The sequence below is a fragment of the Platalea leucorodia genome (genome assembly GCF_965183815.1).
Source record: "Platalea leucorodia genome assembly, chromosome: Z".
NCBI lineage: Eukaryota > Metazoa > Chordata > Aves > Pelecaniformes > Threskiornithidae > Platalea > Platalea leucorodia.
In genome coordinates this window covers 44,591,205-44,734,433 of record NC_138858.1, presented here as the reverse complement: position 1 = coordinate 44,734,433, position 143,229 = coordinate 44,591,205, and the positions used below count along the sequence as shown (strand labels likewise).

Sequence of the window (143,229 nt, the reverse complement as noted above, 5' to 3'; positions counted from 1 at the left end):
AAAGTCTAGAGTTCCCAAGGTTGCTCTCAGGTTAGGACCCTCCACACAGCTCTGTGTACCAGTAGTGAGCTCTCAGTCCTTCCCATTGCCAGAGAAAATCCTTACAGAGGACTCGAGTACCTTGACTCTCGTGCAGTCATTACTTGAAAATTATTGTAATTAACATCATTAAAGTCTTTGAAAACAACATGCCACTCTCGTACACTCATATTGCAAGTATTTATGAGCAAAACTTGATGATTTCTGTACAATTAACAGAAAAATGCAGGATTTAAATAAAATCACTTAAGGTGAATAATGTCAGACAGTTTAAAGTTTATATTTCTCATAGCACATGCTGTTAGTAGTGCACTCAGCACAGTAATAACAGAGAAATTTCAGCCCTGTAATATCATGTATCATGTGGGTTAAGCCCGGTAGGCAGCTAAGTACCACACAGCTGCTCACTCACTTCCCCCCCCTCGCCCCCTGTGGGATGGGGGAAGAGCAAAGGAAGAGTAAAAGAAAAAAACTCATGTGTCCAGCTAAAAATTATTCAATATGTGAAGCAGAAGTGGAAGAAGAAAGAAAGAAAATGAAACAAAACAAGTGATGCAAAAGCAATCACTCACCACCTCCCACACGTAGACTGATGCCCGGCCAGTTCCCGAGCAAAACATGGCTAACCTCCCTAAACCCCCTCCTTTCTGTTTTGTTGCTAAGCATGACGTTATGTGATGTGGAATATCTCTTTGGTTAGTTCAGCTCATCTGCCTGGTTGTGTCCCCTCCCAACCACTTGCCCACCCCCAGCCTCCTCACTGGGGTGGCAGCGGGAGAAACAGAGGAGGCCTGGATGCTGTGCAAACACTGTTCAGCAATAGCTAAAACATCAGTGTGTTATCAGCATTGTTTTGGCCACAAATCTAAAACACAGCACCACACAAGCTGCTATGAGAAAATTAACTCCATCCCAGCCAGACTCAGTACTGGTTTTTTGTCAATAATCTCCAGCATGTATTTCCTCGACTGCGTTTCCATAGCTGGAGCCACGGTCCATATTTGAAAGGCAAACTCCATCACCCATTCCATGACTAAGGGGAACGGATAGCAGTATAAACCTGCTGTGGTCCCTCCAGAAGTCATGGCACAAGTCCTACTTCAGTAGCCACAAGACTGAGCCCTTGCGCAGTAAAATCCATGCCATGCTTGCTTAAGGCTACTAATAGTACCATGGAGGGTGAGGGGTAGGAGGGCACCGAGTGAACCTTCAGCTGGTCCTGCCCAGTGCAAAAAAATGAAACTGAAATGTACTTTCTGCTGATAATGTTTCCTCCAGATTCAGAAAGCACCATGTCATTCCTTGGAGGAGGTAGACTTTGACTTAAGGCAGGCTTTGCTGAACAGTCTTTAAATAAGCTCTAGGCTGTAAATACATCTACTTTCTGTTTAATACATCTACTTTCTGTTTAACCTAGTGTCTTTTTTGAGATGACCCTGAGCTTCCAACGTCAGCACACTTTATCAGTGTCGTCTCCGCAGCTGTTTTCCAAGCAAGACAAAAACCAGAGAAGAACACAGTCGCTGACTGGAGGCCCTGCACAGCCGCGGGTGGAAGCGCGTGCTGAAACGTGGTAACGCTTTCCCGTGGGGACCAATGGATAAGCATGATAGCAAGGAACAGTCATGGTGGCATGAACTTCTGAGGTGTTGTGGAAGGGCATTCAAGGATGGAAATTTTTATGTCAAGGTACTAACCTGTATCCTCACTGTACTTCTCACTGGTCAGACTGGTGATCCACAGGGGATATTCATTTAGCTTATACCCTGATGTGTGTGGCAGTTTCAGTTCATTTACTCTTTTGAGAGTGGATATAGCAATGCTAGTAGCGAGTTTGTCTAATTTTGTTTTCTTTTATTATATTTTTATAGAAAATTGTGTTAATTTTAGTGGTAGGGGGATAATTTCGGGAGGTTTTGGAATTAAATCTGAAATTACAGATCATAGGATGGCACTAATAATAAGACCTGACCAGTCGCTGAAGCAATGTAAGACAGGAGAATTCAAGCTCTAGAAATGAGTGCTGGGGTAACAAATAATAATAGTAATGATAATTACAGTTCAATAACTTTTGACGGCATACATCTTAAGTGATATTTTGATTTATGTGTCTGCATGAGTTTACAGGACATAAATCTGTAAGAGGGTGGCATAATTTTCTATTCAAATTATTGTATTTGTGTACATATTTTGTGTTGAAAGAGGCAGAGCTCAACAAAGGAAAAAAAATATGGCGCAGCTTAAATACTGCTTTGAGATTCACTCAAATAACTCCTGGGCTTCAATTATTTTATCTGACTGCCACGTAGGTGCTTGTAGACTGTTTTGGGTTTGGTTTCTCTTCCTAATTAATGAACAAACATGTTAAAGGCAGAAGGGAGAGGATAATTTCAATGTTTCTATTGATTTAAAAAGCTAACAGCAGATGACAGGGGGGAAAAAGGGGAGTCTGATTTCTTGAATACATCTAAACAAACACAAATCACTTAAGATCAGGCCATCAAATGCCATGTAAGGTGCCGTACTTTATACTTATGACCATCATTGGTTGTTAGTATGATACAAGGCATGTTTTCTAAAAGCAAGTATTAGGGTAATAACGGTGTTCAATTTTTCAAAGCAAATTGCTAACATTAACCGTGCCAAATGGACAAGTGGTTTCAGGTGTTGGAAATTACAATGGGATTTGGGGCTTCAAAATGGCAGAGGGATTTAGCCACATCACTTCCATTAACTTCAAAGATAGCCAAATGGCTAGGTGCCTTGGTTAACTTTGTAGAACTTTTTGTCTTTTTAAATCAAAGCCTAATACTAACTAGTATTTGATCTCAGCTTAGTTTTTCTTGCAGATGTTTCAAATCAGCAAGGAAAGACATTAGTGCCTAGCCTTCAGTTCAATTATTTTGTTTCTCCCCAGTTGCCTTTTCCTATTTATGCTAATAAGCAAAAACTAATAATAGCTTTTTAAGCATTATTATGTTCCTAAGAACCAAAGCAAGGCCTGTTTGAGTTTACTTAGCAAGACCCTTTTTATTTGGGAACACATGTACATGCTGCTTAATTGCGCAACACAGCTACTGAAAGAAAGATCCAGCAACTAAGTAAGTAAGGGGATGAAATGGTCTATAAATTCTGCTTAGTCCAAATTAGCAATGTGGGCAACAATAGTGTGTTGTGTTTTTGTCTTCAATTGCATCTATTAACAGCTACACATGCAAAATAAATTCCCCTTTGTGGAGAATGAATTATGTAAATGTAATTTATACCATTAATTTGGACTTGTAAATTTAATCCACTCAAACATAAAAACGTTTTCGTGCACTGAATATTCCTGAGGTGGTTTAATACGCTTAAAATAAATATTGAGCAGCTGACAGAAAAACATGCCCTCCATATCACAAAAGCTGTTTTAAAACAATAATTTAAGTGCCTAATTAATATTTACTACCCAGGGATTAAACTCCTAAGTAAATTTTCTGTCTCAAATATTAATTGTGCCATCTATACAGGTGGCAGGTATTGATGGGAATAGATCACAAATGGGCAAGGCAAAGGCACATTATAAATGCTGCTATATTCAAAAATACTTGCCATGAAATAAGAGCAGTTGATACAAAAGAAAGTTCAAGTTTTAGGTCTTCAGCATATGAAGTGCATTTTCCACCAGCTCCCAAGTTTCCTGAAAGTAAAGGTAGTATAATTTCCCAAAAAACTTTTGTTTGAAAGGATTTGTGTTAGTAATACACCATCAAGTGCTTGTTCACCAAAAGACAAATGCAGTGGGGCTCAGCCCCAAACACAACAGTGAGGTTTCTGCATTGTAGCTGTTGGGCTACCCCGTACTTATGTCTTTCTTTGACCATTAGCCACATCAGCTTTGGAGCTGATCCATACCTCAGAACTTGTTAGTACCAGGTGAAACTAGTTTGTCTTCTCTTTTGTTCTAAAATTCAAAAAAGGAATTTGACTGGGTGAAATAAGGTAAATCTCCCAAATGAAAATGGTACCAGTTTGTTTCCTTTGCTTTTTAGAGCAGAGATAAGAAAGAAAAACATCTCTATAAGTGCGAGTTCTCTATGATTTCTCTCTCCAATGCATCTTCAGGTATCTATCTCAGGGACTATAACATGCTCTTTTACAATGAGTCATCTTGCCTTGCTTCAGTGAAATTCTCCTTATCTTCAGTAATGGATTAGTTTGCATTTAGACTACAAACAAAAAACTTGTGTTATTTTTCTGAGCACTATCTTTATTTAAAAATTCTGTTTTGCGACTTCATCTTCATGCAACGCTAGTAACTGAATAATATTAAACCTTGCTGTGTGTCCAGCCAACTGGAAGCAAGTCTAAGGAAATCAAACCTCCCACCAGACACATGAGATCCAGGCTTGATGGAATTAAACAAAGCTGCTGGTGGGAGGACTTTTATAATCTGATGAGAGTTTTTTTAAGGTTGAAGGTGGTGGGTCTGCTCATAAAGGAAATTGATTTATATGAAATCAAGGTTCTGTCATGACCACTGAAAAAAAGAAAAATATAAAGAGCCAGGGTATTGTAGAGGTAGAAGTTCTGTCAGGTGTCTGAGCACTGGGCATTACAGTATACTGATGGCAGGTCTTGAAGAGGGTGAAGCGATGCTTTGGAAACACCTTCTGACCTGAGGGAGCGGTGCCCAGGTACACTGGTGTAGCACCATTGGTTTCTATGTACTTACTTACATGTTTGGCGTTTCAAGCCAGGCTGTGTGAAAGGAGTGTGGCCTACACTGCCAAAAGACAAGAGGGGTCCCACACTTTCAGGGTATTGATTATTAGTCTGCCAGTCAATCACTATTAAGTGGAGAAATCTGATGAAGGCAATTAGTGATTTTTATATAAATATCTAAGTAGTTACTTATATACAATATATTCACCCAAATGTGAATTAATATAAATGTTATATTACACATTAAAATAAAGGCAGATGCATGTGATAAGTTCATCTGAAGGGGAAATCATTCATAGGCTCTTAATTTCTCTTCTTTATAAAGAAAGACAAAAATTGCCTACAGATGATCATAGTACATTGGAGGCACATGTGTATAATTTGCATGCACTGATGCCAGGAGGCACAAAGTTGCTGTTTCTCTATTATGAAGTTTAGACATATTTCACTTTTTTTGTAGGCTTTGAAGTTAAATAAGTAAACTGTAATGACAAACTGCCTTATTGCTGTTTAGCTTCTAATACATACAAATCCAATCCTGGAACTTCTGTAATCTGTGAAAAAGAAGGACAAGAAAAAGACTAGTTTTAACTCAAGGTTATTCCTCATGGTTCACTGAAATTATTTAAGGCTTAATTATTTAAATTACTCTTCTGCTAACATTAAAGCAGAACTTTATGACTTCCCAAATGATGTTGAGAGTTTGGACAAGAGTTATAAAAAGCTTTTGGAAGAGTCCTTAAGTGCTCCAGCAGCTAATTAATTCAGAAATAATTTTGGAATAAGGATCTGCACCATGATCCTGAAGTTTTTTCTGAATCACTGTTGTCCATCTTTTAAGTGGGATTTATACAACCTTGTTGTATAGCTCACTTAATATTTAGGAAAGCTTTGAAAATTCTAGCAAAGAGCATTTTCAAAGAACTCAAAGACTTTATAAGTTTAATATCTCTAAACATTTTTTTTTCCGACTACTGTTATGTTATGATAGTTGTACACTTCCTCTGTACAATCTGTAGCAGGACTGTAGCATGGGAAAAACAAGGGAAATTAATTCTAGCAAAGTAGTTTTGTTTAGAGTATGCAGGACATCTTATTGCACTGATGCAAAAAGAAATGGGAAAAATACAGTGGCAACCAAGTGTATTGAAGCACAACACCACAAATGTTGCCAGCTAGCTCTTGCAAGAGTTTCTAGAATATACATTTCCCCATGTCTTTCCCTGCTGTGACCTCTAAGCCAATTTTTTACAAACAAGAGTATATGGTGTAGCTCACCAATGTCTGACAGCTCACCCCCTTTCCTCTCCAAAGAGCCTATGAAGCCTTTTGGCTGATAGTCAAGAAGACTCTGAGATCTCCTTGTGGCTCTTTCAATTAAACATGGGGATAACTGAGAGTGACCTTAAAGATGCCTATGACCTATCCTTTTAAGATAATTAATAGATATGAAGAGATGCCATCCATGTGATTCTGCTATGAAAATGATCCAGGGTGACTTAACAGCCACCACAGAAGGCGTCACATGGAGGCAAAGCTGGAGCATTAGCCGTCCTCTATGACTGGCATCTGAACCTGCTGGGCCATTTCTTTTTGTGTGAGACACAGGAGGACAGAGATCACACAAGTCCGGGCAAGTGGGGATCATCAGTAGCAGGAGTCCCTGATGGCAGGAGAACAGGATGCAAGGGTTGATACCAAAGAGCAAGAGCTCGCCTCCTAGCTGCAACTGGTCATGGGAGAAGGGCAGCCGAGGGTAGGACTGAGGATGAAGACCAGCTCAGGCACAGGGAGTAACTGGGGACTGGGAGACTTGGCAAGGCTGAGGGTCTGCACTATGTCCCAGGGAGAGGGGCATACTCACAGAAGGAGTGTATGAAGGGAGAAAGAAGAGGTTCTTGTTACATTTCCTTTAGCTATTATAAAACTTACAATTTTACTTGTGCAAGAAAGAAACAGATTATTCACAGAATGTGACTCCTAAGAATTAAAAGGTGCAATCAAGAAAATCTTTGATGCACCAGTTCTGCCACAGACCTCATATTTCTTGCCAAAAGCCTGGCAGAAAATCTAGTATTATTCCAGTGAACTATCCTAATCCACTCCTCTGTGGCATGAGTGACCTAGTAAATTTGCTGTGCCCAACAGTGAGTGGCTTAATGGCACTTTAATGTGTATGTTCCTATGAAGTTGCTGAAAAATGAGGCCATGCAATACCTTGCTAGACCAACTCTGTGTAGCTCATGTTTTTTTCTCTCTTCCCTACTATCCACAAGGATCTTTGAGTCTCTTTGGCTATAGAGAGCAGTTGTCCTTCTCCATCCTTACCTTCACTCACAGGACATGCCTAAGATGCCCCTGCAAATCACCCTATGCATAGGGACTGTTGGGCCTGGCCGTACAATGCAGCAGGGATACAGCTCATCCTCTAAAAAAAGAAAAAAAACCCAAAACCTTCAGAAACCCAAAGCTGCAGCACTGTATTGCAGAAGACAATTTTGACATTCACTATTCCCAACTGTTTTTTATGTAACGTATTGCTTTGGAAGGTGAATAATACAACCACTTCTTTCCTTAAGTAAGGCCTTTAAATGCAGGATTTGTAATGTAATTACAACGTTCTCACTTTATCACCACTATTGTGTCTACCAGAATTAAAAAGTCTGCTATGTCTTTTATGTAATATGTAAATTGTTCCTGGAACATAACAAGAATTCCATTTTACTCTTACAAATTCAAGCACAAGATACTCAGTCAGCTTGGTTTTCATTTCTTTTAGTTAACAAAAATATACGTTACCTCTAAGAGAGATGGAAATTCGAAAGTCAACACAGTGGTCTTCCAGCATGAGCCATAATTAGAAATGAATTAGAGTTTTATCTGAAATAAAAAAGCCTCATGTTTATTGCTGACAATGTTTAGCAGCTTCATCTTTGTTAATTGCAACAGCAACAGAACCCTTTTTTTCTGCTTCAGGATGTGTCTTCATGTTTCAGAGTGTCTTAACGGTGTTGTGGTATAGCTTTGGAATAAAAAATTAGGAATGGTTCTGTCATATCGATAATCATTTGCACATCAGGGCAGGCTTGATAACAGCAGGAAAGACAGGATCCACGATGCAGCTAAGTAATTTTATTATTATTCCCAGAACTTTGAAGTTATAATACTGAAATACAGGAACCACTATCTCTGGCAATTATCTAAACCTCTTTCCAGATAAATTATATGGATAAATTACCTATTAAAATGAGCATGCACTAAAGATCTTCTTTAAAAAACAACTAGAACTGAAGGCAAACAATCCAAATCCTCCTCCACCCCCAAATTTAAACAGCTATTTTTAGGTTTGTTTAAAGATTTGAATTCTTAGGGAGAAGATTTGCCTGGGGAAACAAAACATGCACCACTTTTCCATATCATTATCAGAATGGCTTTAACAGAATAAACTATTTTATTTATAGTAGATGTAGTGCTCTTGAAACATGCCAGACTGCCAGATTTCCGGGCTGCAAAGGAGGCAGAAAAGGAGAATGTAACATGCACATCATGAAGCCAGCACATCTTTGCAGGGGAGAGCTTATGCTTGTGCTGCTAGCTCTTTTGGCTCTTGCATTGGTCCTGACCAGGAGCCTGTTGCACGGGAGCCAGTGACCCACAGCACATCTCACCCGGGCAGGTGCCGTGCGCCCGGCGTGTCCCTCAGCCCGTGCCGTGCGCTGTGCCGCACGCTTCCCTCGGCCGCGGGACAGACGCAGCCCACGCATGGTGCCGGAGGAGCCTGCAGGCAAATCCTGCTTGGCACCACAATTGCACCTCCTGCGTGGGCTTGCACTTATCTAATGGTAAGGCAAGGAATTCTCATGGGAACATCCTTTAGAAAAAGAGTTGTTTTCTTGTAAGGAAATCACATGTGAGTTCAAATGATTGAAATGGAGAGTTTCTCCCCACGGACAGGATCTACTCTGCACAGCTTGCTATGGGAAAAATCCACTGGGGCTCCATCCCATGCTGCACTAACATGGGTTCCCCAGCATCTGAGGGGACGTAAGATGTTACTTCCTACCTATATTCCTCTTCTTATTCTGTCTTATTAAAGCAGTTATCTTATTAAGTCATTTGTTATTGGGCATTTATCACTGAGATTCAGAAAGATCCCTGCACCAGCTTGCTCTCGCCTCACCCCACCTCCCACCCTGGTGCAGAACAACTCTTAGCTTAGCCAGCAACAGCTCTGGAGATGGTGGCTTGTTGCCTCTAAAAGGGTGTTTGTGATTAGAAATTGAAATAAAATTGCCTCAGTCTTTCCCATTAGATAGCCACCCACAGCTTCAGCTCCAGACAGCCCGGACCAAATTCAGTGTACTGACGTGGAGGTGAACGGTTCTGCATCCCATCACCAAGTACCTAATCTATCCACTTCTTCCACAGGTACACATTTGTGAGTGTAACAAACTACCCTGCTAACAAAGTTCCCAGATGTGTTATATCCCCACTCTATTGGATGCTAGCAAAAGGGGGAAAAAATGACCCAGACAGGAATGTTTGATTTTTTTCTGCAGGCAGTTGTATCTGGGGGCAGTGTTTGACTCAGTAAATCTGTACCCTTTGAAATGTATGCAGTAACAGATCTTCATGTTTAGCAGCATGTTTAAATGCTGAGCATTGTTAATATTGAAGAGAGCACCGCCTCAGAAAAAGGGATCTGAAAGGAATTTTGTCTCAGCATTTTCATGTGCTCTCTTACTTTCCTAGCTTTCATATAGGTAAGTTTTGTTTTGGAAGATGCCAGAGGAAGGGGGAAACCAGCTCAGCAGTTATTTCTAGTTCAGGCAGTTCAGATGATTAAGTATCAACTTTTCTTCTCTGAACTGAGCTCTGTTGGTCTGAAATCCCTGAGTGACAACATGAACAATGCTCTTTTTTAGAAGCTTTGCATTTACATATGCAAGAAATAATGATGAAATTCCTCCCAAAACAGTGGTGAGAAATGCTGTCCTGGCATAGCACCTGATAAGGTGCTATTTTGAAGCTACAGGCCAGAAAGCAGAGTTCAGAGCTATCGTTATTTTCAGATTCCTCTCCAGCTGGCACCATTTGGGCATGATAGGATGGGAGAAAGCAGCCCAAGACAAAGCTAAATATGGGTGTGTTGGATTCTGTCTTCCAAGGAGAGGTTTCCTGTAAGGTCAATACTGCTATCTTTATATCAGGTCCTCAGGCCTAGAGCAAACTAGTACACTAAGAGTACACTGGTGTTGCAGGTGCAACTTCAACATTGATGATCAAGTTGGGAAATCTGCTTTAGTTTGAAACTTGAGGGTACAGGTCAATAGCTGGCTTCAAGAATGTGATTTGCTAATTTTACAGGAACCAAAATCTGCCTATAGAACGGAATAGAACAGAATAGTTCAGTTGGAAGAGACCTACAACGATCATCTAGTCCAACTGCCTTACTGCAGGGCTGACCAAAAGTTAAGGCGTGTTATAAAGGGCTTTGTCCAAATGCCTCTTAAACACTGACAGGCTTGGGGCAGCGACCACCTCTCTAGGAAGCCTGTTGCAGTGTTTGACCACCCTCTCGGTAAAGAAATGCTTCATAATGCCCAGTCTAAGCCTCCCCTGTCACAGCTTTGAACCATTCCTGTGCATCCTATCACTGGATCCCAGGGAGAAGAGATCAACACCTCCCTCTTCACTTCCCCGCCTCAGGAAGCAGTGGAGAGCAATGAGGTCGCCCCTCAGCCTCCTTCTCTCCAAACTAGACAAACCCAGAGCCCTCAGCTGCTCCTCACAGGACATGCCTTCCAGCCCTTCCACCAGCTTTGTTGCCCTCCTCTGGACGCATTCAAGGACCTTTACAGCCTTCTTAAATTGTGGGGCCCAGAACTGCAGGGAGTACTCAAGGTGAAGCCACAGTAATGCTGAACACAGCAGGATAATCACCTCTTTTGACCAGCTGGTTATGCTGTGGTTGATGCACCCCAGGATGTGGTTTGCCCTCCTGGCTGCCAGGGCACACTGCTGGCTCATATTGAGCTTTCTGTCAACCAGCACCCCCAGATCCCTTTCTGCAGGGCTGCTCTCCAGCCACTCCTCTCCCAATTTACACTTGTGCCCAGTGTTACTCTGTGCCAGGTGCAGAATCTGACATTTGGACTTGTTAAATTTCATCCCATTAATCATTGCCCAATGCTCCAATCTACCCAGTTTGGTATCATCAGCAAACTTGCTAATGGTGCATTCAACTTCTGCATCCAGATCATTGATACATATATCGAAAAGAACTTGCCCTAGAATTGAGCCCTGAGGAACACCGCTGGTGACCGGTCACCAGCCAGATGTAGCCCCATTCACTACAATCCCCTGAGCCCTGCTGCTCAGCCCGTTCTTCGCCCAGGGCACTGTAAACCCGCTCATCCCACGGTTGGACAACTTGTCCAGAAGGATGCTGTGAGGGATGGTATCAAAAGCCTTACTAAAATCCATAAAAACTACATCTACCACCTCCCCTTCATCCACTAGGTGGGTGACCTTATTGTAGAAGGATATCAAATTAGTTAAACAGGACTTTCCCTTTGTGAACCCATATTGACTGTCTAATGATTGCATTACTCTTTAAATCCCTTTCAGTAGTATCCAGTATAATCTTCTCCATCATTTTTCCAGAAACTGAGATTAGACTAACAGGACTGTAGTTCAGCAGGTCTTCCCTCACGCCCTTTTTGTAGATTGGAATAACATTGGCTAGCTTTCAGTCAGCTCCCCAGACTCCCAAGACCTCTGATAGATGATCAAGAGGGGTCCTGCCATAACATCCGCTAGCTCCTTCAGAACTCTGGGATGAATCCCATCAGGCCCTATGGAGTTGTGAACATTAAGCTGATACAGCTGGTCCCTTATAATTTCAGTGTCCACAAATGGAAAGTCACTGTTCCCACACTCGTGGTCCTCCGACTCGGGGGACCAGGCAGCCCAAAGTCTATCAGTATTGTTAAAGAATGAGGCAAAAAAGGTGTTAATGCCTCTGCTTTTTCTTCATCCCTATTAGTCAGATGAACACCTTCAACAAGTATTGGTCCAATGTTTTCTTTAGATCTCCTCTTGTTATTAATGTACTTAAAAAAGCCCTTCTTGTTATTTGACACGACACTGTCCAGTTTCAACTCTAATTGAGCTTTCTCCTTTCATGTCTTCTCCCTGCATATACAAACCACAGCTCTGTAATCTTCCTACGAAGCCTGACCTTGCTTCTAGATTACAATTTCTTTTTCCTCTTGAGCTCCACGAGGAGTTCCCTGTTCAGCCAAGCTGGTCTTCTGGCCTGCTTATTTGACTTCCAACACAGTGGAATTGCCTGCTCCTGTGCTTCTAAAAGGTAGTTCTTAAAGACTGACCAGCACCTGTGGACTCCTAAGCCCTCAAAAGCAGATTCCCAGGGAACACTGCTAACTAGCTCCCTGAATAGCTTAAAGTTTGCTCTTCTGAAGTCCAGGATAGCAACTCTGCTGTCCTTTTTCCCCATTACATTGAAAATTTTAAACTCAATCATTTCATGACCACTGTGGCCAAGACAGCCACTTACCATCACATCTCCCACAGGTCCTTCTCTATTCACAAGTAGCAAGCCTAGGAGGGCATCTTTCCTAGCTGGCTCACTGAGTACTTGTGACAAGAAGTTACCTCCTACAAACTTCAAGAATTTCCAAGACCTGCTTGTCACAGCAGTATGATATTCCCAGCTGATGTCTGGGAAGCTGAAATCTCCCACAAGGACAAGAGCTACCAATCCAAACACCCACTACAACATCATCTCCTTTGTTTTCCATTCCCCTAATCCTCACCCAGAGGCTCTCAACCACATCATCTCTAACTCTAAAGGCCGTACAATCAAACCTCTCCCTTACATATAGTTCAACACCTCCACCTCACCTGCCCTGCCTATCCGTCCTGAACAGCCTGTAGCTCTCCATCACAGCACTCCAATTGTGGCATTCATTCCACCAAGTCACACTAATACTAATGATATTGTGGCTCTGGGAGGTGACCAACACTTCCAGTTCATCCTGTTTGTTTCTCATTCTGTGTGCATTGGGGTACAAGCATTTCAGATATGCTCCTGAGCCCTCTGTGCTCCCAGGAGTAGTGTGTTCCCACTAGCACTGCCACCCTCAGGCAATGCCATGCCATCTCTTGGCTTACCTACTGCAATCCTGTTGGTATCCCCTTCCCCCATCAATTCTAGTTTAATGCTCTCTTGATCAGTCCCACCAGCTTATGTCCAAAGATGTGTTTTCCCTGTTGGGACAGGTAGATCCTGTCAGGCCCCAGCATACCTTGTCTCTCAAGGGCTCTTCCATGGTTTAAAACCGCAAAGTTTTGGTGGAGGCACCAGTCCTGGAGCCAGGTATTGATATCCTGGGCTCACCTGTTTCTTCCAAAATCACCCCCAATATTGGGATGATGGAGAAAAACACTACCCGTGCTCCCGAATTTTTTAGCATTCTTCCCAGGGCTCTGAAATCTCTTTTGATTGATCTCAGACTTTTTGTTGCAACATCATTTGTACCCACATGAAAGAACAGGAATGGATAGTAGTCTGAAGGTTGTTCTAGGCCCTTCAGTCTTGTGGTGCCACCCCTAATTCAAGCCTCAGGGAGGCAGCAAACTTCCCTGAAAAGAGGGTCCGGTCTGCGAATGGGTGCTTCCATTCCACACAGGAGGGAATCACCAATGACCATAACTCGCTGTTCATTCTTGGCACTGCTCTTAATGCAGGTTTTGTTGCAAGGGGTATGTAGCTTTAATGATCACAGAATCACAGCACAGTTGAGGCTGGCAGGCACCGCTGGAGACTGTCCGGTCCAACCTCCTGCTCAAAGAGTCACCTACAGCAGGTTGCCCAGGACTTCTGTCCAGTTGGGCTTTGAATGTCGCCAGGGATGCAAATGCTACAACCTTTCTCAGCAACCTGTTCCACTGTTGACCACCCTTATAGTAAAAAAAGGCATTTTCTTTTGTTTAAATGGAACTTGCTGTATTTAAATTTGTGCCCATTGTCCTGTTGCTGGGTACCACTGAGAAGGCTAGGGCTTCATCTTCTTTGCTCTCCCCCACCACTGAGCTAGTAATTTTGGTTTAGAAGGCTATCAGGTTGGTCAGGCATAATTTCCCCTTCACGCAGCCATGCTGACTACTCCCAGTCACCTTCTTGTCCTTCATACACATAGAAATTGTTTTCAGGATTAGTTCCTCCACCACCTTTCCAGGGACTGAGGTGAGACTGACTGTCCTGTAGTTCTCTGGGTCCTCCTTCTTGCCCTTGCTGAAGACAGGAGTGACATTTGCTCTCTTTCAGTCCTCAGGAACCTCTCCAGTTGCCACAGCCTTTCAAAGATAATCAAGAATGGCCTCACAATGACATCTGTCAGCTCCTGCAGCACACATGGATGCAACCCATCAGGCCCCATGGACTTGCATGTGTCTGGTTTGTTTAAATACTCCCTAACCTGATCCTCCTCCACCAAGGGTACGTCTTCCTTCCTCCAGACCTTCTCACAGTTCTCAGGGGCCTGGGACTCCTGAAGATAGATCCTACTAGTAAAGACCAAGGCAAAGCAGCAGCAGGCCCACGTTTTCCATAGTTTCCCTTGTGTTGGTGATATACCCATAATAATCCTTGTTGCCCTTCATCTTGCACTACAGATTCAATGCCAGGTGGGTTTTAGCTTTCCTAATCCCATTCCTGCACATTTGGGCAGCGTCTCTCTGTTCATCCTGAGTTACCTGATGTTACTTTTAACCCTTGAATGCTTCCTTTATGTGCCTGAGTTTTGTTATAAGCTCCTTGTTCATCTGTGTAGGCCTCCTGCCACCTGTGCTTTAATTCCTGCATGTTCTTGAGCTTGGAGGAGTTGATCCTTGGAAATCAAACATCTTCACTTTTAGTTATATCCCTCAGACTGTTGGTCTTCAGTCTAGACCTTAGGGTATTTTTTTTTTAAATAAAAAAAAAAAAAACAACATAAAATGGTCATGGCCTTTGAACACCAGCATAACTACTATCCATATCTCTATTAAAATAATAATGGCTTCAGACTGTAGTTAGAAAATGTATTACAAAGGGAGCATCCTTCCATGTTCTAAAAGCATTAGAACAACTTTGCAGTGAAGGAAAAGAGTGACTAGGGTATTTTGTGCACACAACTGATTGATTACACAGGATGAGAGGAAAGGTGGATGTCACCCTAAGGCAGTGGAAGGAAACTGACTTGTCTGGGGGCTGAGTTATATAAGAATCAAGCAAGATTTTCAGAAGTACTAAGGACACTGAGGACCGCCTTCATCTGTTGCTGCCTTTGTACACTGGGAATCTATAAATGTAGCTCTCCCTTTTCCAAATCTTTGTATCATCTAGCCCCTAGATTTGTGCTGGCAAGGAATCCTATTTGGTACACAGGGAAGTGTCTATCAGCAGTCATTTGCAGAAGCAGGGCCCGAGACTATCAGATGCTTGCAAAGAGGATCTCTCTCTCTCTTTGCTTAAAAAGTGCCTAAAAAAGTAACTCCCTGACTCTCTAAATGCTACTAAAATTCAAAGATTAAATTATAATAATGTTTTGGTAATTTCAGTGACCTAATCTGTCTTTCTTTTATTTTTTTTACATGCTGCAGTCTTTATCAAGACTCTTAGCTTAACATTTTTACACTTCTTAAAATTTAAAGATTGGGAGATTAAAATTTTTAAGTTTGTGTAATATTTTAACCTTTGTAAAGTCACCATTTACCAGTAAAATACATCCATAAATAAATAAATAAATAAATAAATAAATAAATAACATGTTTCCTTCATGATGCAGTATCAAATAAAAGGACAAGAAATGGAAAGGTAGGTCAAGTCCTATGTCACTCTTAAGATAATTGATTTTAAATGCTAGCCAGGACACTGTGACATTGAAAAATGAGAATCAAAGGATAATAATATGTAGAGGTTTCAATTTAAACCAGTATTTACTGATGTAACTCCATTTTTGGATATGGCTTTAAGTATCAATTAACATTTTAATATGCAGGCCTTCAGTACAAAATGTCACATTGAATTGATATTATTGCCTTCGGAAATGTTTTTGTTTGACTGTCTGAAGAACAACAACCTCTTTAAGAGGAGCCTACATTTCACATAAAAAAAGCTCATTATTTAGCAGTTAAATAACATCAGACCTCACTACCTCTGCGCTTCCGTGAGCTCAGAAATACCATGACAAAATCTGTTGTTGCATAAGGTTATTACTCTTTGTGACCACCTGCTTTCAAGATCCTTTGCCAAATCTCTTTATGGCCAGTTTTCATCCCTGAAATGAGCAAGAGTTAGGAAGCATCACTTCTTCAAAGGGTTTTCATGACAAAGGTGGGGAAAAGAGTGTTTGCCGCCCCATGTCTTGATTTTCTCTGTTTAATAATGCTTAGTACTTGCAGCTCCCTTTCAGTTCACTGGTATGATACCTGTGCATACTTGGGCCCTCTTAAATCCAGGCCATCTTTACTTAGTTTCTTTAAAAGAAAAAAGGTATTTAAGCACTCTCCAGACACCCAGGTTTGAAGTAACTGACCACACTAAGAAGATTATTTTAATAGCAGGATTGAAAACCCACCAGTTTAGAAACTTGCAGCACTTACTGTTAAAATGATCTAAAACTGGTTCATGTCATAACAGCAATACTTAGCCTCAATGATTTATTTGCAGTATTTCACCTTATTGCCAGACAAAAACATAGCTGTGTTTCCTTACGCTGGTAGTTACAGCTCTAAAAAACTTCGGAAAAGAAAAAAAATGTGTATTTACTCATTTGTGACTAACCCCTGTGTATATGATAGCAAGATAGAACCATTTTCAGTGCTTGCATATCACCTTTAATAAACTGCTATCTAGAGGGTTCCTGCTCCTACAATGAGGACAAAGAGATGATGACAGAACTATAATCTGCTATGCTGCTCAGCAAAAGAGTGCTACAAGTTCCTTTTTTCATTGAAGTCATTATTTTGTCATGAACTGCAGTCACAGTAGTATTTTGCCCCTAGCAAATAAAAATGCTGCAAGGCAAGGAAGAAATCTAATAATGGAAGACAACCAAAGAGGCAACATATAATGATTAAATCTTCAATTACTTAATCATCTATACAATATAACCGTATAGGGCTTTCCCTGGCCTTTCCAGTAAGATACACTAATAAATAGCCCCCCTTCAACAAATACAACTAAGATGTACTCCAAGACTAACTGGATCTAGTTAATGAAAGAGGATGTAGTATAACACATGCATGAGGATGTGCTCTTTGCATCTTAACAGTGATTTGAAATAGCCTGGTTCACCTGGACACGTGTATTTGCTAAATGTCATTGGTGAAGGAAAATTGATTAAATGTAATGCTATAGTAAACAGGAGCCTGCTGTGGATGGGTCTATAGTATAACAACAGATGGCATAGGTTAAATCTACTTATTAGCAGTCACTTGGCAGAGAGACTGAAAAAGAGAAAGAAAAGAGACAAACAGATGCCAGGTGTAGCATAGAGCTTGATATATAGAGTTCCACAGCTTAAAACTAAAATACATTTCATTTTCCTGTCTTTCTCACTCAAATTTCCCTTAGCCTTCCATCAGAAACTTTAAAAATTTACTGCTTCTGATTAGGAATTTTTAAAAATCTGCACAAGACTTACTCTAGGATATTGCCAGACAGTTGGTTTTCCACTGCTGAAAAACAGGAACTTTACTATTACTCCAGTGGAAAATCAAGGACCAGAAGTAGTGCAAAGTCATCAAACAGTGATGGAGACCTAGTTTGCCATGGCAAAGATGGGTAGCTTAACTGCCCGTCCAATGCTTTCACACTAAACTCCCTCCCCTCTTTGTTTATTGTGCTGCTGCACTCTAGTTCTTTAAGAACTAGGGTGCCATTTTCCACAGACATTATTCTTGTTTTCTCTGTGCAGTTTCTCAAGAGATTAAAAAAAATATTTTTATTGTTTTAACTTTGTTTTTAGCCTCAGAAACCTAGTGAGCAATACAGTGGTCTGTGTGTTCAGAAGATAATTATCCTGTTATTGTTCCCTTAGAGCTCATTAAAATGGCAATGCTTCTTTTTTTTTTTTAAGGGGACAAGGCTGCTAACTCTGGTGCTAATAATATGGTGATCATCTCTTTGTTTTTTTCCCCCTTCTTCTTTCAAAGGTTTGGAGTTCATGGGAAAAAGGGTAGCATGATCACCATTAAATCAATCTCCCCTCATATCCTTTCATAAGTGTGAAATTAATTCTGAGTGATACTGATTATAGCAACTGTATCCTGGCCTTGGTCAAACCTAATTACTATTTCATATGGTGTGGCACTCCATTATTGTTTCCAGGTAATGTGGCCTCCTTCTCGCTCAGCAGCCTTTACAGGCAGCTCCTTGTTAATGAATAGTAAGAGCTAAAAAAACCTACAAAGAGTCTCAAATGACCTATTTTGCATTGTAAAAAGATATGTGGATTGATAAATACACTAGGATGTGTTATTATCCATTATTCAGTTTTACAATTAGTGAACACCTGGCATGGGGAAGGTGAGATGGCTGTTTGCTTCCCATCAGTATTAATGTTGATTTCCAACAGGCACCAGAGAGCACACCAATTTCACCCTCGTAGAGGAGATAAAAATGTGAAACAAAAATAATTTTACCCAATATTAAGAGATATAGATTTAAATGTTAACTTCAAAGGTTATGGATTACATGCCTTTTCTTAAAGTATCATTTATGTGAGGATTCTTTATGGAGTTGAAATAAGAATAACAAGGATTGTGAAAGGTCAGCCTTTTTCAAGTCTACAAAATAACAAGGACACAGGTCAAGGAGGTGTAACACTGCAGTTGGGTATAGCCAGACAAAGAACATTTTGTTTAGTCTAGCTGATACTATCCAGTAGAGGTGAATCAAGTTGATTTTCAAATACAATCTAAAAAAAACCCATTCTGTAAATCGCAGATATGAAAGCTTGATAATGTTTGCTTGACCTCTGTTGGCTGTTGATTGATTGATTCTGTTTCTTTGGTCTCCAGATTTAACGTTTTCCATTTTAATGTGTGAGCTACAAACTTCAAAGAAACATACAGATACATGAGGCTTGCCAGTCAATAGTATCTTGTAAAAAAAGAAGTGTTGAATGAAATTAAGGGGAATAGAATATCTGTTTAAAACAGTCTTTTGAGCCTCCAGAAATTCACAGCTATGACTGCAAGTAAAACAAATGGCACAGGTGAAAATACCAATTTTAACTTTGACTAGTCTTCATGGAATAAAGGAAGATTTATGCACAAAGGTGTGGATTATTTTTCTTTAATGTGTGCAGGAGTGTGTTTTTCTCAGCACTGAATGAATTTCTTGATGGTCTATACTAAAAGCAACGTGACCCTCAGATACCAAGTAGTATATTTTTCAAGAGCATTGAATATGTATGTCAAAGTAACCCAGAATGGTTTTCCAAAGGGAATGGGCAGAGAATGAAGAAAAAGAAAGGCTTATTAAAGACTTATGAGGAAGAAAAAAGAAAGACATGTTAAGGAACATGTTATAAATACAAAAAAAGACTCACTCATTTTTAGTGTCAGTCCACATATGGTCCATACTGTCCAATGCATTACTAAACAAGGAATAGTCAACCACACTAAGGCACAAAATGTTTTGCATAATAAGCATCTCTTAAAATGACAGTGTGGGAAAATAGGCTGGAGTCTTTCAGTGCAACCTGCAGACTTTTTCACACCTGAGGATATTTCAGCTGACTTCAGTGGGCTGCTGCGATTCGTTGTTCTGAGTTTGTGGTTAAAGGCCGCTGGTCGTTGGAAGTGGGACAGGGCAACAGAGGCATTGATCTTATTGCAGTTCATAAAATGTACTGACTAAAGCCCAGCAACACAGCACAGCATTTATACCACCATCTCACAGGAGAAAGCATGTTTTTGTTTTCCTTTCCTGTTTCTGGCTTGCACTCTAGCCTGTCTACAGGATCACAGAGCCTGGCAGCCAGATACAACAATGCCATAAGGAAGGGCAGGAATCAATGTCAGTGCCTCTGGCTGGCCAGACTGCAGGACCCCACAACTCGACATAAGCAGGTCTTCCTTTTTTCCCCTTTTTCGGACCAGGCTTTGAAAAATTCAGTTCTGTCTTTTAAAGAACAAGTAGCAATAGCTGCTGTCTTCAGACATACAGTTGTATTTGACATATACAGATTATTCTGTCTGCTGTTTTAAGGCTAGGATAAAATAACTAATACAAATATGTGAAGTTTTAGTAGCCATGAAAGTCACATCTTCCACTGACACCTCAAACGCATGTGCATTGTCATCTTTATGGCTTCAGTATCAATGCAAGTTCATGAGACAGTAAGTTTTTAATATACCCTTTTTATTAACATCTGTTCTACAGATCAGCTGGAGCTAATATATGTTTAGCAATGCTTCAGTATTTAAATGGTACGAAAAGTCTTATAGACTGATATTCCCTGACTGAAATTATTTCTTTGGCAAGTACTGTCCCAGCTTTTCTTTGCAGATGCCTGTGTCAATGGAAGAAGTGCATTTTTGCATCTCAAAGCAGCATTAGAACTGGGAAAATAATGCCACTTTTACAGTAAAAGCATATCTCTAGAGGTAAAAAAAATTACAGGACGCACAAATGAACAGAGTGAGAGGCTATTCCTGTGGCCCAAGAAGGCAGAACAAGACTAGTGAAGACTAGTTCTGTGAAATACCTCTTTAGGATACAGACATTAAAAATCAATGTAGTTTCCAGACACTTGAAAACTTAATGGAATAAATTTGCCATAGACTGAGACACAAGGTTGCAGGCACTGTTCTAACGCTAAACATGCTTGCTGGGTGGTCAGCCTCAAATTCATCCAAGGAAAGGCACATGAAGACATTCGCTTTGGATTGGTCAATTAATAAGCCCAACACTTTAGATACGGCTAAATGTACCAAATGCTGCCCTTGGATAAAGGGGTGTGATTGTCCTGAGAGTCCTTGTGAGTGACAATCCTGTGCAAGTCAATAGACATCCATTTACTGTGAGTTCTGATGATCCTACAAGTGCTAGGAGGCAAGCAGAAACACTTCTTTTCCAGCCTCTGCAGAGTTAAATAATGCTGCCTTTTAACTGCTCTTTAAACTTGTCAGATCTGTTTGTGGTCATCTGTCATGTGTATTACATTACTGTCTGGACGTTTAGGTCAAGACTGGGTATGCACCTGCTAGGACCATACAAAAGCAAGATGGGAAGATGCAGGCTGAAAGATAGTGCATCTATTTGCTGAAGTACATTCCACTTTAAAATGACATTTGAAAGATGAAATTTTCTAAATGCCTTTTCAGCATCGACTTGAAACAACAACAAAAAAAACCCATACCATAAGACCGAACGCGTCCTAAATGTGAACTCAGGGCTTTCCAAAGTCCTTGAAAATATCTCACTAGAGCTGCTGTAAAGGTTTACAGTAACATAGTACGTTGAAGTACGTTCCAAAATAAGTTTTCTGTTTTGGGGCAATAAGAAAAATAGTAGTCCATCTTTTTAAAGCAGTTACAGAATCCACTTGGACATACTAGTCACTATTGTTAACAGTTGGACTTGATGATCTTAAAGGTCTTTTCCAACCTAAATGATTCTGTGATTTAAAACTTGTTAACCTTATCTATGGTAGAAATTCCAATTCAGGATCCTGATGTCAGCTCTACTGTACTTATTCCAGAGGAAGAAGTTATTACAGTAGATACGGTGCAGATGATTTTCTCAGATGATCCTGATCAGCAACTCACAGCAACTCAGAAGTTCAGAAAATTGCTGTCTAGAAGAGCCTAATCCACCTATAGATGAAATCATACAAAAACCAGGAGTGGTACAGAGATTCATTAAATTTCTAGAGAGGAATGAGGATTACACATTGCAATTTGAAGCAGCTTGGGCTTTGACAAACATAGCATCTGGAACTTTTCTACACACCAAAGTTGTAATTGAAACTGGAGCTGTTCCAATTTTTATTATGTTGCTTAGTTCAGAACATGAAGATGTACAGGAGCACGCATATGTGACTTGACTTCTGCAAAATAAAATTCTCAAAGAAGTTTACTGAATGTTTTTATGTGGGAGATTCAGGCCAGACAAGTAGGAGTTTAATTCTTACTGGTTCTACTGATTACAGTCTGGGCAATAGTGAGTTTAAGAGGTCCTAGGAAAAGATGGCTCTTAGCAATAATGTTTACAGGTTGCCTGGCTATTCTTCTAGGGGGAGGGAGGGAGGGAGAGCCAACAGAGTAACTGGCGCCACATGGTCCCAAAGCTCTCCATCAGCAACTAGAGCAATTTGGTCACCAACTAGGGTGATTTCACAATGTTGTGAGAATACTGCAAAGCCAAAGAATTAATCAGGAAAGTACATTTGAAGGTGCTGCTGGTGAAGCTGCACAAGAACAAAATACACCCCGCAGAAAAAACCCAGAGTGGGTTTCTGCTACCTACAAAAGCAAAGAGGAGACCAGTCTCTTCTGCCATGCTGCTAATCACCTATAGATGACTCTTCCACCTTATTGTACAAAGTGGCTTTTCAAAGCAGGTGTTCCCATTTACAGAATCCCTCCCCCTGGGATGTCTTTACTTTTCTGTCTATGATTAGCATTGCTAGCATTGTTTTGCTAGGCTCTTTCATTCTCATTTTCTTTTGGTCCTTATATTATATCATGAGATTTTTCTTTTCTTCTCAGTCTTAATGCTTTTCACCTTTTCATCTGATATTGAGAACTTCTTTATGATTTGTTGCCAAACCTGTCTTGCTTTTTTTCCATCTGAGGTGTGTCGTCTGGGTGTACCATCTTCTAAGAGAAATCTTACATTCCAGCATTTTACACAAATGTACTTCCATTCTTTTTTTCCAATTCTCCTTCTAATGTGGCTTGAAAGATTGTCACTCTGTTTACTACCAGGCCTGCTGTGCAGTAAGCATTGCCTGCTTCCATTGAAGCAAGTTAAGGGTGCTCCACTCATTTAAGAAGGTACTTAGAACTCTAAATTATATGTATGTGCTCTGTAAGACTGTATTAATCTGTACTAGATTAATCTGTACTAGACAGACTAGATTCATAAAATTAGTATGACTACGTGGTAGCACATCTGTCTATCAGAGTCCAGGCATTTATAACAAAGTACAAGATCAGTTGCACAACTGTTGCAGTGCCACAAATAAGGCATGTTTGATTTTCAGTGATTTCTTTTTAATCTGATACTAACATGGACAGAAGAATAAAATTTTATAACTGTGTTAGAGAAAAGGCTCAAAGCTTAGAGGAGGAAACTGAAAAGTAGAGTATCATAGAATTAGTAAAAAACCTGGGAACCGAACGGAGGTCTTTCTGTTCCCAGTCTCAACCTTTATGCACTTACTCAGGCTATAAGACTATGAAATAAAAAGTGTTTGTAGTCTATGATAGCATCCCTGGCTTGCCTGCATTAGTTGGCAAAAAAAGAAAAAGACATAAATGGAGCTTATCCACCTCTACTTTGAGCAACAAAAATTGTCAAATGTTGCTTACAACTCAAAGATCAAGTTGTGTTTTTACCACTAAGACAGTGACTTGGCATGTTTTGATATGTGGCACCTTTAGCAGTGGAAAATCCATATATACAGTTTGGAAAGACCCTGAGATTTACAAACCATTGTCATGATTAGCTCTTTCTACTTAAGAAATATTTTAGTCATAGTAAGAAATTTTAGCCACTGATATAGGAAGAGATAAGACTACATAGGCCAACTGCTCTGGAAGATAACACAGACTCTTCATTCTACTAAGAAGGGTGGATGGGGGTGTGTTGGGATGGGGTAGGTCAATGTGATTATCCTTAAAACGCGTTTTGCTGAAACACGGTATAGGAAGCATAATTTCTTCTTCTACTTACCTCCCTTGCCTATCATACCGTATGAAACAATTAAGAAATGCCTCATTAAAATGTTATAATTTAAAGCTAGCTCAATCTGGAAAAGATTCGACTCTTTGTCTTGCATATAATGTTGTGATTCATCTGTTTGCAATTCTTTCTTGTTTGTTTCAGTGTTGCCATAGCAATTCTTGCCTTTCAAGTACCAAGTAAATTGTTGAAAAATATATCTTTTCTTGATTATGTAAACAGCGTGCTCCTATAGAAGGAAATGCTTTACTATTATGCGCACTAACATTTCATCTATTGTAGCTACAGTCCCCCTTTTCAATAGAAGTATATCCATTAAGGTCTTATTTTTAAATTCTTTTTTTATTGTAACTTCAAAAGACTGTCTCCTCACAATGACATTCAAAAGATTTGCTCCTCAAAAAGTGCACGGTAATCAAATTATAAATGTTAATATATTTCCTTTTTCATAACTGTTTTGTAGCATCCTTGTGCAAGCCAAGCACTTAACAACAAAAGTCTGCGACACATATGCCAGAATTGCAGTCTAGTATCTCTCTGTAAATGGAAGTCCTTTCAAGCATCTGAGCAACCCTCAAAACAAAAAGAAATGCATTAGAAAGATACAAAGCTCACAAATGGTTTGGCATTTTCTGCATATAAAAGCAATGTCTTGTCAGAACTGCAAATAAATTTAAAGGAAAAAGGAGAATGGATATTGCACAGTGATGTCATTGGTTCTTTGGGAATGGGCGCTGGCAAGTTTTTGTTTTTTCAGGATCAAAGGATAATCTAGGTTGGAAGGGACCAAGTTCTCTAGTCCAACCTCCTGCCTGAAGCAGGGTTGGCTTTGACATCATACAAGACTGCTCAGGGCTTTATCCAGGAAAACCTTCAAGGCTAGAGAGAGCACAATCTCTTCAGGCCCCTGATGACTATGTGCTTCTCCTCATGTGGAAAATACTTCTCCTGATAACCAGTCCGAACATCTCTTGTTTCAATTTATGCTTGTTGAGTTCATCCCTCAACTTCCTGCCATGGACTGCTGTGAAGAACCTGGCTCCATTTTCTCAGTGACCTCCCCATAGGTACTGGAGAGCTGCTCTTAGGTGCCTCCAAGCCATTCCTCCTTCAGGCTGAACTAACACCAGTCCTGCACCCTCTCATCACAGGGCCTCTGCTCCAGCCACCAACTGTCTTGGTGGCCCTCTGCTGAACTCCCTCCAGTTTATCAACGTCTTTTCTGTAGACGGGGCCCCAAACTTACTGCAGTGTCTAGATACGGCCTCACAAAGGCTGAGTAGTGGGGGATAACCACCCCCTTCAAACTCCTGGCCGTGCCCCGTTCACACAGCCCAGAAGGCTGCTGGCCCTTGCTGCTGCCCAGGCACAGGTCTTGCACCTGCTCAGCTCACTGCCCATGAGATGCCCCCAGGCCATCTACACAGCGCTTCTGCCAGCTGGTCGATTCCCAACCTGTGCCATTGCCATGGTTTGTGTCATTTCCAGGGTGTTAGCCTTCCTAGGACACAGCACTTGTCCCTGTTGGCTTTCATCAAGTTCCTGTCAATGGGTTCCTGCAGCCTACCTAAGTCCCTCTGGATGGCAAGCTTTTTCCTTGAGTATGTCAACTGGTTCTCCCCAATTTGGTGTCATACAGCAAATGGACAGAAGTGATGATGGACAAAAGTGTCCATCATCCCCTCCTCCATGTCACTGATAAAGATGTTAAACAGGACAGGTCCCAGGACAGACCCCTGCTGTACCCTACTTGTTACCAGCTTCTGGGCAGAGTAAGGTTTGTTAAGTACTACCAATCATTCAATCATTTTTTATCCATCCAATTGTCCACCGTTATGTCCTAACTTGGATACAGGAATATTGTGGGAGACCTTGTTAAAGGTAAATGACATCCACTGTTCTTCCCCTCTCCACAAATCCAATCATTTTATTATCAAAGGCAGTCAGGTTGATCAAGCATGATATATCCTTGGAAAATCCATGCTGACTGTTCATGGGTTCCTTCTTCACCTTCATCTGCTCAGAAATGGGCTGTAAGAAGAATCTGTGACTTTTCTAGGGACCGTACTGAGGGTAATCACCTTGTAGTTCCCTGGATTGACTTTTGGCCTTTTTTGAATGTGGGCACAGGTTTTGCAGCATTTACGTTTCTTCATTTGTCAGAAACCTTTCCCAATCTCTGTGACCTTTCAAAGGTGACAGAGAGCAGCCTTTCAAGGAATTTGGACATGTCCCTCAGCACCCTTGGGTGCAGTCTTTTGGGTCCCAGGGACTTGTGTGGGTTGATGTCTTGCAAGCAATTCCTTACTCAACCCTCATCCCCAGCTGGTAGCCCCTCTTCTCCTTGAGCCCTGTCACTAAGCACAGAGGCCTGGCAGACCTTGCTGGTGAGACAAGGAAGGCCACAAGTACTTCAGCCTTACCTGTGTACACTGCCACTAAATCACCCCCAACCCATCTGTCAGCAGCAGTTTCACATTTTCCTTGTTCAGTCTTTTACTGTCAATGTCATGGTAGAAGCTCTTCCTGGTGCCCTTAACATCCCTTCCAAGTCTCAACTGTAGCTGAGCTTTGGCTTTTCTGATAACATCCTTCCTGCACAGGCAACAATTTTTAAATTCTTCCTTTGTAGCTTTGCCCTCCTTCTGTCTCCTGTAGGCTGCCTGACTGAAATGAGCTGTGCCATGAGCTGCCCACTTATCCAGACTGATCTCCCAGTACATTTACTTGATAACCCGAGTTTAGGGGTGGTCTGCTCTTGTGTTTCTGAATAAGCCAAAATCTGGAAGTCCAGGATCTGTGCTCTGCCACTGTCCTTCCTCACTCCTCTTGGGATCTTGAAAACCACTATTTCATGGTCAGTGTTGCTGGGGCTGCCATTGATTACCACATGCTCAGCCAGCGCTTCCTTGTTACTGAACAGCAGATCCAGCCGTGCGTCACCCCTGCTTGGCCCATCTGGTACCTGTATCGGGAAGTTACCCCTGACACTCTCCAGAAACTTTGATTGCTTGTGTCCTGCCAAACTGTCCTTCCAGAAGATGTCAGGGAAGTTAAAGCCCCCCAGAAGAGCCGGAGTGTGTGACAGAGAGAACTCCTCAACGTGTTTAAAGAAGATTTTGCCCACTTCCTCACCCGGACTGGCTGGTCTGTAACTCACTCCCACTATGTTGTCAGCTTTTCTGGCCTCTCCTCTGACCCTGGCCCACAAGCTCTCCCCCCCCGCTGTCTGTCCCACACATCTGACTGCTCCTTCACACAGAGAGCATCTCCCTCCTCCCTTCCCTGTGTGTGTCTCCTGAAGGGCTTGTGTCTGTCCACCACAGCACTCCAGTCGTGTGAGCTGTCCCACCTCCTCTGAGCGATCCCAGCGATGTCCCAGCTGTGTGACTGCACATGGCGCACTAGTCCCTCCTACTTGTCTCTCAGGCTGTGTGCATATATACTTACACACTTGAGATGCCTGTTGCTTCGCTACATTTTACCATTCCTGAGGTTTCTTGTCTTCTTCATCCAACATCTCCTCACTTAACTGTGGGTCACCACCTCCTTTTTCCATCATTCCTAGTTTAAAACTCTCCTTAACAGTTTGGCCAGCCTGTTGACAAAGATGATCTTGCTCTGCTTTGCTGGGTGGATCCCATCTCTTCCTAGCAGTCCTCAATCCACAAATTGGGTCCTGTGGGCATAAAAGCCAAATTCCTGTCCATGACACCTGCTGTGCAACGATGCATTGATTGGTGTTGATCTGCAGAATTCACCAGCTCCCTTCTAAGCCTTTCCCCTGAACCAGCAGGGCAGATGAGACCCAATGTGGGCTATCATGCCCTTGACCCTCACGTCCAGAGCCATGCCATCACTCTTGAGATGCCTTGGCCATATCACTGGAGCCCACAGGGCTGAGCAGCAGAGAGAAATAGTCCAAGGGCTGGGTAAGCCACAGATTCCCAAATCTGAGCTCCCCACAAGCAGCAAATCTCCATTGACAGCAAGTCAGGTTAGCAGATGTGGGCCTCTGGAGTCACCCACTATTACTTGCTGATTCCTCACAGTGCTCTGCAGGGTTTGGGCTCTGATGCTTCTCCAGACAGGGCTTTCTGCCCCTTGCCTACTATCAGGGCCCTATGCCTACTATGCAGCTGCAGATCTGCAGGTGGAGCAGCAGCTGTCCTCCTGTTGGCAGAAGTCACAAGCCTCCAGCATTCTCCCTCACGGGAGTCTCTACATGCCTCACGGTCAGCCAGAGTCTCTGCCTGTCTCTCCGTATGGGCATCTGGCTGTTCAGGCTCTGCCCTCTGCAGAGTCGCTGTGAAGACCTTGTCAGCACAACGCTTCCAACCGCCCCAGCCCTGGGACTGCCTGCAGCCCTGGGCACAGGGACCTGCCTCCTGCCTCTGGAGCTCTGTCTGAGTCCAGGCCTCTGACGTGTTTTACCCTCTGTAGCTCAAGTAAACGGTCAGAACATCAGCGCGGGGGACAGTCAGTTCCAAACCCCAAAATATTTCACAGGAATTCAGCTGCATCTCTGTGAGTGAAATGTGTTGAAGGTAAATGCCATTCTGCATTTGGTCTTCCTAGTCATACTATTACAGCCTTTTCCCATGAATGCGGTATCCAATATTTCCAACACTATCTACCACTAGGTGGCTTGGGCAGAATAGCCTTTTCCTGTAAGGCACCATGCTGCCAACCATTAAGGTGACTTCTCACAGCAGCCATTCAGTCTGGCATTACCTCTGGTACACGTCGTGCACCTGCAACCTCCGTACCTAGCCCCACGTTGAGGATCATGCCATGGAGGAAGCTCTTGATGCCATATTAGGCCTTATTTATTCTAACAAATCATGTGGTCACATTCTGACCACCACAGTTTTCCACTTCTGTTAGCTAAACCTCTAGTGTTTACAAGCGGTCCCAACACCCAGTCTGAAGCCCAATGCCTGCTCTCCCCTCAGTTCACATCCCTCCCACAAGGCAATGGCAGCTGTGATTAGTTAGTGAATTGGGCCCATATTAGTAAAGAAAAGCATAGTGAGACCTTGAAGGACTAGTACATTTAATGAGAATCTGAATTCTTTGTTACAGACCTGCCAGAAACTTCTGCTGCCTGGCCTCTGGCTGCATTATTTATCTTCTCTTGGGTATAAGAGTAGCTCACAGGAAATTCCAGACCTTTTGTCAGAAAAGTCTGTTGACTGAATTATTTGGAGAATTAATTTCCTAAGGGTAGATTCACCAATGTGCTCCTCCTCTTCTCCTCTGCATGAGAGAAAGAGAGACTGGAAAATACGATCCTTTCTGACTCCCTACTTTTTCAGGGACTCCTAGGAAGACATAGATCCGACAGGCTGTCCTACACTGCCTGTGAGACCGGTGTGGAGGACTGGAAGAGCATGGCTGAGGTTCAACTGCCAGCCCCTGTAAGCTTGAGGCTCCAGCCAAGCCCTGATTAGTTCTGGGGGTTGGGAAGCCGATAAAGAGTCACAAACACAGAACCACATCTGCAGTCACTTCTGAGTGAAAGCTACGTGGGACATAGTTTTGTTTCAGGCACAGTATATTGAAGTGCACAGAAAAAAGCTGTTGATTTTCTTTATGAGGTGATATTAACCTAGGGTTGTAGCCAAGGTCTCTAAGAAGCAAAACATGTCATCCTTCCCAGAGGCAGATAGTCGCATATCAACACAGGTAAATTTGCTTTTCTTGAGCTAGCTTATTCTTGAGCTATCACCTTATTCTTTACATTCCAAATTCAGCCAACCCCTTATCTGCACTCATAAACACCAACCTTTTCCAAATATTTCTGAAAAATCCCTTCCCATACTCATAAGCAATATAGTATCCTATCTGGAGCTGCAGGTGCACTCATTAAAGGACAACAAACAGTACTTCTCCTGTGATGTTTGAGACTCAGATTTGGAGGCCATGCGATACAAGAAGTGAGCACCATGATAATTTTTTTGTAACACAATTGACTGTTCAGCCCACATCCCTTCTCCCTGCATACTGCAGAACCAGACAAACATATTCTCTGACCACAGTCGATCTCTGGGAATCCTGTAGAGCACTAACAGCAACTTTTACAGGTATTAGATATGAGGTCTCCACAAATTTGAATCTGCTTTTTTTCCCAAGCCAGCTTTCATTGACTGTGACGATAAGTGTGGAAGTGTATAGAAATCCCTGTAGTTGTTCTGGGACACCTTCACCTAAAAAGACTAACTCACCATGAAGTTCCATTCTAATCAGAAATTTGCCCTATAAAAATTTCAGCAGAAACTTTCTTTTTGATTGGGTCCGAGAGACTTCCAGTCTATATCTTTTAGCCTTAAAAATTCAACCTGGAAGTTATAAATTTGGATTTTTTTTTCCTTTACTTGCATGCTGTTCGCCAAGCAAACCCTGCAACTGAAATGTGAATTTCGGTTGCTCGTATCCATCTATGAGTCAGAATGGAACCTGTTCACTTGGTCACTGCTCAGTTCTCTGGTGCCAGGAGCAACGATCTACTGCAGGCATTAAAGTCCACACAAGCAATTTTCACACACACTGTACAGAATGATTGCACTAGTATACTTCTTACATAATTACAGAAGGCATCTACCTATCTTAATGGATTTTCATTTTTCAAATATTATTATTGCATACCAATAGGAACATTATGGCATTCTGAATATGATTTATTGGCAGTGCCACTGCTTTCAGCAAAATGAAAAATGAATATGGAAGCCACAGTTGAAAAACCTTAGATCGTAACTTCCTTGGGAATGTGTGCAGGTACATCACAAGTAGGATATAATCAATCAATAAATATTTAAATCATTAAATCTGATTGCAACATTTTCAAAACACATTTTTATGAAAATATCCTGATTGTCCAAGCTGAAACATATGAAAACACTAACTTAGCTCTAAGGAGTTTTTGATGGGAAGGTTTTATAGCATCCCAGGTCAGATAGTTATTTCAGATGAGAGAGGATGAAATTGCAAATCTGAATATTTTATCCAGAAATTGATATTTCAATGCAATTTCACTTGTGAAAATGCTTTAAAAGTTTTGGGTTTACTTCAGTGCAGAACAAAAAAAAACTTTAAAAACTTGTCTGTTATAATGAAATTGAATTCTCATCTTTCACCAACTCTGATAATTTTATTATTTTCCAGAGGATTACAAAACTGGACTCAAAATATTCATTCAGACAACAGTACTTTTTAGATCCTCTTTCATCAGAGGATCTCAAGTGTAATTAATTAAGCCTTGCAATACTCCAGCCATGAACATCATGCCTACATACTACAGAAAATACAGCACAGAGATTAAATAATTTCCCTCTGTCAAACTAGTAGCCTGCCATGGAAATCATATCTCCTGACTCTCAGTCCTTTTACCTGAACACAATAATTCCGTCAAGTTGTGGGGACTAATGACTATCATTAAACCAATACAAAATATTACTGTTCACAAAGGCAGAAGTTACACTGTAGGTCTCAGAGGAGACAAAAGCTAAAAAGAACCTCTATTCAGCAAGTGACTTGCTATCTGTCAACAAGGAAAGTTCAAAATAATTTATTTTCTTTTTCAAAAAATGAGCTATTTCAGTATTATTGTCATCAAGCAATGCAACATTTATTTATTAAATAAGAGACCACTATTACATCTGAAATGTGGACTAATTATTCTAAAAGCATTAATCAATTTGTTAAGAACTCTTCAGTAATAATGTAGTCTCTTTGTTGCTACCATGGTAAGATTTACCTCACATAACCATAATCTGCTTACTGATACAAATACCACCTCCTTTTAGTTAATTTCAGGGAAACATTTTAGAAGTGCTCTAGGCTGAAAGGGATGATAAATAATTTTTAGACTGAAAGTTGAAGTGGATTGATTAGGAGCAATTTTTTATGTTTTACACAATAAAAAGATGAACTACATGGTTCACGGAGCCAATTTGCAGAGCAACCTCTTCTCTCTAATTGCTGCTAGACTAATGTAGAAGCATACTCCTAGGAAGTAGAGAAATCCATTTACCCAATCATGTCATTTAAGTAGCGAACACAAGTAGTGGATTTTTCCATTACCTTTCATATTAGCCTTGCTACATTCCACCTGTGACCCTCATTTTAGGAGTGCAATGCTCTTTTATACAATTTTGTAACCATAATAAAGGTCCACTTCAAAATTTTTCAAAGTAGACTAAGGACATTTTAAAAAAAACATAATTAGGGACATAACCAATCTCACTAATTCCTGGTAATGTATTGTAAAACCAAATTATTTGCTAAAAGGTCTAATAAATTCCCATCTTCAGGAGTAGAAAAGAACATTTCCTCTATTTCCTCTGGCACAAGAATCTAGTGACTATTCTCTGCTGACTACTTATTCTGTGGTTGTCCCAGCTACTGCAAAATTTATTTTAAGAATTGTTTGGGTTTTTTTAACAGGAACTGAACAGACTCTTATTTAAATAAAGACTGGGTTTTTTTTTTAGTACTGTTCACATGAAAATAGGTAACATATTGCTGCTGGAGAGAAAAAAGGCATATCCTTAGCTCCGCCCATTATAGCAAGTCAGAGTACACAGAATAATTAGCTTTATGTTCCAGGTGTCTCCTCTAAGGAACATTTCTACTAATTGCTGGAACTGCATTAAAAAGAATAACGTAAGTAAAAACAGCCCTGGGAGCAGAAGCTGATTCTGTGCAATGCTTCTAAGTTTCTTTATTGAAATAAGAACATGTTTTAAAAGTTATTTTCATAAACATCTAGAAAGAAAATGCAAACATGTTTGAAGAAATTGTTCTTCATTATTTCAGAATAAAAGCAAACATCATTGACAGTGTCAGGTTATAGAGAGTCTACTAATAGACTGAAATACTTTTTATACAGTGTTTTCTGATCTTCAGATGAAATCTATTAAGTGTGAGGTGTTGTGACACTGTTACTGCAAAATATTTTGTATGCTATAGCAAGACTAAATCAAAGGAACGATTCAGGAATAACTGTTCTAATTCTGCATTACACACTCAGAGGCCCCCAAAATCTGAAAAACTGTTGCAGCTTTTGCTGCAGGATACAAAAGGTCTGTATAGAGAAAATAGGAGAACTGGGAATGCCACGTTATTTTTTTTAATGACAGCAGCACTACTTGTAACATGTTAATACAGCTAACAACATTCTCATTGCTTAATGCTCTGCTTTAAAACATAATTAGAGAAACCTGCCACTTACCGCAGTAATTCAAAACAAATGTTAAATATCTGCTACTTGTCTAAATACTGATTTGAATGTACTATTTAGATACCATAACAGCAAGGCTAGCATGGATACATTTGTGTTGTAGTATTTATATGTAGTTTATTACTGGATTTCAGCAGTACCTGGGGTTTTAAAATAGGCCTGACAATGACCTGGTTGGGATGTTTCAGAAAAAGAAAGGAGTTAGTTAGTAAATATATTTTCTACAAAGGCACATTTTAATGAACATATTGCACACACTGATAAAGACAGGGCATAATGGTTTTAAAATAATTAGCGTCTTGAAATAGGGTCAGTAGTCACAGTCTGCCTGCTGCGTGTGCTGATAATCCCACTATAGGTATGAGATTTACTGAAGATTTAGATAAAAAGAGCTAAGTAACTCAATCTTCAGAAGAATATGACTTCTCCAAACTGTACACAGCTCATGACCTATTCCAGGCAAATGAAGGAACAAGTGAAAAATGGGCTATGATGTCCTATTTGAACAGTGGGAACTGAATTAGCAAAGGCTGTTACAGCCAACATCTACCAGTTACCTGGAAGCACAGCTGCAGGTTCAGCTCCACCATGTAATAGCGAAGTGGGATCTGGACAAGATGGGTATAATTTTCTGCCTGTGAATTCCTTCTAAAGGCCTTTCTCTTTTGGTCTTTCCTGAGATCCTTCCTAGCAAATGTTTGATATTGAGTAGGGAAAGTTATGTATTAAAATATTTACTGATCTTTTTTTTCAAACTCTGTTGTAGCAGCATAATTTCACTGTCTTTGTTAGATTTAAAACTGATTTATATCAGTAAAACTGTGAAGGGAAGCAGGCAAACATATTTACTTAACATTAATGTAAAAATCTTATGCAAGAACAAACTCTTCTTTTAAGGTGCCAAAGGAATTCTGGTAAGGAAGGTTTCAGACTTGCACAGTGTGGATAATATAAGCATTTTGCCTACTGTTTTTTTTTAAATAATTTACTAAATAAGCAACTTTTGCAAAATAAGATATATAGTGTTTTAAAATCAGATTGTGATTTTGAAAACTGGAAAACCTCCAGTTTTCTAGTACTGGAGGCAGCTATCAGCAGTTAGCTTCTGTGTGGATTCAGTTCTGGATATCACAAAAGTTTCCCTTTCTGCTACAGTGACCATATCTTCTTTACCATTTCTTGCTCATGTATTGTACAGGTTGCAATCCTAAAGTTAAAACTACCCAAATAAGCCCGGTTTATATCAAAGATGCCTGCTATCAGTGAAGTGGTATGACTGCTGAGTGACTGGAGTTGTGCCAGCAGAAGTGCCTAGCATAAATAGGACTCCACTGGAGAAACTGCTTTGACGATTCTAAGTGGTAAATGCAGATAGCGTACAGCTGTGGATAAGCAAAGATGGCACATTTGTAGGTCACAGTCCACTTTTGTTAGGATAAAAACAAGCCTTTTAGGTAAGCCCACTTTTTCTAGGTATAACTGCATCCACCCCTGGGACAGCTTTAGGAATATCTCAAGTGCTGATACTCTTCAACAGAAAAGCACTCTGTATTTTAACCCTAAAAAACTTTACAGCTGCTTATAATTTTACAGTCATAGGAAAATACATTTGAAGGGATCTACCTCTGTTCTGTAGCTCCAAACCACACTGCCATGTTCAAGGCTTTCCCGACTGATATGGTCTAACCTGTTCCTAAAGGCCACCTGGCCATGGAGCCCACCTCCTCCCCAGATTCACAATAGATTTATTTGAGGTCTCTTCAGATAGTGCCTTTAAGAATATTTTCCTTCTATCTAATCTGAATCTTTTCTGCACTAATTTAAGCCTGTTACTTCTTGTCCTACTGCAGACACAGAGAACAGATTAACTTCTTTCAGTGTGTAATAATCTTACGCAAAAATCTTAGGCGTATTTGAAGACTATCATGTTTCCCCATTCCTCCCTTCAATCTTATTTCAGGTAAACAACCTGATTTCTTTCAGCCCATCCTCACCACACATTTTCTCTACCGATGATCATTCTTGCTGCTTCTCTGGATTTTTCCTGTTTGGTTTACATCTTCCGTAAAGCGTAGTTCCTCCATCTGCATGGGATAAATCTGCACAGACTCAGCAGTGCTGACCAGAGTTACTTCATGCGTTGTACTGGTTTTGGCTGGGATGCAGTTAATTCTCTTCATAGCCCCTCATATGGTGCTATGTTTTGGATTTGTGACCAAACCAGGGGAGATAACACGGGGGTGTTTTAGTTATTGCAGAGCAGCTGCTGAGCAGCATCAGGGTCTTCTCTGTTTCTCACACTGCCCCACCAGCATGCAGGCTGGGGGTACACAAGATGCTGGGAGGAGACACAGCCACGACAGCTGACCCCAGATGACCAGGGGGATATCCCATGCCACACAGTGTAGTGCTCAGCAGCAAAAGTTGGGGGAAAGAAGGAGGAAGGGGGGACATTTGGCATTACGACATCTGTCTTCCCAAGTAACTGTTACACGTGATGGCGCCCTGCTGTCCTGGGGAGGGCTGAACACCTCTCTGCTGACGGGAAGCAGTGAATGAATCCCTTGCTTTGCTTGCGTGTGCGGCTTTTGCTTTCCCTATTAAGCTGTCTTTATCTCAACTCACGAGTTTTCTCACTTTTACTCTTCCGATTCTTTTCCCCATCCCATCGGGGCAGAGTGACCAAGCGGCTGCGTGGGGCTCAGCTGCCCACCAGGGTTAGCTTACTGCATGTGCCTTTCAGGTTTTAGCCCTTTTCATATTTCACTGTCCGACACCTGTCGTTTTCACAGTCACAAGAGGCTGAGGCTCACCTGCTCTGTGGTCCACTATACCCCATATCTTCCTTCCTGAAGAGCTGCTGCCTCACCAGTTACTGCCCGTACTTAATTGGAGCAGTCTGTTGCTCCTCCTCAAATGTAATACCTTGTACTTGTTCTGACTGAATTTGATGGTTGGTTGTTTTTAAACTATATAACCAATTTGCCAATGTCGTTTTGAATCATACTTAAAACATTCAAGTGTCATCCTAGATTCCTGCCCCAAGCTAAACTCAGAGAAATTTTGGCAGAAATGGATGAGTAATTTCTGAGAAGAGGATGACAGAAAAAACATACCATTTTGGCAGTGACTTGAAGGATGTTTTAGAAATATTAGTGCATATGATCGCATCTCTCTTATCTCTATGCTCATAGGCACTATATCCCCAACCTGGCTACCTGTCCCTTTCTGCCATACCACCAAATTTGTCTTTTTTACCAGCTCTGCAAGTTTCCCTTACAGTTCATCACCTTACAGGTTATGCTCAGACCCTTTCCCACATCTGTTCAAGCTTCTCACTTTAGCTGTCCTGCCCTTTTACCTCTGCACACCTTCACATACCCAAACTTCCTTTTTCTCTATATCTGCCTGACCCTTGCCTCCCTCTTACATGTATCTCCAGTTTTTGCCTCCTGTTCTGTCCAGGTACTCAGAAATTCAGGACTGTTCTCTGCCCCTGGACAACCCTTTACAAAAATATTATTTTCTGCATCTTTCATGCTTTTGCTTCCTCCAGCCTCTGCCTTTTACCTACTTTCTGTCTTCTGAAAAGTCAGTCCTCTCCACTGCATTTGTCCCTTTCTCTCTCACACATGTTGAGGTCTGCAGGGCAGGAAAAACTCCTCTTAGCTGGTGTGCTAAGTGCCAGAGTGCTGCTAGCAGACAGTGACTGCAATTACAGGTAAAGTCCTCATCAGTCATTTCAGTTTTGAGAGGCAGCACACAACATGCAGTACAGTTAAAACAGAAAGCCTCTAAAGGGAGGGGTTGTGTGTGTAAAGTGGGTACCATCAGAGACCCTACTTTTAACAGAGTATCTGCAAATACAGGGGGTATACTAGAGTGAGAAGACAGTGTTGCCTCCATTCCAGCTGTTATGTGATTACCTGAAATCATATGAAAACCAGAACCCTTGATTTTGGAGGAAAGTGAGTGTGGAGGAAAGTTTGAGAGTATGCATCCTCAGGCTCAAATATCAGGAAGTAAGCAAAAAAGTCTTAATATTTTTGAGACGTAAACTAAAAAAAATAGTTATGATAGTCTCATGCTTCTTGGAGCAGAAATCCCTACTCTACTCCCACTATTGTTTTCTCATTGTCTTCTCATTCATCACTCAAAAGCCTGGAACAAGGGGGGAACATGATGGAAAAGTGCCACATTCTGATAATCTCCATCTTGTGAAACTAGCAGCCTCAATTGTCTTCAGGATTGTAAACCAAAGGGCAGAAAACCAGCTTTTTCTGATCAAAGAATTTATTCTACTTGATTTCCTGTGTCGGAAGGGGCAGACTTTAGAGGCAACAATAAGTTGCCTGGGGTACCCAGCCTGCTGAGCTGGAAGACGGGGACAGGGAGCAGAAGCCCCCATAATTCAAGGGGAAATGGTTAGCAACCTGCTACATCACGTAGACACACACAAGTCTATGGGGCCGGATGGGATCCACCCAAGGGTACTGAGGGAGCTGGCAGAAGTGCTCGCCAAGCCACTTTCCATCATCTATCAGCAGTGCTGGCTAACTGGGGAGGTCCCAATTGACTGGAAGTTAGCAAATGCGACGTCCATCTATAAGAAGGGTCGGAAGGAGGATCTGGGGAACTACAGGCCTGTCAGCCTGACCTCGGTGCCGAAGAAGGTCATGGAGCAGATCATCTTAAGTGCCATCACATGGCACGTATGGGACAACCAGGGGATCAGGCCCAGCCACCACGGCTTTATGAAAGGGAGGTCCTGCTTGACTAATCTGATCTTATTCTATGACAAGGTGACCCACCCAGTGGATGAGGGAAAGGCTGTGGATGTTGTCTGCCTGGACTTTAGTAAAGCCTTTGGCACTGTTTTCCACAGCATTCTCCTGGAGAAACTGGCTGCTCATGGCTTGGACGGGCGTACTCCTCGCTGGGTAAAAAAATGGGTGGATGGCCGGGCCCAAAGAGCTGTGGTGAATGGAGATAAATCCAGTTGGCGGCCGGTCACAAGTGGTGTTCTCCAGGGCTCAGTGTTGGGGACGTCCTGTTTAATATCTTTATCAGTGATCTGGATGAGGGGATTGAGTGCACCCTCAGTAAGTTTGCAGATGACACCAAGCTGGCCAGGAGTGTTGATCTGCTGGAGGGTAGGAAGGCCCTACAGAGGGACCTGGACAGGCTGGATCGATGGGCCGGGGCCAACTGCATGAGGTTCAACAAGGCTCAGTGCCGGGTCCTGCACCTGGGTCACAACAACCCCATGCAACGCTACAGGCTGGGGGAGGAGTGGCTGGAGAGCTGCCTGGAGGAAAAGGACCTGGGGGTGTTGGTCGTCAGCCGCCTGAACATGAGCCAGCAGTGTGCTCAGGGGGCCAAGAGGGCCAATGGCATCCTGGCTTGCATCAGGAATAGTGTGGCCAGCAGGACCAGGGAGGTGATAGTGCCCCTGTACTCGGCACTGGTGAGGCCGCACCTCGAGTCCTGTGTTCAGTTTTGGGCCCCTCACTACAAGAAGGACATCGAGGTGCTGGAGCGTGTCCAGAGAAGTGCAACGAAGCTGGTGAAGGGTCTGGAGCACAAGTCTTATGAGGAGCGGCTGAGGGAGCTGGGGGTGCTCAGCCTGGAGAAGAGGAGGCTGAGGGGAGACCTTCTTGCTCTCTACAACTCCCTGAAAGGAGGTTGTAGCGAGGTGGGGGTCGGACTCTTCTCCCTAGTAACAAGCAATAGGACGAGAGGAAGTGGCCTCAAGCTGCGCCAGGGGAGGTTTAGATTGGATATTAGGAAAAATTTCTTCACTGAAAGGGTGGTCAGGCACTGGAACAGGCTGCCCAGGGAAGTGGTTGAGCCCCCATCCCTGGAGGTATTTAGAAGACATGTAGCTGTGGTGCTTAGGGACATGGTTTAGTGGTGGTCTTGACAGTGCTAGGTTAACAGTTGGACTCGATGATCTTAAGGGTCTTTTCCAACCTAAACAATTCTATGATTCTAAGTAAAATATTTTATGTTTTGTACTATGATATACTTAGAAGGTCCAAATGAAAGCAGGACCAACAATATTAGACACTTGAGTTAATAAATACAAAATTTAAAAAATAGCAATATAACTAGTTCTATGTATTTATTTCTCCAATCTAATGAAGATTTTCCTTAGAATGGCTCAATCTACCCTCACTGAAGTTAACAGTTCTCAAGACGACCTGTCAAAAGAATACTATGACTACCATCTCATGTAGCATTGCTAAGAATAAACAATTATTAGTTCATATTATGATGGTTAATCTAATGCTACGTATAGATGTTCAGTTAGTGGTTTAAATTAGTTAGTTTTCATGCTTAGACATATTAACTTGTGTGGAGGTTTTTGGTTGTTGTTCGTTTTTTGGGGGCTTGTTTTTAAGGTTTAAGAAATACTACTGATATGGGGATTATAGCATTAACTGTACTTCTATTAGCGACTGTAAGCATATCAGATTTTTTAAAACAGATTATCCTGAATAAGGCTTGTGTTGTAACAGGAAGGAATAGCAATGCCAGCAAACCAGGAATACACCTTATATTGACAAAATATTTGTTCTTTGAATATAAGTTTTGCAGTCCTGAATCAGAGACGGTATACAAGAATCGTATTTTTAGCCAACATTTTATATTCACCAAATCTTCTGCTGTAGGTGTAGTCCAATTACTGCATTTTTTAATTTCCACCAGGGACTATTAAATGCAAAGGTACAGCCTCTGGCTGAGGGGGCCCATGAGCCTGAGACTGCTGAAAGAACCAGGGAGGTAGCACTATATGCTTGCCACGCTACCCTCAGCACACAGTACTAGATATTTTCAGGGACAAAATACTGAACTATATGGGTTGTTGCTGTCAGCCTTTACAGGCTTCCTGTATTTTTGTTTATAGAAAAAAGATTTATTAAAAATTTCACATAGTTGCCCTAGTAGTCCAACATAAGTTAATAATTGAATTCTTGTATGTGAGTTTATTATGTTTACAAATGGTTTTCTACACACTGGAGGTGTGGAAAATCACATTTTGTGTTCACCATATCACTTATATATTTTTAGTAATGTATTCTGAGAACTCGTTAGGACACATGGGTGGAAAATTCTCATTTAAAGTAGAATAGTTGTTAAGCAACTTTAAAATTTTATTAGAACCCGTTGCTGCATTTCATTATGAGGTTATTTCATAATTACTTAGCAGGTCCTAGGTATTTACTAATGCAGAAGTGACAGTACATGATAGTGCTGAATTATAACTGCACAGCTGGAGAAGATACTTAGAGAAATAAAGAACAGATAAATGCATCATTTAAAAAGTGTCAGGGGAAAACTCAGCATTGAGCATCCTCCCCCATCCTCCACAGTTGTAAATAATGCTACAAAATTCAGCATGGTTGTCTGTCTTCTAACGACTTAAGGAGCCAACCAAATAGAACCAGCTGGTTCATTACTTATGCAACTTACAGGAACTGGGATATTGGTACCTGGAAGAAAGCTATGCTCCCAACCAACGGAGGGATGGGCAAACTGCTGCAATTAGCCCTGTACTCACTGTGCTGAATTTAGCGCAGTGAGTCAACAGGATGGGGCAGAATTGGGTTCAAAATAAGCTGAGACACACTACTTTTTTTTTCTTGGGGGAAAAAAAACCCCTAAACCTACAATTCCTTTTGCCTGAGTAACACCTGTATTGCACACCCTCCTAAATTCTGCTGTGAAAAATGAAGTTACCACCATCATTCAAGACTGTCTAAAGAATATGGTAATACGTTACTACCTCTCAGAGAGGTAAAGGCGTTATTGTTATGCAGACATTATTTGTGCAGTCATTTACAGAAGTACGGTTTATATTTTAACACTCCCAGACATAAGAAATTAAAGTTCAATGGAATACTTATGAGAAAATATTGATTCGCTGTGCCTTCGTTTCTTTTTTGACTAGGAAAATTCCAACAGGAAACACAGTGTAGATACTAAAGGCCCTCAAATTAAGCAATTTCTTCCAATTACTTTGCATATCTTCACTGGTATCTTTAATCAGTATAAATATTTATGTTTTTCATTTTAGCTCCTGCAGTTGAATTGGGCTTTCTGCAATCGCTTACTGTTTTTCAACATCCCGGACAGCTTTGAATTTCCCTTTTTTCCCTCCTGCTTTGTTTGTTATTCTTTACTGCTCCTAACAAAGCCATTGTTTGATTCATGGAAGGAAACAGAGGATACAGTAAGCTTTTTCTCATTGTGATATTCAGAGCTCAACTTCTTAGCTTCCTTCCCTTCTGTTCTTTACTTGGCCTCTTCCTATATTTTCACCCTATTTTCCTCCTGCTGGTTCCAAAGGATGCCTGTTGCTATCCATCAGCAGAACTCCGGCTGTGGCTGGGGTTTCACACGCATTAAACCAGCATATGCAGCTCTCCGTGACCCTCCCCCTGCTTCTTTCCACCCCTACACCATTTCCTCCTTTGTGCCTCAGGGAACCGATTCAAGCTAAAATCCAACCCAGCAACTAAAGAGAACTTTTAACCCAGCAGCATTATGGTGATGTTTTTGATAGTTTTTAACCCAGCACAAAGAAGATGGTGTGCAAGCATGGAAAGAGGGTCAGGAAAGGTCTAATAGCTTCTTTTAATGGTCAAGCTGATTCATATATATCTAAAGCAAATGCAGAACTACCATATGAAATGATCAGGTCCTTAATTTTTTTCAGTCACCCAAATTTCGCCTAAATCTTAAGGTGCAATAAGGACACTATTTTATTAACTGGGGTTATTACACAGCTTCTGCAAACTGGCACCAATTATACCAGTTTAAGCATCTTTATACCAATAACACAATGTCCAACGATTGTCAGTCTGTGTCAATTGTATCGCAAGTAATGTAGTTGCACTGAGCCTGTCCCCCATAAAAACCACACAAATTCCCTTTCTGTGCCCGAAAGGCATCAGGTTACCCCAGACATCTGAACGGCTTGCCCGCTTCTTCCATAAAACAAACATACAGGTTTTTGTTTCCAACGATATACTGGATGAGACAGTATTGTCAAAAACACCCGACAGCAGCCTTAGGTTTTGACACACAAAGTCTGTAAGTACGTACTATGGGAAATATTAAGGAGTACTTCTTGTAGATGAGTTCTGCTATGAGAGGGTCCAATAAAAATTTTGCTACTGATTGCTCTGTGCACTTCACTAGCACAACATCAAATACTCCATATGTGTAAAGAACATTGCTTCCTTGCCTAGAACAGCAACTTTAGCTTAAATATATTTTTCCACAGAAACCAAATTAAATTAAAACCAGCAAATTATGCTTGTTTTTTTAATGTTGTTTTATTTAATCTTTTGGTTTTTTTCTCTACTTAAGTAAAACACCACCTTGCTAAAATACTCTTCTTTTAAGATACCTGACTTTCTCATCAGCCACCCCTTCCTTTTCCACTAACAAATTCTCCTCCTCTAACCATCTCTTACACTCCCAAATGAAGTCAGAAATGCAGACACACAATGTCCCAATATCACACCAACAAAAAATCTTAGCTGACAAAATATTAGAACATAGAATCATAGAATCGTCAAGGTTGGAAAAGACCCTTAAGGTCATCGAGTCCAACCATTAACCTAACACTGCCAAGTCCATCTATACTATGTCCTCGAGCACCACATCTATACGTTCTTTAAATACCTCCAGGGATGGAGACTCAACCACTTCCCTGGGCAGCCTCTTCCAGTGTCTGACCACCCTTTTGGTGAAGAAGTTTTTCCTAATATCGAACCTAAACCTCCCCTGGCGCAGCTTGAGGCCGTTTCCTCTCGTCCTGTCACTCGTTACAAGGGAGAACAGACCGACCCCCACCTCGCTACAACCTCCTTTCAGGTAGTTGTAGAGAGCAATAAGGTCTCCCCTCACCTTCCTCTTCTCCAGACTAAACAACCCCAGCTCCATCAGCCGCTCCTCATAAGACTTGTGCTCCAGACCCTTCACCAGCTTCGTTGCACTTCTCTGGACACGCTCCAGTACCTCGTTGTCCTTCTTGTAGTGAGGGGCCCAAAACTGAACACAGGACTCGAGGTGCGGCCTCACCAGTGCCGAGTACAGGGGCACGATCACCTCCCTGGTCCTGCTGGCCACACTATTCCTGATACAGGCCAGGATGTTACTGGCCCTCTTGGCCCCCTGAGCACACTGCTGGCTCATGTTCAGGCGGCTGTCGACCAACACCCCCAGGTCCTTTTCCGCCAGGCAGCTCTCCAGCCACTCCTCCCCCAGCCTGTAGCGTTGCATGGGGTTGTTGTGACCCAGGTGCAGGACCCGGCACTGAGCCTTGTTGAACCTCATGCAGTTGGCCCTGGCCCAATGATCCAGCCTGTCCAGGTCCCTCTGTAGGGCCTTCCTACCCTCCAGCAGACATGCCTCCCTCATGGTACAAATACGGTTTTCTTACTTCCATCATAGAACATCTTTCTTAAACTTTTAAATCCTTCGCATCATATAATATGAACAAACTGAATGTATTTCTCAGGAAGATCTGAAGTGGTACATTACACTGAAGACGTAATATTGGATTTTTAGATTCAAAACTGTTCATTTCACAAAATAATGGGTCTTCATAAATAAAGTTGAACTGCACATTTAAATCAGTTTGTTAAGATTATCAAAACATTATTTTTTTTTATCACACATTTTCATATATATGCAGCTGAAAAAAAACTTCTTTAAAGAAAGTTTCCCTCTACAAAGAAGCTGCAACAGAGGCTGTAATATTTCCTATCTACAAGACAGTGGTTTTGTAAGAGCTCCATCAATATATAGTATACTGTTGAGCATATCTCATTCTGTGTCACAAGAATGAATTACTATTAGAAAAATATTAAAAATGGATAAATACATAGCCATGTTGCATTTTGTACATTTGCTTCTGTTTATGCAGACTGATTAACTCTACCTGAATATGGATAAATAATATTTAGCTGTGAGTATTCACAATTATTTCAGTTTTTAATTTTTGCACATGTACCCAAGGACTAATTTACTGGTTATTATAAAGGCCGCTATGAAGATATCATTAGATCAAACTAATTCCCAGTTCTATTTTTCGAATAGCAGAAATGGAAGAATGATCACTGAATCAGGAGTTTTAAATGCAATTGGGAAAAGAATAGTCACCTAACTGGTATTACCTGACAAAAGAAAAACAGACTTTTTTTTTTTTTTTTTGTCTCATGATTAGTCATCTACCATCACCAATACTAGAGACAGTAGATAGAGTATTTTACTGGAGATGGAGGATTATTTCACACCGTTCTCTCTTATTTTACATTAAAAAATATTATAACCTATGTTCTACAACACTAGTATTAGAAAATAAGGTCATAAATAAAAGCTAATATAGTTATTAAAAACATCATGTAGCATCAACCTCATGTCCTTTCATGAATAGCAACAGACCCTATAGATAACACGTCTGCGTTTCTCCTGTTTTGGCTTTGCTTGCACTATCAAATGTGATCACATTATAGTATTCAACAGCTGACGCCTGTCAGCTTTGTATCTGACCACTTGTGAAACAAAAAGTAAAGCTTATTTCAGTGTTCTTGCATACCTTAACATATATTTTCAAGTGGTATGACATTTATTTTATGTAAGCCCATGCTGCACATATGCTTGGCAGCACAGTCTTGGGAGCTCAAGGGTATTTTTCATGAATATTTGCATTCAAGTAACCGACCTGTAAGTAAAAATTTCCAGGCAATACACATGTGTTTTCACAAAAATGTATCTATTGAATGATTATTTGAATGTTTTAAATTACAAGTAGATTCTTATTTACACTTTCTATTTAATGGCATTTTCTAGTTTGGAGAAACTGTATGAGGGCAATTACACTAATAGCAGGTACCAGGGGGTAAATTACCTAGCTTTGGTAGCCAGCAGCGCTGGGGCTAAGTCTGTTTTTCTTTACAATCAATGACAGATTTGCGGTTTAATAGCAATAATGCTTGCCCATATTTTATATATAGTACATATCTGTTAAATGATGATTGTATTGTAATCGTAAATATTAAAAGAAATTGTCCTAAATGCAGAAAAGTCAGTTGTGAGTATTTAGCTTGTGATTACATTTATTTCATAAATGCTGTTAGTGGAATAAAACATTTCCTCTTAATTATTGTAAGTAAGTCACACCCTTTTCCATCACAGATTCTTTGAACATATGCATATTTTCACCTTAGCATTTAAGATTTTTTTTTAATCCAAAAGAATGCTTTGTGAAGGTTGTGATTCTGCCAGTACTTTAAAAGTGAGATCAGATCAGCACCTGCTGCAGTTAATGCTATCATTGCCTCATACTTGTCCCGTAATTACCAACATTATTAAAGAAAGCCTGTGACCCTTTATGCAGAAATAATAATCTGCTTTTTATTTTCCCTACAGCAAAGGTTGTTCTCATCCAAGGACAAAATTCAAAACTACCGAGGATACAAACACAAAGAAGTTGCTTAACACATCACCGTGCCAAGTTACCGGCATAGGCTGTGTGTGCAGTCTCTGCAAGGAGTTAAGTGCTTCTAAAAAGGCTAAATCTCCGGGCAGGGAAATGCTCATTTAGCTAGTAAGAAGCATTAAGTACTGAATGTCTCCCAGCTCCCGCCTCCACCTACAGATAAGGTGCTTAACAGAGCTGAAAATTAGATGCTTTCAGCCAGTTGGATTGAAATTCCTACTGCTCTTTGAGTAGCCACAGAAATGAGGCAAATGTATTTTTCTTTGCTGCAATGACCTTGTGAGAGCTCCCTCAAGAAACGGGGAAATACCCTTGTCCTGAAAGGCCTCTACCTGTTAAGTCCTTCAATGAATGTCTGTCTCAGTTCATCCAACTCAGTTTCTCTCTCTGGTTTGTGCTGTATTACCAGGCTGTATTACTGACACAGATGGTATTTGGGAAGCCTGCATTTTGCCCTTTTTCATATTAATGGAACTTTGTTGAAATCAATGACAGTTTTGTTCTTGAAAACCATGTAAAAATAAGATTTTTTTTGTATTTATCTGCTACAAAACAATAGCCTGTATCTTGCCGTTGCTTTTTAAGTAGTATTGTCTAGTCAAACAAGTCATGTTCTTCCACCATCCACACTGCCAAAATAGTAAAAGGTATTAAACCATTTTAAAGCCAGCATTAACTGTGACTTGTTTTACAATATGAAACTTATGACACAGCCCTTCTCCTAAAAAACTTACAGCTTACACAGGCAGTACAAATACCAAAAGAAGCAGGTGACCCGTGAGTGGATGACAGGAAAAGGTCTGCGGGACCTGCCACTCGTAAACAAGAAAGACCTAAAGATGGAAATGTTGATGGCACTGCTAGCTGCAGTGATCTTGACATTGTGTTGTTTTAAATGCTCAGAGAAGCAAGCAAGTTAAAGAACACATCTCTGAGCTTCAGGAGATCAGACTGCAGCTTATTTAGGGATCTCCTGGGATCCAACGGGAGACTGCTCAGGTAGGCAGAAAGGTCCAGGGCAGTGCGTTGCTTTTCAGGATAACCTCTTTGAAGCACACAAACACTGGGCAGTGCAGAAAACCAAGCTGGTGTGGCAGGACGCCAGCACAGATGGGCAGGCAACCCCTGACTGAGCTGAGATGTGGAAAAGGAAGTACACAGAGGGAATTTCAGGAAGAATATAGAGACACAGGACAAGCACACAGGGCTGAGAAGGGCAACAAATAGGGCTTCGGTAAGTGCGTCAGGAGCTGAAGGAATACTGAGGAAAACAGGGCTCACTGTTCAGTGAGAGAGGGGACCTACTGACAAAAGACAAGGGAAAGACTCAATGCTTTTTGTAACCTTGGTTTTGACTGCTTAAGGTCTGCTTTCTGGCCTCCCATTTCCCCAAGCCTACTAACAGGGTCTGCAGGAAGGTAACACAACCCACATCAGGGGACGGGACAGGGACTGCAGCAATCCTGACCAGAAGACCATTACACATCAAGGGGTCAGTGACCCACATGGTGGTTACCCTGAGCAGGCGCGGCGCGGCGTGGCCTTCAGGCTGCCTCAGGCCGCACAAAGCCCTTGGCTGCAAGACAAACTCAGGATGCGCATGGTGCCAGAGGAGCTGGCGGGCAGCTCCCACTTGGTACCGGAGATTATGCCACCTGCATGGACTTGCCTTTATCCAAAAGTGTTAGCTCTAATAACTAGTATTTTAAATGGTACTTGACAGAGTCTGAGTGTCTTTCTTACTAAGGTCATATGTACCCACACCTCCTGGTGAAAACAGAGTACTTCACCTTGCAGACACATACAAGTCTCCATTAGACCAGACAGGGTGCTGCTGAGGGCATGGCTCATGTCACCACAAGGCCACTCTCCATGATATTGCAAAGGTCATGGCAATCAGGAGGTTCCTGATGACTGGAAAAAGGCAAGTGTCACACCCGTCTTCAGGAAGGAACATCCGGGGAACTACCCACGGGGCAGCCTGACCTCAGTCCCAGAGGTTAGAGCAGATCCTCCCTGAATCCATACCTAGGCACATGAAGGAGATGGTTATTGAGAACAGCCAGCATGGGTCTATCAATGGCAAGTCATGTCTGCCCAACCCTGTTCCCTCTAGGAAGAGGTTTCTGACTGCATAGATACTGGGCAAGTGGGGGATAAGCTACCAGACATGGCAGAGAGGGGCACGGGGAAGAATAGGAAAGAAAGCAGTCAGTGTTAGAGAACCAGTACCGTACAGGCTGGACACACGGACTGATAGAAACCTCCTTAAGTTCAACAAAAGCAAATGCGAAGTCCTTTGTCTTAGCAGAAATAACCCCATGCAACAGTACGGCTTGGGGGTCAACTAGTTAGAAAGTTTTACAGAGTAAGACCTGTGCGCCCTGCTGGACAGGCTGAAGGTAAGTCAGCAGTGTGACCTTGCAGTGGTGACAACCAGCCACATACCAGGCTCTGTCAGAGCAGCAAGCAGGGCCAAGAAAGGAAGCTGCCTTCTGCTTTCAGCACTTGTGAGACTGCATGTGGAGTACTGTGTCCTCTTTAGAGTTCCCTAGCACAAGAAAGACACTGACATAGTGAGGCCGGTGACCAGCAGACGGCTGCCAAGGTGGTCAGGGAGCTGCAGCACATGCCACTCCCCAGAGAGGATGAGAGAATGGGGTTTGTTCAGGCTTAAGAGAAAGCCAAGAATCAGAAGCAGGACAAATTCTGACAGCAACACACTGCAATTTTGCCCTGTTAGAAAACCCAGTGTAAACAGGGAAAGAAATTCTTAAGGAAAATAAGATTAAAAAGTGACACACTGATACAAAAGTATGCTACACATACATTTAGATGAGAAGCTGATTTGTAGGAAACTTCTGCCTCTTCTGTTGAATTAAGAAGGGTTGCAGTGTCAGGCTGCCCTTAAACTCTCATTTGCTGTCATTACTGTTGGCACTCTGTTCCTTCTAGGACCATAATGCAGAGAACTGGACCTGAAATAAGAGGTACTATTTACATCTTAAAGTCCTCTTTGCCCTTTCCTCGCAGGTAAATACATTTAAGTTTGCTTGCCGCCAGATAACTCGGAGGTAGTGTGCTATAAATCACTCTTCCCTCACTATAATAAAAAGCTTAAAGTTATTACCTTTTTATTCTAAACAGAAATGCTTGACATTATAATAGCAAGACATTAAGAAATAGGGCTTTATATTTAGAACGAAATGTTATACTTACTGTTCTATATAACCATGTTCCGTACTCAGCTAGTGTGAAAATCTCTCTTTCTGATATGACCTGAAATACATAATTCTTTTAGTGTGAAGTCACAGTACTGGAGCAGTACAGCACACCCTTTCAGAAATCCTTTAACGTTCCTAACTGATAGCTTAAAATGACATAACTCAACTAACTGTTGCTTCCTTAGGACACTACCTTCATTCAACAAGAAGGAAGTTGCTGGGTTATAATGACATGCATCGTTGTGGTGAAACGAGTACCCAATAGGACTAGGCTAGTCCTCAAGCTGTTCTTGCCAGCCTAGTTTATTTGGAAATGTGCCACATTCTTCAGTCCAGCCACTGCCTTGTTCTACAGTTTCAGAGTGAATAGCTTTAAAGGAAGTAGGGCGCAGCAAAGTTTCTGAGAACTTTCTTTTTTCTACTACCTTGCCTTAGTGACAGAGCTTTTAGATGAGATATTCTGATGCAGGTATCTGGCACCACCATAGTCAATTTATTGTTTTCATTTTCTTTAATAACTGTAAGAAAAGAAAGGCAGGAAGAGCAAACTTTCATCATTAACATAACAACATCCAAGTTATCGTGTAAGAACATTGTAGGTGTCGTACTTTAAAACTGAACTAGTTGGAAGTTTCCATTGTGATCAGCAATGAAAAAATGCAGTTTATTTTTCCCATTAATATGAAAACATTCCTAAGAATACAGCTTCTGAAACTGCACAGTCATACATTGCAGGTGCAGAAGTCTACTTAGCAGCTGAAAGAATGTTAGCAAGAAAAAGTGAGCTTGTAATAAAACAGCACGGAGAAGAGAGGACATGAAGGCTACGTGAAACTCGTGAGAGCAGCTGCCATGACAATTGCCTTCAGCAGCTTGTACAGGAATTCTGTTGCACTCCCCAGCAGGAGTGCGGCCATACCTCTGCTCCAAATCACTACCACCGTCAGCTGCGCTTGCAGCCTGTTCTCTGAATTCAGCCTGTAAGAACTCTGATTACCTGAAGGGCTGCGACATGCACCGCTGCTTGGCACACTGAGGCAAAATACACATGCAATACATCCACACAGAGGAAGAAAAGGCTCTGAAAAAAAGATACTGACAGTCCAATTGAAAAATCCCTCTCCTGGCTACCAATTTTACATTTATTGCACAAAAGTGTTAAGACTAACAATAGAGAAGTTGGTTCTGAGAGCCAATAAAGTGGATAAGGCATGAACCGATGACGGGTACACACAGCCACATACGCCATTCTCTGTTTGACATGCTGCTCTTAACTAAGCATGCTCTCTCAAAATCACTTTATTTCATTCCTTTTCTTCTCTGAAAAACTATGCAACACTTTTCATTAATTCTGAAAGCTTAAACACAGATCTGGAATCATTATATGCCAGAAAATTAATTGCACTGAAAGATCTACAGAGCAGTCAAGCTCTAAACAGCTAGCAGTACTGAGATTTGCCTTCTTCCTTGCACTGGAGAACAGGCACAGCAGCAGCCTTCCAGGAAGAACATCCTGAAAATGAAGACAAGGACAACGCGGGGGAGGGGGAAAAGGAAAAGTTAGACAAACAACAGTGCCCTTAAGGCGGGGGCGGGGGGACGGAAGCCCCATGAACTTTATAGTAGAGATGACTAAACCTTAACACAAACACAGAAAAAGAAGGGCAGGTGTGACTTCACCAGCTGAAACAAAGACAACACTTAACTTGATTCCACGCTTCGAATGACATTCCTCTTGCTTTGCACAAGCAGAATAAAGTCTGTGGATTATTCATTTAGCTTGAACTTTAAGGACTCCTATCCTTCTATATGGTAAGGCCAAAACTTCAAAGGAAGTTTCCGTAACTCATAAAAGAAATGTTTCCATAAAACTGCACTAAAGGTTTACAGTCAGCTGTATTACCCTTTACAGGGATTACATGAGATGAAGCTTGGTCAGTTTTGTACTAACAAGCAATTTTTTCTGACACTGTAACAAAAGATCCAGCAATATAGGCTCCACACAGGCAAAAGCTTTAGCTGTTACAGTTCTAAATGACGCACAATTCCCAACAGCCTCAGAAAATAAACCCAAAGATGACTCACAGCGTTATGGTTTGCTCAGGTTTTTTACATTGTTTTTACACTCTTTGCAAACACTACCAAGTGCATACTTCTGTCGTTGGTCCTCTATCCTTGGCAGAATTGTAATTCTAATTTCAAAGAAACACAAAACGAGAGAAGGGAAAAGGATGGGAAGAAGGAAAAGGAAGAATGAAAAACCTAATCAAACTATTTCTGATACTCTATATGCTCAACAAGGTGTATATTTTTCTTTCAAATTGACTAAACAGCTTCCACCAAAGTTTAAATTGGAACTTTAATATATTTATTGTCATACATTCTAAAGCAGAAATTTAAAAAAAAATCAATCAAAATTAAGACCAACATTAAATATACATATACAACTGCTTTGTAGCACAAGTATTTGACTATGCTGTGAAAAGGTTAGACAGGTAATCATGAGTTAATGAAGAAGGTTGCCTGTGGGTTCAAAACTATTAGCAATAATTAACATTAACAAGCCAAAAACCAGATTCCCCATATGTTATAATCATTCCTGTTAATAAAAGATTTTAAAATATTTGACTTTTTTTTTTGTTTGATTTTTTAAAATATACAGCTTTTTATCTCATTTATGTATACAGTTGGGGGTTCTCCCCCCTCACCTGAACATTTAGAAGAAAATCTTTCATTTCTCTATACTTCAGGTTCTTGCACACTGAATATGTATTCGAGTTTTCAGGCTGGCATAGTCAGAACTGACTGCATTTAAACAATAATTCTGTGTTTAAATTTACTCAACTGCTTTCCTCCAAGACTGATAGTCTCCTATAGCTACCTTTTAAAAATCAGGTAAGTAATCATCTTTGGAAAAGTGTAACTACAAGACCGTTTGTTCATTGTTATCTATTTCCTGACAAATTCTGCTTCCCCAGGTCACCAGTCAAGAACACGGAGGATTTTGCAGAATGAAAATGATACGTGAGTATTTTAAATCAAGACAGAAATGTTTGAAAGCTTATTTTAATACTATCACGATAAAAAACAAACTGTTAAGTTTTGCTCCAGCAAGTCATCTCCTCCTCTCACTTTTCCATTATTTTTCCTGATAAGAGAAAAGACATACCACTTAACTTTAAAATTTAACTTTCAACAGTCCTTCAGGGGAAATCTGACTCAAATGTTTCCTAATATACAGTCTGCAAGTTTGCACACATTATTTATTCAAACGTTTCTTCAGTTGTTCTAGATGCCTTCCATCAGCATCCTGGAGAGTTAATACAGTGGCTTTAGACTGAAGTGGGTTAAACTCTATAGTCATCAAACAACAGAGATCTATCAGTTGCTTTTGACATTTCTCTAAACCATCCTTAAGCTGCAGATGTAAAGCTGGATCCTTTTTCAGCCTATTCATTTCAGGCACTGAAAAGCCAATCAAACTTGTTAGAATATCATCAGCAAAATCTACTTCAAGATAAGCTGAACCATCAGAAATTTTTGCCTTTATACCCCAGGATCCATTGCTGCTTGTGAGGTTTCCAGTGAGAGTAACAAGAAAACACTTAACTTTCAGAATTGTAACAGTTTCTGGTTTTTTTGCAAGGAGAAGGGAAATGTATGTGAAAGGTGGAGAATCTAAATCTAAATGTGTCTCTACTGCTCTGCAAGGAAAGGTCTGCGAATCATTCTTCTGCTGATCTGCTTCTGGATCCGTTTTTGAGAAAAATACAGGATCATCATGTAACAGCCTGCTGTCAGAATTGTGCTGGGATTTACATCTGCTCTCATCTAGGTCTGTACCATTCTGCCTGTCTCCAGGAGGATTTTCCAAAGAAAAATCTGCAGAACTGTAGGTCTGATGTACGCTTTTGTGCTGTGAAAAGCTACTCATATTATTTCCATCTCCATCAAATACTGCTCTTCCAAAATTCTGTTGCTTGCTGGTAGCTTCTACAGGCTTCTCTCTTTTATTCACATCATCTTTTTCACAAGTGCTATTTAAAGATGAATTGCAGGAACTTCTAGATGTACGTGGAAGTGTCTCAGTAATTAAACCTACGTTTCTGTTTGTGACCACTGGCGGCACTTCTTCCAGCTCTCTTTGCATCTCTTCTTCCAAAAGAAAGTCATCTTCTAAAGGAAAGTCATTTAAAAAGCCATCGGCATGTTCTATGGGAGGTGAAACTTGTCCATCTGAATGAGGCAAAGGACTTCCAGATTCCTGTAGCAAAACATTTCCATTGTGTGCAGTCAGTGAACCTGAGGCTGTACTAAAATTGTTGCTTCTACTGTAGTATCCGCTTTCTAAAGCTGTTTCATTGTTTAAAGTAAATTCATTGTTTTCATCAAGACTGGCTAAAAGCTCTTCATCTGACGGGCCTAGAGTTTGTTCTAATTCATCCACAGGCCTTGAAACAATTTGGTTGTGATGAGCTTGTCCAGCAGAGTTAGGGTTTTCAGTCTCTCCAATTAATCTAGCAAGGACTCTTTCCTGAGAGTACTCCTCCAGAAGAGCATCCACTTCACCCCCCAACAGTTTCACATTTTCCGGTTTAAGCAGAAGGACTCCAAGACGATATGCAATATTACCCTGTACAGTGATTTTTGTTCCAGGAGGAAGATTACTGTGGAGGACAGGCACTGGGTGATACTCCATGCCCTGAATTTGATGTATCCCATCAGTTAGTTGCAACATCAGCATTCGAGTAGGCTTTGCTTCCCATGGCTTCTGGAATGCCTGAGTACTGGCTGTTACTTCTTCATTTACAGTATTTTTCCCTCTCAGGTTCTGCAACTGGGAATATGCTGGCTGGCTAACATCAACCAGTGAATCAATCTGTATGGAGTAGAAGCCTGACAACTCTCCTTTGGGAGCATCTAAGATGCAGTCAGGCAAAATAGGATATTCCAAATCTCTTAGATCGGTAAGAAGCCATTGCTCAAACACCTGCCTGTTAATTTGAGCTTGACTTAAATTACTACCACTATTTTCTTCCTGGATCCAACTAATACATGCTTCCAGCCATGTCAAGGGAACTTTAACATGCCATGTAGATGACAGCCAAGTTTCCACTCTTGCTGCAACATTAGATGTAGACATTTTCTTTTAAGTTAAGAGAGTGAATTCCCTAGAACAAAGCCCAAAAAGACATATTTACTCTTCTGACAACAGCTAAAGTTATGACAAATCTCTCGCTCGTATGATATAGAAATTTGCTCTCAATTCAAAGTTCTGCTATTCTAAGTGTGACAACATAGAGGCAATTTAAATTAAAAACCCTTCTACGGATACTAAAAATAAACATGCATTTCCAATATTTAAAGTTTCAATCAGCATAAAAAGTATATGCAGTCTACTCATCATGGAGTATCAGGAAAGTATGGAGAATTCTGCAAGCAACCCTACTTGGTGACTTCTTTTCTGTTGATTTAATCAGAAACATACAACTGAAATCCTTTTATTATGGACGGAAAGTGAATGGATGAAACCAGAAGTAGATTGTTATATATATGTCCTCTATTTTTTTTTGTTTTCTTTCTGTGGGTGCTGCTCTTAACAACCAGTTTACTTTAGAAATTGACCTGAGAAGTTATTCGCCCATTTCATCAGCACTGTTGAAGTAAGAGACCCCATGTATGATAGAAGCAAGCTGGGATCTGTCAGCACTTGTATCACAGGGGTGACTTTTACACTGTAACTGGATGAAAGTTTTGTACCCAATAACAGAAAGCTAGCTTGAAACATCATTGTTATCTAAAGACCCAGCCCAGGGTTTGGCTGCAATAGCACCAAGTCTTGGCAGTCATCATCTCAGGAATAGCCGTGGCTAATAAGCTCTAGCTTCTTGTTAGTTTAGGAAGTAGCTATGCACATATAAAATAGGATAGGACAGGATAGGATAGGATATTGGAAGAAACCTACAATGATCATCTAGTCCAACTGCCTTACTGCTTCAGGGCTGACCAAAAGTTAAGGCGTGTTATAAAGGGCTTTGTCCAAATGCCTCTTTTTAAGGCACTGGCAGGCACGGGGCATTGACCACCTCTCTAGGAAGCCTGTTCCAGTGTTTCACCACCCTCTCAGTAAAGAAATGCTTCCTAATGCCCAGTCTAAACCTCCCCTGGTGCAGCTCTGAACCTGTCCCATGTGTCCTATCACTGGATCCCAGGGAGAAGAGATCAGCACCTCCCTCTCCACTTCCCCTCCTCAGGAAGCTCTGGAGAGCAATGAGGTCACCCCTCAGCCTCCGTCTCTCCAAACTAGACAAACCCAGAGCCCTCAGCCACTCCTCACAGGACATGCCTTCCAGCCCTTCCACCAGCTTTGTTGCCCTCCTCTGGACGCATTCAAGGACCTTCACATCCTTCTTAAATTGTGGGGCCCAGAACTGCACACAGTATTCAAGGTGAGGCCACACCAAGGCTAAATACAGAGGGATAACCACCTCTTTTGACCAGCTGGTTATGCCGGGTTTGATGCACCCCAGGATGAGGTTTGCCCTCATGGCTGCCAGGGCACGCTGCTGGCTCATATTCAGCCTGCTGTCAACCAGCACCCCCAGGTCCCTTTCTGCAGGGCTGCTCTCCAGCCACTCCTCTCCCAACTTATACTTGGGCCCAGTGTTACTCTGTCCCAGGTGCAGAATCTGGCATTTGTACCTGTTAAATTTCATCCCATTCATCACTGCCTGATGCTCCAATCTGTCTAGATCCCTCTGCAAGGCCTCTGGTCCCTCAAGAGAGCCAACAGCACCTCCCAGTTTGGTACCATCAGCAAACTTGCTAACGGTGCATTCATCTCCTGCATCTGGATCACTGATACATATATTGAAGACATATTAGGCTGCCTAACTGTGTCTGGATCATGTTTAACCCCGTCGAGAGGATGACCAAGGAGCTCAGCTCCCCTACAGAGAAAACAAAAATTACTGTAAGAATAGTTAAAAAACACCAGGTTTGGGGTTTTTTGCCACTATAACTTGCAGCGAAGAAAGACCACCCTGCCAAGTTCTCCCCAAAGCTACACGGCTCAGAAGACACCGTGCCGCTACTTAACCAAGGCCGGGGCCCTGACGGGCGCTGAGGGGAGGTGAGCGGAGGCGGGCTGGGGGTCGCACCCCGCAGCGCCCCGGAGAGGCCGAGCCCCTTGCCCCCGCCCCGCCCCACCCGCACTTACCGGGGCGAGCAGGCGGTGCCGGCGGGGCGGCCCCGGCTCCCACCGCCGGGGCTTGGCGGGGGGGAGGGCGCGGCCGCTCTCCTCGCGCAGCCCCCCAAAAACCCCGCGCGCCCCAGCAGCCAATAGGAGGCGCGCGTCGCGCGCGCTTTTAGGCATCGCGAGAGCCCCGCCTCCCCGGCGCCGGGCGGCGAGCACAAGGCGGGGTTTTCGCAGACGCCATTTTCTCTTCCCACGATCGAGGTCGCTCCTGCTCTCCTTTGCCGCCCCCCGCTGCCTGCACCGCTTCCATCGCGGCTCCCGCCGGGCAGGTGAGCGGGCCAGCCGCCGCGGCGGTGCGGGGCGGTGCGGGGCGGGCGGCGCTGCCCTCCTCCCGCCGCCCGGGCCGGTCTCGCCCCGCCGCTCACGGAGGGCGGGGCGGGGCCGGGCGCCGCCCCCCGCCCTGATGGGCAGCGGCCTTACCCAATGGGGCGGCGGCGGGCCCGGGCAGGGGGGAGGCGGCGGGGCCAATCGGCTGGCGGCGCTGGTGGCAGTGCGCGTTGGCGGTGGGGGCTGCTCCCCTTTCTCTCCCGTGCGCGGTGGGGCCGGCGGCGGGCGCAGGTACGCGCAGCCCGCGGCGGGGGGGTGCGTGCGCGGGGGAGAGGGGCGCAGGCCAGGCCGCGCCTCGCTGGGGCCGGCGGCGCTGCCGTCGTGCCCCTCTCGGCGCCGCTGCGTGACACAGCGATGCGGGAGGCCCGCGCCTCCCCTGTGGCGGGGCCTCAACCCCCGGGAGGCGCCGCAGCCGCCGCGCCCCGGGACTGCCGCGGGCTTCCGCAGGAGCGGCGGTGGAAGGGGGTGAGCGCTGCGCGGAGGAGGAGACCGGCGTGTCGCCGCCTCGCCTGGTGCCGGGGGTAGCCCCTCAGGCGGCTGGGGGCCCCCGCGGCCCCGCCCGCCCCGAGGGGAAGGCGAGAAGGGTGGCCGCTGTCCCTGCGGGCGGCCCTGGGCCCGGTGGCCCAGCCAGCGTGGCTCCCGGAGGGACGGTGCGGTAGAGGCCGGCAGCGCTAGCGGGTGCTCTCTCCGGGCGGGGGAGCGGCCGCCGCCGCCTCCGTGCGCCCGCCCTTGGTAACTCTGTGCCCCGGGCGAGTTGTTGGGAATTATGGCGGGCGGAGGGGAGGGCGCTCTCGGCCGCGGCCTGTGCGGAGGCGGCCGCGGGAGGCCGATGGGGGGGGCGCCCCGCGTCGCGGCCCGCCGCTTTCGGGGGCGGTCTGGGCGGCGGAGCCCCCTGGGCGGCGGGGCTGCCCCGCTCCGGCGGCCGCGCTGGGGCCCGGGCCGCCGGGCGCCTCCTTTGTGTCTCCCTGGGCAGAGGGGGGTAAATCTCCCTGCGGCCGCGTGGTGGTGGCGGCTTTTCCGCTCCCGGCTCCGCCTAGCAGCGGGCAGGCGCCATTACAGCGGCCGCCATTTCTGCTGGTCCCCGCCGCCGGGGAGGTGAGGCTGGGGCTGCGGGGGTTATGTAACGCCGCCGCTCCCCGCCGGCCGGGGCCGTGCCGGCGGCGGGCCCCGGGGCCGCAGAGGGAGCGGGAGAGAGGCGGGCGGGAAGGAAGGAAGAGGCGCTGCGCGCCGCAGGGAGCCGGGCTGAAGCGCGCCGGCGTTGCCCAGCTCTTATGTCTGTGGTAGTTGGTGCCGCCTCCCGCCTTTCCCTTTATCCTTTCGGTGTTAATAGAAGCACGGCGTTAGTCATTTAATCCCGCGAACTCGGTTTACCCAGCGGCGCGCGGTAGCGTGCAGCGAGAGCGCTTTCGGTACAGGCGGCTGGGGAGGCTTGGCTAGGCCGGTAAACACGGGCGGCCAGGGCAGAGGAAGCCCTGGGCAGCACATTGCAGTTCACTCCCCGCAGCCCTCAAATTCCTGGGATGGTTGGAAATAGAATAACCGGGGTCCGAAGGGGCTATTTAAACCATGTACAAATCTGTCCGGCCCCTCCCTTCTCCCCCGCCCCAGTAACAGCGTTTTGGCAACGTCCGGCTGAGAGTTGGCGATCATTTAATCTGTGTGCCCGTTAGCGCACTTTAGGTGCCTGGAAAGACCAGCGTGTAGCTGCGAAGGCAGTGCCTGCTGTTAGCCTGTACAAGCAGGGCAACAATTACAAATTAACAGCTGGCTGAGAGTATGTTTAAAAAGTTAAATGCACCTCTTTCCCCCCCCCCCCCCCCCGGATACCAGAATGAGTGGCTACCATTTGTTGAGGAAAGGGAAATTAATAAAATACAAAGGAGAAATATATGATTGTTTGGCTGTGTTATCTGTAGAAACACATTTTTGAAGATAATAAGTTGCAAAATTATTTCTTTTGTCTAGACTTCCTTCTAATGTGACTTACTAGTATTCTGAGATCAACTTAACAAAGGCAGGTCACAAATAAGATACCTATTTCAGAAAATCATAGTGAAGTTCAGCTGCTTTCGAGGTTCCTGGTTGTGTGTGTGCAGAGGATTATATGTCACTACAGAAGGTGGTATTTTTGAAAGATTTTTTTTTCCAGTGTGGCTGGAAGTTGTAATTTGTCTTCTGTTCATGTATTATACTTGAGTGGAAGGCATGCTAAAATGCCTGCTAGTACACTGGTAGAGAATTTATAAAACTAATGCTGACAATTACCATAATAGGACTTTTTTTAGTTTAAATTGTTTAGACATCAACAGCAGGAGCAGTTGTTACATAGTGTCCTTTGAAAAGTAACTCCAAGGCATGTATCATATAACATATTGAAAATAGGAGCAGGATGCATGTTCACTTTAAATATCCAAAAATAATCTTCAGTAAATGTGGTTACTTAGGACCAGTATGTCCCCGAAAATTGTAATTCAGACAGTAATTGGTTTTCTCTAAGTTTACAGACTGGTCTTTTATGTCCTGTTAGTGGTGTGTTTAGCCTGGGTATGCTTTCTCTTCCATAAAGAAAAGCTTTGCAGCAAAAACTCAGTCAAACCTCTGGTTTTTTTGGCTGTAGCGAGAATCGGAGCTGTAAGTGAGCAGAGTCACAACTGATATATGCTGTTTTCATAGGCTCTTGAAGCAATAGGCTGTTGGATTTTGATCCCGCCCAGAATACTTGAGTTTTTCTCTGCAAGGATATATAATAGCGGTAAGTTCTAGAAGCAGGCATTTCTTTTTGCTTTTTCCCTTTAGCGCGATGTACTGTTTGTCTTTTCACAAAATAGACGTACCAGCTTTTTTATTCTTCAACAGATTTTGCCTGCCCACCTAAGAAAAAAAGGCAATGGAGACTGAACAACAGGAAGAGACCTTTACCAACACAGAGACAAATGGTAAGTTTTTTAAAGGACTGTTTCTCTTTAGAAAGAACCTCTTTACGTTTCAGTGTTTCTAAATACTTTGCAATGCTTTAATTGTATCAAATGTTTGTATCAGCAGTAGTTTTGCATTCTGCATTAAATATTTTCATTTTTAATTAGACCATATCATTACTCGTGCTTTTGAAGCATAAATGCATGATCCTTCTATGGGCATCTTTTAGACACGATATAAGTAGCTGAAAGTTATGACTAAGGATTTGAAAGTCTTCCATAGTTAAATATTCAGGACTTGTGTGGAGAGTGTAAATATGTAAGAATACTATCAGGCATATCCATTAATTGCATTTTGTTTATTGCAGTTTTTACATGTAGTAAACTTATGTGAAATACCTCTGAAGATCTTAATGAAAAACTTCTTGGGCATAATTAGTGAGGCAGTTAGGGCATTAGTGGTGTTGATTCATGCCAGTTTTTTCCAAACAGTATTTGAAGTGCTACTTTACTATTACTCTACCAGTGTTTCGGTGTTGGACAAACTACATTTGAGCTTTTTGCCTGAAAGGTTTTTCCCAATTGTAAATTCTGAATAAATACTAAGTGGGTGATGCTGCACCTTTTTAAACAGCATAATATGAATTTCTCACTGGTTGTGCAACATTCTCATTTAAACCATAGTTCCTAGATATTAAATGGATTTTCAGTACTTAATCGATGCGTAAGCTGTTAAAGTAAAGATGCGTTTCCCTGCTATGGATGCTCATAGTAGGTGTCAGTAACTAGTGTTGCGCTAATAGGAAAGAATGTGTTAAGAATACTGAGCACAAATTTGGCCTGTGTTCCATTTTATTATGACTTAGAAAGTTAAATAAATGTTTGTGTTTCCCCCCTATGGACCTCTCTACAGGCAAACGTCCTGCAGAAGATATGGAGGAAGAGCAGGCCTTCAAAAGATCTCGGAACACAGATGAGATGGTTGAATTGCGCATCCTGCTTCAAAGCAAAGTATGCTTTTTTGTTTTTACTGTTTTTGCTTATAGCATTGCTCAAGACAGTGGTGACCAGGTGTATGTTGGGATATGTGTTTAGAAAGAATATGTACTTTATTTCATCTGAGATACCTTATTAGAAATGATTTTAAACGTGCATGAATGGTAGTAAAAGTGTATTGCGATGGAATTATCTTCAGTCATTCTGTTAAAGGGTAAGTCCCTAAGGATCAGTACAGTTATTTTTAAAAGATGTACTTGCTGAAAAAATAGAGCAATAGAAGTTACAAGGTTTTTTTCCATTGAGTGGAAGGTTGTTATTTTGAAGGGAATGACTTCCAAAAGAAGGCAGTTTAGGGAATGATTGGCTGGTGATTGTAAATTAAATATGAGAGGTAAGATGAGAACTTCCCTAGGATTTTAGTAACTCTCCCAAACAGATCTGCTAAACTTGTTCAGATATATCAACAGGAAGAAATGTGGGCGTTATGTTTCAGGGATTGCAATGGTTTCATTGACAAGAGCAAATAGTTACAGTAAAGTTGCTGTGTATGAATTTCCTCTGCTGTTTCCAGTTGTTACAGACGATTTGTACTTTCTAAAGTATCTCAGTCTCTGGTGTTGGCATGGGGGAATGTTACCTTAACTCTGCGTGGCATTTCTGACCAATAGTCAAGTTACATGGGGTACCATGAAATGTTTTGCATGCTGTTAGCCTCATGTATGATCTGTGTAATAAAGGCAATACTTTTGCATGTAATCCTTGAAATAGCCTGGTAAAAACATAGTTTTGCAATTACTCTTCTTGACTATCTGCCAGTTTATTCCTGTTGATGTTAGAAACTTGAAGTTAGTGGCTGTTAACATTGGCTTTAACCTTTTTCAGAATATACTGCTCTGAGAAGTCAGTTAAGTTACAGAGGTATAAACCAAAATTAGCACTTGAAATTATCAAGAAATGTTTGGAATGCAGAAGTGCAATTAGGGAAATCTGAATTGACCTACATTGCATTCATACAGTATATTTTTTTGAGAGCTATAGTCTGTGAGATTGCTTTAACAGGCAGAATTGCCTAGAAACTTCCATTTGGAATTGAAACATTAGTTGCAAAACTGAATATCCTTCTCTTTCCTAAGTTCAGTGGTAAGAGCTGTTGGTCATTTTTTTTTTTTGCATGGACAAACTATCAGTTTGTTTCAATTTGATTTGAACCTTTTAAAAGCAGCGCCTGTCTGCCCCCATACCTCCAGCCAACAGGGTAATGCAAAAATAGATTTACCATTCTTAGTCTTGAGTTCAAAAATGTAGTCCGTGCTGTGTTGGCATAACATAACTTCTGAAAACTATTTTCCAGAATGCTGGAGCAGTGATTGGAAAAGGTGGCAAAAATATTAAGGCACTTCGTACAGACGTGAGTATATATGAGTTTGAACTAATTTAACACCAATTCTTTCAGAGCACTACATCGAAAGCTTGATTGCGTGCATTTCTAGAAATGGGAGCCATTCAACTCTAGACATCAATAGCCTAGTTGCAAGCCATTTGTAATGATTGTTAGAGTAGATAACTTAGTTCTTCAATTTCTATTGTAATTAAAACCCAGCTTGACTCATGTGGGAGGAGAGGTTTATATTAAATCTCTTCGCTTTTGAATAGGATTCCGCTAAATTACACACTTCAAGTGAGTTAACATCCTAATTGGAAATATTGACAAAGCTTAAAACCCTTAATTGTACCATTTCCCATATGTGTGAATCAATTATAGTACTACTGAAACCATTGCAGGTGGCTGGCTTAACCCAGTGATAGAGGAATTCTTTAACTTCCTTTAAAAAAGCAAACAAACAAAATGGCCCATCTGTTCTTTAACAGCTTGCACATGAAGCACAAAAGCATTAATGTTAAGGTTGCTTGATTTAAATATGGGTATAGAGCAGTGAAGGAACATTCTATTCTGTTACTTGGAAGCAGTTTTAAATGGTCATGACTTATTTACCTATTCACATTCTACAGTGGGTTGACTCTTGTGATTAGACACACGCTCAGCATTAATGTTGTGTATTTATAAAACTTGGCAACGCTTCTTAAATTCCATTTGTTTACACTCCTGTACTTAACATCAGCTACAATTTCAACAGTTTTTCCGATCAAGACTCTGTTCAACACAAGATTTGGCAATATATCATGACAAATCAGTTCCAACTAAGTTCATAAACTACCGCAACTAGAATTGAGGTTTAAGTCGGAATGGTCAGGAATCATACATATGCTCACTAACGTTGGCAGCTAGCTGGTTTTTTTTTAGGGTGTTTTTTGTGGTTTTTTTTTTTGGTTTTGTTTTTTTTAAGTAAATCAATACGTCACCTAAGTCCAGATAATTTAGATTGGTCTGGAAAACTAACTTGCCCAATTTGCCCAATATTCTAGTAATACCGATCTCGACAGGTTTTGTGTCTACCCTCATGAGCCAGCCTGCTACTGAAACATCATATGTTAAAAGTAGTTTAGTCAGATCAAGTGACTCATTTTTAAGATCCATACTGTTAAGCCACAGTTGGTGTAGCAATCCGTTATTGTATTAGTCTTCAGAACAACTTAAGCTTGTTTCATTAATTGAGAGTAATGAGTATAGTTTGTATTAAATTAAAATTTATTGCTTTTCCCCCTTTTCCCTCTCCTTGTTTTTTTGGCCATATATCTCCGTTGCCCATGTACTGGATCGACTTGCCCCTGCGTTGCCCACCATGACGTTGGCCCATCCGCCCCTGAACGCCCATGTGAAAACCCTGGTTGGCTATGCCCAAAAATGTGCTCGTTGCCAAACGGGTACCATACTTGACAACTTCCGATTGAATACCCATGCCCAATGCCAACATCCACGAACGCCAATGACCAATGCAGTACAATGCCAGTGTTTCAGTCCCAGACAGCAGTGGCCCCGAGCGGTATGTCCCAACAGTTTATGCCTCACTGCCTGATTAGAAAGAGAGAAATGTATTTTATTACCTGCCTTTGATATAATTAAATAGTATCCCCTTATAGACGGTGTATTGTTTTTTTTCAAGTTTTCTGTCTTATTTTCCCCATTAAGTCTTTTTGTCACTGAACTTTTACGTGAGTTGCCCACCCAAACAATCCACTAATTTTATTTCAATGGAAGGAGCACAGCTTCAAGTGTTGCATATTTGCTGCATTGTAAATCAAAATGTTTCAAAATAGTCTCTCGCTCTGTCTTTGTGGCCCACCTTGCTCCCCTCAACATTGCCTGTTCATAATTATTTCTGATGAAATGCTAACTCTGGTTCACTTTCCTTTACTTCTCATTTGTTTTGTCTTTTTTTTTGTCTTGCATTTGTATTTGTTTTCTTGGAGAGCCCATTAGTAATCTGATTTCTAACTGGTCTCATAAGCTTACTCCAGATACAACGTTCACCACTTGCATATCCTCACTTTTTCTATGAGAAGGTGTGCCAGTTTTACCAATGTAATAGCGAGGGTATCGTAAATTAGTGGTGGCGGGGAACATGAATATTCACTTCTACTTTCCGTTCTGCGTCAATTTCTTGCCCACTTAATCTGAGCCCTTCCAAAAGCCCATTCTGTCTTTCTTTCTCTCTCTCTGCAAGACCTACCTAATCTTAAATTTATCATGCATATATATTGGGCATAAACAAAGATGCATGTGTTGTAAATTGAGCAAAGAGGTTTACTTTAAATGGGGAATACTCTAAGCTCTTCTGTGTAGTAAATCTTGTTAGAACTTTGTGTATGATGAAAAAAATTTACTTCTTCTTTTCCACCTTCTCCATATCATCTGGCATCATGGCTTCCGACAGCATCTTGAGTATAAGTGCAGATATAGAGACAATTGGAGAAATCTTGAAGAAGATTATCCCTACTTTAGAAGAGGTATGTCTCTTTAATGTTTGCTTTTTTGAGGTAAAAGCTGAGCTTTTGAAACAAGATGGTTGTAGATGATTTGCTGCTTTTTAAATACAGAAAATCAGAAAATAAAACCAAAAGGTTTTTAAAGAAGGGTTGTGGCGCTCAAACTACATGTTGGCATTTTTTTGGTAGAGGACAGAGTCAGTCATTATTGATTAAATTAACATTTTGAACAGCCTCCCCCCTTTCAAAATACTTGCCTCCTGACTTCTTTCGTCCCCATTTTGAAGTAGTTGTAGTGTAACTTGTGTCCTGCGGTGGCTTTGTAAGTAAGTGTTGCACTGTTTGGTATCTTCTTAAATCTTTGTAGAAAGTTGTGCAACGTAGTGTAATAAATAGGGAAACCTGATTTGACATTAGTTTATGTTGAGGTGAGGTGCTTAAATAGTTGTGATCCTATCGAAGGAAATACAGGATTATAATTCAGCAATAAATCAAGTCATACCATTGTGTTTGGAGAAAAAACTTAAAATCTCAAATATTAAACTTTTATGTGACTAATATTCTGTTCTTTTCCTTGTATGCATCTTTCTTACAGTATCAACACTACAAAGGCAGCGACTTCGACTGCGAATTAAGACTTCTCATTCATCAGAGCTTGGCAGGAGGAATCATTGGTGTCAAGGGTGCTAAAATTAAAGAACTCAGAGAGGTACTTCTTTCCTGTTCTTCTGAGATTTGGTATTTGTTCAATAAACAACTTAGTGTTTTGTGTCCATAAGGGGCAAGTGTAAGTATCTTCTGTGCAGTAATTCCTTCAGAACATACTGCATACGTGATTTCGATGTTCTGAGATGGATCTGTGAGTTGCAACTTTCTTGGAAACCCTCAGAAGTAAAGTCATTAGTGATAGAGCCTAGGACTTCTTATCAAGCTTCTAAGCAATATTTGTGGTAATGTTTTTAAAGAAAGTTGGGGTGGTTTTTGGGGGGGTGGGGTGGGGTGTGGTTTTGTTTTTGTTTTTAATTAAAATGGCATTTATCACTCCTAGAATGAACTGCTTCATAGACTAGATTTATTCGTGTGGTTGGACATACAAAATGGTTTAGAGTGAATCCATCTCCACAAACTCTTATGATGATAATTCAATAGATGTCTGAATATTACTGTAAAAGGGCTTTATTTTTCTATTTTTTTTTATTCTATCTCCTAGAAGACCATTGTTTTCTTTCAGTGAAGGAATGAGATTTTAAAAAGCTAAGGGTCTCTATGAACGTAAAGCACCTCTGTTTTCTGTCCTTTCTTGACATAGTGTCAGAGGTAATTTCATGTCAGTTCACGTATAAGCTGATACCTGTTTACATGGGTTGAGAAAGGCAAGTTAACTAGACCTAATCCTAGCAACATTGCTGTCTTGCATCAAAAGCATGTTTTCTTGACATGTGAAGGTTAATACAACCTGTAAGCTTGCAGTGGATATGTGGTCCTTTTGCTAGTATTTAATGATGGTGTAGGTGAACTATAATTGAAAGAGGAGAAGATTGAACTTTTTTCCTCCTCGTACAAAATAATGTCAGCACAGATCTTAAAAAAATTAATTTTGTTGTGAGAACTCGGAAGCAAGCATACACTAAAAATGGCTGGGAATTTAACTGTCTTTTGGATTGTTTCTTTAAGAATGTTATAATGGGTTTATAAAGTTGTTTAAAATACTTAGACAATCTTGGATGTGTGGTTTGTTTTTTTTTTTCCAACAGAACACTCAGACCACCATTAAGCTCTTCCAAGAGTGTTGTCCTCATTCTACTGACCGAGTGGTGCTTATTGGTGGAAAACCTGATAGAGTCGTTGAATGTATCAAGATTATCTTGGATCTTATCTCTGAGGTAATGTTTATTAATTTTTTTTTTCTTTCATTGGTATTCACAATTGTTAGGGATCATTTCGATGAAAAACAGTATGTTTCAGTTTCTATTTTTAATTCAGTATCTCCTACTTTCCCAGTAAGAAGTGATTGATTGTTACTACTTTTTGAAACTATTCCTGTTTTCAAGAACTGGGGTACACCTTATGGGGGAGGGCAGCAGTTTTTGGTACTAGTGGGCCATTATTCATGCTTTGCATATCATTAAGATGCAAAAATTGAAGAGGAAGGGAGACAATCTGTTTGCTACTGGTAAGTTACAGCAGTTTCTCTGTCACAGTTCAGTTCACAGGAAACACATCACCATCTCCTTTCTTACTAGCACTGTGAAATAAAGAACATGTTCCAAATGCATAAATTCATAGTTATACATTTAATATATTAATTTAATTAAATGTGCCAATTGTAGTAGTCCTAATTGGGTTGGGGGGCATTGTTTTTTTGTTTTTTGTTTTAGTCTCCAATTAAAGGACGGGCCCAGCCTTATGATCCCAACTTCTATGATGAAACATATGACTATGGTGGCTTCACGATGATGTTTGATGATAGAAGAGGACGTCCAGTAGGCTTTCCGATGCGTGGAAGAGGAGGCTTTGATCGAATGCCCCCTGGTCGTGGTGGACGACCTATGCCTCCATCAAGAAGAGATTATGATGATATGAGCCCTCGCAGAGGACCTCCACCACCTCCACCAGGCCGTGGTGGTAGAGGTGGCAGCAGAGCTCGTAATCTTCCTCTTCCTCCTCCACCACCTCCTCGTGGCGGGTGAGTTGTTGCATAAATGCATTATACAAAAATTATGTAGCGTACAATCTGAATCATGTCCATCTTTCCAGTGTTTTTTCCACACTTCCATGTTGGCAATGATTATGTAGGATTCAGTGTGTATTAGATCAGAGTGTTTTGAAAAGTACTGGAATTTAATTAGTTGCTGTATTGTAGTAATATAGCAGGACTGTAGTCAGTAGTTCTGAAATTTTAAGTTGTTCAGTACTTGGCTAGAACAGTTTGAGATTCAGTTGTGTGTGAACGATGAATGTGAAAATTTAAGTGAGAATAAACTAGTTTATAACACAATTAATGTGCTGCTGCTTTTTTCATTTTAGAGATCTTATGTCCTATGACCGAAGGGGCAGACCAGGAGACCGTTACGATGGCATGGTATGAGTTTTGCCTTGTTCATAAGCACAGTTAGCTTGCTGACTGTCTGAAAATACTGTTGCTGAACACATGCACTTAAGTGTGGGACGTGCATGGTTCTGATGATAAAACCAAAATGTTTTGTCCATACAAATGGTGCCTCCTGTGGAGGAATGTTTGGGGTGTAAGCAGTAACTGAGACATGATCTGTTTGCCTTCTTTCCTCCTTGCCACCAAAAATGATACAGAAAGTTTGACTGTGCTCTACCCTGAAGGTTTTCTTGCAGTGACCCATCTTTTAGATTTTTTTTTTTTTTAATCAGGATGACAGAAATAGGAATTGGTAGGCTTTTCAGATACAGAAAACATGTCAGAACAACGTTCTCTGAAATTCTTTTGATTCATACCAGCATTCTTAACACTAATGTTGGAAAACACAAGTATAGATAGAATAACACAGATTATAGAAGAATATGCGTGAAGAGCTGTAGTTGATCTGGAAGGTGATTGCGCTTTTGAATCAGTTCCTGTCTATTTGCTGGTTTCTTTGTTGGCAAAAAATCCACTGTAATTCCAAATGTTTTCGAGCAAGGGCTGCTGCTAAGTTGAGTCCTAAGTTAAATGGGGTACATTCAACCATATTAATGCCAGTACTTGCTGAGGAAAAAAATCTCTCCTAGTATATGGAAGCTTAAAAAAAGGCTTAAAGATATTCTTCCGTGTTGTATTCTGAAACACAACTTCCTGGCAGTCATCTGCTGTTGTACTAGATTCCTTTCTCCTGGGAAGAGAAGTCGTGTGTGTCTGGGAGGTAAACCTCTATGGTAACAATTGGCACCTTCTTTAAGATGACAGGTGAGACACAAGATTTTTTTCTTCTTTTAAATGAAGAGAAAGGAGTGGGTAAGAGCTATGAAATGGGCTACCTAAATGGGCTTTACGCCCTTCCTCCTTCTTGGGAGTAAGAGTTACTGGAAGTACATATTGCAAGAATGTCACATGCTTACTAGAAATATTAAAAAGAAAGATTTGCACACCGTTACAAACAAAAGTGTTACTCATGCTACTCTACATGTTAAGAAACTGGAAGAATTGAGAAGTACACCTCCAAGTTTCCTTATTTGTATTTACATGTTTTCAAAACTCAGTCTTTGTGTTCTTACATTTGCAGCTAATAAAGCCAGTGCTAGCGCATATAAATGAGCAGCCTGCCCTTCTTTGGGTATCTGGTTGAGCACAGTCCTCTTGGGCAGTAGTGTGTTCTATTTTTATTCCTTTCCAGCTAGAATAGAAAATCCATTTTGACTTCTGTTTAGCCTGACTTTCGTCAGGTTGACCTTTACTTTCTTGATATGAGTTTCTACAAGTAAGTGGAGTCATCTCTGTTCATTTTTTTGTTCCAAAAAGCAATTTTATTTCCTCTTCACGGTGAAGCTGCTCATGGCTTTGGCTCCTTTATGACCAAGTATCATAGCCTCGTTAAAGTGAGGACTGCTTCCCCAACAAAGACTGTATTTCTGGTTTTAGTTAACGATGATGCTAGTATCCTAAATTGTGTAAGCAGATAGGAAGTCTTCACGTGGATTCTGAGGCTGGAGCTGGAAATGTCATGCCAGAAATGTTAAGGTCTTCCTATGCTACTCTTTGTTTCATATAGAAACCATTCCCTAGCAAAACATTTAGAGTAAACCAACATCATTGTGGTTTGTGCACTATGTAATGCATGGGAAAGGCTGCTCTCAGAGAGCAGAAGTGCTCTTTCACATAGATTCTCTTTTACATAGATGCAGTAAAAGGCAAGAATTTATGCTTTTCTCAGATGAACAACTCTAAAATCATAGAAATGTTGAATGTACAGAAATAATCTTTTTTTTTTTTTTTTGCCAGTTTGCTTTTCCACTAAAGGCAGAAAGATTGAGTAGTTCAGGACCTTTAAAACTAGATGCTGAACTGTGAATTTTCTGGAATTCCAGAGATAATGACAGTATTGATAGCCTTCTAAATGCTGAGATGAGAAAAACCCATTTTGATTTTAAAAGATAAGTTAATTCCCCTTGCCCATGCAAAGTCACCCACTTAAGAACATACTCGTCTGTTAGCCTGGCTTACAGTTGTAGTTCAATTATGCACTGCTGTTGAAAGAGTTCATTTGGTTTATTATCTCTGTTCTGAAACTTCTTCCTGAAGGACAGACTTGTATCGTTTCTGTGTTAACAGAGCTATATATTTTTGGCGTGTAACTACTCCAAATCAAATGCCTGTGGACCATAAGGGCTATGCTGACAGCTGAAAAAGAAACCTGAATGTATTTCCAGTATTTCTTTTTTAAGACCCTTATCCTCAGGGGTCTTTCAGATAAATAAATGCACACAGATACCAGTAGGAGGGGTGGAAAATAAAGTAGACAAGCATATAAAGTCATTTTATCCTCTCACCTCTTTTTTTAATTAACTGAAAGTTACTTAAAAGTACTGAAAGTTACGTAAAAACTAAAAGTTTTAAGATCTGAGTTAATAGAGACTTACTGTCTCCCATTAAGTGGACTGTCTCTTCACAGACTTCTGTCAGTGTCTTCAGACTTCTAATGCGCTTTTGCTCCTTCAAAAGCTTCCTTGTTCTCAATCTTTTTTTTAACTTACATATGTATGTGTACATACACGTGTGTGTCTTGACATATAAACACTTGAATAAAGGCACATACACTTAAAAAAATAGAAAACGTTTTTCATGTTTGAGATGTGATACTAACAAGCATGTAAAAAAATCAGTAAAGGAAGAATGTATGACAACTCTTCTATTTTCCATGCCAATGCTGGAAGAAAGTAACAAAATCTCACTCTCCTAGGTCACTCTGTTAAAAAACAGAGAAAACGATGATAAAAGAATTTGACATCAGTTAGGACTGCGTGCATTTTCTTTCATTAGATATAAAAGTTAAGCTCTTTGTCTTAGCCAGTGTGTCACCTGGTTTCTGTTCCAGTAGTCACTAGCACAAATGAGTCTGTAAAGTAGAATATTCTGTTATGTATGTTAAGATACAGTGTTTGAGAAGCTGGTTTTAGACTGCACAAATGAACATCAATTGCTGAAATTGTAGAATTCTGAAAGAAAGAAATATCGCATTTTAAAAACAAATTTCTAATATAGTTAGGCAGCAGTAGACTGTTAGTCTAGTTATTTGGCTGTATGAGGTATGTGGAAATGAATTGGTGGAACATGAGAAGCAGCGTCCTTCCTGCTTGACCTGCTGTTGACATAGAGATAATAACTGACAGTTACTTGTTTCAATCTTATTAAACCTTCATTTTGTAACACATGGCAGAAATAAAAGATTTTTCTAACAGATGGCAGAAATAAAAGATTTTGATATGTAATAGCACTTGAAGATGTTCTAAAAGGAAAAAAAAAAAAGCTTGTTCAAGCTTTGCTCTCTGCTATTAGCTGTCTGACCTTCATTAGAGGAAAAATCTGTTGACACCACAGAAAAAGGGGAAAAAGTGGGTTTGACCATTTACAGTTCCCTCAAAGTGAAATTAAAAGGGAGCGAGTCTTGAAAGTGGTCTAAATCACATACTTTTACGTCTTTGTTGTTGTAGAAATGTTTCTCTGTACCAGTATGTATTGTATTTGTTTCCCAAGTTACCTATAAGTCTGCGTGACATGGACTTAATTCAGATTTCTTCCCTCTTTTCCTCCTATTATGTTGTGTCTGGAAGATGATGCAGTGTCATGTGGATGCCTGTGATGACATGCAGCCACCAGAGTTGGTAAGTGTGCTCAACGTTGTTTTTGAAAACTGCTTTACTGAACGGGTTAAGTGATAACAGGAATTTCTTGGTCTTGAGTGTAGTCAGTAGCAGCTTGCACCTATTGAAAATCATAAAGCTGTCTTTCTGAATCGGAATTTATTGGCGTTTGTCTTAACAGTGTGTCCTGTGCAGGCGCACACTGCCTATATTAATAGAAATGTGGAAGTAAGCAGCAGCACAGCCAAAAGAGAGGAGCTTTTCTGTGCCTCTTTTTCTCTTTTGTGTTGTAAATAGTAACTTTCTCTGTAACTGATGCGCTGCAGATGCGTACATTTAGGATATATGTATTTTGTATTAACTTCATAATGTTGTGTTTTCTCATATTTCAAACAGCAAATATTACAAGCAGCTTCTTATATTTGTGGGTAAACTATTATGCTTTACTTATCAGTGTATTTGAAAATGCACCATTTGATCAGATAGGTTTTGGGAAGGGGGTTTGTCAGGTGTTCATGCTGTCTAGAAGATGGGAAATATTAAGCGACCGTTCTTAGCTTACATAAACATAGCAAATGTAATTAATTTACTCTTCTGCTGTCAAGTTCATTTGCTGTCCTGTAGTCTGGGGAGGCAGAAATGATCAAGGAAAGCATTGTTCTTTAAAGCAGATTAGCCCAAAAAGGGGTCCTGTGGCAAATTCCGACAAGAATATGGCTGTGTGTACGCAGTGTGCTGCTCTGATCAGACTCTTAGTAAAGTCTGAAGCAGAGTCCTTCATTCTCTGGTATTTTGGACTCCACTACAAGCTCTATTATGTTGTATTGCAATCTGTATCGCTAAGTAATGTGATTACACAATACAGGTTGCGTAGAGACAGAGGATAAGCTCAACTCTTTGGTCTCAGTAGGTTCCATTTTGATCTTCTAAAAAGGTAGCAGGTAAATGGTATTTGGGGAAAAGTTGTTGCATTGTACTTTCTGTGAACAAGTAGTTCAGGTTGGTTGAACTTGGCTGGCTGCCAGGTGCCCGGCCAGCTGCTCTCTCACTCCCACTTCTCAGCAGGATGAGGGGAGAAACTAAGATAGAAAAGCTTGTGGCTCAAGATAAAGACAGGGAGATCAGTTACTAATTACCATCATGGGAAAAACAAAGTTGACTTGGGGAAGATTAATTTATTGCCACTTAAAAATAGATTAGCGTGGTGAGAAAAAAGAGGAAAACTAAAAACACCTTTCCCGCACCCTTCATTTCTTCCCAGGCTCAACTTCGTTCCTTCATTCCCTACTCTTCTGCTTCCTCTGCCTTGAATGGTGCAGGGGGGATGGGGAATGGCAGGTTGCAGTCAGTTCATCACAGTTTCTGTCTGTTCCTTCCTCCTCACACTGTTCCCTTGCTCCCTCCCATAGGATACAGTCTTTCACAAACTGCTCAAATGTGGATATTTCCAATGGACTGCAGTTCTTCAAGAACTGCTCCAGCCTGGGTCCTCTTCATGGGGTACAGTTCTTCAGGAACAGACTGCTCCAGTGTGGGTGCCCTACAGGCTCCTGCCAGGTGCCTGCACCTGCGTGGGCTCTCCACAGGCTGCAGCTTCCTTCAGGGCACATCTACCTGCTCCTAGCACAGCATCCTCCATGGGCTGCAGTGTGGCTGTCTGCTCCAGTGTAGTTCTCTCCATGGGCTGTAGGAGAATCTCCGTTCCAGCGCCTGGAGCATCTCTTCCCCCTCCTTATTCACTGTGGTGTCTGCAGGGTTGTCCCCCTCTCTCACAACCAGTGCACGCTGGTGTTTTTTTACCATCTCTTAATGTTATCACAGAGGTGCCACCAGCTTTGCCGATGGTCTCAGCTTTAGGCAGTAGTGGGTCCATTTTGGTGTTGGCTAGAATCAGCTGGCTTTGGCACAGGGGCAGCCCCTGGCCTCTTCTTACAGAGGCCACCCCAGCAGTCTCCCAGAAGTTGAATTCTGGAGAACTGTGCATATTTATTCTCTGATTCTAAAGGAAAGTACAAAAATGGGGTCCTATACACTTAGAAGGCATTAGGTGAAATGAAGCAGTTGATGTCAAAATACTGGTCTACAATTGCTAAGAATAAAAAGGGGCCAGGAGTGCTCGTTGCAGTGATTTGGATTTGGTATATGGTGGCTTTAGCAGAACAGAAATAACTCATGTCATGATTATCAGTTCTGAGATAATTGTAGCATAGTCTTGAGAGACAAGTTAAAGAGCTATTCTTAAGAGCTTTGTATTTTTTTTTTTTCCCTGAAGACATAGATGAAGTAGGAGGATTGACAGTCACTGGGTAAACTTTTTGTCCCAAAACTGGAGACTTGAGTCTCTCCTGCGCTGTATTGGTAGTGTTAATAAAGGCTGTCCTCTTTATCTTTTCATTTGAATGTTAGTTTAGCCTAAGGGTCAGGAGTAGATCAGCATCAAGAGCTGTCTACCAGCAGCTGAATTAGTGAGACTGCTTGGTAAACTGGTATAGCTGGATCCTTTATGTCATTTTATGCCTTGCTCCTAGAGGTTTTGACAGGGCAGGATAAGAGGTTGATGAGATTTCCCCCACCCAACGCTTTTGTTTCTGGTCTGCCCGCTTTGCCTCAGTATGCCTTTGAAGGCACAGCGGTGTTGTATTTATAGTAAGGTTGGGGGTTGAGATTTTTGCATAAAATAGGCTCAAAGTTAACAATATGATACTTAAGATGAAAATATGGTAATGAGGCATGGCTATTCACTATTGAAGGTTTTTTCTCTTTCTCTTACAGTTTGAGGGTGGCTCTGGATATGGTAAGTCTTTATATAGAACATTTATATGTACTTCATTATGAAGTTACTAAAGGGCTTGATGCATACGTTTAAATCAGACTATTCTTATGCAGGGGGGCGCGGTTCATATGGTGACCTTGGCGGACCCATCATCACAACACAAGTAACGATTCCCAAAGATGTAAGTAAAGTTGACTCGCTTTCAACTTGTGTTGTCTCTTAAAAAAAAAAAAAGTCACAGCCTTTTCTCAGACTACATAAGCAAATCGGAAGTATTTGGGGTGTTTGATAAGTACGTCTAATGTTTTTAAAACAAGTGTTTCTGAATCACCAAAAATCTATTCTTTGGGTGTTTGTTTTGTATCTTCACTTTAGAGACACACTAAACAGTTCTATTAATTGTTAATATTCAGTAATAGAGATGGTCTATGTAACTTGTTTTTAGAAAGGAGCAACTGGTTCTCCCAGTTTGATCCCACCTGTGTTTATACAGTTAATATTGCAGGCGATGTTTTGAGGCTGTGAAGAAGTAAGCTTCCATTGCAACTTTTCAAACTAAATGTGTGGAAGCTACTCAAACGCTGCTCTGATTTTCATAACTGTTTTTAGAGAGGAAGTTGTATCAGGAAATGAATGTTTGCTTTCTCCTGTAGTTGGCAGGATCTATTATTGGAAAGGGAGGCCAGAGAATCAAACAAATACGTCATGAGTCAGGAGCTTCGATCAAAATCGATGAACCATTAGAAGGCTCAGAAGATCGGATAATAACTATTACGGGAACACAGGACCAGATACAAAATGCACAGTATTTACTGCAGAACAGGCAAGTTAAAGTTCAATGTTGTCCCCGCTGTCAATTTTAAACTGATTGTGACTTGTACGTTCTAAAGCTGCTCTTCTCTGCAATACAGCTTTTAGAAGGCAGGTTTTAAGTAACTATTTGAGCCTAACTTCTCCAGTGGTAGTTCTGCCTTGATTCTCTTCTGTTCTCTATTCTAATTAAAATGAAGACACCCTCAAAACTAATCTTGCTGGAAGACGCCTTAACCAAGCAGTCCTCTCATTTCTCTGGTGAAAGCTGCTGCAAAAAACTACTTGTAATAAATTACATAGAGCCTGTAGAAAATATAGAAGATTTCAGTGGATGTTGGTCTAGTTCTGTGTGGAAGACTAGTGATTTTGTTGTTTTTAGATAACTAAATTGACAACAAATCACAGTCTGCCATATGGCACAGATCATGCCTCTACAGGACAAGTTGAAATCGATTTGGTGCTGTTACGCAGCATTTCACACCTTGCTGACATGACACTGTCTTTTCTGCCAAATATTAACAGCTTCAGATTTAATTTGCCTAGTTTTGCTTTATTAACATGTTGGCTGTCATAGCAGATTTTAGAGTTTTAACTTGAATGTTTGGCTTTAGATTACTAATACTTAAATGTGCCTAAAATATATTAATACACCTATCATTATTAGCCATTAATCTTTTAAAATTATTTACTTTTAAATGTATTAGGAATTTGTAATTTAATCTGCTCTAAGAATGTCATTGTGAATGTTGATGCAAGATGTATGGTCCATCATTCTAATACATGCTTTTTTCTTTTTCTTTTATAGTGTGAAGCAGTATGCAGATGTTGAAGGATTCTAATGCAAGATTATTTTTTCTTTTTTATAGTGTGAAGCAGTATTCTGGAAAGTTTTTCTAAGACTAGTGAAGAACTGAAGGAGTCCTGCACCCTTTTTTTTTTTTTTATCTGCTTCTGTTTAAAAAGCCAACATTCCTCTGCTTCATAGGTGTTCTGCATTTGAGGTGTAGTGGAATCTTTGCTGTCCACCAGATGTAATGTTTTAGTTCCTTACGAATACATGGGGGGGGGAAGGGCGCACGAGACTAACATTGAAATTTTGAAGCAGCAGCAGAGAGAGTGGATTTTTTTTTTGTTCATTGTTGGTGGTAAATTGTAATGTTTTTCTGTAATTGTTGTGAACACTCTGCTTTATGTACACTGTATTTTTTTTTTTTGAAGGGGGGAGAATACTGGTAGCCCACATGTCCCTGGCATCCTTTGAGAGCAGTGTGCAGAATGTAATGCTCTTTTGTAAGAAACATTTTATGATTTTTAAATAAATTTGGTGAACCTATTCTTGGTGGTCATTTTTCTTTAGCTATACATAAGGTAATATCTAAAATAGATATACCCTTTTTCTTTCCCCCCTCAAGAAAATGCATAAATGAAAGTTGCTGTTAAGCTTGCTCCTCTGCTTCTTTGATATAGATGGAGTTATGTGGGGTTTTTCTTGACAAATTAAAGAAACTGTGTGAAAACAATGACTCTGCTTTGCTGTTTGGGGAAAAAATGCAAAAATATTCATGCAAATCTTGTGTAAAACGACGTTTTTGCAAGTGTTTGGCCCTCTTTGCAGTACATATATATATTGGTGACAGTATATAAATAAAATATTTAAAAACTTTGTGATGTCACTGAGTAAACAGTGGTAAAGTACACCTGGTTATAGACAGCTTGCTTAATGCAGATAACACTGTTAGAAATGACAGTTGCTGTACCATTACTGAATGAATTATAGTTGTTTTCTGAGCTTTCATTTGTATGAGGTAGAAATTCTTATAAATTGGCAAATTGACGGCATCTAACTCTGTAACTTGTTTTTCATTGTATGCAAAACTTAAACTTGTTTGGTTTCCCTGTTGTATGTTGAATTACATAGGAATTATTTGTGAGAAATTAAAAAAATATAAAGCCTCTGGATATCTCATGTAATACCTTGGCATTTGTATTTATAGTTTACAAGTTTTAATTTCACTTCCTGAATAAAAACGAATTTAAAAATGAAAGCGTGTTGCACGTGTGGGTGTAGGAGGGGTCCAGCCTGAGCGTGGAGTCTTTCGCTGGTTGGTTGGTTTTTCCTCGGGTTGTGCAGCCCGCGGAAGGGCTTTGGGCAAACGCAAGCGGACCGGGGCACGGGTGCCCGGTTCTTCCGTGCGCCTCCCGCCCGTCTCTGCGCGGAAGGGGGGGGCTGCGGGCGGCCCTTGGCTTTTTTTTTTTTTTTTTCTCCTTTATTTTTTTAAATGGGGAGGAAAGCTCCGCAAGTACTGACGTGCAAACGTTTGTTTGTTTGCCTGTGTTTTATTATTCTTTTCTACGACGTGGATCTTTCGGAAAGCTTCCTTACCGAGCAGCGGAGCCCGTGCGCTGCTCCAGCTCGGCAGCACCGGGGGGATTCCCTGGGAACAACCGCCCGCGGCGGTGCCTGCGCCACGGGGCCTCCCGCCGGCCCAGCGGCTCCGGCCGGGCGGCCAGCGCCCACCGCCCGCGGGCCGCCGCTCTGCCCCCCCGGGCGGGGTGCGGGGGTGCCGGGGGCGGGTCCGGCCGCACCGCACCGCAGGGCGCCTCCCCGCCGCCTTCGTGCGGGCCGCGGAGGCGAGCCCGCCCGGGCGCCTGCGCACTGCGGCGGCGGCAGCGTGAGGGGCGGCCGCTTCCCCTCGGTGCTCCGCCGGCGGGGCGGGGCGGGGCGGGGCGGGGCGGGGCGCGAGGGCCCGGCCTTGAAAGCGTGCGTGTTTCCTGCCCCCGGAGCGGCGGCCGAGCATGGAGGCGTTCCCGTCCCCCCTGGAGTCCGCCAAGTTTATAGCCGGCAGGAGCAAAGATGTCTCCGTGGACGAGGACGGGGCGCGGCGGGTGGCGGAGAGTCTGTTTGACAAAGCCTCGGCGGCCGAGTTCGGGCTGGCGGGGTGGAAGAGCCTCCACGAGCTGAACCCCCGGGCCGCCAGCGGGGAGGCGGTGGACTGGGTGTTCCTGGTGGACACCCTCAACTTCTCCTTCTGGTCCGAGCAGGAGGAGCAGAAGTACCTGGTGAAGTACGAGGGTAAAACCTACAGCGGCTACTGGTCCCTCTGCGCCGCCGTCAACAGGGCCCTCGACGAGGGTTAGTGAGGGGCGGGGAGCGGGCCGGGGCGGGCGGCCGGGGGCAGCGGGCGGCCGGGGGCAGCGGGCCGGCAGCGCAGAGCGAAGGGGCCGCCTCAGGAACGGGAACCGCTGCTGCCAACCCGTGCTCGCCGTTGTGGTAAAATCCGTACGGGCGGGCCGTCCTGCGGCGCTTGGCGGGGGGGTAGCTGGAAGCGCTGTTGCAATACCCTGTGCAGAAAATACATCACTTGTGGCTGTAGCTGCGCGATCTCTTTTTTCATGAAGGAGACTTTAAGGAAGACTTTAAGAAACTTTAAGAAGAGGAGGCTGAGGGGAGACCTTATCGCTCTCTACAACTACCTGAAAGGAGGTCGTAGCGAGGTGGGGGTCGGACTCTTCTCCCAAGTAACAAGTGATAGGATGAGAGGAAATGGCCTCAAGTTGTGCCAGGGCAGATTTAGGTTGGATATTAAGAAAAACTTCTTCACTGAAAGGGCAGTCAGGCCCTGGAACAGGCTGCCCAGGGAAGCGGTCGAGCCCCCAGCCCTGGAGGTATCTAAAAGACAGGTCGATGTGGCGCTTAGGGACATGGTTTAGAGGCAGACCTGGCAGTTATGTTAACGGTTGGACTCGATGATCTCGGAGGTCCTTTCCAACCTTAACGATTCTGTGATTCTGTGAATGTCTGTAGTCAGCTGTTCGTGACTTCTGCTATTTCACACGTCTTCTCAAGATGAATTGTGTATTTCCATGGCAAATGAGAAAACGTGGCTTCCGCTGAGAATCCTCTGGACTAATCTGGTACCAAAGCGGCTCCAGTAAGTCTGAAAACCCATATGCCTCCAAAACTGGTATTTTGGTGCTCTTGTTGCTGTCATCAGAAAAACATCTCTTTGTAGGTATAGATGGAAGTTTTAATTGATTTCCTACATATTTGTTTGTAAATTCAGGGAAGGTTTGTGTCAAGATACTTTTTGTAAATGCGCAACGTGATGAGGAGCTAAGGGAAAACAGGCCTATGCTGGCTATACTACCTGTATTTGCCAGAGTGCTATGTAAACACCATACTCAGAACTGAAGACTAAACAGTTGGGAAAAATTACATGTAAAACGTAAGAAAGGTTCCATGGTTGCATGTTGGCAATTGTTATCTGTAGAAGGAAGCACTGTGTGCAAACACAAATTTTGTTTTAAGCAGCTACGTGAGTGTGATTATCGCTGAACACTCAGCTGTTGTTAAGAGTTGATAGAGTCTTTAGATCTTGCCTTATAAATGCTCTCATCTGTAGCAGGCCACTGCATTAGGTCTTAGGATACGTTATGATAGCCTAAACATCTCGTTTTTACTTTTCTGAAGGAATACCTATTACCAGTGCATCGTATTTTGCCACCATGACGCTTGACCAAGTTAGGCACGTATTTCGCTCTGACACAGAAGTGCCCATACCTTTGATTGAAGAAAGACATCGGGTGCTGAATGAAAGCGGAACAGTTCTGTTAGAGAAGTTCGGAGGCTCTTTCCTCACCTGTGTTAAAATGAGTGAGAAAAGTGCTCAGAGACTACTGCGTCTAGTACTGGAAAATTTTCCTTCTTACAGAGATGAAGCTGTATTTGAGGTAAGCTAGTTATAACATTAAATTTCTTATGATAAGAATTTACTCCTTACTGGTTGTGACTTTGAAAGATAGCTCTTAGATTGTCTGCCTAAATTTTTCTGAGAGGATAGTGAGTTCAGAATTGATCTTAATATTTGTGAATTGTTGGGGTTTTTAATCCAGGAAATGGAAAGTGAACAGAAATGTTCCTGTGGAACTCAGTGTATTCACAAGTAAAATTCAAGGGAAATAAGAAGGAAAATTACTATTAGTTTAATATTTTTGCCTCAAATCAGTAAAGAGATTGGTCTGTATAGTGAAAGGAAAATCAGACTTTGAAGCAGTTGATCTTAATTATGAAAATTGCTATGAGTTATACAGATAGGGAAGGTTTTTTAAATAATACTCTTGGACCACAATGTACTTTTTGTTAAGCTGCGGTAAAATTATTGAGATTTCATTCCTCTATCAGTCTAAACCTCTGAAAACAAAATCACACAACTTATTAACAGTAAAAGAATCTTGACTGTCTTAAGTCCTTGACTATCAGGAATGTATTTCTAATGGCAAGAGTCACCTTTTTCCCCAGAGGAGAGCCATGCTTTTCATATGCTGTCTCTGTCTTCGTCGCTTTTTTGTAATTTATTTTTATATACTCCAAGTTCCCTTTTAGATCACAACTCCTTCGTACTTCTTCCAAATGCATAATACTTGAGATAATTTCTGCCTAAAAAATCAGAATCTTCCCCCACCTTCCCCTGCCCCTTCCCCCCCCGCCCCTTGAATTGCTACCTCCCTCCCCCCATCTCTCTTTCTTCTTTTACCTTGAGGATCTCTGCAGCTAATGAAGGAGATGAAACTCTGGTAGAACTGTGGACATGTACAGCTACTGGGAATCCACACTATAACTGTTGTTGATTCAACAGGCGTTGCACAAATGACTACAGGCCAGAATTAACCCATACTTTTGGCAGGGCTGACAGAGTACTGAAGCTTTTTGGAGCCATTTTCCTGAAAGAAACTGATGGGAAGTAAACAGAGACTATCTGGTGTTTTCTGTGTCTCTGGTTTTCCCTATACAGGCATGATCTTTATTTAGCATCAGTGACATATGTGTCTGCTCCTGTGCTCAGTTCCATCTGCAGGAGTATTCAGCTGTTACATTCTTATGTTCAAAAGACTTTATTCTAGTGACAGTGCAGCCTACGCTAATGATCTGTGCAGTCTTCGCAAGGTCACTCCCTGGAACACCAGCGATTGGAGCTTTGAACCTATTGCATTTGTCACTGAAATCTGCCCTTCAATGGGTGGCATGATTTTATTTTCCTTTGTCTCCTGCTATGAAGTATGATATGTTTACATGAAAAATCAGAGGTTCTTTCTAACTAATACTTGAAGCTATTTGTTTAATTTATTGGGATTTTTTTACATATAAAGTAATCTTTTGACAATTTTTATGATCAAAGAGGAAATATTTTCCAAGTAAAGTCATAAATAGAGTATTTTCTTATCTTTATAGTGACTGTATTCATTGACGTAATGTCTTTCATGAGATGATGCTGAGTGCTTTATATAGCAAGCCTCCCTAAAAGCAGCAGCAGCAGACTACAGAATGAAAAGATGTTCCAAAAATGATCCCAGACCGTAAGCGCTGACATAGTAGTAAAGCCTGTTGCATGAATATGGAAGCTGTTTTTCTGCTTTCACTAAGCAGGATGTGTATTTTGAAGGTGGGTGAAATAATGTAGACCAAGTTTACACCCTACTTTAAAAAAAAAAAAAAAAAAAAAAAAATTGGTGTTAGCACCTAATGTGAGGTGACACGGATCACAATATCAGCAGCATTTCTATTGCAGCAGGTTGAGTTCTCACAAGTAAGACTTTGCCTTCAATAAAGGGTTAGGAAGAAACTGAAAAGATGGTGAGATATCCAAGAGCAAACCAGTGTTTTTCAGTAACTCTCCATAATAGAAATACATATGATTATAAAAAAAATTCTATGGTAGAATCCTACTATCACAGACTACTACAGCTCTCCTACGTTGGAAACTTCTAACATTAACACAGTTCTTTGGCTGTATGTTTTTCTAAACACATACACAAAATGTTTTTTCATAATTACATGTTACTGAATGTAATTACAGAAGTTGCCAATGTTCTTTTGCTTCTGAAAAGTTAATGGCAAACCAAAACCAAAATCCCCTTTTTGTGCTTGGGTGGATAGTTCATATTTAGATGCTGTGCTGAATTTGAATCCTGACAGAAGTTTAAGTATTAGCCTATGTTCTACTCGCCCATCAGGGTTTTCATGTTCTGACATAGACACAGTGGAGTCCTTTCTGAGCTTCCAGTCATTGATGTTGTGTGTATTTATCTTTTATTTCCCATCACCTGGGACCGAGGTTGTAAAATTCTCAGGATCCTCCTATTCTTTGCTTTTTTTCCTAGCTGCACTATCACATTTTGCTCTTTGCCAACACAATACATCATCCTTCTTTTAATAGCAGGAGGTCATAATTAGTTATGTCTCTTGATACTGGCTCATTGTAGTGGAGAGGAGACACAAGTGTCCCTATATGTGGTAGCTTTTCCTGGAAAGTGAGGGTGTTGCAGGAAAAAAAAAAGTGTAGTTGTATTGCCATCTGGTAAAATGTTCCAATTTTGGACAAATGATACTATCTTTGAGACATAGTATCACCCACCTAATGCTTTCCTTGCTTTCTGCTGGGAAGAAAAGTGGGAAAATTTACTGGGAAAGCTTAATAGTCTTTTTCATATTGAAAATTTTACATAAACTTCAGAAGCTCTGTGCGGCATAAAAATTAACCATAATTGAAACAATGGAATTATAAATTAATCTGCTCAATGACAAGTCCCAGATGGTATTTTTCTTCCAAATTAAATTGCAGTGTGTGATGAAAAGTTCCATTTGAATTCTTCCTTCCTCTGCTCTTGCGAGACGGTGTGGTGCTGGAGACGATCAGTTCTTTACTATGTTGGAAAAATCTTAATGCTATAAAAGGGCAATGTCCTTGGTTTCCATTAGCTTTGGGGCAGTAGGAGATATGATGGGTTTTAGTCTATTAATTATTTACTTCTTTTTATTATTTAACATAAAAAATTGTGTATGTTCTCCAGAAGTAAGTCTGTGCATCTACGTCAAGTATAGGATGAAGCACAGGGAAAGAAGGAGTTTTCAGGATGTTTGCAGAAGTTGTTCTGTGCAGTGTGGTTGGACATCTTGTTCCCAGTGTTTTTGGAGAACAGCATTTAATGACAAAAAATATGCTTTGCTCTCAGGGCTGATAGCATCTTAGCAATAAAGTAAAATTAAATTAGCTTAAAAAATGCCATTTGTAAATGGTGGTGATATGAAGGGTGGCAGAATAAAACTGGAAATAAGTTGAATCCCCACCTGCTTGTATTTCAGATTAACCATTCCAGTTACATATTGTTGTTTAGCACATGTTGTCAAAAGTCGAAAATCTCATCTAGCTATAAAGGGAGGGAAAAAACATAGCCCACGAATACCTTTTTTTCTTAAAGATGCGGATTTACATTCACACGTTACGTTCATCATAGAGCGAAAACCTCAACAGCATACAGGTCGGAGCATATCTTTAGTTTTTCCCCTTGTGAGTAGTCACAAAACATGTAAATCTTTGCAGGATTAGCACCAGCAAAAAAGTTTATGACAAAAATAGAACCATGCGTAGTATCTAAGAAAATCTCATATACATCTTCTACTGGAATGAATTTTCCTCTCTCCTCTTTAACTAGCAAGATACACTACACAATAGAGGAGTATTCAGTAAAGTTTTCACTGGACTTCTATTTCCTTAATGTTACAGATAAAGTGAATAACAAAATGTTTTAATTGTCTAATCCAATACATGCCTTTTATGGTTCTCTCCTTGGAACAAAGGGTTGGGTGAACTCTAGGGTTTCTGAAAGAATTAATGTTTATTGGACTCCAACTACAGTGTTTACCAAGTGGAAGTAAACCAACGTTAATGTGTTCTGAGGTCCAAGTGGAATTTAAACAATTTTTATTCCACTGCAGTGACTTCTATGTTTTTCTTTTATTCCAATTTATTTATGAGCATTCCATATGATACTTGTTTGTGATTCAATATTGTTTAGCTTTTAAGGTGTTTGAGTGTTGTACTTTTATTCTGTTTTAGTTAACTAATATGTTTGCTTAACCAAATGATAGTTTTATATTTCATAGAACAATGTAACTCTTACCTGTCTCTCTCTGTACGTGTCATTTGCTGTATGTATTGATGTTTCAGCCACTTAAGTAATTTGTAAATTTCTTTCATCAGAAAAAAAAGGTGTCTTTCTACAAACGGGCACAAATACTTGTGGCTGATACATGGAGTGTATTAGAAGGCAAAGGAGATGGCTCTTTTGATGACATTTCTAGTCTGACTATATTTGCTGACTACAGAATTCCTCAAGTTCTTGTTCACTTAAAAGCAATGAAGTATTCTGAAGAACTAATGAAGAAACTACGTGAAGGTTTGTTCCTCCTGTACTAATATCAAGTAATCTTACCTCTTGACATAGTAGACTAAGCTACTTTTAAAATGTACCGTTTTATCCATTTAAGGGTTATGTGTACTACTTTTTTTTTTTTGCTCCAGGGAACAAGCACTTCTTATGTAGTGATGAAGTAACAGGAAGGAACTTATTCTCTAACAATGATCTTGAAAGAGATCTTAAGGTTACGTTTTTATAAAGATCTAACCATTCCTTGGATTAAACATTGATAAGGGAAGGTTTAAAGACACTCTAAGCCAGTTGATCTCCAAGTTCCTGAAGGGCCGCTGTTGCCAAAAAAACATTTTTCAGCATGAGTATAGTTGTGATTTTTGAGGTTTAGATAAAAGAAGCAATGATTTCTTCATTAGTTCAAAGATGATGTAAAAGCATGGGGATTCTTCTATATTTGTACTGAACTGCTAGTGGCAGGCAAGGTAATATTATAAGCATCCGTTAAAAAAAAAAAGATTGCTTTAAATGAAGTCAGTTGCATCAGACTAGAGTCTCGTTTTTAAGCATGGTTCCATCTTCCAGTACTTATTAACCGTGAACTTCAGTGAATAAAAACATAAACCAATCCCTATTCCACTGTAAAATGACTGTATTTAAAGGTAGGACTGCTATTATGCAATTTTAAAATTACACAGCGAGATAAACAGATGAATGCAATCGTCCATGGATCTTAATAGAATGGCTGTATATATATATATGCCTGTCTATATATTAATTAGATCATGTAGACAATTTATCTTTTCCATGAACCCTAATAAGAACATTCCCATCCAAGTAATTAAAACAAATGGGTCCCTTTATATTTTTATATATATAGGTTTTTGTTTTTAATCTTTAAATCTTAGAGTTATCCTGGCAGAAAATACACTGTCTTGGAATTACGTTTGACTATCCTTTTTGTCTCCACAAGCAAAGAAATAGTCACATAATGTGCAGTACAGTCCAAACACCTGTTCTTTTCTTAAACTACTCTGTTGGAATACAGGATGTTGTTTTAGCTGAACGGGAGGTAAATGTATAAGTGCACATGGTAAAATTACAGCAGTCATTAGAAAATGTGTAGCAACATTGTTAGCAGCTATCACATAAGTCATGAAAACTGCCGTCCTAGAATAGATTAAGTGTTGAGGGGAAAAAAACCAGCAAATTCAGGCTATTCTGGGGCTTCTGTTTCTTGAACATAATTGGATTGCTGTCCCTTGTGTCGTGCAGGAACAATTTTCCAGTCCGGAGATAAAGAGGAGGTGGAAATCCGTGGCTGTTCTATTTGGTGTTGCGCATTGATTTGTAAGCACCTGCTGGAGCTCTACGAGAAGAAGGGTCAGGACATGCGTGAGAAGATCAACGCGGTTTTACTCGATTATTATCTTTGGGACTATGCCAGGGACCACAGGGAAGAGATGAAAGATACTCCGTTTCACCGAGTGCGCTGTATATATTACTGAGTCCAGTCCGATAGCTGTGGCATTGATGCATTATCTTCTGCATTGCTGTTGTTCTTCTCGCGCGGTGGTTCGTCGTGTACTAATTTGGAACCGGCTCAATCAAATGCTCATTTTCTGATGATGTAGTAACAACTCGCTGCTATTTTTTTTTTTTTTTTTTTTTTTTTTTTTGTCTTTTGTCTGAACCTTCCACTCGCTGTCGCTGGAAGTAATGGTGCGAGGGTCGCTGGGCAACCCCCGTTAGCTCAGGGTCTGCGGCTCCCGCCTTGAGTTCTGTCGCGCTGGGGCGGTCCGTTGCCCGCGCTCACCACTCCCTCGCGGCCGCGCTTGACGACAGCTGGCCCGCTGCCTTCATTCATTCAATAAACGGCGCAGTGACATCAACCGCGTGGAGCCCATCTCCCTTTGCGTTGGAGCGGCCGTCGGGCCCCCGCGCCCGCCTCCCGCCGCCGGGGGGCGCTGTGGGCGGCGGGGCGCGCGGCGGCGCCGCTCTGCCGCGGGGGCCGCCCGCCGGACGTTGCCGCCGTTGCCTAGGGAGGCGCCGTAAACAACGGGGCGGGCGCGGCGGCCGACGCCGCCCTGTCTGTCTCGGCCGCGGCCTGCCGCCCCCCTGCCGCGACCCTCCGCCCGGGCCCGGCGGCGCGGTGCGCTGCGGGCGCCGGGGAACGGCCTGCCGGGGCGCGGAACGGCGGCCGCGGCCGCCCGGGCGCCTGGATTCCGCGGCCCGGGGCGGCTCCCGAGACCCTAGGCGTGATCCCGTTCCCGGCTCCTCTCAGGTTTGGAGTAAAAGGCGCACTTCGAGGCACGGCAAGGGTGGGGAATGTACTGGCCCGCTCCCAAAATAGCCTGCCGGCAAAAAGCCTTCCCGTGTATTTGCTCCTGCGTTCGGGCAGCCGCGGCCACACCGTGTGTCGCCACCCGAGTACCTCTGTGGCTTTGGCCTACACCTGTTTCATATTCCCACGTTCTTTTATGAAACAGTGAACAAGATTTCCTTTTCTGCCCCCCCCCCCCCCCCCCGACTTGGTTTAATTTTTTTTAACATAATTTTAAAAGGGAGGGGGGAACGTCAGCCCTTTAAAGCAGTACTTCCTAGGGGATAAAAATAATGCACCTGGGTAACTAAAAACAGAAATCGGTCAAAACGTGTTTTGAATCTTTAGTGAGTGAGTTTATATAGTTGTTTCTGGTCGCTGCATCCTTTATGATAGGAGTCTGATTTCAGTCTCATGCTTTACTTACTTGTTTTACTTCTGCTCAGTTATTAAAATTGGGCTTTTCTTTTTTCAACTTCAGATAGTTTCTCAACTCTGGATGGCCAAGTTCGCAAACTAAATGGAATAAAATAAAATGCAAAAACAGTTTTTGCAACCAAAAGACAGCGGTTTAAAGCTGTTTGTTTTCAACAAACTTGAATTTTGGGGGCTTAGCTGATGAGTTCTGCCAGTTTGGTAATACAGCTTTCTTAAAGGCAGTGTGTGGGAGTTTAGCAAGCAGCAAGTTCAGCACAGTTTCCTTTGCACTGCAAAGATTCTTAGGTTTAGCAAAAAAAAAAAAAAAAAATGTTTGGGATCCATAAGCATTTGGTAGCTTGAGGATTTTTGAATGTTCATGACAGACAGCTGTAAAGAAAATCTATTCCTTGATATTTACAGTTGTGCTACTCTACGGTGCTTGTGTTGTAAGAATGGATACGCAGGGAGCAGTATAAGGAACCATGGTTGCTAAAATATATAATTAATAAAAATTACGTGTGAGCTTAAACATGCACATTAAAATCAGAGGAATGCTTTATGTGTAGTAATTAGATGCACTTAAAATCACACCTCCGTTGTAGGCAATACAACTGCTTTCTCTGTGCTTGTCGAGTTACAATGCTTGGCGCTTCTTAAGTAGAAGAGGCTTTTAAAACGTGTGTATACATTTAACTTTTGGAGAAAAAGGTTTCGTTTGACTGATTTACGTTGCCTATGCAGCATGAATGCAGGAATAGGAAAATGAGAGGATTCATTGTAAGCATATGCTTTATCAACAGCGTTTGTTAACAAGCTCTTACAATATTGTTTCTTCATATGACTGTGTTATGTTCAAATAGAAAATCAGGCAACTTTCAGAATTAAGGTTAAGTCTGCTAGCTTGGAAATTAGAAAGTAGAGGCAAAATTAATTTATGAATTGATTTAACTGTTATTAATATAGCTGCTTTTATATCAGGTACTTTTCAAGAGTGTAATGGTGTTTATGTATTCTTTAGGAAACGTCAGCTTTCTACTTCAGCAGGAAATTAATTCTTATTTATTACATAATGTGGAAAACTTTTTTTCTTAGTTGCAGACAACTGCGAATGAAGTGAACACAGGCGTGGTAACCAATTTCTTGTTGACTATTGCTGAGTGGGGAGCACAGGGATGGAGTCTGGCATGGAGGAGATCCCAGTTAAAGTTGCAGTTCGAATCAGACCTCTGCTTTCCAAAGAAGTACTTCATAACCACCAAGTGTGTGTGAGATTAGTCCCAAATACACAACAGATTATCATTGGGAAAGACCGTGTCTTCACTTTTGATTTTGTATTTGGCAAAAACTCAACCCAAGAAGAAGTTTATACTGTTTGCATTAAGCCTCTTCTAGTGTCTTTGACTGAGGGATACAATGCTACAGTGTTTGCATATGGACAGACAGGTTCTGGGAAGACTTACACCATTGGAGGTGGCCACATTGGTAGGTTGTAGAAAGTTTGGGTTGTTTTTAAGCTGGTGAACAATGTATTTGTGCAAGTTAAATATTTAATACATAGCAGATGATGCTGCAGAATTTTTAAGGGCTAATGAAAAAAGGTATAGTAAAAAAAATGCTTCCAAAGTTTATGTGATAAATAAACTGTTCTAAAAACAAATTCTCCATAAATTAGGCTATACCAAAAATATCTAAGAAAAAAACAATGTATAAAGTGCTCTTTATTATTCCCCATTTTAACATGCAACTTAAACTAGAATTTCTTCCTGAAATGCAGTGGTTTGGAAATTCTTGCTACATTTACCTTATCTTGAAAATGTCTGCGTTAGACAATTAATTGTTTGCTTGCTCACTCTTTGCTTTTATTTGAGAGAGACATTTCTATGACATTATAAAAATTTATGATTTAAGTCTTCCAAATGGATATAAATAGATTATTCTAGATCTCTTGGTAGGTATTGAAATCTTCCTTTTATTTAGAATCACAGAATCACTTAGGTTGTAAAAGACCCTTAAGATTATCAAGTCCAACCGTTAACCTAGCACTGCCAAGTCCACCACTAAGCCATGTCCCTAAGAACCACATCTAGACACTGTTTAAATACCTCCAGGGATGGGGACTCCCCTGGGCAGCCTGTTCCAGTGCCTGACTACCCTTTCAGTGACGAAATTTTTCATAATATCCAATCTAAACCTCCCCTGGCACAACTTGAGGCCATTTCCTGTTGTCTTATCGCTTGTTACCTGTGAGAAGAGATCGACCCCCACCTCACTACAACCTCCTTTCAGGTAGTTGTAGAGAGCGATAAGGTCTCCCCTCAGCCTCCTCTTCTCCAGGCTGAGCACCCCCAGCTCCCTCAGCCGCTCCTCATAAGACTTGTGCTCCAGACCCTTCACCAGCCTCGTTGCCCTTCTTTGGACACGCGCCAGCACCTCGATGTCCTTCTTGTAGTGAGGGGCCCAAAACTGAACACAGGACTCGAGGTGCGGCCTCACCAGGGCCGAGTACAGGGGCACTATCACCTCCCTGGTCCTGCTGGCCACGCTATTCCTGATGCAAGCCAGGATGCCATTGGCCCTCTTGGCCACCTGAGCACACTGCTGGCTCATGTTCAGGCGGCTGTCAACCACCACCCCCAGGTCCTTTTCCTCCAGGCAGCTCTCCAGCCACTCCTCCCCCAGCCTGTAGCGTTGCATGGGGTTGTTGTGCCCCAAGTGCAGGACTCAGCACTGAGCCTTGTGGGACCTTATACAATTCGTCTCTTAATTCTGTTTACTGTTATAACTTCACTTGTCTTTCCTCTAGTAGTAGTTACTTAATGTTTTTGTAAGTACCATTGCCAGCCAAATTCCTTAGGTAGCGGATGTCACAATCTAAGGCTGTTCATAGCTAAACAATTTTGGTTTCATGTTTACTAAATTCATAGTTAGGTATGAGTAATCCTTTATTTTTCTGGTAAAAAAGATTTTTGGTATCCTCTCATAGACAAACAGTTAGTTCCCATATTCTTGAATAAAGAACACAAATTATTTATGGAAGGATTATCCTATGCTGAATATTAAAAAAAGTACAAACAGAGTTAAGCATTAGTGTTCCATATCTACTTTGAAACAATAGGAAATTACTGTAAATGTTGGTCATAAATCTTGTCTCACCAGGTTAATAATGGTCTTTGCTGTATTTAAGTGGAATTTATAGTTTCTCAAACCCTTGCAATGTCGTCGCCAACCATAATGACTAAAAATAAAGAAGAAATCTGTACTCTGAGCAGTATAGATTTAAAGCAGTCTCCATGTTTTTCAAAACCTTTGTGACATTATGCAATTTAGAACTTAACTTTAAATCCTATTAATGGATGCAAACAAATATTCTGAACCCCAGAAAAACAAATATTTACAAAACTCCTTGGGAACACTGAGCTCTTCAGATTCCTTAGTATATTGAGTAGCAGATCTCACAGACTTCTCTCAATCTTCAGTCTTTGTAATTTATGCAGCAGAATGACAGCAAGCTTCTGTGATGTCTTTGCTTATATTTTAGCATCAGTTGCAGAGGATGAAAAGGGCATAATCCCACGGGCTATTCAGGAATTGTTTCAGCATATTTCTGAAAACCATAACATTGACTTCCATGTGAAAGTATCTTATATAGAGGTTTACAAGGAAGAACTTAGAGATTTATTGGAGTTGGAGACCTCTGTGAAAGAATTACATATCCGAGAAGATGAAAAGGGAAATACAGGTAGGATTTCAGCTCTAAAATTTCATGTGTTTGGTTTCAGTTGTGTGCCCAAGTTATTCTTGCCTCCTCTTGAAAGAGCTTATTGATTAGTAATACTAGAAAAAAGTTACGTTTTCAGAATATAAACTCAGTTTAGCTGATCTGAAGTAGTTTTGAGTTTAGATGCTTGTGAACGATATAGATGTTCCATCAGAAATGGCAACAAATGATAAAGTAGAAATACACTTATTGCTTCTGCAAATTCTGTCTAGAAACACAATAGTGTGTGATTATTCACTTGAATAAGTATTTCAAGGTTAAACCTTTGCTTCTCCTTTCAAAATTATAATTGTTAAGCCATTTATGCTGTAAATATCTGCCCCCCTTTCACTATTAAATGAATGGAAGAGAGCATTTCATTAACAGTAGCATGTGATATTTTTTGGAGGCGTTGAAATTAACAGTTATCCTATAGTTCTCCCGTCCACTACATGAAAATGCTAGAAGAATCCACTGCAAAGATATTTTATTCTGAAACTGTATGATCTGTTTTGGTTTTTTTTTATTCTTTATAATCTAATTATTGTGTTTGCTCTAATATTACTATACCAATGCACTGAGCTGGCATGGTTTTCTTGTCTGTAGCTGGAAGAAGGCGCTAATTTATCACAGATCTTGCAGACAATATCATTGCTTTGTAAGGACCCCGCAATATATTTTAAACTATTTCTCTTCTTCAGTACAGTCCAAGCTTCAATTCAGCTTCAATTGATTGTGCTAGGATATCTTCCATCCTTCATTAAAACAAAGGACAAAAAAATACGTTTGGTAGCAGTACTTGGTAGAAGCACGCTTGCACATTATTCGATTACTAATAGATACCTGTCCAAAAGGCCAAACTACCTGAGCTATACAGAAGAGAAATTCTGTTCTTACCATAGGCTAGGAATCATTTCTACTACAAACTTTTTTATTTTTAGTATTTTCTTTTTTTTTTTTTTAAACTGTCAAAATATCCTTTAAGCTGATTTTGCTCATACTTTTTCTAGGTAGCACTAGATTGCAAATTGCATATGGCAATGTGTAAATGAGTAAAGCTGTGTATTGTGTTTAAGATACTGTTTCAAATGCTGTGACACAATACACCCATATATTAAATATCTGCAGGTTTCAGATGTGTTGTACCTCATGCTTTTCACACGTTGATGTGTTATTTCTCTGTAACTATATGCTGTGACCTCATAATAATGCAGGCTTGTATATTTCTCTAATTTGTGTTTATAGTTTGACTATTCCTAATTGCTATAAACTTTTGCTGAAAAGTTTACAATTAATTGAATTATTCTTACTTTCTTTGGTTTGGTGTTTGAAGTGATTGTCGGTGCTAAGGAATTCCAAGTAGAATGTGCAGATGAAGTGATAAGCCTGCTGGAAAGTGGCAATGCAGCTCGCCACACAGGCACAACACAGATGAATGAGCACTCTAGTCGATCTCACGCCATTTTTACCATCAGTATTTGTCAGAAACAGCCTGCAGAGTCTCAGAAAAATACGGATGCTGCACAGGATTCATCTTGGAAATCAGTCCAGATGATTGCTTCGAAGTTTCATTTTGTGGATTTGGCAGGATCGGAGAGGGTGACAAAGACTGGAAATACTGGTGAACGCTTCAAGGAATCAATTCAGATCAATAGTGGTCTGTTGGCCTTGGGAAATGTCATCAGTGCCCTTGGAGACCCAAAAAGGAAAAGTGTACATATTCCATACAGGGATGCTAAAATCACTCGTATTCTGAAAGACTCCCTTGGGGGAAATGCCAAGACTGTCATGATAACATGTATAAGTCCCTCCTCATCAGACTTTGATGAATCTTTAAATTCCCTCAAATATGCCAACAGAGCCAGAAACATTAGAAATAAACCAGTTGTAAATTACAACCCCGATCAAGACCGAATTGATGAAATGGAACTTGAAATCAGATTGCTTCGAGAAGCTTTGCAGAACCAGCAAGTCAGTAATCAGTTTTCACACGACTTAAATCAAGAAAGAACTCGTATCAGTTCACTTGAGGAGCAGCTCACCCGGCTTCAGGTTCAATGTTGCAGCTACAGAAATTGTGTAGATGAAGCCTTCCCATTTCTGGTTGATTTGAATGATGATGTTAGCTTAAAAAGAAGTCAGCGGGACAGGTTGCAGAGCTGGATCACTATGGTACAGGAAGTAAGGAAGGAAGCTCACACCATGCAGGAAACTGACATAGGGATGGGGACCAGCCAAGAGCCGCATCACATCACAATTCTTCAGCTAAAGAGGGAACTAAAGAAATGCCAGGTATTTAATTATATGTTGATTTTTTAAATAACTATGTGAAAGAGCAGTCTGCTAAAACTTGAATTCAATTTCTAAAGATGTGAAACTGTTACACTACCTGTACTTAATATGACAATTTAAATTTCATTCACAATCTTGTATAATTTTGTTTGTCTAATCCCTGGGACATAGCTCTATTCGAATGGATGATTGAATAGACAATCATCTTAATCATGATAGAGATAGGTAAAGTAATGTTATATTTTGGCTAGTCAGTCATGATTCTATGAGGCTCAGCTGTTTTATCTGTTAGATTTTTGTTTTTAGCTATGCTAGTGTGCTATGTTTGGCTGGGATGGAGGTAATTTTCTTCATAGCAGCACATAGCATGCTGTGTTTTAGATTTGTGGCCAATACAATTCTAATAACACACTAACATTTTAGGTCTTGCTGAACAGTGTTTGCACAGTGTCAGGCCTTCTCTGTTTCTGCCTCTGCCCCCCAGTGAATAGATTGGGGGGTGCACAAAAGGTTGGGGGGACACACACACACACAACCAAGCAGATGACCCAAACTAACCAAAGAAATATTTCATGCCATATAACATCATGCTCAGCAATTAAGAGGGAGAGGAGGAGGTTTAGGGAGGTTAGCCATATTTTGCCTGGGAACTGGCTGGGCATCAGTCAGCCTTGGGAGGTGGCGAGTGATTGCCTTTGCATCATTTGTTTTGTTTTATTTTCTTTCTCTCTTCTTCTACTTCACCTTTACTTACTGAATGATTTCTATCTTGACTCACAAGTTTTCTTGCTTTTACTCTTCCTTTGCTCTTCTCCGATCCCACTGGGGTTGCAGGGGGGAGGTTAGCGAGCAGCTGCGTATGCTTAGCTGCCTACTGGGGTTAACCTATAACAGGTCTTTTTGGTGCCCAACATGGGGCTCAAGGCTTTTGAGGTAAAAACAGATTTGATTAGAACGTGCTATATTAACCTTCTAGCTGTTATACCTGTTTAGGTATAACAGGTTGTTATTTGAGTGGCTGTTGCAGATCATGATGCTGGCATATATAGTTTGGGTGCTGACTTTTGTGTTTCCTCGAATATTCCGATGCTTTATTCCTTTCTTGCTCAGACTCCAAGAATCATTAATGACTGTTTCCAGATTTTGCTGTTTGGTGTGTTGTTTATCACTTTGTTTTCCTTTGCTTGGGGGAGCTGTGATAAAACCACTGGCCTTCAGCCTAATATGGCATTTATGGCATATATATATGGCATTTAGGTCCTACGTCGCTGGTGTCCCAGTACTCCCAAAACCATCTCATGGACAAACCCAGCAACGATACCTTTCCCCTTTTCTTCTCCAAGAGACATTTTGTGGAGAGAGGAAAGAATGGCACCTATCCCTTCCTCTCCTCCAGGATAGGTTTTTATAGCCTTGATGTAATGGCTTCTCAGTTCCTTCAATATCCTTGTGTAATTGGACTGTTCATACTGGTGTGTGTTGTGATCTTGATTTTGATTATTGTTCATAAGGTTAAACAACTAATTGAGGATGCCACACGGGAACATGCTCTAAGGTGATTGATCCCTGGGGTAGCAGGGTGTATGGGAGGAGTTGGGCAGGTGCTTAGGGCCATTACTGCCTCCGATAGCTTGGGATTTCACGCCTGAACAGGCTTGTAAACCCATCAAACTAGTACACCATTTGAAGGAGAGGAGGTGAAACAGTGACTTCTAAAGCTGTGTTGGGACCTGGCCCGTGCCTATCAAGCCACTGTCCAGTGCCCTCAGAGAGGTAAGAGGGTCTCCTAGTCTAAGAGCCCACAGACAGGCACTGAGAAGGTCTCTTGCTCTGAGGCCAGACAAACAGACACTAAACGAGAGACCGAACCCTCAGCTGTGATAGTTGCTCCTGTAGTCAAGAAGAAACAGTGGAAGCAGAGGTCACCTCAGTTAATAAGAGAAGCAGCAGCTCCTCCTGAGAGGGGGAGAGAGGAGGAGTCAGAAGAGGCAGCCTATTCTGCAGCAGGACAGGAAGGAAAGAGGTAGAAATCGTAAGAGGTGCAAACCGCACAGTCCCTATCCATGGCCAAGCTGCAAGATACGCAGAAAGATTTCGTCGGTCATCAAGGTGAGTGAATTGTTACCTGGTTGCTCCAGTGCTGGGATAGAGGGCCTAACAGTCTGGAAGTAGAAGGTAAGGAAGCACAGCAGCTGGGATCCATTGCTAGGGACTGTGGGATTGACAGAGGGATTGGCAGAAGGCCAGCCACCTGCAGCCTCCAGAGGTGGCTCTTATCGAGCATAAAGACAAGGTACCCTCTTAAGGCAGATATTGTAACCCAGTGAGGCAAGTGGACTACCACAGAGGAAGGTATCCAATGTCTGAGGGAATTAGCAATGCTGGAGGTGGTCTACAGTGACAGGGACAATAATCAGGCCCTCAGAGATCTCAATGATGTACAGCACACATGATATGTGTAGCAGAAGTCTGTACAGAGCGCACCAACATCATGGGCCAGCAACCTAGTAATGATGGATGGGGCTGACATCGAGGCACCAACTTTGTATAGACTGGTCTGCCAGCTCCGGTGATTTGAAGAGAATCTCTATTCTCCCGCCCTGCTATGGGCCTGCATCTCAGCTGTAGACAGACTGTTCCACAAGGTCTGGGAACTTGAAGAGAATGTGGATAATCTCTCTCCCTCCTTGCACCTGCAGGCCAGCATCTCAGCTACCACAAGTCGGCCTTTCTTTGCTCAAAGGAAAGGGAACCATGGCACATGCCACATGCCACCCTGCAGTTCTATCTGCGCAACTGTGGATATGAGGAAGTAGGATGGTGCATCTACCTTGGTCCTGGAAGTACATGAATTATGGGAAAAAGCAGTGGTTAAAAAGGGTCGTTCCAGGAAGATTACTTCTCCAGTTGCTGTTGAGCAATTCCTGAGATGCAGCAGATGGGCTGAGAATCCCCCTTCTCTTTCTGATACTGATCCAATGGACTTAATGTCCATGTGGGTTTGAACGACATGCTTTCTACCATGGAAAGACCATGCTGGTCTGTAGTAGGATCACACCTGTGAATAGTCCTTGTAGCATAACCTGGGCAACAGAGAGATACATGGGCTCTTTTCATGGTGTAAAGACTTCTGATTTGCAATTACAGGAGTCAGGTAATGAATGCTCTGATTGGGAACGGGCACCCTCCCTCGAGCCATGTGGAAGAAAGGGACAACTGGATTTACTTTAGTTTTGGTGGACACCAGTGCACAGTGTGCCCTGATGCCATCAGGATACAAGGGGGCAGAACATATCTGGATTTCTGGAGTGACGGGGGATCCCAGTTGTTGTCTGTGTTAGAAGCTGAGCTGAGCCTAACAGGAAATAAGTGGCAGAAGCATCCTATTGTTACGAGTGCAGAGGCCCCATATATCCTTGCTATTGACTCTCTCAAAAGAGGGTACTTCAGGGATCCAAAGATGTACCATTGGGCCTTTGATGTAGCCACTGCAGGTTCAGAGAATATTAAACAACTGTCTACCTTGCCTGGCCTCTTGGACAATCCTTCTGTTGTGGGATTGCCGTGTGTTGAAAAACAGCAAGTGCCAATTGCTACCATGATGGTGCACTGGCATCAGTATCGTCCCAACTGAGACTCCCTCGTTCCCATCCAGGAGCTAATTCATAAACTCAAGAGCCAGCGAGTGATTAGCAAGACTCACTTGCCCTTTAATAGTCCCATATGGCCAGTGTGAAAGTCTGATAGAGGGTGGAGGTTTGCAGTGGACTATCATGGTCTGAATGAAGTCACACCACCATTAAGTGCTGCTGTACTGGACATGCTAGAACTCCAGTATGAACTAGAGTCAAAGGCAGCGAAGCGATACTCCCTAACTGATATTGCCAATGCATTTTTCCCAGTCTCTTTTTCAGCGGAGTGCAAGCCACAGTTAGCTTTGATGTGGAAGGGTGTCCAATCTGTAATTGACTGCCACGGAGGGGTGGAAGCGCAGTCCTACCATTTGCCGTGGACTGATCCAGACTGCACTGGAACAGGGCAAAGCCCCAGAAAGCTTGCAATGCATTGATGACATCACTGTGTGGGGCAACACAGCTGTGGAAGTGTTTGAGAAAGGGAAAAGAAAATCCAGATTCTTCTGAAAGCCGGTTTTGCCATATAACAAAACAAGGTCAAAGGACCTTTACAAGAAATCTAGCTTTTGGGAATAAAATGGCAAGATGGGTGTCATCACATCCTAGCAGATGTGATCAATAAAACAGTCATGTCCCCAGTAGTTAACAAAAAAGGAAACCCAGGCATTCCTAGGCATTGTGGGATTCTGGAGAATGCTATTCCAGGTTGTAATTTTAAGTCCTCTCTATCGCATGACCTGAAAGAAGAACTATTTCAACTGGGTCCCCAAGCAGCAACAAGCATTTGAGCAGATCAGTCAGGAAATTGTTCATGCGGTAGCCCTTGGGCCAGTCCAGACAGGACCAAATGTGAGAAAAGTGCTTTACCCTGCTGCCAGGGAGCAGGGCCTCAGCTGGAGCCTCAGGCAGAAAGCAAGTGGAGAGATCCAAGGTAGACCTCTAGGGTTTTGGAGCTGTGGGTATAGAGGGTCTGAGGCCCACTAAAACCCCAACTGAAAAGGAGATACTAGCAGCATATGAAGGGGTTCAGTATGCTTCAGAAATAGCTCACAATGAAGCTCAGCTTCTCTTGGCACCATGATTGCCTCTACTGCATTGGAAAGGGAAATGGTCTCTACTGCAAAGGAAACATCCCCTCTACCCATCATGCAACCAATGCTATGTGGAGTCAGTGGGTAGTGCTAATCACACCATGGGCCTGAACGGGGAGCCCCAACTGCTCTGGAATCCTGGAAGAGATCATGGACTGCCAGAAAGCAGAGACTTTGGAGCATTGCCCGAAGAAGTGAGTCACGCTGAAGAGTCCCCACTGTATAATAAATTACCAGAAAATGAGAAAAAATATGCTACATTTACTGATGAGTCCTGTCATATTGTGGGAAACCACTGGAGGTGGAAAACTGCTGTGTGGAGTCCCACATGACAAGTTGCAGAAACTGCTGAAGGGAAAGGTGAATCGAATCAAGGTGCAGAAGTGGCCCTAGATATTGTGGAACAAGAAAAGTGGACAGTACGGTACCCATACCACCACCCAAAACGCTGTCCTGGGCCTTGAAAAGCAAGTTCTGTGGTGACATGGCACCCCAGAAAGAACTGAGTCAGTCAGTAGGACTCATTTCTGAAACAATCTCATAAGCACCTGACCAAGAAATATGGCATTGATCGGGTGTATCATGTTCCCTATCACGCACCAGCCTCCAGAAAGATTGAATGATACAATGGACTGATAAAGCAATGGGCACTGGGACATGTCAGGTGGGATGCAAATTTAGCAGAAGCCGCTTGGCTGATTAATACCAGCGGATTAGCTAACTGACCTGGGCCTGCCCAAACAAAAGCCCTATGTATTGTAGAAAGAGATAAGGTCCCTGTAGTGCACGTAGAGAACTGTCTGGGAAAGAGCATGGTTTGCTCCTCCCTCAGAAAAAGGCAAACCTGTTTGTGGGACTGCTTTTGCTCAAGGATCCAGGTGCACTTGGTGGGTAATGTGGGAGGATGGGGAAATCTGATGTGTACCTCAAGAGATTTAACTTTGGGGGAAAGTAACCCAGGATTTGAGTTGTATATTTTAGGAAGTACTACAGCAGGAATCACCTAAACCAATAGAGAACAGGGCTCGCAGAAAGCCAGGCAAGTGCAGCAGTAACCCTGCCTGAGCTGGTTTTGATGTCCAGTAACTCAACACAACATGCCTCTCCTGTCCTGAGTGACCACCATAACAGACAGAACCCAAGTCAGGGACTAAATGAACTCAGTGGACATTTTAGGAACATTTTATGGATATTTTACAGGAATGGCCTATAGACTAAGGGAATGATATCTGTGTATAAATCAGAGGAGAAGGGGGGGGATGGTTACAGAGGTTGTACTGGATAGTGTGGGACTTGAGCACAACATAAATGGTACGGAATATGAAGCAGACGTTGTGCTGGGTCTGGCTGGGATGGAGTTAATTTTCTTCATAGCAGCTCGTAGGGTGCTGTGTTTTAGATTTGTGACCAATACAATGCTGGTAACACACCAATGTTTTAGGTCTTGCTGAACTGTGTTTGCGCAGTGTCAAGGCTGTCTCTGTTTCTCCCTCTGCCACCCCAGTGAATAGATTGGGGGATGCACCCCGGTGTGGGGAAGGCACAACCAGGCAGATGAGCCAAACCAACCAAAGAGATATTTCATGCCGTAGGATATGATCAGCAATAAAAAAGGAGAGGAGGAGGGCTTAGGTACGTTAGTCGTCTTTTGCTCAGGAGCTGGTTGGGCATCAGTCCACCTGTGGGAGGTGGTGAGTGATTGGGTTTGCATTAATGCCTTTGCATTATTTGTCTTGTTTTCTTTCTCTTTTCTTCCACTTCACGTTCACTTACTGAACGATTCCTGTCTTGACCCACAAGTTTTCTTGCTTTTACTCTTCCTTTGCTCTCCCCTGCCTGGTGATGGAGAGGCTCCGCTCCTCCTGCTCCCCTGGCTGAAGGGTTCGTGCCTGGGGGCATGGCAGAGCACAAGAGGCATGAACATGAAGCGTGAAAAGCTGGTGGTCACCATGTCAAAAGCCTGGATCTTCATCGGAGGGGATGGGGATGGGGGGTGCAGAGTGTACCTGTCACAGCTGGTTGTACAGAAGTATGCAGTTTTAGAACAGTAAGACATGCTGTTTCCATACTTTGTATTTGGCTTCTACAGGCTTTCTGGGAGAGCAACAATGTTTGGAAGTCTCCTTCAATCAGTATTGGATTATTTATCCACAAGAACATCTGAAGAAGCATTCTTATGGTTTCTTTAATCTTTAGGTTGTTACCCGAGTTGCAGAATGAGGACAGCTGTCCTTATTTTCTCATTTGAGAAGTATATTAATCTTATGGTTGATGCTCAGATCTTGTGGCTACATCTCACAGCACCCTAAAGAGAATAACTGGATTTAGACATCTACTTCAATAAAGTAGTTTTGGTTATAGGTACATTATTCCCTTTGGAAGAAAGAAAGTTGTCAGAAGAAAATCAATAGGTGAAACAGAAGTGAAGAAATAACTGGTAGAAACCACAGATAACCACTTAGACAATTTGCCATACATACCTCAAAACTTTGCAGTTCTGATCACATCTTTTAACAACAAATAAGATTTTGGGTTTTTTTGTTTGTTTTTTCATTTTCCAACTGTAAGAAGAATAATGTCCCTTTTTCCCCAGCTGAACATTTCTTTTATTATCTAGCAGGCTCTAATTATGGATGAAGAAGTATTTAGCCAGAAGGACCATGAACTGCAGATACTGCAGAATCAGATAAAGACATTACTACAGGAAAATGAAGAACAACTGGAATCTTTAAAGGAGGCTCAAGAAACACATAGATTACAGGTATTTTTCCTCTGGTACACATTACCTATATCTGTATTGAACCATCATTCCACTGTATGAATGCATTAATTGTTTCAAGACAGGTCCCTCAGGATTTTTTGGACATAACTACCTGTCAATCTTATGGGCACTTTGTTTGAATTAGAGCTGTATCACTTAATGAGTTGAGTTCATCTAGTGGATGAAGCACAACAGTGTGATTCCTGAAGTTTGTATATCAGCCTAGCTGTGCTACAGCCTTCCTGTGTAACATGAGGTGAATCATTCACCCTCTCCATGCTTCCTAAAGCATAACATGCACCCCTCTCCCCAGATGTGTATCCTTGCTAAGTAGTTTCAGGACGATTAATAAATTAAGATTTGCAAGGCCTTCAAAGATTCTTTAGAATTTAAAAAAGACTATAAAGATCCTATAGCATGCTTTAATTGAGCGGTTGTATAGAAATGCATTTTGTTATAGCTTTATTAAGGATTAGAGTATTATTCCCTTTTGACTTTATATGACAGAATTTCATCTTAATTTTCTGAGCATTTGCTATTAGAGAAAACCGAGTGACATAGTGGAAACACTGCCTGCCTCCCTCCTTCTCTAGATCTGTGCTTGCTAATGAAATTATGATGGGTAGTAAGTGTATAACATTTCAAGATCCAGGAGACCATCAATAGAATAGTTAATATTCTCCTCGTGTTGCCTGTCACATAGATAAATTATTATCTGACTTTTAAAAAGAGAAAAGCATAAGCATGGCTAGCTAGTATTCCTTCTCCTTATTCTACTTTTTCTCCTTTTTCCTCTTCTTTGCTGATGGCTTGGGGAGAGTCAATGAATGAAAGGTAAGTATACTAGTCATCATCTTTTTCTTCCCTCTGTCACTTTCCTTCTTTTCTGTCACCTCTGGCTGGATTCATTTTTTTTTAACTTGTACAGCATAGTGTCAACTTATTACACTGAAATAATGCTTATATAAATTCTGGAGGACACAAGGTAGAGGTAATGAACAGAAGCAGCCACAGTGTAGGTAAAAGATCATGATTGTTTCGGTATCAGAGGCAGGAGAGAAGCTTGAGAGCTCTCAGACACCATTTTGGTACTTAATCCACTAAACTGCCACTTTGATTTAAAAACATATAAAATAGGTAGAATAATGAAAAGCAAATGCTTCTGTTAAATCTTTTAAGTTGTATTCACAGGAACATGTAATTTAGTGATACATGATAGAATAAGAACTTTAAAAGTAGCATGTACTAGGTAGATATAAAATGTTTATACACATGTATTTATGTAACCAGTGTTGCACCGTGGGGTTGTATGTACAAGGGTAGCAGGGACAAAGAGTCTTAGAAGAGTTAAATAATATCTTCAAGGTGGACCAGTTGGTCTTTACTGCTTCCACAATCATAACAAATATGGTATTCGTATATATATTCTATTTCCTATGACACAGGAATATCATGTATTGTATTCCAACAAAATGTCAATTTGCAAGGCATTGTCTATGTGTGTTTTCAATGAACTTGCAGTCTAAGAAAACAAGATATAAAGAATGAATAAGTATGTATTATTCAAAATAGGAGAATGCAAAATATCTTTCATTGAATACTTTCGGTTGACTATCACTAGCTATTCTTCAACTTTCCTGTTGTTACTAGGCCAGATTTTAAAGGTACTTTGAAAAGAATTGAAAGGAATAGAGGGACTTGAAAATGGATATAATCTGGGCCTTATGGATGAATCAGTTTAGGTAAGATAAGTAGTTTTGAACAATGTACAGAGACTGCTGTAGGAGAAGCAGATAAGTAAGTTCTCCAGACTAGCATTACCAGCAAAGTTGAGGCTGGGTAGAAGAAAAAGAAGTAGCCCGTACAAGGGATCCTGGGATCATGTACATGTTTATGTTTATTAATACAAATAATCTTTAAAGTGGAACTGCTCAAAGAGGAAGAGGAAGCCTGTATACATGTTTAATAAATTAGACTCAGACCACGTGTTTCATTTGAACATTTTTGTTGAATTCCCATTTTATTTCTCCATAAACACACATATAAAGTAAGCACAGGCTGGTAAGTATGTCATCTGCTTCTCACTAGATGCCTAGATAAGCTAACGTAGCTTACCTGGGAGAGGTCTTTCTGGACAAAAATGTGTCTAAATCTTGAAGTTAGGGTGTGTGTGTTAGATTAATGATATGTCACAGAATTTTCAGTTTGTTGCAGAATTTGCCTGTGTACTGCAGAAGAATTTAGGGTCAGTGAGTGATTTACAAGATTCATAACCTTTGTAAGGAATTTAGAAATGGTGAATATGATATAGAGCTCATGAGCAGCAACAGTTTTGCTTTGTTTTTTTTTTTCCTCATGAGAATGAGAAAATGGTGGAACAGCAAATGCTTATCGATCAGCTAAAAGAAAAAATAGAGAATTTTACAGATGTGAAAACTTTGGACTTCGCAAGTGCTTGTGGAGATGGGCCAGCTGTTGTGGCATCTGCAAGGAGGCCATACAGTGTCCCACTCACAAAGAGTCTGTTACACTCCCTTCACCCACCTTCAGGGACAGAGACCCGAAAGGTAAGGTCTACCCAAATGTTAAATTTTTTTTCTTTACTTTGTAATGGTTATAGTTCAATAATTAGACTTGACATGACAAATTATGGTGGCTTTCTCAGATACTGTTTAGCTTCCTACTGAAGATTCTGAAAAAATACTTTTTAATGTCTTGCAACATATGGTATACCACAATTGTCCAAAATGTTCAGGCTTAAAATAATCACTTACAAGTGCTAAAGCTGTAGTCTTTTCTGGTGTTTTCCTGGGGTTTTTGAGGGTTCAAATATGAAGCATTATCAAAAATGAATGATTATTCTTACCGATATATGGAATATGTTGGATAATGAGTTGCTAACAGTGCCGCCTTTCACATTTGGAACAAGTGCTCTAAGCTCTTGCAAAACCTTCTGTTTCAAAGGTATTCAGAGTTGTTATAGAAAACATCTGCAATTTTGCTTACAAGCTCAGGTGATGACAGACATTTAAATTGAAATATGTTTTAAATATCAGTAAAGAATTGTTAAATTGTTGCAAGTGTTTTTACCCATCACTTTTTTTGTGTGCTTTTTGACAGGTGTATACCAGTCCCCCTGCCTTCTCCCTGGCCCGGGTAATGGCAGAATTTCGTGCTCGCAGCCAGATGATACTGAGCAACATAGAAGATCAGGATAAAGTCCTTCACTGCCACCTCTCTGATCAGAGCGATGAAGAGGAAGAAAATACAGGCCGCAAAAGGAAAAGCTCATTTAAGTAATTTTTTTGTTATTCTTTAATTTTTGTTACAGACAAATGTATAGCGACGCAAGTATTACTACCTAATCCTGCCATAATATGAGATCATTTGTGATGTTACTTATGGCAAACTTATGGGACCAACTGGACATATTACAAAATAATTTCAATAAACATAGTTTTTTCATTTAATAAAGATTGCATAATCCTTGTTCTGGGGTCAGAATCTACCATGAAGATCAGGGGGAGTGGGGGGTGGGAAGTAGATGGGAGAGAAGGTACAAATGCTTATGTGAGTTTGGGATTCTTCTCTGTTAAGATCATGTACTTCGCATGAAACTTAAAGAAAAAAAAATCCCTGTTTGTTTGCAATGTAGCATGTTTTTAATTCTTCCTTAGGCATTCCATAAACCGAACATGGACACGAAAACAGGCTTCTCTGTACTTTCTTCCTGATCTAAGTGACATGAAGTGTCAAGTAGACAAGTCCCGTTTATCCAACAGATCTGTGCTACAGACTGACACAACCACAGGTAAAATGGAAGTCACGAGAGCAAATCTTATTACCGTATCAGAATATGCAAGTATGTCTTTAGCACATGTAATTATTTTTCCCAGCAAAATATGTGTATTTGATACAAATGTTTTTTTGGTTATAGTTCAACATAGGCTTTTGAGATTCTCTTCTTCTTCCTCTTTCTGATACTGGTATCGGTGACCTTAATATTTAAGTAATACTTACTAGCCAGAAAGCACTTCACACACCAAAAAGCTGTTTAAATGTAAATCTTTAGTACTGCTTCAATGAAAGAAAACAGATGCTATTATCTTATGAGAGATGCACTGAAATGATTTCAGGAATATTTTTCCTCCCACTTAGGGTCTTGAAATGCTAGTGCATGCTATCCTTTCTTTTCCTGTTTAGACACATGGCAGGGAAAAGACTCTTTGCTCTGTTCTCTCCTTTTGATTCTTTTACTTCATATGGAAGAACTCCATGTATGCAATGTTCCAGACCACTATCTTTTGGATACAGAGTGTATTTTATCTCCATATTGCTTTGTTTTCTTTCAAGGTGAAGAGATTGACAGCCTCCAGAAAAGTCATGTTTTTAACATGCAGAAGTTAAAGAATTCAGAGTTGAGACTCACTGAGGCCGAGCAAAAAATAAGAGAACTTGCACTTAATATCAAAATGAAAGAGGAACTTATTAAGGAATTAGTAAGAACAGGTAACTGGCTACTGTAGGGAAAATCAGAATGAAGAAGTTCAGAAACAAAAGAAAAGGCACAAAACTTCTGAAGTCCTTCTTGTCTTAGTTTTTATGTAATTATCTTACGCAAGAATACTTTTAATGACTTAAAGATTCAGAACTTTCATTAATTACTTGCTATGATTGCCTGGAAGGGTGTAAATTTTGATTACAGCCTAGTCTGCTATGATACACAGATGAATTTGTGAAATATTTTTTGCGCTTTGCTGATTATTGCTTTTATCCACCAATAGTGTAATTTTTCATGTATGCTTAGTGCTACTGATCTCTTCGTGGACATGTATTTGTCACATGGTGTCTGGGATAGGAGAGAAGATACATCACTGTGCTGGGAATGTAAGCATTCCCAGCACTGCAGTAGAGAAGCAGGAGTCAGAAGTGGATAAGGGAAAAGGTCAGTGTCCCTGTTAGCCTACATCCCTTACATATATGTCCTGGTGTATATATATATATATGCCTGCTAGAAACTAGCCTTATGATGACAGTAAGGACCTCTTTGCTCAGCCCCTTCAATCAGTCTTCTCCTGTGCTTATCTTCTCTTGAGGCTGTCTTTTGGCACTGAGAAAGATTCTGTGCCCCCAAAAATATTACTTTGGGAAATATCACCTAGACAGGGCAAGTCAGAGAATTGAAACACAATCCAAAGTTGTTTACTGATTATTTAGCTGAAGGTTGACTAATAAATAAATTGCGTATTCTTCTGGAAAAAGCAACATTTATGAAATACAGGAGAGCTGTTTTGGCAAAAACTGCAGTATGCAGACGAATTTCACTTTATTTGGCACTTGGATGGCACTTTATTTGGTGACATCAGGTGACTCATGAAGAATTCAGATTTGAAACTTCTTCCTTTATCTCTGTTTCAGTATTAGAAAGGAACTGTATGTTTCTTTAGGGTTGGAAAATGTCTCAGAAATTCTTGGTTTAGCCAGAATGAAGTAAGTAATGATTCAACTGCAGAATTAAGTATTACATTTCAGCTGATTATCCTCCTGTTTTTAAACTATATGTATATGGTGTCTTTAAGGTAAGGATGCTCAGTCTGTAAGCAGGCAATATTCTTTGAAGATAACTAAACTGGAGCAAGAATCTGAGCAGGCCAAAATGGAACTGGCTGAAACACAAAAGCGGCTTCAAGAGCTGGAGAGTAAGGAGCTGAGAGACATTCCTGAGAAAGCCAAGCTACAAAAAGAGTTCCGGAAGAAGATGGATGCAGCTAAGTTGAAAGTGCAGGTATTTCTGATCTGACCATTAAGATTTGCAAATCTCTGTCTCACTATCACCTTTGAACCTTAACACTCTGCTTGTAAAACTCTTACCAGTTTTACACATTGGAAGCTGGTTGGATTGAAGTAGCTAATGAGAAACTTAATACTATTGTACTCAGAATGCTATTTAACATATATGTGGTTAGATACATACAGTATTTTCTTGGTAGATAAGAAACCAAGAAAAACGTGGGTGATAGGAGGTGCTCATACACCGTTGTATGTAGTACCATAAAAGAACCTACACAAGGAGACTATTACAAGTTTATTACCTGCCTTAAATAAAATCGATGGTTTATGAAAACACTACATAAATTCCAGCTCTAAGCAAATCACTGTAGTGGTTTGCAAGACCAGGCCCAATACAGTCATATTTGTTTGCCGCTGACCTTTTAAGTTCTGCTATACCTAAGACTAAATTCTGTGTAGGGCCAGCTTAGGTGCTCTGTGCCTCTTGGACCTAGAACAGTGGGTCAGACAAGCACTGTACAGAAGGAGGTAGCTGGTGTATTGACTTGAGCTCAGGACCAACATTCTGCCACCACTATGTCTCTGCACATTTTCCAGAGCTATGATTTCTGTTACATTTCACTGCTTCCATTGTATTGCCAGGCATGAACTGTATATTTACCTTTTCATGTTGCTTGAGATTAATTCTGCCTATGCCGACTTTACCAGATAGCTCAGAAACCACAGAAATAACGAGTGATTGTTTGGGCAGAAGTTAGTAAGTCTTGCTAACTCTAAGAATTCAGTGATATAAAGAATAAAGCTGAGTCATATTTTAGTTTTAAGTTTTCCTGCTATTAAGCTGACATTTGCCATGAACATTCAGGCCTTACAGAAGAAGCAGCAAGACACTCAGAATCTGGCTTCATTATCTAACCAAAGTGAAAGACAAGCAACAGAACTTGAGCAGAACGTGGCTCAGATGAAGCATCAGCAGACCCAGCTACAGAAGAGACTGTGTGAGGAGAGCGAAAAAAAGAAGCAACTAGAAGCAGAGATTCAGCGGGACCAGCAAAAAATTAAAGTAGGATTTTTCCTATTTCTTTATGACAAAGAATGAGATGAGCCAATTTTGCCTCTGCTTCCCCAAAGACAATAAACTATATTGCCAGGCTTTCAATAGTTTTAAGTAATGACTTTCTTGACAAATGCACTGAAGAAATTGTCTATCAACATTTTCACAGAAATTTTCAGTTTGCCTTTCTCTTAAGCTTTTTTTTGTTTTGTTTTGTTACGTGATGTCTAGCCCCTAATTGCAATTGTACATGTAAATTTAGGGTCAGTATTTCAGATTATATACTTGTGTGCACTCTGACATTAAATGCATTTTAAAAACAGACTGACTGAGCCAGGAAGAATGGGGTTTTTTGTTTGTTTATAGGAACTTCAATTGAAGATGGAGCAACAACAGAAGATCCTTAAACTTAAGGATAAAGAGATTGCTGCATTTAAAAAGAAGAAAAATAACTCAGTGGGAACTTCACAGAAGCTACAGGTAGCTAATCTATTCTGAATCTGTGTGGGCCCTGAAAAAAAAACTTTCTTCATCTGTAGTCATCTTTGTAAAGTGTTTGGAAGAAGAGTATTCCATCAGAGTTTTGTCATCTTTTTTGCTGTAGCAAAAGTTAGGAGTATAGTCTAGCAGCTCTTACACTCCTTTTGAATGAAGGAAAGGAGAGGCTTTAATGTCTTTTCTTCCTATGATTCGTCAAAAATGCTGATTCAGAGACCTGAGAATTCAACAGGTTTGGTTGTCTGGTAGGTTTGAGGGTGATCCTGATGAGCTCTGTTATAAAAATTCCATGGTTTGTTTGGTTTTTTGTTTTCCCCTCTGATATAAATGACACAGGTCTATGGTTTTGGTTGTTCCTAACAGGGTTAGAAAAGTAAGTGTCCTATGCAGCAATGCCACCTACATTATTTCAGATGTGGACATTGGAACATTAGAGTTTCATGAGTTACCCAAAGTCTTTAAAGGTGAAAAGAAATTTTAAAAGTTAAATAAAGGCAACTTTTTAGCCTTACCAGGAGTATATCCACTGACAAACTGTGGCTTCAGAATAAATTTATAACAGACTGTGCTAGCAGGATCAGAGCTCTTATTTACTGTCTTTCTTTCTGTCAACATCATAATTTCTTGTCACTTAATGTTTTTCCACAAATAGCTGGTCTTAAGCAACTATAATGCAATGAGGACAGGCTAGCTGAATTCTTGTGGTACCTTCCAAACCTAGTTGCTGTGATTATATAGAAGACATCTATTTGTATAACTGTTCTTAGAAAAAGAATACATTTCATTACAGGCATCTGATACAAATTTGTTTATATAAGATGTAGCAATGTAACATTGCTGAGCTTCTTTTTAAGTCAGTCCAATTTCCTTATTATACCGAGTCAAGATTCTGTTGCAGAATTAATGTTAACATTAGAAATGTCAATTTCTTCTATGGTTTTAAAAGTTATTCTAAAAAAGGAAAAAGATAATGATAATATTCTGACCCAAAAAGTCCTGGTTAATGCTCTCTGGATTTCTGTTTGAACTTTAGAAATTAGAAGAGCAAAAGAAATGGCTCGATGAAGAAATGGAAAGAATTCTCCAACAGCACCAACAGTTAGCAGAACTAGAAGAAGATTTAAAGAAAAGAGAAGCCATTGTAGCCAAAAAAGAAGCACTATTGCAAGAGAAAAGCCACCTGGAAATCAAGAAACTGAGATCTAGCCAGGTGATTTAAGAAAAAACGTGAAACTCACCACAGTTATAGTGCTGACTGAAAGACTGGGAGGGAGGAAGGCAGATAGGTAGCAGAAGAGGCTCAAGCCATGTGACCTGTGTCTCTACCACTGCCATGAAGTTATTGTGTGGCTTGAGCAAATCAACATTTAAAATGTGAATAACACAGAATCATGATTTTTATTCACTTTTTCTCCCCAAAATTTCAACAGCAAAACAAAACAAAAAAATCTGAACTGTGGAGTTCTGTTATTGCAGAGCATTAAATAATATGATATCTAAAAATTATTTGGTCCTTTTGCAAACTAGAGAACATGACAGAGGAACATTTTGCATTATTTATTTTTCACTAGCAAAAGCGAATAGCAATTGAAGTATCATTGTCACTTATAATGACTAGCCCCTTTAATTTTTAGTATGTAGAAAACTGCAGTTGAGTGGTTTTGTTTTCTTTCATCTTTGGAGTAAATAGTAAATTTTATAGTAGCTGTCTACTCAAAATAAATGGGGTCCCATTGCAAGAAGCAGGCAGGTCTTTCACTGCAGAATGTGATGGTCTCACCTACATTTTTCTTACTGGAAGGAGTATCTCAGTTTTATATCTATGGTTGCTGTCTGTTTTTTAGGCTTTAAACAAAGATAGTATGAAATTGTCTACTCGCTTAAGTATGCTGGATCAGGAACTGTGTGATAAAGGTATGCAGCTTCAGGGCAGCAGCACTGAAGATAAGACAGACATTTTGGAAAAAATTCAGGTTCTCCAGATGGAAAGGGATCAGCTGCTCAGAAGAAGAAATAGTGTGGACGAGAAACTGAAAGATGGTAAAGTGTTGTCAGCTGAAGTAAGTAAGCACCTCTGAGATAAATATGGGTTTTAGGTAGTGTTGTATAATAAAGCATTCAAATCAGAACCTAAAATGAGTCCAAATATTAGATAAGCTAGAACCAAGGAACTGAGGTTGGGTACTTTTGTAAATAGCAATATTAAAATACTGCTATGATAGCACTACTTACATAACAGTGAACAAAGTTTATGTTCAGAGGGACTTAATTCAGCTAGTGCCTTGACAAACTCCACTGGCATAAGGATCACGTAACCAAAAGTAAGAGAACTAGAAGTTCATCAGTTTATCACAGGCAGATATTTTAATGTCAGGACATAGAACAAGGCAATGCGCTCACATAGTGATGCCCCTTGATTTTTTTCATAGGATTTTGTGAAAAAGCAAACTTCACGTGAAGGCCTCCATATTTTTACAGTGAAAATAAGTCATATTACCTGGATGGTCCACACTTGACTGATCAGTATAATTACATTGAAGATATAATAAATTGATATAAAATGCACAGATTATTTTTAGGTCTTGAGAAACAGTATGGGCATGTGACTGAGGTGATAATGTGCCAGAAAGAACCCTACTTGCCTCACTCCTCAAAATCTTCTGCAGTTCTTCAGGCCATGCATTTCTGCCACTTCCCTACACAAGTTATGGTCACCAAACTCCTTATTACTGACCCCATTCATTCATTAATCCAACAGAAAACTAGCACAACGAAAAAAATAATAGTAGAAGTCAAACTGTGGGGAGGATGAGGGAAGGACAAAAAGGGAGACACGAGTTCTGTTTTTGTGATGAACTATTTGATCAACCTCTGTATCATGGAAGGGGTACTATGGCAGAAGAAGACAAATGTTCTAGATCTGTACTCTACCTCTTATTTTTCCCATTCCATTCTCTGTGCTACTACTAGTTTGTCTCGCCCTTAATTTTAGTTTCACTCTTGAGAATGAAGTTAAAGAATGTCTTTTGTATAGAAAGATTAATTCTACACTTTTTCTTTAAAAGATCTCACTCATGTGTTTCTCTGTAGGAAGAACATGTCCTTTTTCAGCTGGAAGAAGGAATTGAAGCCCTGGAGGCTGCTATTGATTACAAGAATGAAAGTATTCAGAATCGCCAGCACTTGCTTAGGTCATCTTCCCAAATTCTTTCACAGAGCGAGAATAATGTAATAGGAAAACTAGTTTCCCTGTCTGCTGCGGAGCTCAGAGCTATCCTCTTCAAATATTTCAACAAGGTTTGTTTGGCTAATAAGTAATATTTTATCCTATTTTCTGTTACTATTCTAGATGATGAAATGAAATGATGTCAAGAAATAAAAAGAAATTTAACAAGCTTTTGGTGAAAATCTCTTCAGGTTACATTCATCTGCTATTAATTCAGATATTTTTACATTTTTAATTTTTACATTAACCTAAATAGGATACTTGAGTGTTAAATTTGTGTATCGTGTTTTGGGGTCATTAGCTTAAAAGGTACTGCAAATCTGGAAATTTCCTTACTCCTTTCCAGTGCTCTGTGTTGCTAACTTTTGGTGCAGCAACATATTTAAATAGTGGTGTCGTACTGAAATTCTTCCCAACTGCAGGCTTCATAAAGCTCAGGCTAGTATTCCTACTTTTTTTCTAAATCCAGTATGAGCTCTTTCTGCATACCCTGCCTGCAGTGTGTGTAGCCAAATACTGAAGAATCATACTGACATCTGGAAACATAAAAATGAAATGCATTAGGACATGGTGTGTCTTTGTGACCTTGGGTGAACCTTGGGTGATTTTGTGAACAAGTTGCCTGTGGAATGCAAGTTGGAAGTTTCTCAGAATCAAGAAAACACTGCTGCTCCTGTTTAAATTCTGCACAGGGCATTAAAAAAATTCACTAGTCCATGTGATCAAAATGTACAGAGCTCAAACATGTGGCAGCAGGCAAGTCTGTTTCCAATATAAGCTTAAGGCTTATAGAGACCATTGCTTTTGCATGCTTTAACCTATTAAGCAGAAGGGTAAAAGCTTTTATAAAAATGGTTTGATAAATCAAAAGAAGTGTATTTCTTTCTTAGATTGTTGGCCTACGTGAGTCTGAACGTAAATTACAACTGCAGATTGAAGAGCAGGAAATGAAGGTCATAGACCAGGAAAATATAATACGTGAATTAGAATCTGCACTTGAACACGTCAAGCTGCAGTGTGACAGGCAGCTGACCCTACAACACAAAGAACATGAGAAAAAAATACAGTTAATACTGCATCATTTCAAAGGTATTTGCTTCCTGGGGGGAATTGTACAGCAAGTATTATCTTCAGTCACTACTGAGAAAGGCTATATTCCAACTGAAAGAAAAAAAAAGAATAAGGTTCAGAGAGATATTTTGGCTGTCACTAATTCTGATGTTGTGGAGGATGCTGAGGAACAGACACATGGTGTCTGTACGAACAGAAAATTGAATATTTTTTTAAAGCAGTATCAAAATTGTTGTATTTTCATACTGAATTTGCTGATATTGGAAAGTTGAAAGATACTGGTCCTGCTGATCTTGATCTTCCAAGTACTCCTATTAAAACTGACAAGCGGGGTTGGCATGGCCTTTTTCATCCTGTGTCATACTAGTTAAAATGTACACAGTGCAAGCAAAGTGTCAGCAAGATACAAGACGTATTCTGTCTAGTTGGGCATCTTGATTTTTGGCACAGAGATACTTGGTTCTTAAACTAGTTTTACTTGTCCTAGAACAAGATAGTGAAGGTATTGCCGAAACCTTGAAAGGGTATGAAGTAAAAGTCCAGCAACTGGAAAAAGACTTATTTTTCTATAAGAAAACCAGCAGAGATCTGAAGAAGAAATTGAAGGGCCTCTTTGGAGAGTCATCCCATCAATTATTGGCATCCACTAAATGTAAGTATATTATCTTAAAATATTTATGCAGTTGTCAATAGACCATTTGAAGGGTGGTGAACATACAGCAGTTTATCAGATAAACATTAAAATCATGTTTTTACTGAACTAACTGTTCTCCAGGAATATATTACACCTCTCCCCCAGTTTCAAAGGAAAGACAACGTTGGTTTGTATCTGTAGCAGTAGTATACCAGTGGTTTACCTTCTTGTTCTGTTTTCTCTGGATTCTAACATAATTTCAGCATCTACAACCTCAAACTGTTGTGGTTAAGAAAAAGGGATTTTACTATCTGAAAGGGTCTGAATGACATTGTAACTAACAGCTTTGTCATATGCTGTTGATAGGCTGTTCCCAGCACTTGATTTCATAAAAGTTACTTACTGGGTGATTATCAGTGAAGAATTCCATACTTCCAGTTACTAACTTACATTAGTTACTTACTTACTAAGGCTAAAAGTAAGTTTTATACACTTGTAGGGGGAAAAAAAGAGCTTTCCAATGTGATTCTGTGCTTTGACACAAAAAAAACCCCAAAAAATCCAAAAGACAAATGAACACCCAACTGCTGCTATAAGTTTTTAATTGTACCATGTCCTAGTTGCCAGAATCCAAACCTACAACAGAGCTATTCAAGTGGAGGAGAAAAGGTGGTTCAATTTCTGTCGCTATTTTGCTTGTCCCATACCTCTTGATGCCACCACCACTACCTCACATGCACCATACAGCCTTCTCGGCCCTGTATTTCTTCGTAAGGCTCAGCATGACTGGTTCTTCCTCTCAACAGATGCTTCTGTTTCTTTCCACTCGGGCAGTGCCATGCCTTCCTAGCACATAGGTCCTGATCACGTACCTGCTGCTCCCACAGTGAATTAAGGCTCAGCCCTTGCTCTCTAGGCAGGATAATGAGCCAACACATTCATTACTATAAAGTGCACTGTCAAACTGTGAACATGAATATTCTAGAGGTTGGATTATAAAAGAGTGTGGGAAAGACTATTCCGTGTCTAGTATGCAAGGAAGCATGTAGTTCAGGACATGTAGCCGTGTGGGGAAACACCCATCCTCAACAAATTGTAGCAAGGAGAAGAAGGGAGACGATCCCTGTGAATCTCCAGTTTTTCAAATACATATGTTTGTAAGTTTTATACGAAATACTCTGTATTCAGTTATTTTTCTTTTGAATACATTTTGAGGCATGCTGCAATACAATGCAATAAAAACCGTTTATAATTTGTCGCTGAACTTTAAAAATAATAAAAGCCCTGTGTGTACACTAGTGTCAGATTTGCAGAATGTGTTTTGTGTGCTGCCCTGGTGTAATTGCTGACTGGTTTTGAATACATGAATAATTTAATATTTGACTGTCATGGTTCAGTTGCTTTAAGACTGCCTGCTAGGACACATTACAAGTTAGAATGGTGAGGCTTCTATTACCTGCACCTGGTCAGAGGAAAGTAACAGCTAATACCTCTAATGTTTTTGTAGATGACAAACTTTTTAACAGAAAGGACAAAATGTGAAGTGCTGATAATTTTTTACCACGTTCACACTACAAGCTACTGATGCTGTAAAACTGTACTGACTAACTAATATTTCTTGGTGGCAGGCACTCAGACACGTTGTAACTTTTAGCTATTTATCTCCTGATAAATTTCATTTTAGATAACAGTGCTGGTGACAAGGCATCCAGTCAAGATGAAGCAGAAGTTGCTTCTGAAGAATTCAAGTTGACACTAAACCTTGAAACCAGTAGTCGACCAGGGAAGATAAAAGAAACAGACAGAACAAGTATTTTAAAAACACAGCAGAATTCATACAAGCTTGGAGAAGATGTTTCAGAATTTGGGTGCAACAAAGAATGTTTGTCGAGCACTAGTGATGACAAAACAGGCACAGATGAAGCTCAGCCTTCAAAGTCTCATCCTCAGCTACCTTCTGTCATCCAGAGAAGAGACACCGTAACACAGTTTCAAGGAGTAACTCCAGTAAAACTCTCTCGCCGAGAGCTACGTCATATTCCTCCCTCTGAATTATCTTTGAGACGCTCAAGCCTTGGAGTTGGTGTCAGTTTTATTGCTCCAGATTCCATTGAAATGGACAAAAAGTCTAGTGTCACTAAGACATAGTTACTCTTCGTAGCATTTTTAATAGCTGTCGCTACTGAAGCAACTGCATTAGATTTCTTTTTTCATGGTCTTGTTAAGTATCAACCATGGGTAAATGAGTAAGTGTTCTTTAGTTCTTATTGCTCACTATCAAGTTGCTAAGTGTTACGCTCACACAGTTTCAGTGAATCTGAGATGGATTTTAATTAACACAGTATCTAAGAACGTTCATTCAAAGGCCTTTTAACATTGAAGAAATTATTTATATTGGTTCAGTTTTTTTGCAGTAACTTCAAAAAATACGTTTTTCAAAAATTGCACTGTGAAGTGCACTGCACTTGTGTAACTTAGGTTTCCTAGAACAATACTGTACTTCACTTTCTTGGGTCAGAAACAATAACAAACTATTTAATTTATTTGGATATGTAGCTAGAAAATTTAGTTGCCAGACTGTCACCTAGTATTGATAATGACTGGCTTCTGTACGCTTTTTGTCTAAAAACATTTCATATGAGCCATGTTTGAGATCAAAATCGGTACCTAAATTTTTTCCTGAAAAGGAACATAAAAGTACTTACTTTTTTTTCTTCTTTACGCTTTATTTATGAAATTAAGAGAATTGCTTATGTCACTTTCTGGTTTTGTTTGTTGGGTTTTTAAAGAATTGCACTTGGCAACTCGAAGTGTGATATTTATTTCTGTACTACTAAAACGGAAAAAAAAACAGAGGACCAAATTCAGCATCCTCTAGGTAAGCCAGATGGACCACGATATTATTTTATTTGTACTAATTAGTCATGTCCTTTCACAGACAAATTACTCTTCTGGATTCCATATGTGCTTCAGAGCAAGGACTGCAGATATCCTTCGGTCTACTGCTATACTGTTGTTTCTAACACATTCGGGATGAAAAGCAAATCTTTTTTTGTAAGAGGACAGTGGTCACTGAGAAGCATACGCTTAACAGCTGCACAAACTTGAAGGCAGAGACCAGAATGTCCGCATTTAAATGAGATTAACACTTCTAACCATAACTCTGCTACAAAAATAGTGGCAGTACTGAAAGTAAGGTTAGTTTTATCTTAGTGGTGGACTTCAGCCAGTCATGTTTGAAAATGTTGTCTTAGGTTATTAGATGTACTTAGGAAAGGAATTTTTGCTTTCTGCTGTTGTCTAGGCAAGGTCTTGTGTATAGCATGTGTGGTGGCTATAGCTGGAAAAGAACTGCATTTTTCCACACTGCAAGCACAGTTCAAATCTGTCCACATTATGAAGATGCTATTACAGCATGATAAATGGACCTATTGTCTTGTGGAACATTTTAAAGTTTTCTGAGTAGACTGCAAATATTTCATTCTAATCAGATAGATAAACCACTTAGCATGTCAAATGATTGCATCTTTCAGAATTATACCTAATTGTTACCTATTGTTCAGCTGAATTGTGAGGTAAGGATTGGGGTCTTTCTTGATTGTTTTTGGATTGGGCTTGATTGTTTTTACTGTCATGGAAGTACTGAGTTGTAACTAGTGTTAAGTTTAATATTAGTGTATGTATCATTCACTTAATGCTTCTTGTCAAAAAGCAATAAACAGAAACAAGTAAATACAGTTTCAAATGTGTGCATGTTTACTACATCTCTGTATTAAGTGAAGGAATTGTTGAAGGCATTTCTTCTCAAGATAATGCTGTGCATTATCATACACCTCATACTACCCTACAAATAAACATAAATTCCTCCTCTTTTGAAGTTTCCACAAATGAGAAACCTGTTCTTTATGGATGCAAAATAAGCAAGGGAAAACGCAGGGAAGTACAACTCAGTCACTAGTAGATGTCAGCTGGTGACAGAAACCTCTCTGGAGGTTTCTGTAGCTGTAACAATGCAGATTCAGTAGTCATTCAAATGTTACAATTCTGTATGGCACGCACACCCATTTCAAGACATAACTACAATGTCTCTTAATGCTAAGGCAGATGAATAAAAAACATCAGATACCTTTGTGATCTTTGGAGAAGTGGAAGAATTGTTGACCGTGAGGGGGACCTAACATAAGCAAAGCGATGAGAGAGGCCAGTAAGGCAGTCATATAGGGAGAAGTAAACAGTGACTTATGTTCTCATTTATGTAACTCTAACAGAGCTAACAAATAAAATGGTTTTACCTCTTCCAGACAATATGTAGCTCCTCTTATTTCTGCTAGTTAAAAGCAAGACTTTATCTGATAGGCTTTTATTATCACTCTCTTTGGTTTACTTCCTTGATGTTATTTACTGGCATTTATGGCTGTCGTGGTTTAACCCCAGCCAGCAACTAAGCACCACACAGCCGCTCGCTCACTCCCCCCCGGTGGGATGGGGGAGAGAATCGGAAGAGTAAAAGTGAGAAAACTCATGGGTTGAGATAAAGACAGTTTAATAGGTAAAGCAAAAGCCACACGCACAAGCAAAGCAAAGCAAGGAATTCATTCACTACTTCCCAGCGGCAGGCAGGTGTTCAGCCATCTCCAGGAAAGCAGGGCTCCATCACGCGTAACGGTTACTTGGGAAGACAAACGCCATCACACCCAATGTCCCCCCCTTCCTTCTTCTTCCCCCAGCTTATATACTGAGCATGATGTCATATGGTATGGAATAGCCCTTTGGCCAGTCTGGGTCAGCTGTCCTAGCTATGCTCCCTCCCAGCTTCTTATGCACCTGGCAGAGCACAAGAAGCTAAAAAGTCCTTGACTAGTGTAAACTCTACTCAGCAAGAACCAAAACATCAGTGTCTTATCAACATTATTCTCATCCTAAATCCAAAACACAGCACTCTACCAGCTACTAAGAAGAAAATTAACTCTATCCCAGCTGAAACCAGGACAATGGCCTTCATTGACATTTAGCTGATGGGCAATATGGGGGTAAAACCAACTTGGAGCTAATTTGCAGTGCACCACCATGCTATTATTTCACATGTTAACAGCTGTTTCTCCTGCTATGTCCTGCTAAAACTAACTACAAAAAAAGCCATGCGTATAATCTGTTCTGTTGCCTGGCTAGTAACTGTGAGTATAAACTAACTTTACTTATGATCTGAATTCTCTGTTATGATTATCTGAACACTGTGATGGCTGCATTTCTGTAACAGACCTTTGCCCTTTCCATTACAGACTCTTTGCATAGCACTGCACATCAGCGGCGGAGTTATCCCCACGCAAGTGGTTTGCAGAAGTTAACCTGATTTGTGTAAATATTGCGCCACCTTTGAGAAGCCAGTCTGGCTTTTAGTAAATTAATGGAAGTTTTACCCCATCTATACTGAAACAAAGTTTCATTCTTAGCAACTTAAAGGTGAGATTTAACAGGTATTGAAACTCCAACTAATGTGTGCCTGGTGAGGGACCTTTTATCCTGGCAAAGCAATTTTCAACCCAAATGATTTGAAGGTTCCAGCTTGAATGTACTTTTATTGCACGCCCAGTAAACAGTATGTCAGATCCGATTTTCAGGATCAGTGTGCTGATTAAGCATGTTATTCTATGTAGGGCTTCCAGTGAATCTGAAAATATTTTGTAAGAAAAACTGCTTGCAGGGCATCACTTCAACAAATGCACATTTTACACATTTCTAATCTTAGGTAATGTTTACTTAACAGCGAACACTAAACACCATCCAGCAAACTTGGTTATACTGCAAACGGTAACCTCACTAGCCTGGGTTATTTATGCTACGATCTATAATCATACAACACACGGGCAGTGCACTAGCTGAATAAAACAATGCAAATGACCAAAGGGCAAGGTGTTTTGGGGTTTTTTTGCTGGACTGCCTGGCTGCCACGGTTACAAAGTCCAGCGGTGCCACTTGCCCCTGGGTGAAGGCCTCCAGCCGTGCACGCAGCCAACCACCCCGGCCTTCGGGAGGTCCGCTCCCGCAGCCGGGCGCTCCTCTGGCGGGCGGCGAGGCCAGGCTCGGCGCTTCGCCCGCCGGGCGCAGGCGGGACGCGCTGCCGCCGGGGCCCACCCAGGGGGACTCGCGCCACCACCCCGCTTCGCGGCCATCGGCCCTCCCGCCGGGGCCCTCAGGCCCCGCCTTGGCGGCACCCCCCGCAGCGGCGGCCTCGGCGGGGGGCGGGAGGCCGCGCACCCGCGGCCGCCGCCACGGCTCCGCCGCGGGGGACGCCGAGGTTTCGCGCAGCCCCGCCAGCGGCGCGGCGCGGCGCGTCCCAGCTCGCCACCACGTCCCACGCGGCGCCGGGGCGGGCGGCGGCGGCCCTCCCGCGCTGCATGCCGGGCAGCGCCGGCCCGGCGGCCGCCCCGGGGGCTGAGGGCAGGCGGCCGCCCCCCCGGCCGCCCCGCGCCCTCTAGTTATTTTGATCCCGTCAGGAGCCCGTACCGGCCGGCGGCGGCTGGGCTGCGGGCGTAACGCCGCCGTGACGCAGCGCTGGGAGCACAGCGCGCGCCCCGCTGCCCAGCCAACCAGCGGCCGAAGGGCATAAACAAACCGGCGGGACGGCGGCGCGCGCCACGGCCGCCGCCACGGCTACGGCTACGGCTGCAGCGCCCGCCCCGCCCGCCGGCCCGTTAAACCGCCCGCCCAACCGCCCGCACAGCGGCCGCTCGCCTCGCCTCGCCTCTCCCTGCCGCCGCCACCGGAGTGAGTGTCCCGCGGGGGGCGCCCGCCCCTCCGCCGCTGCCCCCCGCTCGCCCTTCTGCCCTGCCAGCGGTGGGAAGCGGGCGGTCGCGGGCCTGTGGCGGCGGGGAAGGAGGGCGCCCAGCCGGGCGGCGGGGGCCGTGCCTCCTACCGGCTCCTTCCGAGCGGGCCTCGCCGGGCCCCGGCGGGAGAGCGGCGCCCGCGGCCCCGGGGGGCGTCGGGGCGGCAGGTGGGGGCAGTTGGCCGGTAGCGGCCGGGGGTTTCGCCGCCCTGGCAGCGCTGGGCGCTGGGGAGGCTCGGCGCCGCTCTCGCTGGAGTGTCCCGACGTAACTTGCCCGCCTCTCGCCGTGCGCTGCCTTGGCTCTTAGGCGTCTGCACGGAGCCGCCGTTCTCTCCAGCCTCCCGTATGCGGTGAACGTGTCGGGCCGCGCGTCCCCGACTCCGACACGGGCAGGGTCACGCCGTGCCCGGGGCGGGGGGCGAGGGGGCGGGGGCCGTGCCCGGCTGCCTCGCGAACGCAGGCGCCTCTCCCCGAAAGTGGCGTTTTCTGCCCCTTCGTTATCTTCCGCGGCACAAAAAGGGCTCGCGGCTTATGGCTGTGTGTTTTGCAGAGAGGTGCGTTAATTAAAAAAGATTCAGCTACGGCGAAAATGGTGATCGTAATTAGAAGCCAAAACCTCTTTGGGACATGATATTCACTGACCACTGGTTATTTAAGGTTACTAATACATATTGATATCTAAGAATGCTAGTATATTGGTTGGATTAGTCATGCACAGTAAATTGAGAGTGAAGTTTCAAAGTTTGTTGGATAAAAGTTCCTAACTTTAAAGCTTAACTAATTTCCTTTAACTTTTGTTTTCTGAGGGGGGGATGGTGGGGATCACAGGAAGAAGATAAGGGAGGTTACACTGTCAGTCAGCATTCTGTCCTCAAACTAATGTCAGGCTTGCCTGATCGCTTTCACATTTTAATCCTGAGTTTAAAAAATGTTTTTAAAACCGTTCTTCCTCAAAACCATCATTTTTTCCAAGGCACAGCAGTAAATTCACCATATTCCCCTTTCAAACTGTGCAACGCCATTTACCTGCTATGGGTTTATTGCTGCTGTGTGTGCCAGTGCTGCACCTCTCAAGTAGATTTCTGAACCAGGTTTTTTTTGTTGGTGGTTTGTATTTTTTTTTTTTTTTTTTTTTGGCTGTGAAGTTAGTTGTGAAGCTCATTGACAAGCTGATGACTTGACTTCAAGCAATTTTAAGGATTTAGAGCAGTTTAATGCAGCTTTATAGCTTTTGATCAGATGGCATAAACCAAAAGCAATTTAAATGGAGAGAGCTTGTCTGGCTGGGAGGATCTCCTGTGCAAAACTTCCTGTAAATGCACTGATAAGGAGAAGTAGATTGAGCTTGCTGTGGTAAATGTATAAACAGGCAAAGATCAATATGTAATGTGCAGAAGGTGTGACGGTTGATCAGTGCCAGTAGGGAATGGACATGTTGCTTCCTTTACAAATGTATATTGTGTATTTTAGTGTTATTTCAGGTTTACAAGCAAGTATTGAAGTCTGTCAATACTTCGGGTGGTTGCTAAGAACGTGTATTGATTGTAGATTGTCATAAATATGTATTTTAGTGGTAGAAAAAAGTAGATTGGATGTGGGTTTAGCATGACAATACCCTATTTTCAAAGTTTTCTAAAATCCGCATCTCTATTAGCAGTTGATTTGATGATGAAAGTGGTTAAATAAGAAATGGGTTATATTACTGGGCTCTTCAGCGTGTTTTTCTTGAAAGAGTAAAGCTTCACATTTAAAGCTATGCGGTTATTTCACAGATGCTTAAAGGTGTACTACTGGCGTCAGACTAGAGGTTCCTAAATCGTGATGTACTGCTTACTTCTTAGAGGTGTTTGAAGACTTGCCAGTTAAATGGTAACTCATGCACATGTGCAGAACTGCTCACAGGCCAGGAAGCTGCTGATGCTCAAACAGAATAAGCTTGCGGATGTGCGTTAAACTCTTCCTAGTATACATACTGGACAGTTTACAGTAGAGCTTTTAAAACTTAAGTATTTCAAAACCTATTTCACCTGCAACGTGTGGGTAAATGTAAGTAACTGCTACAAAAGGGATTTCAAGTTATGGTAACACTAGATGAGTGTGTTACTTTTATTACTGCAATCTCTGTTACATCATGTCTAAAAGGAGACTCGGGCTCTTCAGGGCATTGACTGATGTCATGTTTCTGAAATAATACTTGGTACGCTTCAGGGAACTGAAGTTAAAAAGATACCTTTTCAGTCATGTCACAATTTAACTTTCTAAAGTTAAATCTTTAACTGTCTTCTTGTTTAGCAAGAACTTGAGGTAGAGTAAGCACTTTGTGCTTGCAAATGACTGTATCAGACACACTAAAGTAATACATGTTTCATAAATGGGGCCAACTTGGTATAATCTATTGCTTTAGTATCAAATTCCAAAATTATCTGTTCATGTAGGCTGACATGATTTACAGAAGAGTATGACCTAGGAATGAGTAGGGCACCAAAAAAATTACTGCTTGCTAGCCCTAACAAATGCTTTTATGTTGCCTCGAAATGATATGGTGTATCATGCTTGTCTTATGTTGTTGATATATGAATCTGAATAATATGTCATTTTCGTTGTAGGAACTCTTTTCACAAACTTTATAGTTTGAAACAGATTGCCAAGACAGTTGAACTAATAGTCTGCTAGTGATTTGCAAAATGGCAGGTTTTGAAACTGGGTCATTTACTGGTGCCAGCTGTGTATCAATGCCACAGTGATGTTGCAACTTTGAAATTCACTATCAGTGATCTTTTCATTAACATAAAAATGGAGGGTTAGTTACCTTCTTGGTATACTACTGAAAGTCTTCTCAGAAGTGTATGACTAGCACTAGTGCATGACACTCATGGAAACAGCTCCAAGTACTGATGTTCATTTGTTGGGCTTTTTTTTTAACTTGTGGTCTCACTTGAAGTATTAATGAGCTGTGTAGATGTCACAAGCATGCTTTGCTTCCTTTTACTCCTCCTGGATGTATTTGCTGTGCTCCATATTGTAAGGAGAGGAATGGTCTTGTATTTAGATAGGCTTTGGCCAACTGACTGTTATGAACGCATAACGTTTCTCAAACTGCCAAACTCTTTCTTGAAAGCACTGTAAAGGTTGAAATGATTTTTCAGATCCTAGTTTGATCTGTGGAATTATGGAACACTCTGTGGTATTTGAATGCTTTTTTGTGTGATTAAAAAGCCTCTTGGAGCCCAGCCTCAAGCTCAAGAATGTCAATGCTTTCATTTTTCTAAGGCTGTTCATATCTTTAATAATAAAGAACAACTCAAATTGTAATTCTCTGTTAAAGGGGAAAAAAAAAAATCTTGTAAAAGGGGTAGCAAGCATCTATGCTTAGCCAAAAGCTTTTGAGATCAGTCCATTGGTTTCCTAAGTGGGGGGAGTAAAATCTTGGAACTGAAATATTAGGTACTTGGTAAAATTTGGCTGTCAGAATTGTAGGTGCAGTATTAAAATGTGAGGCATGGCATGGTGGTAGGCCACAGTGAATCACTGGATACATCTTTAAGTGTTGCAGAGGTGGGATGATTAGATCTTGCTGTAATATGAATAGCTATATTGAAACGTCCTACTGAGTTAGCAATGTTAACAACTCTTCTAGACATAACTGAAAAATAATCTATAGTCTCATGTATTTGCAGTTTCCTCTACAACCTCATTTCTATCCATTTTTTTCTGTTCTGTGGAAACAAATGTAATTCACGAATAAACTTCCGTAAATAAATTTCATGTTGTCACTGAAGTATTTCAGTGAATTCTAACAGCAGAATTTCATGGATCGTGCTTTCTTAATGTGCTTGTCAGCTGGCCACTTAATTGCATGCCAACTACAGTTGGACAGGAAAAGTATACTTGTTGTATTTTTGTTGTATTTGTTGAACAGGGAGAGAGGAGTTTGCAGCCTTATTTCATAGTGATGGAGAGCTTCAGCTGCTGTGGCTAACTAATTCCAGCCTCTTTTCATCTTTCTTTATCTGTTATTCTGGAGTGACTAATAATTGTGTCTTGACAATATTTTCTTTTAAATTGTATTTCCAAAGGATCTAGCTGCTATTACTGCAACTTGAAAATATGAAATGTTTTCAAATTGTATGGGCAAAAAGAAGTATTTTGCACCATTAACAGCTGACAACTTAATAAAGACGGTTTTGTGCTGTTTATCTGTCTATCTATCTATATGAAAACCAAAATATATTGCAGTAAGTAGACAGAGACTGAAAGCGCCAAGCTTTTGACTGACAAGAGTCATCCTGCAGTGCACTGATTTTTTTTTAAGCCACATACAGTAGTGGGGTTTACACACTTCCAGTATTAAGCCTGTTATAGTCTGGTGTACTGCCAAGAGCGCTATCCGGTACTGTAAGTTCGTGTTATAGCATAACTGAGCACTTATCTTTGGTGCTATTTTTCTATGAACATGTATCTTTAATCTTTTCTCTGAGTTTCAGGTTTCAATTTACTGCATGTTCAAGTAGTAATAGCACAACATCTCTCAGCTGTAACTAAGCTTTTAAGCAGGATAACTATGGCGTTATTGAGTATTAAAATGCATTTAAAAACACAGACACAAAACCAGGAAAATACAAACTTACCTTGTTATTTAATCATTTAAAGAGAGTAACAATACTAATTACTTATGGTGCTTTAGATGTGACTTATGTGGTTTTTCTAGATCCATGGTTGTGGTCTGATCAGAGAGTGTGAACATCAGCATCAGGTGGACTGGCAATTTGATGTCAAGTTTGTTTTATTCTTAGGATACAACCAGTTTCATATTCCTTTTTTGAAAGAAATAGAGTAGGGTAATTTTTGTATGAGAAGAATGCTGTTCACTGTAACCCTTTGTCTTCGGTAAACTTGAATAAGAACGGTACCAGCTTACTTGCTCATTCTCTTTCACCTCTGAGAAATGAAATGTAATATTCCTTTTCAATAATTCTTTTGGGTAATGGTCATAATGGTGACCATTTACCATAGCATTGGTAACATAGCATGGAGCATCTTTAGAGCACCTGTACAGGTTTGTCCTTGAGAAAGTTTGTAATTCAGCGATAAAAACAATCTCTTGAAACTTCCGTAGATTCTTATGTTCTTCTGTAATAGTAGTTAACAAGCAACACACTTCAACTTCTAAAATTTACAGTTGTTGTCAAACTGTAAGGATTCCTTTCAAACAGCACTTTCAAAAAGTATGTATTATTTCACTACACCTCTCTATCATAGGACATCAGCATCGCTAGACACCTGTTTTCTACAAAATTTATAATCACTGATGAAATAACATCACTCTCAGTCTTCTAATCCACTATACTTTGCATGGAAAATTTGCAGTTAGCCAAACATTCCTATGCCAAAAAACTAACTTTTACAGTAGATAAATGTTTTGTACTTTGGAATTGTGTCATGGGGATGTGCACATTGGTTATAGCTACAGGGGGCAGTGGAAGGCTTAAGTATGTTTCCCAGTTCTGCCTCCTCCAAGGCATCCTCTGTGTTGTGCTGTAAGAACACGTGAGCCTAATGTTTGAAAACAGTACCAGCCACAATGTTGGGCTCATCTTGCTGTGGAGTAGACTGCTTGTTGAATCTCCAGTAGATTGGGACTGAAATGGTACTACTTGTAAAATAAGAAATAAAGCTGTTTACCCCAAACTGGAGCCTGCATATGCATAATATCTACTTGCTTTCTTTCTCAAATCATATGTTTGTCAGGCTGCAAGGGTAGCATCTGAAACAGTTTTGGAGCACTACGCTATTCCTGTATCTCCCTCCCTCTCCACCTCCAGATTTTGAAGGCCAGCTTTTAGAGCCTTCTACTTGTTTTTTCCATCAAATATAATCTCTCAGGGACAAATGTATTAGCCTAAACTAACTGTTGTTTTATAGATTATTCTGTCCTTTTGTAGTTCTTGTTCAAATACTTAAGATAATACAACTTAGTAAAAATATAAAGAAATAACACTGAGTTCTGGGAGTTTTTTTGGCACTAGTTTCGCAGCTAACAGATATGAATTGTTGATTGTTTGGTCAAACACTGTTTTCATTCTTATTTCTGTGCTACTTTCCTAGGAAACCTAGTAACTAAAAAGAAGCCAGCTCAGTACAATTTCAGATGTGGCAATGGCATCTGCTGTAATCAGCTCAGTTCCTACCACTGCATCTCGTTTTGCTCTACTACAAGTCGAAAGCGATACTGATTCAGAGCCTGGAAAAGGAAGAAGTGGACGAGGTGCCAGTAAATTTCAGGCTTCAGGGGGAAAATCATCTACAAATGAGAAAAAAAGAAAGAAAAGGAGAAAAAAGAAAGAACAGCAGCAGAGTGAGGCCAATGAGGTGAAGTGATTATATTTTCAGTAGTGGGTAAGGTTGTTATCTGATAAATAACTTTTGCTGTCCCTGACAAGTCATTATTTTGAGTTTTTTATGAAAAAAAGGCTACTTAGTCACAGAAACGGCAATTCTTTTTTTTCTTAGCTTTATTAAGAATTCTCTATATAAAAGTAGGATACTCCCTACTATACAAGTTGAAAATTTTTAAAGAGAATAAATTTCTACGTTTTACTTTTTTGACAGTACCACTTGAATAATTAATTTCTGATGGAGGGAATGACCTTTCTAAAAAGTATTTGCTAGGAAACAACTTGTTTTCAGAGGTTTGTAGGGAGTCAGTTGTAGTTGCCTGCTTGGACAGCCAGCATGCTAAAATTCAAAGGTGCTTTCAAGGTTTTTTTCTTTTTAGGGGATAGCTAGACCTACCTGCTCTGTCAGAAAAGCTTTAAAATTTGGTTTCCTAAGTTGTAATTTTCAGGTTTATCCATCACTCCAGCCCTTTAATCTATTAAATCCAGAGGTTTGGTCATGTCCCGTTCTGTCCCGTCCCGTCCTGCCCACCCTGGCCCCCCCGTGAGGCTGACAGGTCAGTAGTTCCCAGGGTCCTCCTTTTTACCCTTTTTAAAAATGGCTGCAATGTTTCCCTTTTTCCAGTCCCCAGGGACCTCACCTGACTGCCATGACTTTTCACATATCATGGAGAGTGGCTTAGCTAGTCTGGTGAGACTGTTTCTGTATACTTGTTAACATTTTGATTAATGTTAAAACTAACTGTTTTTCAGCTCAGAAACCTTGCTTTTAAAAAGATTCCTCAGAAATCTTCACATGGAGGCTGTCTGTCTCAGCATGAACAAAAGCTGCACACTGCAATGCCGAAGGACTCTCAGGAAGAAAACTGGCAGGAGTGGAGACAAAGAGATGAGCAGGTACAGCCTACTGTATTTAGCTGTCTTTGGCTTTCCTGAAATGTGTTACTCCATGAAGTTAAATCTCATGGATAAAGAGAGATGGCTGGAGAGGAAGCAGCAAAATACTGCCACATAGAAGGAAAGGGTTCAGTGGAAAGTCAGGCCACATCTGTCAAATATAGTTTAGAGCCAGCACATGCTGCTCTTTGCACACCTCATAGGTGGACTGTCAATACTGGTGTGTGGTAAGAGGAATTTGTATCATTTGGACAACAAGTAGAAATACTTCCATGGAAGGATGGTGAAATGCTGTGGTGGGAGCAAAGCTGGGGATGTTTTGGTGGAGCAACATAAAGGTATACAAGTAAACCAGGTTTAGTAAGTTTTGTTAGGTATGAAATAACTAGTTCTTTTCTAGGTAACAAAGAGCACTTGAACTCTGAGTGCTAACTGTCCTTTATCACACTAGGGTAGTCCTATCAGTCTAAGAACCTCTGTCTTTTAATGTTAGAACATGTTTTTGGCAATAATATTGTTAGTAGCATTCATTAACACTTGAAGAATACCATAGAGATAAAGCAAAGTCTGACCGTGCCTGTATGAAGGCGAATGTAGTATTTTCTCTGTGTTTCTTCTTGCCAAAGCTACCACAAACAGAAATTACACAGCGAAATGCACTTAATCCAAAACAGTAAAATAATCTTCACCTTGAACAAATACAATAAGATAGTTTGCTGTCCTTGTGATGTCAGTTAGGAAGACCACTTACAGTTAAAATTTGCCTTTTTGGTTCTTGACTTGAATTGAGCATTTAAAATACTCCTTTTTGATACTGAAGAATGTATAGTGATTTTCTTGTATGGTGTTTTAAATTATATGAATTGTCTGAATTGTTTGCAGTACTTCAACTATTTTAGAGCAAAATAGCATAGATGGACAAAGAAAGAATTTGTTTTAGTCCATTTTTTTCAGATGGTCCTTAAAGAAATGTTTTGGTACGCTTCTTTCTAGATTTCTTTTAAATAATTGTCTGCTATGCACTCATTCACTGTGGATAATAGTTTGGGCTGTCTTGTTATGCTTGAAGATGCCCTTCAGAGTATTTAACTTTGCACAAACTTTTTCAAGGCAAATTGCTAATAAGTGACACAAACTGGAGTTAAAAAGTGTTTCATGAAGCTGTTGAACTTCTATGCTGGCATCTACTAGGATGATATTTTCTTCTACATAGAAATTTTCAACTTGCGTCTCACCAAAAAAGATGGTATTGAACTGCTTCTTGTTCTAATTAAGAGACGGTACAGAAAGCCATATTGACAAAAGACTGACATTAGGATACCATTCTTGATTATTTTGTATGTTGCTAATACTTTGGTATAGGTGCTTCTTTAAACGGAGTATAGCCAAATTCTTAACTTCACAGGCTTCTAGATGGTTGTCCTAGGAGTGGAGTAATGACCTAATAATCTTCTTGAAAATTTCCACATCTAATTAACTTCAGAATTACTTTTTAAGGTACAGATTTGCTTTGTTGGGTACTTGCAGGTTTTTTATTCTATGTGGTAAGAAGCAATTATTTTAGGCAGAAAAGAATTTTAGAGTCTAATTACTGGGTGGCAAAATGGTCAGACAAAGTAAACTCAGTTATAAACAATCAATTCTTACTAATTTCAGTCTTACTGACATATCGGCTCTGAAGTTACCTTGGGATTCTTTTATTTTAAAAATAACTTTAGAGCAATTACTGTAATTGTAACATACAATAGTTATAGTTCTAAAGACATCTCTGTCCCATTTTTTATGAGAAAAAGGAATAGCCAAATGCTGTGACAGTTCTTGAGGTTGAAGAATAGACTGTTTTGCAGCACAGCTACATATTGAACAGCTTTCTGTGGTCACAGTGGACTGAGCATAAAGAATGGAGGTACAGTGTAGATTGTGAATATTTTTCCAACAAATCTTGTCTTAACTTTTCTTTTGCTACACTAAACATTTACTGAAGTGGTTGACACTATTAGATTGCAGTGTTGATATTTTGTAAACATGAAATCATTAAACTTTGTTTCAAGTTACTGGTATGACTTTGACATTATAGGTTTTGAGTCAACCATAGAGGTTACAGTGAACTTTTTTGGTTCATAAATGGTTTAAAGGATTGGGTTTTAGATCTTAAAGTGCCAAAAAGTTGCCCAAATGGCTTTAAACTTACCTTTAACTTTACCCAGAAACTCTTAAAAATGTGACTGTTGGAATCTGATGAGTGGGAAAAAAAAATGGCTACTTCTGATTCCTGTCTTAGAACAACAATCAATATGTTTGCCATGGCTCAAACTATATAACATGGAGTGCATGTCTCATTAGGATATTCTCAATAAAATATGCATAATCAGTAAGATTCCTTTTAAAACTGTTATTTCACTGTTTGTAGATGCTGCCCATGTATGTATTACAGGCAGGCAGTGTATTAGCTTGTTTTTTCTTAATATGAGGGGGAAAAAAGGACACAAGTAAAAATGGTGAGGAATTCAGTTTAATTATAGCGTATGCAGTTTTAGGCTCTTAAGGAGATTAATAGAGGTCTGTGAGTCCCCACTGATTTCCGCAGTAGCCTACTAAGAAGGTAGGAAAGCACTTGTGACCCTGAAATAAAAATTAGTAAGTAAAGGCTAGTGTCACACAAAGAACCATGAGCCTTCAATATCCACAGCTATGCTTTTATTTTTTCTATTTCATATTATCACCAACAGTTTCAGTAATAACTTGTCCTATTGTCCTGTAATCTTGTTGCCCAATTTGTCATAACAGTTCCATTTCAGCTTATGCATTCAGTACAGTGTTTGTGTATCACTTCTGTTAAATTATTATTTGTTATGTTCTGTAAAACCATAATTTGAAGCATCCATGGATAACTCTGATTTAAAGAATTATGATCTTAAGGTAAATTTGATTACAGGTACAAGGTACAAGTATTAGAGACTTGATGCTCTGAGCGTAGTAATGAGTGAAGAAAAGCATATGCTTTGGAGTAGGTCTGAAAAGGAAAATCTGCTGAGCAATCATCTGTCTCGTCAATCTGAGCACAGGGACTCTTAAACTGATACATTACTGAGGGCCACAGGTAGTTTTTCCTCACACTTGTTCAAAACATGGCCCATTCGGTTGTATTCTCTAAACAACCCAAGAGGAAGTTGGGTAAGCACTTGTCTAGCTTCTGTGTAGTTCAAATGCTAAATGACTTGAAATAAAATTTTGGATGTTCATCCTCTAAGCTCTTCTTTTTCCCTTCCTATGACTGTGCCAAAAGCACGACTGCAGAGTGATGTACATCTGCATTGTTCCATCCCACTGAAGCTGCCTTGCTTTTATTGGGGATGTTGCATGGTACACATATGTGTATGCAGGGATTACCCAACAGTTGTCTACTCAAAATTAGGCGTTGTAGTCTGCTACACTGAAAAACTTGACATGAACATGATGAAAAAGGAAATGGGAATTAAAAAAAAACAGACTACCAAAAAGAGAGCAATTAACACACAAAAATAAGGTAAACTCACAAGAAAGATGAACTTAGGATTTTTACCTTTGTGTGTCTGAAAGTGCTAATTTAGCACACAAGCTCCTAAATAATTATCAAGAATTAGTACTACCACAATGTTGTTATAACTATTAAACAACTGCAGAAAAATTGCATTATGCGATCTCTAGTACAACAATAACCCTATCATAATTTACTTACCTAGCAGCCATTCAGTTCAGGGCAAGACAGAGTGTTCAAAGCTGGCTATACAAAGGTCACTACTTCTAATAGGCAGCTGAGTTGAAAGCTTTAGACCTGAATATTCTCAAAGCCAGTCATCTCCCCCATAGTTTCCCAAGCACCTTCAGTCCTGCTCCTATGCACAGCCTGACTGTCGCAGAATAGCTAGCTATGGGGTCACTACCACTTAAACCTATAAACAAAAATCTAGAAATGAGTTCCTTTGCATAGGTACTGGGAGTGCACATCCAATAGGCAAGCTCTGGAGTACGCCTAACAGTCATAAGAAATTGAGACCCATGCACAAAGCTCTTACAGTGATTCTCTTAAAAGCTTTGCTGAAGAAAGACCATGCTATTTACGTAATAGCTGCATAGTTAAGACAAATGTTAATAATCCTTTAAAAGGAAAGTGCCAAGCAGTGTGGTAATGTGGAGGGCAAATACAAAAAGAGGAACTCTTCATGAACTGGAAGATGCTCTTTGTGGAGCTGACCTCTATGGAAGCAGGGAGATGCTGTTTCTCACCCAGCGGCGAATATCACCCTCCATTGCAGTACGCCATTTAAAATTTACCTCTTCATTATCAATATTGTATTACTGGACAAGGGAAGCTATGGATATCCTCTTGGATAAGCATGTGCCAATTGAAGTTTGAACCTTCCTGCCAATCAGTTTTTCTAGCTCAGAAAAGAGATGCTTTTATTAAATCTTATGATACAGTCAGCATGATTTTATGAAAAAAACAACATAGGGACAGCAGAAGAGTTCAAAGCACTAATCGACGTTTGATGCAACCTTGACTAAACAAGGTATTCTGTCAAGCAGACCTTTCAAAAAATTACCATAGAGGTGGAATAATGCCATTTTGTTTGGGAATTTGGCATTCTCAAGTCTGCTGAACCCACTTTGCAGCTAGTCCCCAGTCTTTCCCGTAACAAAACAAAAACAAAAACAAAAAAAAAAAAAAACCACAAACAAAACCAACAACAAACAAACCAGACTTTTCATAAGCTTCCAACACTTCTCATCTTCATCTCAAAAGAATACCTTACCTCTTCTTCCTATTACAGGGACCTCCTGTAAGTGTTAACTACCATCTCTTGCTAATTCTAAGAGTGGTGCTGTTGTGGGCCTCAAGATAGTTTAACTGATTCTTCCTTTAACACATATTACACCAACACAGGCATGGCTTCTCCCGCTTTTCCTTTACCTTTTTTGTCTGTATCTGCCCTTAATACAACAAATTATTTTTAAAAAGCTATACACAGACCCTATCAAGTTTCTATTCCTAAAGTGGTAGTAGTGATATAATAAGCTGGTACATGAGCAACAGCTGATGAGGACTTTAACACCCTCCACATGAGGCTTCATTCTCTGTCAGAATTCAAGATTCAGGGGGCTGAGAGGAGCAGGATCTCACTGCTAAATGCCTAAAACACTTGGGCAAAAACAGTTCATTGATTTTTGGGGAATTTCAGTCAATTTAGTTTATTGTCAGTTTCAAACCTAATTACTGATTCTGATGCTGAAAGAAAACAAGCACTTAAGGAAAAAAACACCCCTTGCTGCTGCAAATGCTCTCCTCCCCCGTCTTTGTTCTCCTTTCCCCTTGCTGCAGGCCAAAGGGGCGCAGGAGTCGGGGGTCCGTTTGCAGGGGCCCCTCCATCGGTAACTCTGGTGAAGCTCGGTCCCTGCTGTCCGCCACTGGGGCGGCTGCCCCGCTCCCACCCATGCGTGCAGGCCTTTGGGGTTCTGAGGCGCCTCCAGCCTGGCTGCCGCAGCAGGTCCGTGGCTCTTCCCTGCCTCCCCTGCTACAAAAACCTTGCCAGTGACTCCCAGTGCAATCAGTCGATGCTAAGCTTGAACCACAAACCAAACACAAAGCTAGGAATGACAGCACCCCAAAGTCTACGTGAGATCTTGTAGCAATTTATGCTGAGAGCACTATTTTACTGTGTTTGAAATAACCACTCAAAAAGGGCTGGCTTACTGTGGCAAAACCTAGAAGCCACTCTTTGGTTTTCTCTTATGCAAGACTGATCTTATGAATTGTTGAACAATTAGGAAGAATGTGTGTGCTCTTACACCATATAATAAATCACTTTTAGGCATATGTAAAGCATATGAGAACTTGTAAGGTTTTTTTCAGAACGTGGTTCCTATAGACAAGAAAGCTAGCGTACGTCACGCAGCCCAGTTTGAGCAAACTGCATTAAGACCACTTAAGTCATTTATTCACTGTAACAGCTACTGTAGTTTATTCTGGAATGAATGAAAAATACCTCAATTTTTAAATTCAAAGAACAAGAAAACAATGGTTAAAGTAATTATTTTTACTAATTAATATTTCAGTTAAGGGCATGAAAAGGAGAGAGCTATGATGAAGAAAAAGTCTTCCATTTGGCAGCACATCACACGGGATTGTAGTGATTCCTTAAGACAGTAGACCTTAAAGGAACAGAGTTTTGCATTCAGAACAACTTGATCTTAGTTAACTTTGCTGTAAACAGTAACATAGGTTATTAGCTGTTTATGCATTTAGATTATCTGCTATCTACCTCAACTATAGCATCTATATCCTCTAGGTAAAGCTCTTATTTTGGCTTCATTGAACTGTTGCTGTTACTGGTCTACTCAGTTAAATCCTTCAGCCCTCTGTGCAGCAGGAGCTAGACTTTCCTGCACTTTCCTATAACACAAGAAAAAAGAGATATCCCATCTTTCATTCATGTTGTGTTGTTCCGAGTTCTTTTTCTTAATAGCTCACACCTAGAAAGCTTCAAATTTTCTTTCCATATCCCAAGAAGACTTACGTACTTACTTTTCTCAGACATGAAAGAGAAAACATCTTGAAATAATTCAGGTTTTCTTAGTTCTGCTCTCCTTTTAAGAAAAAAATTAGTGCACTTACTTTAATCTTTTCTCTGCAATGGATGAGCACTTAGAATTTCTGGTGGTCTACAATGACCATTTTCATGTTTCAGACTAAAAATAAAAATTATTTTAAAGAAGGTCATGTAAGGAAATCATGAAGGTGGTAACTGTATTACATAAAGATGTGCACAACTTAGTGTATGCTTATATCCATCACAAAGTTTCCTGAAGCTAGATACTTTATTACTTAGGGTACAGAAAAGTATATTAGCTGTTAATAATGCCGTATGTCACATCAGTGAAACTTAGCTTTTTGGCAATTGTAGTGATACGTGTATTGAAAGTGAAATTTTAGCGTGGTCTTAGTGGTTTTGTCTGCCCTTTTTTTTAAAAACCTAGTCACATTAAATATGTTAATTTTGTTTCTTCAGCTGACATCCGAAATGTTTGAAGCTGATCTTGAAAAAGCATTGCTGCTAAGCAAACTGGAATACGAAGAGCACAAAAAGGTATTTGCAGAATTCATCCTAATGTAAAAGCTGTACAAGTTTGAGGCTCGCATTTTAAAAATCAAGCAAAAAAACTCCTAAAAGTACCATTTTCTTCATGTAAATTATTTGCTTACACTGTTCAGATGTTTAAGAGTTCAGAGAAATATTGGATTTGAATAAAACCATATATAATAGTATTGGGCAGTTTGTTTTGGTTTTTTTTAATTGGCCTGTAAAGGTGGAAAATTAGTTTTACTTTTTCAATTTTCTAGCATATAAATGCGCTGAAATTTTTTAAGAGTACAACAAGAGATCCTCACCTTCCTCAGAAAAAATCCAGCACACTTGAAGAGTACAAGAATCAAAGCACTGTCTCCTCCTTAGGCTTTAAAGTGTTAGTTATGGTTGAATCATTTGGATTTTTACTAACATCTTTTTTCTGTTTTGAGTATAAATATTTTAGTTCTAATAAGCCCTGTACATTTTCTTAGCTGGTCAGGATGCTGTTTTCTGAGTGATTCTTATGGAACACTGAAGAATTGTTCTGAAAAACTATGCTTAGATGAAATTTTTATTTCTAACTGGAAGTTGCTTCTTATTTGCAACAAATCAGAAGCCAATGAAATGTTACGAAAAGATGTAAATTTAAATATAATTATGCATCATAAAGAAATAAAAATTCAGTTTTTTGAGGGGGGAGAGTACCATAGTTCTTGAAAACCAAGGATAAATTTTTAACTTACATACTAAAAGTTCTTTTTTTAAAGTGAAAACAATCTTCAGGCATAGTAGCATAGCATCATTTGTAGACTTTTTGAGAATTACCTCTGAATAACTTAAAATATATACTATGTATTCAAAATATACAGTATATGAGTATGCTGAACAAATTGTGTTTCTATGGAAGAAGAGCTCTCCATTTCCATCTTTGCTTTTTATATAACAATTTTTTTCTTAAGAAGAAACATTTCTAACATTTAAGATTATTTTTAATCTTAATTAAAATATTTAATTAATGAGTATTTAAGATTATTTTTAACAACTGAGACATTTCATTGATAATTTGCTAAGAGTGTTAATGTAGATGTGTGGGGAGGTGGGACTCTGGTTCAAATGGGGCTATCATGTACCAGGCTGTCTGATTTCAATAGGAGTAAGGTCAATTGGTAGAGCATTGCTGCACACTAATAGCTCTCGACTTCTACTGAACGAGTAAGCATATTTTGAGAATAAAAAGAAGGTACAGTAGACCTGTGTTTTGTAAAGAAAGTGCTAACCTGCATTGTCTAGCACTCTGCCTTCCTACATTTGACTATCATACATTCTCAGTTTACGAGTTTCTGGGTAAAATTTGATGTAGGTGACTGAGGAAGTATTAGGCTGATAGTTCATTCGCTGTTTAGTGAAGAGCAATGCTCTACTTCAGAGAACAGAATTGATGCTTAATTGCTGATATGTCTTGCACTCTTTAAAGCAATCTGAAGCCTGCAAATTACTGTTCAGGCTAAAATCTCCTTTAGTACATTATCGCTATTTTTTCTCCTTTATAAAGCTTCAGGAAAAAAATATTTGGGTATTGAAGAAAATTATACCAGTGGGACTTTATTCTTCTAGGAACATGAAAACGTTGAAAATACTTCACCTCAGTCAAAGTCTGTGAATAAGAAAGAGAAAAAGAACCAGCAAGGAAAAGACAAACCTCTCACTGTGTCTCTGAAAGACTTTCAGTCAGACAGTAATATAGGTATGCCTTATCATACCATATGAGCTGTCCTGCTTGGAATTTTCATAGTGTGTGTGCTAACAGCAAAATGCTCTTCTGTCTCTGTTCATTAATACTGTGTTTAAACAAACACTAAATGAGTTGTAGTTAGTGTGTCCTACCGAGTCCAAAAGCTAAGTGTTCATTATATAATAATGGACTAGTTAGATTAGCTGGAAAAAAGAAGAGGTTAAGGAAAACATAATTTCATGTAGTATCCCTGGGGTGGGTGGTGGACTCGAACACTCTTAATGTGACTTTTTTAAAAATCTTAAGTGGTTTTTCTTTTGTTTTACTAAGTTTGTACTCCTCAGGCAACTGAGTTTCTCTGTTTCGTGGTTAATAGCAAGTCATTGTTTGCCTTTCTTCATGATACTGGCTTTTATTAAGATAAGTAAATATTGAAATAACTTACATATGCTCATTATATGCTTTATTTATACGTTTAAAATTCCTTCATCTGTGTCCATAGAGCAGAGATTCTGAATTTTAGTGAAGAAATCAAGGTAGATGCTAGAAAAAGAAAAAAGTGATTTTGTTTACTAAGGTTTTCCTTTTAAGGATGTTTTTATCTAAGTCTACAATATTTATTAAACACATTATTTCCAAATAATCTGAATAGAGGAAAAAGAAAGCACAGCAATCTGGAAGGCATGGAAGGCATTCAGGTATACAGTGAGATACGTGCTATAAAAGCCTAAGTAGACTTCAAAAGAAACAAACCAACAAATTCCTTATGTGTCTGTACCAAAGACATTGCCTTCCACTTTAACTGAAGCAAACAAATACGGGGTGCTGCTTTTGATTAAATAGTCTGAAAGATCTGGGAGAAGATGCAAATTCAGTGATTGATGTAATACATAGTTTATAATCTTGGCTTCTAATGCTTTACTAATGACTTTTTTTGTTGTGACTTGGAGAGGAGAGTTAATGTTGAAGAACTCCAATAGATGGGGTTTTTCCCTCACTTCTCAAAATGTCTTGTTTCAGTAGCCAGCTGTACAAGATTTGAGTAACTTATTGATGTCATTTTTTTCTGTTCTTTTCAGATAATCTTGCTAAAAAACATGAGGTAAGTCTTATTCAAGCTAGTTTAATAAAAAAACCCGTAACTCTTATGTTTACAAGGTAATTATTTTGGCACTTTCTGTAGCAACAATCAGTTATACATTCTGAAACTGACCGATTTCTGTTTGGGAAATTTTTACAGATGCAGATTTAATAGAGACGTATGTCTGCAGTTCTTCTATCCTGAGAACTTAGTATTGGCTTTCTTAGAACTACCTCTTGCTGCTTTAGTTTTCAGATAGTCTTTGATGCAACTTGCAGATTTGAAAGCATGTTACAAAATACAAATTGTAGTACACAAAAGAGAAGAAAATATAGATAAGAAATAGATAATATAGATAAGAATGCTACTTACATTGATACTACTACGTTGCGGTGCAGTCCAGAAATATTAAAACTCTTAGAGGGAAGAGTAGTTGACAGTGAAATAAAATACAAATTAGTGTAGTGATAGTGCAAAATTATTAAATTCCAACCTCATGCGTCTGTGTAATCTCATCATCAGCTAAATGTTAACTGTTAATTAACTTCTAGGCTCTTCAACTGGTATCATATTGTCTGGGTGGAAGTCACAGTGTTCTCAGGATAAAACAATATCTAGATGTAATACTTTTCCATGACTTAAGCAATTGTTTTTAAACATGTTGATGTCTAGCTCAATATTAACTTATATGTAAAGGAAGATATGTTATAGTACTTATTTTTGACAGGAACCGAACTCTTCCCAGCCTTCGTTGCATGATGGAGGATTTTTCAACAGGCTGGAAGATGATGTTCACAGAATACTTGAAAGAGAGAAAAGGAGAGTCCAGCTCACCGATTACAGTGAAACAGAAAATGGCACATCTCATGAACACAACCAGGCATGTATAACAGCAGTCATTCTGAAGTGAAGATGTTTGCCTAATGAAGCTTATTCAATGATCAGAAGGCAGCACCTGAGTAGAAGAAAGCGCAAATCAAAAGCATGATAATCTTAAAGAATTAAAAAACCCCACAACACTGTAATATTTTTATCTATCTGAAGAGGTATTTAAATGACTTAATTTTTTAACATGAAACACTTGTGATTGATTGAAATAATTTTTGCTCCACAGAAAATGCCAATATTTATTACCGCATTTCTTATTCTTTTGGTATCTATGCACATATACCTCTTTAGTTTTGATCAAAAATTCTCTTCTCAAACAAGCAAATAAGTTGCTTTTCCCAAGAACCGAATTCATATGACTAAATTATTAAGAAGTGATGTTTTCTTGCTTATAGGAGAGTGTTTTGAAAGATGGAAAAACAGAACGCCTAAAGCTCGAGCTTGAAAAGAAAGATGCAGAAATTCAGCAACTGAAAAATATAATAACTCAGTGGGAGGTATGTAGCTGATAATACCTTCAAATAGTAGACAAAGTTTAACATTATTAAACATTTGAAACAAAGTATTTATTAAAATGTGACCAATCTGAAGAGATGATTTAGACTGGCCACAGATCATGTATTTACAGAGCAAATTATTACTTCAGTACCACATGAAGCAGTCTTTCTTGGTAAGCATCTAAAAATAATCAAAAGAATCAAGACAAAGCATCCAGAAATAAACTTCATATCTGGCATATCAGTCACTACTTGTTTTCTAGTATTGCTAGTATTGTTGTTGTAGTATTGTTTTCTAGTATTTCTAGTATTGCTGTTTTCATGGTCAAAAAAAATAAAGATGTAATCTAAGACTAGGCAAGATCTTGAGCAATCTGATCTGCCTTGGAAGTTAGCTCTGTTTTGAGCAGGAAGCTGGAGTTTCTTGGGTCTTTTCCAACCTATTTATTTTTTAAATTCTACTTAGCTTTTCTTGCATTTAAGAACTACATATTGTTGGAATTTTTTGTAGATTCAGTCCAATATTTGAAGTGGTTAAAGAAATCAATGAATATTTTGTCAGGTTTAAGAGAAGTTCCTTTAAAGCTGCAGCATAACAAGAATGGAGTCCTGTATTTTGTTATATCTTTTCCTATTACATACAAGTGAAATTGGAAATCAGATTCACCATATGCTAAAACACACCAGGAAAAAAGCAAGCTTTGCTTGTTAATAATTACATGGTATTGCTTATATAGCAATTCTCTGGAGTAGCTAGAGAAAATGTCTCTGTCTCCCTGTTTTCAGACCATGTTAGCATTGTCTGGATAGTATCTAGAGCAAAAAGGGGAAAATTGCCATGAGGAACTGGCACTGAAAGAAAATACAGTAAAGCAGCATAGAATTATTTTAAATTATTTTATTACTGTTTTTATTCGTTGCTTAAGGTAGACTGAGCAGGTTGACTGATGGGGAGTCTTCTGATGCTTCAAAGAAGTACTTTTACTTGTAGTAATAGAGACGTGAACTTTATTAACAGCCGTTTTCACTGTGTACGACAGTTGGAATTCCCAGGTGATGCCTTAAAGTATAAAACCATTCATATTTACCACTATCAGCACTTGATTACATTTGACAGAATAAACACTATGCATAAGGATACTGGTGAGGTGATGGACAGCTGTTTAATTTTATGAACTTGTCCAGAGACTTTAATACAGTTTTAGGTGGCCATGAAAGGTCTGGCTTATATATAAGTTTAATTATCCTCAAGGACTGGTGTGATACTCAAAGTGGAAGATGGTAGCTTCTTTATTACAAAGAGTATGTCTGAAATTAAACTTTTTACAAGAGCCTACAAGAGCAAACTGTATGAAGAGACTTGTGACAGGAAAAACAAGTTTGCAGCTAAGATACATGGCTAGAACTGACATTGGTGGCCAATTAGGGAAACGACTGACTTACGAAGAAAGTGTGGTGATATCAGATAGATTGGAAAAAAAGCAAAAATAGGTTCTTGAGTAGTAAACTGTAAGTAAGTAAGTAAGACTGTACTGTAAGTAAGTAAGACTTGAAAAGGAAAGAAACTGTAATGTAATAACCATAACTGCTGAATAAAATAATCTGTAGAGCAGTGGGGTCTTGTCCTACTTGCCAAGTAATATGGGAAACTGTTCATATTATCTTGGTATCTAGAAAGTGCATTACAATCGTCGTAATTTTTCAGGGGAGAAACCACAAAGCCCTTGATGCAACAGGCCTATATACTTCAGGCAGACCTGAATGGTGATTCTTGCACTATCAACACACTGACATAACTTTCTTATTCTAACTTGCCCTAAGCCTTGTGCTTGCCTTTTTTTCTTGACGCTGTTATTAATCCACTTCTATCATGTATTCCTTACTTGGGCTGTGGTTTAATTAAGACACAGATGATCTTAAAGATCTTTTACAACCTAAATGATACTGTGATTCTATGATGCTATGATTAGATTCTCTGCAGAAGTCATCATTTTAAACTCTTAAGTTTGACTCTTAGTGATGATTATTTTATAGAACACTTTTTTTTTTTAGTAGGGTACACATGTAATAATTCAATCTCTTTAATACAGGCGAAGTATAAAGAAGTCAAAGCAAGAAATGCACAGCTTCTGAAGATGATGCAAGAAGGTGAAAGTAAGTAAGAGTTTTATCAGGAAACTTAAAAGTTCTTTTTAAAGCATGGAAGGAACTTCCAAAGCAGCTTTTTAAAAATTACTTGACTCAGTGACAGCTATAAAGAACTAAGCAGCTATTAATTTGCAGCGCCTCCAGTGAACTACAGCATTTGGTGGCCCACACAGTACTGCATTCTTTGAAATATAAACTGTTCAGTTATGCTTTAGATACAATGATTCGTCGAGTTAGACTTTCTTTTGCTAGTGACAGCTATCTGTTCTGGACTGATCTCATCATAATATCTGTTTAGAAACACTTGAGGAAACTGTTCAGTTCTTGCATCTTTGCAAGCTGTGCTTTGAACTGTTGGAAACATCATGCTACACCTAAGCAAGTCTTTTGCCACACAATGAATAGCAATAGCTAAACCACAGGATTATATATGCAACTGTGTGATAATTTTCTTCTGTTATAACACTATTCAGAGTTTTTATGAAATTCAGAGTTTGTTGTCTAAGTTTGGGAAAAAAATTCATATATATACACTCATATATATGTAAATATTCTAGGATCTTTATACTTGTTATGCATAGTTATCCTTTAATATTCCTAATCTTGGTTGATGAAGTTGTTTGAGCCTATGATGCTAGCCACACCAATTTGTTACAAAATTGCCTTTGCTTTTCAATTTCTTAATTTAGCTCTTGAATGTAGTTTCTTCTCTGGAATAAATTTTCAGCTAAAAAAGCTCTTTTTTTTTCTTTAAAGTATGTTTACAAAACTTCTGGCTACGCTAGTTCAAATGTTCATAATGTGATTGATCGTTGCAAGTTTTAACTTGGAACTTTACTACTTCAGGTCAGTGTCTGAGCCAAGATGAAATATTTTCATCTTGTGAGGAAAGAGGTGAAGTTCTGAAGGTTTTTTCTTTTTTTTGGTGGAATAGTAACACACTATAAAACGAGCAATTTTCTGTTTTTCTACAGACTGAGTATTCTGTATTTTGGGGCAGAATTCACGGCAGAATTGAGCCTTGAAAAAACTTCATTTCTTCATATTGAGAATTTTAAGTTATCCACAGATATTTCACAGACACTAGCTAAATAGTTTAAACATCTCCATATTTGAGTAAATAGACGTTTCCATAGCTATGATTGAGCTAGTATGTGAAACTTATGATCCCAAAATCTTCATTCATTGACAAAATTCAGTTTTCTGATGGACTTCGTTCACAATGGATATCTCTAAAATCCATGCTGCTTACAGGGTTAAGCGTGGCTAAGTAGTGCAACATTGGGGTTTAATCTCCAGAACTTTTCAAGCTGCTACTAATGGCACTGGTAGCTAATGGTTGGGTTTGATTTACACCGTCTACTGTTCTTTTAGTGAAGACTGCATTATTTAGAGGTCACAAAATAGTGAAATAAAGTGATGTCACAGTGCTATTGCAGATGAAGACCTGTAAATCTATAAAGATCCTCATGCTGTATCTTTCTCTCTCTGTAGTGAAAGACAAAGCAGAAATACTCCTACAGGTTGATGAATCTCAAATTATCAAAAATGAATTGACTGTACAGGTAAGCAAGGATTTCTGAATGTAGAATTTCATGGGTATTTCAAAGATGCTATTTATTTAAGGCAGTGATAGAGCAGGGGAGGGAGGAAGCTGACACAAAAACTTGTTTGAAGCAAAAAATGTTACATTTCATCCTTAGCCCTGCACTTCCTGTGTCAGAGCACATGTATTATGTAAATCTCCAGTATGACTCACTTAGAACTGTTTCTGGAAAGACAGCAGAGCTCAGCATGCATGAAATGATTTTGCCCTGAACAGCACCTTAGGAGTATCATTCTCTGGTAACCCAAGCTAGGAAGCTCAGAAAGGTGCTTCAGAAGATGCTTCTTTCCTGGGTGTTTTTTTGGTTGGTTTTGGTTTTGGTTTTTTGTTTGATGTCTAGTCTCAAGTTTATGAACACAAGTGAGCTACAAATTACTTAAGACATGTCAGTCGGCAAGTCACTGTAGCAGACAGTATGCAAGACTTTTATGCATATCTTTTGGTCCACAGCGCCTATTTGTTCTAAGCCCTTGACTTGTCTTAAATGTCTTACATATAACACACTACTATTTTTTGAGGGTGATGTAGTAAGCTTATCTGTGTTGCATGATACTACATCAGTTAAGAACACTTATGGAATAAACTAATGCAGAGTCCAAAAGTTGGAAGAGTTTCTAACTTTATAGCTCTTCTATATCATTATACAGATAAACCAGTAAATGTTGCTTGGGAAATAAAAGTCATGAAGGAATACTTTACTTGTACTTTCAGTTCATGCACAATGATAGTGGTAGTCACTCTTGAACTCAGCATGTATTACCTGTTTGTCCAACACAATACTAATGAAGAGCAACATTGACTTGATAAACTCACAGACGTTAAGGATATTTTATAAATTCATATTCTATATGTTTTAGGTAACTATACTTCATGCTGCATTAGAGCAAGAAAGATCCAAAGTGAAACTACTGCAGGCAGAATTAACAAAATATCAGGTAGTTATTTTCTGTGTTTCTAAGTTTACCTGTTCTTGATGGAGCTGAGACTATGATGGGATAATGTGCTCTGAACTGACCTATTAGCTCTAATTCCTCCACTTAAAAAAAAAAAAAAAAAATCGGTTCATAAAGCACAATAGCAATAAAGCACAGTGGGACAATAAAGTCCCGTAATAGTTGTATAATTTAACAGAAGTATGCAACTTAACTCCTGAGGTTTTTCCTTGTTAATTTATACTACTTTAATATACAAAGTAACTGCAGATGTAAAGTGTCATGTCTAGTATATTAACTAAAGGTTTGTTTTAATTCTTTCTTACAGAGTGGGAAAAAAGGGAAAAGGCACTCAGAATCTGACCAGTGCAGGTGATCTCCTCTGCCACCAGATTCAAAGCAAAAAAACATCCAATCTTTCTTCAGGGTTTTGCAGAAATTTATATATTTGTTGTACAACTGCTCAACTATGCAGGTTTTGAAGAGAAATTAACAATTACTAGTTTGTTTAACAGTCTGAATAATTGATTTGTTGCACTTTCTGCTACAGAAATATTGGAAAAATAGTATTCCAGGAGAGCTGAAACTAACTGTAATGCCATTAGTTTTTCATCGTTCAATAAAATTTACTCTTCCATTTCTATGTTTGAATTCTTGCTTTCACACAATTTCTCAATTAAGAAGAATCTATTTAATGACTATTAAGATCCAAAACCATTAGTATGCAAATGGTCAAAGTTTCATCATGTCAAAACTGAAAATGGGACAGCTCATGCACAAGCATCTTGCTGTTGCTGAATCCAGTTCTGTTTTTCAAAAAAAAGTCAAGTATCATTATTTCCTCTCCTTGTACAGGACATCATGAGGACATT

At 40.6% G+C, this 143,229-nt stretch overlaps 5 protein-coding genes across 10 annotated transcripts; 4 read left to right on the top strand and 1 right to left on the bottom strand.

The window, feature by feature from the left end:
• Positions 1-51,153: 51,153 nt before the first annotated feature.
• Positions 51,154-56,021, bottom strand: RMI1 (RecQ mediated genome instability 1). The gene is made up of 2 exons (XM_082335915.1): positions 55,936-56,021; positions 51,154-53,887 (listed from the first exon to the last, which is right to left on the bottom strand). The coding sequence occupies exon 2, from the start codon at positions 53,857-53,859 to the stop codon at positions 51,976-51,978; it is 1,884 nt and encodes a 627-aa protein (XP_082192041.1). The 5' UTR covers positions 53,860-53,887; positions 55,936-56,021; the 3' UTR covers positions 51,154-51,975.
• A 416-nt stretch (positions 56,022-56,437) lies between these two features.
• On the top strand, positions 56,438-76,483 carry HNRNPK (heterogeneous nuclear ribonucleoprotein K). Of its 3 annotated transcripts, none has more exons than XM_082335919.1 (16): positions 56,438-56,532; positions 58,975-59,053; positions 59,158-59,237; positions 60,130-60,227; positions 61,567-61,623; positions 63,114-63,157; positions 64,049-64,121; positions 64,696-64,809; positions 65,855-65,983; positions 66,479-66,786; positions 67,128-67,182; positions 70,878-70,928; positions 73,680-73,701; positions 73,779-73,861; positions 74,334-74,503; positions 75,360-76,483. In XM_082335919.1, the coding sequence occupies exons 3-16, from the start codon at positions 59,189-59,191 to the stop codon at positions 75,388-75,390; spliced, it is 1,284 nt and encodes a 427-aa protein (XP_082192045.1). In that variant the 5' UTR covers positions 56,438-56,532; positions 58,975-59,053; positions 59,158-59,188; the 3' UTR covers positions 75,391-76,483. The 3 variants fall into 3 exon arrangements, with proteins under 3 accessions (XP_082192045.1, XP_082192043.1, XP_082192044.1); XM_082335917.1 differs by having other exon boundaries at positions 75,299-76,483; XM_082335918.1 differs by lacking the exon at positions 58,975-59,053 and having other exon boundaries at positions 75,299-76,483.
• A 793-nt stretch (positions 76,484-77,276) lies between these two features.
• On the top strand, positions 77,277-85,513 carry QNG1 (Q-nucleotide N-glycosylase 1). Of its 2 annotated transcripts, none has more exons than XM_082335951.1 (4): positions 77,277-77,626; positions 78,965-79,224; positions 83,532-83,727; positions 84,976-85,513. In XM_082335951.1, the coding sequence occupies exons 1-4, from the start codon at positions 77,290-77,292 to the stop codon at positions 85,206-85,208; spliced, it is 1,026 nt and encodes a 341-aa protein (XP_082192077.1). In that variant the 5' UTR covers positions 77,277-77,289; the 3' UTR covers positions 85,209-85,513. The 2 variants fall into 2 exon arrangements, with proteins under 2 accessions (XP_082192077.1, XP_082192078.1); XM_082335952.1 differs by lacking the exon at positions 77,277-77,626 and adding an exon at positions 77,669-78,425.
• Positions 85,514-87,564: 2,051 nt separating this feature from the next.
• Positions 87,565-115,754, top strand: KIF27 (kinesin family member 27). The gene is made up of 17 exons (XM_082335949.1): positions 87,565-87,925; positions 89,982-90,182; positions 91,534-92,492; positions 99,836-99,979; positions 102,340-102,546; positions 103,100-103,275; positions 103,657-103,790; positions 104,333-104,488; positions 105,559-105,764; positions 106,635-106,832; positions 107,190-107,303; positions 108,355-108,531; positions 109,166-109,381; positions 110,412-110,618; positions 111,438-111,636; positions 112,106-112,270; positions 113,937-115,754. Exons 1-17 carry the CDS (start codon positions 87,616-87,618, stop codon positions 114,398-114,400), a joined length of 4,233 nt encoding a protein of 1,410 aa, XP_082192075.1. The 5' UTR covers positions 87,565-87,615; the 3' UTR covers positions 114,401-115,754.
• Positions 115,755-118,849: 3,095 nt separating this feature from the next.
• GKAP1 (G kinase anchoring protein 1) lies at positions 118,850-142,972 on the top strand. Of its 3 annotated transcripts, none has more exons than XM_082336033.1 (12): positions 118,850-119,017; positions 125,181-125,444; positions 126,224-126,367; positions 133,414-133,491; positions 135,088-135,217; positions 136,285-136,307; positions 137,014-137,166; positions 137,570-137,671; positions 139,762-139,825; positions 141,314-141,384; positions 142,283-142,360; positions 142,686-142,972. In XM_082336033.1, the coding sequence occupies exons 2-12, from the start codon at positions 125,232-125,234 to the stop codon at positions 142,731-142,733; spliced, it is 1,104 nt and encodes a 367-aa protein (XP_082192159.1). In that variant the 5' UTR covers positions 118,850-119,017; positions 125,181-125,231; the 3' UTR covers positions 142,734-142,972. The 3 variants fall into 3 exon arrangements, with proteins under 3 accessions (XP_082192159.1, XP_082192161.1, XP_082192160.1); XM_082336035.1 differs by having other exon boundaries at positions 142,283-142,363; positions 142,688-142,972; XM_082336034.1 differs by lacking the exon at positions 118,850-119,017 and having other exon boundaries at positions 124,509-125,444.
• Positions 142,973-143,229: the final 257 nt, after the last annotated feature.

Excerpts from the sequence above, each read along its gene's own strand:
- KIF27 (XM_082335949.1), top strand. The coding sequence starts at position 87,616 with ATGGAGTCTGGCATGGAGGAGATCCCAGTTAAAGTTGCAGTTCGAATC. Across the intron at positions 90,183-91,533 it reads AGATGAAAAGGGAAATACAG|TGATTGTCGGTGCTAAGGAA; the intron begins GTAGGATTTCAG and ends TGGTGTTTGAAG. Across the intron at positions 108,532-109,165 it reads AGAAACTGAGATCTAGCCAG|GCTTTAAACAAAGATAGTAT; the intron begins GTGATTTAAGAA and ends TCTGTTTTTTAG.
- RMI1 (XM_082335915.1), bottom strand. The coding sequence starts at position 53,859 with ATGTCTACATCTAATGTTGCAGCAAGAGTGGAAACTTGGCTGTCATCT.
- GKAP1 (XM_082336033.1), top strand. The coding sequence starts at position 125,232 with ATGGCATCTGCTGTAATCAGCTCAGTTCCTACCACTGCATCTCGTTTT. Across the intron at positions 125,445-126,223 it reads AGCAGAGTGAGGCCAATGAG|CTCAGAAACCTTGCTTTTAA; the intron begins GTGAAGTGATTA and ends ACTGTTTTTCAG. Across the intron at positions 141,385-142,282 it reads AAAATGAATTGACTGTACAG|GTAACTATACTTCATGCTGC; the intron begins GTAAGCAAGGAT and ends TATATGTTTTAG.
- QNG1 (XM_082335951.1), top strand. The coding sequence starts at position 77,290 with ATGGAGGCGTTCCCGTCCCCCCTGGAGTCCGCCAAGTTTATAGCCGGC. Across the intron at positions 77,627-78,964 it reads CAACAGGGCCCTCGACGAGG|GAATACCTATTACCAGTGCA; the intron begins GTTAGTGAGGGG and ends ACTTTTCTGAAG. Across the intron at positions 79,225-83,531 it reads GAGATGAAGCTGTATTTGAG|AAAAAAAAGGTGTCTTTCTA; the intron begins GTAAGCTAGTTA and ends TTCTTTCATCAG.
- HNRNPK (XM_082335918.1), top strand. The coding sequence starts at position 59,189 with ATGGAGACTGAACAACAGGAAGAGACCTTTACCAACACAGAGACAAAT. Across the intron at positions 70,929-73,679 it reads ACATGCAGCCACCAGAGTTG|TTTGAGGGTGGCTCTGGATA; the intron begins GTAAGTGTGCTC and ends TTTCTCTTACAG. Across the intron at positions 73,862-74,333 it reads AAGTAACGATTCCCAAAGAT|TTGGCAGGATCTATTATTGG; the intron begins GTAAGTAAAGTT and ends TTTCTCCTGTAG.